Here is a 144,179-nt window from a genome sequence, read left to right on the forward strand (position 1 = left end):
AACACTGACTCCCCTTTGTCTATCCTGCCTGTCATTTCCTCAAAGAATTCATACAGATTTGTCAAGCAAGATTTCCCCTTAAGTAAACCATGCTGACTTCAGCCTATTTTATCATATGCCTCCAAGTACCTCATCTTTAGTAATGGTCTCCAACATCTTCCCTATCACTGAAGTCAGGCTAACTGACCTGTAATTTTCTGTCTTTTGCCTCCCTCCTTTCTTAAAGAGTTGAGTGACATTTGCAATTTTCCAGTCCTCTGGAACCATTCCCAAATCTAGTGATTCTTTAAAGATCATGGCTAATGCCTCCACAATCTCTTCAGCTATCTTTTTCAGAATCCTGGGGTGTAGTCCTTCTGGTCAAGTTGATTTATGTAATTTCAGACCTTTCAGCTTCCCAAACACCTTCTCCTTGGCAATAGTGACTACACTCACGTCTGCTCCCGACTCTCAAATTTCTGATTTTTGTCCTCCACAGCAAGTCCGTCATGGACAATTCAAAGCCCAGCTGCAAAAGGAGAGTTGAGCATGGGGCTAGCACACCAATCCTGTGAAAACCCAGTGCTACAGAAACACCAACAGAAGCTCTAAAAACCTTATGGACTGGCCCCAGACAGAAGAGCTACTGTTGGCAGACTATGCCTGGTAGCAGTGATTAGCCTTATTGAGGATCTAACCTGCTCCCAACATATCTATGCAGGTATCAATAATCTATATACTTACTGTAATTGATTTACTCATTTATTTTTTCTATATTATCATGTATTGCAGTATATTCCTGCTGTTAAGTTAACAAATTTCACAACATATGCCAGTGATATGATTATAATATGATTAGGAATAATCAGCATGGCTTTGTCAAGGGCGGGTCATGCCTTACGATCTTGATTGATTTTTTTGAGGATGTGACTAAACACATTGATGAAGCAAGAGCAGTAAATATAGTGTAAATGGATTTCAGCAAGGCATTTGATAAGGCACTCCATGCAAGGCTTATAGAGAAAGTAAGGAGGCATGGGATCCAAGGAGACTTTGCTTTGTGGATCGAGAACTGGCTTGCCCACAAAAGGCAAAGAGTGGTTGTAGATGGGTCATATTCTGCATGGAGGTTGGTGACCAGTAGAGTGCCTCAGGGATCTGTTCTGGGACCCTTGCTCTGGATGAGGAAGTGGAGGGATGGGTTAGGAAGTTTGTTGATGACACAAAGGTTGGAGGTGTTGTGGATAGTGTGGAGGGCTGTCAGAAGTTACAGCGGGACATTGATAGGATGCAAAACTGGGCTGAGAAGTGGCAGATGGAGTTCAACCCAGATAAGTGTGAGGAGGTTCATTTTGGTAGGTCAAATATGATGGCAGAATATAGTATTAATGGTAAGACTCTTGGCAGTGTGGAGAATCAGAGGGATCTTAGGGTCCGAGTCCATAGGATGCTCAAAGCAGCTGCGCAGGTTGACTCTGTGTTAAGAAGGCGTATGGTGTATTGGCCTTCATCAATCGTGGAATTGAATTTAGGAGCCGAGAGGTAATGTTGCAGCTATATAGGGCCCTGGTCAGACCCCATTTGGAGTACTGTGCTCAGTTCTGGTCGCCTCACTATAGGAAGGATATGGAAGCCATAGAAAGGGTGCAGAGGAGATATACAAGGATGTTTCCTGGATTGGGGAGCATGTCTTATGAGAATAGGTTGAGTGAACTCGGCCTTTTCTCCTTGGAGCGACGGGACGAGAGGTGACCTGATAGAGGTGTATAAGATGTTGAGAGGCGTTGATCGTGTGGATAGCCAGAGGCTTTTTCCCAGAGTTGAAATGGTTGCCCCAAGAGAACACAGGTTTAAGGTGCTGGGGAGTAGGTACAGAGGAGATGTCAGGGGTAAGTTTTTTTTACTCACGAGAGTGGTGAGTGTGTGGAATGGGCTGCTGGCAAAGGTTGTGGAGGCAGATACGATAGGGTCTTTTAAGAGACTTTTGGATGGATACATGGAGCTTAGAAAAACAGAGGGCTATAAGTAAGCCTAGTAATTTCTAGGGTAGGAACATGTTCAGCATAACCTTGTGGGCCGAAGGGCCTGTATTGTGCTGTAGGTTTTCTATGCTTCTATGATATTAAACCCTATTCTGATTACTAAAAAAAATTTAACGCTTTCTACAGTGAAATCTGTTGCCAAGTGCTTAGTCAGTTTATCAGTCATTTCTTTTCCTCCCCCAATTACTACCCTTCCAGAGTTAAATACCAGCAGCATTATGTCTACTCTTGCCTCTTTTACTCTTTATTTATCTGAAAAATGCTTTGGCATCTTCATTTATATTACAGGCTAGATTGCCAAATTTCTGCCTTGTATAATTTACCAAGATTCAGGTTTCTGTACTCCACGTACCAAATAAAATGACTTATTAGCTTAAATTCCAATTCAAAGCAATCTCAACTAAAAAGCATACTAAATGCAGTTTAAGCTCTGGAGAGCAACTAATTATCTTCACCTCAAATAACTATATTTATTGCAAAATAGGGTATTTGGAGCGCATGAACTACAGCTTTTTTTGGAGAAGTTGACATCAAACAAAGTCATATATAGATTTTAAAATTCAAAATTGCTTTAAAAAGTAATGCTACTAATATTTACATATACAGTCTTTATTTAAAACCAGAAAAGGGCATAAGTCTTAATTTATATACATTGAAATAACAAATAGTCTTAAAATGTTTAACTCACATATTAAAATACTGACAACATTTTTAAAGTTAATACATTTATGAAAAATCTGAAACATACAAACAATGCTCTTTTCTAAAAGTTTAAAGTATGTGAAGTACATTTACTAAAAACTAGCCCTCTACAGAAAAACAAATCAAGATAAAACATTTAAAATTAAAATTCAACCATGCTAATATGTGCTTTAATACATGCATCAGATAACTGTACTAGTGTGAAACTAAAACAAGCAAAGTAAACTTCAGATAGTTACATCCGTTAAATTGGAAGATTATCATCCAGCATTCCAAGCAGACGTTGCACAAGAGCAGATTCCAATTCTTGTGAAAACCAACATTTTTCACCCACACAGGGTCAGATTTGGCAGGCTTCCAGAAATCTGCTTGTGGAAAAGGAACTGCAGCTCAGCCACAATGTCTCTTGAGAACTTTTAGACAATGCAGAAGTTAAGAAGAATGAAAATACACAGATAACAGCTAAGTGGCAGCCTCTTGTATTATACATTTTCTATGAAAAACATATGTGCAAATGACAGTTTAAGTACTTGTGTTTCATAAATCAATAGGTTATTAATATTTATTCATAGCATTGCTAACAAACACATACTTGTATAAAACATTAGAAAAGGAGGAAGGAAAATGACAAATAAAATGGAAGCATTCCTTGTTGAAAGTATTGGGCAATGAGCAACATAAGCATCAGAACTTATATGCAACAGTTACTGTTCTAAAGTTATTAAACAAGATTTAGCCATCTTGCAAAGATTGAAATGTGTCAATTTTCCACATCTAAGAATGCACACAAGTAGTCCAATTAGCAAATATATTGATTTTCCTTTAAGTTGGTGGTTCATTAGAGGAGACTATAAAATTGGTTGGAGAACATGTAGGGGAAAGAAACTTGTGTAGATTTAGAAAATAATGAAGGAATGATGACAGATGAAAGACAATGGAATTTGACAGCAGAAAAGGAACATGACTTGAAAGCTATAATTAAAGAGATGGCAAGACATTTACCTATGCAGTGTGGATGCAAATTCTAAAATAAAGAGCTGTAAGTATAGCCTACGAATAAGTTGAATTTTTTGGGGTTTTCATTTGGAATAAGAATAACTGAATCACATCTTCAATGGATGTATAAAAAGTTAAATTCCATTTGTGATTTCCAACAAAGTTATGGAACCTTGATATATTGTATGATCAACTTAAAGGCAAAAGAAAATGTTTGCTCAAATGCCATTATGCAACTTACAGATGTCTGAATGCATGTGATAAGACAAGATTGTACACCAAAATAGTTCCATATTAAGAAATACAAATGACAAAAATAACCTCCCAAAAATTGGACATAGCATTTGGCAATCACACAAGTGATGCAACGGAATGTGATTACAACTGAATTATTTGTCACCATGCCTTCATTATTTTCTAAATCTACACATTTTCAATTATTTCTTCCATTCCAGTATCTCTTAATGCTCTCCAGCCAACTTTATGGGGAATTGTTAACGTGAAGCAACCTCTCAGTAGTGAGTAAAAGCAGTATTTAGCCATCATGAGTCAAGTTGGTTTCATGCAGCACTAGTATAATTGCAACAGATTAAGCACCGCCTATCTTGGCAAAAACATCGGATCATGTAAAGGGAGAAGAATAAGGCATTTAATGTAGGTACAGAGAGTAAACCTACAAACCAGGGGATAAGAAAGACAACCACAGAACAAGAGACTTTCTTGTTCAATTGTAATCTCTCTCCAAACTGATACCATATTTTAAATTATAACATTTAACAAGGTTTTTATTAAAAGTTTCCAGTTATTTGCATTTTGAATGAAATACTTCCATTATTTTAATCTTATGCTTTAAGATTAACATCATGTTAACTATTGCATTGAAAGATGATAAAGGTTAAACATTTATCTAATTGAGAGAATAGCTGGGATTCCCTTTGTTTATTTAGGACACTATGCCGCTTAATTGAAGCGGAAACTGGTGCCAAATAGTTTCTAACTAGCATCAATTGCATGCACTTGTGTGGCCATTAGACACTACACTGCGTGAGAACAAAGTTGTTTTGCATAGCAGCACTTGTATGCACTTGTGTTCAAAAAGCAGTGATTTTTGTCACTGATAATTGGTGAGAAATAAGCAGTAAGACATTTAAGAACTGTTTTATTCACTATACTTTCAAGCATTCAGGCTTGGAGATGCCAGAAAGAAAATGAAACAATCTCACTACTTCAGCAAGTTAGGAACTCCAAATAATTTGAAGGTATCAAAAATCATCTTATCTTACAACAAAAATGAAGATTTGGAGGATGCAACATTTCTAGTTAGCTTCAGTCGTGTGCACTTATGTGGCTGTTAGACACTACACTGTGCTTAGAGTGACAGTTTTTAAAATAGCATTAGTTGTACATGCTTGTGTTACATTATTCATTTGGGCTGACCAAGGCCAAATTAAAAGTGATTTTTGAAACTAATTCATGTAGGTAGGTAATGAAGGCAGTGCATTATCTATACTAGGTGTCCGTGTTGATTTAGCTCATTTAGTCAGTCAAAAGAACATGCCAGCATACACTATGAATTCCTCTATTGATAACTATAAGGAACTATTACAGTTTTTTAGTACTATTACACAGCTTCATAGTGTACTAATTTGTTATGTATTTCATTTAAGCACACAATTTGTTACTCAGTTAAATGGTAGTTTGTCTTTTTTATACCCTTTTAACTATTTCCCTGAAAGCTCCATGAATTGGGGTAGCCACTTAATTTGGCCAAAATGTACTGGTCCCGATATGTCCCAATTAACTGGAATCCACTGTATATTCTTTTAAAAAGTAACTGTTATACATATAACCATTAAGCATGACAAAATTGTCTTGAAGACTTACAGGGATATAGAATGGAAATGGTAGTAAATATATTTGGACATAGCTGATGAATAACTATTCAAAATGCAGATGGGCATTGCATCCCTATGAATGTAGGGTATCTTGATTTTTTTTTCCTTTCACACTTGTCTATACATGCTCAATTCACTCAAGACATGTACATAATTTTTTTTGCCTTTATTACCTCAGTGGCTAATTAATAAACTGGAACAGTAAAGGTGCACCATTTTAAGTTCAAATTTGCAGTAATTTGTTGACTGAATAACCTTGTCTCAATTTAAGTAGATGCACTTTCTCCAAAACAATGCATACAAAGCAAGCTTAAAAAAGGGAGACAATCATGTATGGGTAAGAATAATGGGGACAGATTTAATTTGAGATTTATAAAAATAGCACAGAGAACATTTAACAATGGTACATCTTATAAAGGTGAATTATTGTTGATAGCTTTTTGGGAATAATTTCACAAACAAGGTTGAGAGCATATCCACTAGCTTTACAATATTTGAAGTTTTTGAAGATATATTTCAGTATTTGACAAATAAGTAATCAAATAGCACACATTTAAGTCATTCTCCAAAGGGGAAGTTGACTTTAAAAAGTCTTACTGCTATACAGAATACAAATTGTGAAGCAACAGTCCATAATTTGATAAACAGAAGGTGAAATAAATAAATATCTGAGGAGTGGAAAGAAGAAATAGAAAATTTTAAAGATTTGAGAAATGAGACCAAGTCGATAGCTTCTTCACAATGACATATTATGAGCCAGGTAGCCCAACATTTGATGCAACGTCTTCTGGTTTTCAATTATCAGAGTACCCTGACTACTTTAACATTTGCATGCTGATGCATTAATTTATGAAAATTACTGTGCACTACAGGAAAAAAAGGACAATATTCACTTTAAAGAAAATGACCAAAAATTCATTGTAGACAGGTACATTTGAAGGTCACAAACATTAGGCAAACACTTCACGTTTGATTCATAATTTGTCTATAACAGTTTCTTTGTAAGAAGCTAGTTTATTTTTTAAGTTACGTTAAAAAGACACTTTTTCAAATTGCAAGGATGCTTACGAAACTTGCAGATCAGCTCAAAGAGTACTGTCATGATTTCTGCCTCTTTTTTGGTGGTTCTTCATCAGAGCTACTAATACTACTACTGGAACTAGAATCAGAGTCCGAATCTGAAGATGACGTTTCACTTGATGAGGAGGTTGAGGAAGATGAGGAGCTGTCAGTTGATGAACTGTCATCATCACTGCTGCTGCTTTCTGATGTGGATGAATTGGATGATGTTTCACTGTCTGACGATGAATCAGTAGAAGTGCTGTTACTGCTGCTGCTAATGCTCTGAGACCTTGAAATGAAAGTAAATACACAAGGCATAATATATTCTTATAATATGATCAAATATAGTCACAGCTTAAAAATGTAACTTGTCCAATTGCTATATAATATGCATCTTAAAAGTGACACACATTTATATCTGCTTTTCTGTGTTTTAATTAGGCATGGTATTTGCCAAATTATTCTGAATTTACCCAGTTTGCTGAAAACATATTGGCTGTAACTAAGAATTCTTCCTCTATTGGATGAAATCAAAGTATAACATATCCATTCTTGAGATGAAAAATTTACTTCATTAGAAAGAGTAGTAAGTCATTCAGGCTATTGTTCCTGCTCCACCATTCAGAAATTCATCGTTGATCTTCTACCTTAATAATATTTTGCTGCCTCGATTTGTTTTTTTTTATATATACAAGAATCTATTGAACTCTTTCAGGAATATACTCAGTGACTGACACTCTGCATTTCTCAAACAGAGTAGTTCAAAGGTTCACCACTCTGTGAGTGAAACCACCTCATCACTAACCATAATGGTTTCTTTCTTATTTTCTCTTTCTATTAGGGGAAGCACAATCCTTATGACTTGGAGGTCAAGCTTGTAAGTCATCTTGTACAATTCAATGAGATCATTCCTTATTCTTGTAAACTTCAACCCTAGCCACAAATTTATTTTCATATAAGCCCCAAACATATCAGAAATCAAACTGGCACTCAGAAACATTTAAAGCACCAGCAGTAATCCCTGCAGCATCTGAATGGTTACAATCTTTGAACTAAAAAATTTCCTACTTATTCCCACAGTTTTCTGTCAGTTAACCAAGCTTTAATCCACCCCAATAAATTAAATCAAATAAAAAATTGGTTAGGCTGTATTTGGAGTATTATGTGCAGTTCTGGTTGTCACACTATAGGAAAGGCATGACTAAGCTGGAAATGATGTAGAAAAGATTCTAAGAATGTTGTTTAGATTCACTGTATCAGGAGAGATTGGATAGGCTAGGTCTGTTTTTCTTGGAGCAAAGGAGGCTGAGAGATGACATGATTGAGGTCACATTTGAATGTTTTCCTGTAAGCAGTGACATACACTGTTAGATCATCCATTATGAAGTCCTGACTCTCATCCAAAGAAATTTGAAGAACCTCAGACCTAGTGAGTAATTGTAATGGCTGGATTCTACATTCTGGATTCCGTTACTTGCCTTATTTGTAATCATACTCCCAATTAGGAACACTGATAAAAGTAGAAAATCCCATCATAAAGTGCAAGAGTGGCCTTTGTATAAAGCATCCAATGTGCAGTGATGCCTGCTGCTCTATCTGCAATTTAATGATTCTGAATCAAATGTTCTTCAAGACAATAACTTGCTGCAGATATGTTTGTGCTGGATCACATGGGCATGGAGGAATTCCATCTGTTGTACTTACTTTAATTGCTGTTCTTTGTTCTCAATTTTAGTATAGTGCATGATGGCAGGGTACTATTTTAAACCTTCAGAATAGGTTAGATCGAAGTAACTTCACACATTCGTTTAAAGTTCAGCAGGACTCTGCTTCCAATATACCTTTGAAATAGAGCTACGCATTTGACTTTAAGGATCAACATAGGTCTTATACAACTTTTATATCTTTTTAAATCCTCAAACGTGGTACCAGATTAATGTACAGTAATATGGCTTTTGGAAGGGAAGGAATTTGCTGGAGCATTGTCAATATGCATCTTCACATCCAATAAAAACACTAGATTTTTACACATGCTCATCATCTAACCCATGTTGTATTCTCTTGGCCCACACTAACGTGTAGCAAATTTTCAAAGCCTGCTTTAAAGCTGCAAAACTGGCTTTCGATTAGCAAAGGCTTGCACAACATTTTGGTTTGATAGAACCACCCAAAAAATGCTTTGACACTGTTCACATTATGCCATGTTTTAACTAAACATTAGCTCTGGGATCTTTGATATTTAGAAACATTGAAAAAGCATTCCAACTCTGTTTTAAAAAAACGATCATGCTAGTAATTACATTAAAATTTAGACTAAAAGAGAATTAAAAATACTGTAATTAAATATAATTACCTACATTTGTTCAAGAATTATCCAAAACTTTTCTCCATTTCATGGACCAATTTAAATGGAGCTGCTGAACATGCACCAGATTGGGGCTTCACTGAGAAGACTCACACAAGGTAGAAACCTTTGACTGGCCCTCCAAAATGATTCAGATAACCAATCTGACCTTCCCCACAAAAAGATGTGGATCACAGGCTTAATTAATAGTCATTTGCAGCACCCTGTAAGGTGTAAATTGGATTTGAAGCTCTTTGGAATATTGTGAAGTTTATGAAACCACTGCTTTATTAACATTTAATCTAAACTTTTGTGGAAGTAGATTTCATATATTATTTTGTCTATGAGTGAAACTGAAAGCTGCTGTAAATACACAGAAAATAAGTTAGTTGTATTGATAGAAAACATGATGTCATGTTATTGTATCAGGACAAGGTAATATTCCCCATGGATAGTCACATTTACTGAGTGCCCAAATAAAACAATCTGATTTTTGTCACAATACTTATGTGCTGTGTATTTTCAGAATTTTATTTTTACTTCAGATCTGAAGTTTTTTTTGTTGAGGAGAAGAATTTGCCTAGAGTTCTGCTGTTTAACTTATAACACTCAGATATAAAGAACACATTTCATTGTGGTTTTGGTCAATATCGATCTTTAAAAAATTAGATACTTATGTTTCAACATTTGGAACTGAGGGATAGAGCTTTAGTCCACGAAACTATTCTATGAAATCTCATGGCAATTATACATCATGATCCAGATTGATGTTACCAACCAGTAGTCACAAAAATTCCCTATAATCAAACATACAAATAAAACCCAAGTCAATTCATTGAAAAATAATCTAGAAAAATGTACTTGAACAGTCAAGGCAATTTCGAGAGGACCACATTTCCCAATATTTAGTTTTTTCTACATCGATTTCAAACCCAAACTGCCTTCTTTTAAACATGTACACCATATACTGTACTTGCTGCACAAACTGACAGTTCCAGAAATCGATAATTGATTCCAAGAGTCACAAAAAAAACCATGTGAAGTATGGGACAAGAGTTGATATCAGTGAGAAATGGTGGGGTTGAGAAGAAAGTGTTATTATTGAGGATCATGCTAAGAAGGTTGGAAGAAACAGGCTGATGGTATTCTGACAGGCGCTATTCTCTATGGAACTGAAATCTTAATAGTAGTGTAGTGTACAGCAGGAATGGAGAAGAGTTATATAATAAGATCATGGCTATTTTAAGATTACCTTTTCTTCTTTATCTTCTTTTCTGCATTTCCTTGTCCACTGTTGGAATTTAAAACAATTAACTTCTTGGTTAAATATTTTATTTTCAATAATATTAAAATCTTACCCAATGACATACATAATACAAATGCAGAATAAATTTGTTAAGTGTTTATCCCAAACTTGAGACAATAATTGGTACTGGACAAATTTTTAGCAAATTCCTCTTCAACCTCCTCCCAAAATATATTTATAAACGTTACTTTTGTACAATTTACTCAGAGTAAAACAAGAGAATTTGAGGATGTGGCCTTTTTGAATGCTGATTTAAGCAAATTTAAAATAGCCTTTCACAGAGAGTTTGTTAAAATTAAACCAGATCAGTTTAAGAATTCCTGTAATCTTGAGTCCAAAAAGCACATACCTCCCTGGATTCATTACTGATGAAGAGCAAAATGAAGCTGGGCCAGGATATTGACACAGTTCATTAATAATGTCTACGTTGTGGATGTATCTAAAGTTAAAAGTCGGCACAACATCCTGGGGTGAAGGGCCTGTACTGTGCCATACAGTTCTACGATTTACGTTCTAAACTACACTATCTAGCTTTTCCACCAAGCAGTTAACTCACAGGTCGAGTTTCATGCTTTCTGGAAAAAAAAACACATCTAATTGATCTAATTATACTCTTGATCACATACTGCACATAGCTGGAGTTCAACAATCAAAAACAATCAGACAAATTTAGATCTAAATCAGCTTTCGATCAGCTTAGGAAAAGCATTGTACTTGTACAATACCTTTAAAGATAGAAAGCATCCCACACAAAAAAAAACAAAATTCAGAGATATTATACCAGATAGTTGAAGAGGTGGATTTTAAGCCTTTTCTTAACAAATGCATTTGTAGGTTAAGGAAGGAAATTCCACAGTTTGACATCACAGACAAATGACAGCAGGGACGTTCCAGAGGTTAAAACTAGAACAGGGCAAGTGCAAGTGGGATGCAGTGGGAGAGATAGAAGAAAAATTAGGAGTACACCACCGGAGTTGCTTCACTATTCATCATTGTCACAGCAGATGATCTGCTGACCATAGCAAACATCCATGAGCCAGTCCTTATTATAAGAATGGAGATGGGGAGGGTCAGTAGCTTTAAAGTACTTTGTCAACATATCAGCGGACTTACCCTTGGACCAGCTCACAAGACACGACAGCACCTCTGCTTTCTAAGAATGTGTAGATTTGGCATGTCATCAAAAACTTTGATAAACCTCTATTGATGCACTGCAGAGTGTCTCCTAACTGGTTGTATCACGGGCTGGTATAGAAACACCAATACTGAGGAATTGAAAAGGCTACTGAAAGTGTTGGAAACAGTTCAGTCCATCACATGGAAAGCTCTCCCCACCATTGAGTACATTTACACAGAACACTGGCACATGAAAGCAGCATCTATGATGGAAGTGTCCGACTATCCAGGCCATGCTCTCTTCTTCCTATTACCATCGGGCAGCAGGCTCAGGAACAGTTAGACATATCTCTAATATGTACAAAATATACTAATCTTACTTTTGAATGAACGCAATGAACACGCCTAAAGCCTCGGGGGTAAACAATTTGTCACCGTCCTAGTGAAGAAATTCTTTCTCTTCTCAGTTATAAATGGTCCACTCTTATTCTGAGACCTTTGACCCCTGGTTCTCTGTGAGGAGAAACATCTTCCCTATATAACCCTATCAACACCTATAAGTACTTTGCATGTTTCCATGAGTTATGTTTTATTTATCTGAAATCTTAGAAATTTGGATCTTGTCTATTCAATCTCATTTCTTATGATAAACCTCCTATTCCTGGAACAGGAGGTCAACAAGTTTAAAATCCTCAGTGTTATAATTTCAGAGGATCGGTCCTGCGCCCAACACTCAAGTGCAATTACAAAGACAGCACAGCAGCGCCTCTCCTTCCTTAAGGGTTTGCAAAGATTCAGCATGACATCTAATACTTTGACAAATTTCTATTGATATGTGGTGGAGAATATACTGGCGTTGCATCACAGTCTGGTATAGAAAAACCAATCCCCTAAAATGGAAAATCCTACAAGTAGTAGTGGATACTGCCCAGTCCATCACAGGTAAAGCCCTCCCCTTCACTGAGCACATCTATAAGGAATGCTGTTGTAGGAAAGCAACATCCACCATCAGGGACCCTACCACCCAGGTCATGCTCTCTTCTCGCTGTTGCCATCAGGAAGCAGGTACAGGAGCTTCGGGACTCAACACTACCAGGTTCTGGGAAAGTTATTACCCCTTAGCCACCAGGTTCCTGAACAGGTGAGGTTAACTACATTAAACTTCATTTGCCCATCAATATGGACTCACTTTCAAGGACTCTTCATGTTCTTGATATTTATTGCTGATTATTATTTTATTCTCTTCTGTATTTGCACAGTTTGTCACTTTTCGCATGTTGGTTGTTTGTTGGCCTTGTGAGTGCAGTCTTTTATTGACTCTATTATGGTTTTTGGATTTACAATGTCCCAAAGAAAATGAGCTCAAGGTCGTATATGGTGAAGTACATGTATTTTGATAATAAATTTACTTTCAACAGTCTGGTGAATATTCATTGCAATCTCTCATTATTTTACATGAAAGGACATCAAAACTATACACACTATTTCAGGTGTGCTCACTAAAGTCCTAAATAAATCCAGTAAGTCACCTTTACTGCTGTATTTAAATCATCTTGTAATAAAAGTCAACATTAATATTTGCCTTCCTAATCGCTTGCTGACCCTGCACATTAGCTTTCAGTGGCTTCTGTACAAGGACTAAGGTTCCTTCGAAGCTCAATATTAACAAATATCATAAAAATACTTTGATTTTATTTTGTGATTCTTCCCCATATAATATTCCATATGTCATGTTCTTACCCATGTACTTCAATAAGACTGGAGTTAACATGGAGTAATTATCTTACATACTCAAATAATGCTTCATAAAGATGAAATGAAGGCAGCCAAGGACAAAAGCTTATTTTCCTCTTTTTTCCCCTCTTATTTTCCTCTTACTACCCCACTTCTCTCTGTTTAAAAGTAACTCTTAATGCCCTTCTCTCGGAAGCTGTTAACACCTCTTGAAGCCCTCTATTGATCAGGGTCAACCATGGATGTTGTGTCCCAGTTGTCTATGTGAAGCGCAAGTCCGATATCTGTTTGGAGATCAAGCTGTTACCCACGTAATAGTAGGATCCCCCTCTCCACACAGAGGATGACAGAGTCAAGGAATGGCAGTGTCCAATATAGTTTGGCAGCAGCAGCAGCCTTGTAGGAATTGCCAGTCAGCGTTGAACTTTGTGTAGGACTGTCTGAGGGACTCCAGCTCCGGATATTTTCCTTGGAGTTTCCTTCTTACGCCTTCCCAACGAAGCCTTCTGCAAGGCAGCGGAGGTTTGAGATCAAAGTTGACCTTTTCCTAGGTGAGCTGCCAATCACGGCTGATGAGCTCCATCTGCCCCAAACTGTAAGGTGGTAAGACACTAGTAAGCAGCCTTTGCCTTTCTCCTGTCAGTAGAAATGGTTCTGCTGGGCTTAGTAGCTAAGCCACACATGAAGACCAGGAACCGGACTTGGCTGTCAAGTGGATTCTTGAGACGCATGCCATTGGGAGCAATTAATAGGCTGTTGCTCCTCTCCTCGCCTTGTGGCGCATCGAGTGGCAACCTTGTCATTTCTTTAGCATTTGTCTGCTTTTTCTTTACGATGGAAAGCATGCAAGGAGCCGGCTTCGAACCTGAGACCATTCACTTTGAAGTCCAGTGCCGATGCCACCACACCACTGGCCGGCAATTTAATAGGTAGTGGGAGCTTAAACCCACTAGCACCCCCTGGCTAGAACAACCTTAAGAAACCAGTAACACTCGTACAGCATGTTTTACATGCAAGCAAATATGTAGAACCTCAAGTTGTTACACAAGGCGGGCCATGCTTCTGGCAGTAGTATTGATTAACGACCAAAATTCTTAGTTCCCTTGTTCTATCTGAGACTGCGGAAGTCAACTGTGGTTTCCCTCCTCTTACCTCAAGAATTCAATCATACACGAGGAAACCCATGCACTGCAGCATATTAATCCACTGAACTGTTGCAGAAATAGGATAACAAACATACATGAACCTACCTTGCTGGTAATGCTAACTTATTCTGTTTTTCTTTTAAACTCTTCTTCAACTGCACGGTTCGTGATGGTCTATGTAGATACTTCCGTTTTCCAGTACACTCATAGGTCCAGTGACCATATTCTAAACATTTTTGACATCGAACATGTTGTTTATTAGCTTCCCTAAAATGAACAAAAAAAAACTTTAAATCAAGCTAAGTTTTCCATTACACAATTGAGGAAATTAAACAAACCCGTTTTGGGGTTTGGTTTTATTCAATATTTTTGTGAAGTGTGGTCTTTAATCTAAAAGTAGTGGATTCTGGTTAATTGGGCCATCAGTTATCAGCAGCTGCTTATTTGGGAGTATTCTTAAAGAACAAAAACAAGTTGATAGAATAGTTGGGATTTCCTTCATTTATTTAGGACACAATGTTACCTAATTGGGGCGGAGACTGCTGCCAAACAGTTTCTAACTAGCATCAGTTGTGTGCACTTGTGTGGCTGTTAGACACTACATCATGCTTAGTGTGAACAGTTTTTAAATAGCGAGACTTGTGTATGTTTGTGTTCAAAAAGCAGTGATATTTGTCACTGATAGTTGCTGAGAAATAAGCAGTAGGTAATTCAGAACTGCTTTGCTCATTGGGGATTCTAGCATTCAGGCTTAGAGGTGCCAAAATGGTCTGGAGTGAAAGTGAAATTAATCCACCACTTCAGCAATTTAGGAACTATGAAGAGTTTGAAGGTGCCATCTAATTTTTTGGACGTTACAATGAAAATTAGGATTTGGTGGATGCAATAGTTTCTAACTAGCGTTAGTTACATGCACCTGTGTAGCTGTTAGACACTACACGATGATTAGGACAAACAATTTTTAAAATAGCTTCAGTTGCATATGTTTGTGTTATGTTATTGATTTGGATTGACCAATGCCAAATTAAAAGCAGTAATTTTTGATACTACTTCATGCAGGAAGGCAGTGCATTATCTAGGTGTCTGCTCAGATTTTGTTTATTTACGGTCAAAAGAATACAGCAGTGAACACTTATCAATTCCTCCGTTGATAACTAATAGGCAGTTTTATAGTACTGTAGTAATATTGGTAATGTTCCAACTAATTCTGTATTTCATTTAAATACATAATCTGTTACTCAATTAAATGGTAGTTTGTCTTTTTAAAACTACTTCCATTGAACTTCAGCTAATTGGGCCAAAATGTACTGTTCCCAATGTGTTCCAATTAACCAAAATCTGATGTATATAGATTCCAAAATCACCTATCTCAGGTATGTTACAGATAGTTTGGATGGCTAGGGGTATTTCGGTCAAGGAGTACAGGAATAAAGAATTATATTGGGTACTGGTGAGACCTTCCTTGGAATATTGTGTGCAGATTTGATATTCCCAGAGAAGAATATATAGTGGATTCCGGTTAATTGGGAAACATCAGGACATTTTCTCCCAATTAAGTGAAGTTTCATGGAAATAGTTAAAATGTTATAAAAAAGATACACTACCATTTATCCGAGTAACAAATTATGTATTTAAATGAGATACAGAAAGAACGCTATGGAAATTACTACTGTACAAAAAACAGTAATTTATCTTCAATAGTTATCAACAGAGAAATTAATCCAGTGTATACTGCCATGTTCTAGAAACAAAGAAAACCTACAGCACAATACAGGCCTTTCAGCCCACAAAGTTGTGCCGGACATGTCCCTACCTTAGAAATTACTAGGCTTACCTATAGCCCTCTATATTACTAAGCTCCATGTACCTATCTAAAAGCCTCTTAAAAGACCCTATCATATCCACCTCCACCACCTTTGCCTGCAGCCCATTCCACGCACTCACCATTCTCTGAGTAAAAAACTTACCCCTGACATCTCCTCTGTACCTACTCCCCAGCACCTTATACCTGTGTCCTCTTGTGGCAACCATTTTAGCCCTGGGAAAAAGCCTCTGACTATCCACATGATCAATGCCTCTCATCATCTTGTACACCTCTATCAGGTCACCTCTCATCCTTCTTCACTCCAAGGGGAAAAGGCCGAGTTCACTCAACCTATTCTCATAAGGTATGCTCCCCAATCCAGGCAATGTCATTGAAAATCTCTTCTGCACCCTCTGGGCCTGGACTGACACCTTGCTGTACTGTCCTGTTTATTATTTATTGTAATGCTGGTACTGTTTTTGTGCACTTTATGCAGTCCAGTGTAGGTCTGTAGTCTAGTATAGCTTTCTCTGTGTTTTTTTTTATTATGTAGTTCAGTCTAGTTTTTTGTACTGTGTCGTGTAACACCATGGTCCTGAAAAATGTTGTCTCATTTTTACTATGCACTGTACCAGCAGTTATGGTCGAAATGACAATAAAAGTTGACTTGACGACTTTACAGTTTCCACATCCTTCCTGTAGTGAGGTGACCAGAAATGAGCACAGTTTACTCCCAGAGGGGTCTGACCAGGGTGCTATATAGCAGCAACAATACCTCTCGGCTCTTAAATTCAATTCCACAATTGATGAAGGCCAATACACCATACGCCTTCTTAACCACAGAGTCAACCTGTGCAGCTGCTTTGAGTGTCCTATGCACCCGAACCCCAAGATCCCTCTGATACTCCACACTGCCAAGAGTCTTACCATTAATACTATATTCTGCCATCATATTTGACCTACCAAAATAAACCACTTCACACTTATCTGGGTTAAACTCCATCTGTTGATTGACTGTAAATGAACAACATCAGTGCAGGACCTAGTGCATGTAATGGACTGCCTTCGATGTTTGTATCTTCCAAATCTTCATTTTCATTGTAACATGCGAGGTGGTTGTCCACACCCTCAAATTCTTTGTAGTTCATAACCTGTTGAAGTAGTGAAATAGTTTCATTTTCACTCCCAACTGTTTCTGGCATCACCAAGCCTGAATTTTTGAAACCATAATGAGCAGAACAGTTCTGAATTTTCTTCCTGCTCATTTCTCACCAACTGTCAGTGACAAAAATCACTGCTTTTTGAACACAAACACACACGTGTCACCTTTCAAAAATTGCTTGCTCTAAGGCATAGTGTCTACCAGCCCCATTAGTGCGTGCGCCTGATGCTAGTTAGAAACTGTTGACAACAGCGTCCTGTCAAATAAGCGGCTGCTCTAACGATAGCCACATTAACGGGAATCCACTGTACTTGCATTATGAAATGCAGCGATATCTACAGACTGATTACAGCAATAGCAGGTTTTCCAAGAAAAAGCCATCGAGCAGACTGGGTGTGTATGTATAGGGGTTAAATGTACAAAATTCTCAAGGGTTGAGTGGATAGACAAAGGAATGATGTCTTCCCTGACTACAGTATTTAGTATCATGCCTTGCATTTTCAAAAAAATATGAAGCAGCCATTCAGGATAAGATGAGATAGTACATCTTCACCCAGAGTTGGATCAGTTTTCAAATTCTCTAAGCAATAAGGATATGGAGGCACAGTGATAGAGTATATTAAGAAAATGTTTGATACAGTTTTTGACAGTAAAAGAATCAAAAGATATCAGTTTAGTGCTGGAAAGTGGTACTGAGCCATCAAACTTGATCTCATTGAAAGGCAGAGCAGACACTAAGGTCTGATTACTTAATTCCCGCTTTATTTTCCTACATGATTACATTCTCAGCAAGATTACCAAATCTGATACTGAAATACTTTGTACCAAATTCCTGCCGGCAGAAGTAACAAATAACTATTTGACGGCAATAGTCTTCAACATCAATTAGTATAAATAAAGCAGTTTTCTCATAAATTTGCTCATGTTAAATATATATGAATCTGGGTATATTTCCAAATACAAAATAAAAAGTCAGAATATATACAGGATACTGAAAATAAATTAAAGTTCAAAACAGCCAAATCCTCCAATATATATATAAAAAAAACTAAATCTCAGTTTGCTTGCTGAGAATCTCTGGGTATAAAATTTGGCTAGGTGATCAATAAGTCCAACAGATTACAGGCTCTTTCAGTAAAAGCAAACTACTGACAGATCCCATTGCCCCAGTTGCTTTTTTTTTACAGCCAATTGATCTACCTATAGAATTAGTGGGTGATAAAACCATCACCGAAACTGAACATCTATGACATTCAAGAAAATCAAAAACTAAAAACTGTCCTTGTTATTTTGTTAAATTAGGACACTATGATACAAATACTTGAATAGAGTTGATTAAATTGAAATTAAGAAATTTATCATAAACTTACTTTTCTACATGCAAATGTAGAATCTCTGTAAATCTTTCAATTTACAGAGATAAGCTTGGTGGTATAGCCAGCAACCCCAGGGCTGGGAATGGTACAGAAATTTACATTTCTTGATTGATAATCTACAAAACCTACTGTTGTTGTTTCGGCAATCAGTTGAGGCAAGTTCGTGTTCATTGCCTTCATTCTGGAGTTCCAAACTTCAAAGCAGTTACAAAAAGCAATGCTAGCAGTTTCAAGTGGAACTGTCAACTTCTAAAATGGAAAGTCTGGAGCAAGAATATCTTTCAGGCACTCAATAAGTGACAAATACAAAAAGAATATTTTGACATTAAACATTCCTCCCCACTGCAGATTAGAAGTTTTCTGGGTCTGCAATTATTTATAATATTTGATTTTACCATTGGAAATACTTTTGTGTGAAGATACAATTCAAAGTACAAACTCATTTCTGAAATAACATTTTTAAATAAACATGAATGTCGGTACTGTTTGTGCAGAGTAATGCAATTTAAATGAAAAGAGGCTATACAATACTCATACACATGATGGGTGACAGATCTTATTTGACCAATCTCCTTAATTTATTTGAGGAATAACAACTCCAAGTGAACTACACAAATGCTTAGTGGAGCTTGAAAATGCCATGATGAGTTTCCAAATTGTATTTCAAGTTTCACATAAAATCAAACTCTGAACATGCACATAAACACTGAAATTGAAAATATCTTGGCTGAGAGTGGGAAAACTAATGGTACTTTTTAGAAGTGAGATGCTTAAGTACAGATACAGGTAAAATAGAAGCCCTTGTTGAGACTTATTAATTTCAACGTATTTCACTAATGTGGAAGACAGAAAATTGGAGCCAATTAGTTAAATTTACCAATGATGCTGAATTATAAAGATGAAAAGAAACACAAACAAATCAAAAGTTACTAAATTTTGGATGAGAGTGGCAAACACAATGATGAAACTGAACATGGACAATTCTGAAGATCTGCAGATTACACATGAACAGCGATGAAACAAGTAAAATTGAAGGAGGCAAGAGATTTAGCTTTCAACATGCCTAAGTGTTGAACTTAGGCAACATTTAGGCAAAAGAATGATGCTTAACTATACAACATTCTAGTAAGATGGCTTAACAATATTAAGAAAGATGGGAGACATTTAAATGCTTTTCACAATTATTTAAAATCTAGATGATTAATTATTGTGGTAATTCATGTTTTTATAACTAGCCATTGTACAGGAATACAAACTGAGACACCAATACACAAAAGTATTTCAAATAAAATTTGTACCAATAAAGAATAAAATGCATAATATTGCATATGACTAAGGATTCCCAGCATCTGCAGATTTTCTTTTGTTTGTGTATAGGTAGACCTAGTTTGTATTTTTGACAATCTAGAAATTTTGGAGAGTTTAAGATTATTTTTGAGAGACAACTTGCACTTAAAGAGACACAAAAGACTAAAGATGCTATTTTCTTCTCAAGTTTTTGGATAGTAGAACATTTCAATTTGCTAAAACCATATTAGAAGTAAAACTAGTGGTAACACAGACATTGTATCATCAGCTGAAGACATGAAGCAGGAGTCAACAGTTAGCCTTAGAAACATACAGTCTGGTGAGCTGAAGCCTACCACTGAGTCAATTACAACACCAAGTCTGTGAACTGTTTGTCGTGGTGAGCACAGTAGTCGAGGCTAGAAATGCATTAGGGTTTCACTGTGCAGGTTTGAATCCTGCATCAATGTTTTTTTTTGAAGAACAGTCTCAAAGGCCAAATAGCCTAATACTGCTCCTATATCTTATGATTGGTTTAATCTTAAACTAATGTCAGGTAAGGAATGCAATCAGCACCTAAGAAATCTCAACAACGAATTGAAACTAAACTGGAACAAAAGATCTTTAACTATTACAGAGTGAAATTCACTAATCTTGATTTAGAATAGTTTCTAAATCTTGATTTAGAATGGCCATTATTCATTCAAAATAGTCTCACATCTGAACCAAACAATTGAAGATTTAAGCTCCCTAACAGTCCTGAAGGGTGGCTGAGTGGAGATAACGTCTCTACCAAAGGAGGTGCAAGGTGCTCCTTGCCTTCACTACCCTGCAGATCACCCTTGGGCAAGGTGTAGCATCTGCATTGCCTCCCCCCCCCCCCACCCCAACCCCATCAGAGTCACATGAAGCCATGGGAGCAGGTGGTGGATGATCATATGAGCAATTGGTGCATATCCCAAGTCCTGGTTATGCGACCACTGACGCCAGACAATCTCTGAAGAGTACTGATAATGACTGGGGTCATCCATCTTGTCAAGGCACTGCCCATAAGGCGGTAATGGCAAACAACTTACATAGAAAAAATTGCCAAGAACAATCATGCTCTTGGAAAGACCATGATCACCTAATACGACACAGCACATAACAAATGAACGAAAGAGACCTGAACATTCCAATCCAATACAGAAGAAGTGCTGCAATGTTGGAAATACCACCTTTTGAATGAGGGTTTAAATGCAAAATGTCTATAAAATAAACTGCGATTACTTGATTTACACCCCCCAAATCTTCCCACTCAACTACATCAGAGAACAAAGCCAGAACACCATCTCTTACAAGCTCCCATCCAAGTCACATTTCATCCTGATTTTAAAACAGGTCCTTTGTCATCTGTACAAAATCTTCAAACTTCTACACAGCAAAACCAGTATTATCTATTCCAGAATGATTGTAAAGTATTAGGAAGACGACACATCATCACCTTCTGAAGACAAATTAGGAGTATACATAAGCAATGACCTTGTTAGCAATCTCAGAAGCGAGGTATTGTGTATATGTTAAAAAAGTTGCGGCATTACATTAGATCGACAAGTATTTATCCCTCAATCACCACGCCGAAAAAAACTAGAATAGTCAAATCATTGCCTTACAATGTGAAGGATACATGCTTTGTAAAATTACACCCATTACCAGAACGTTTTATTTGCTTTAAAACAAATTATGATAAAAAGATGGTTATTTTGAACAAAATAAAATGTTTATAAGTGAAAGGTAGAAATTCAACAGGTGCGGGAAAACAGAGCTAACGTTTCAGTGTCAATTCTGATGATCCGTCATCAAGCTGAAACGTCAGCTCTGATCCTCCCTTCACAGATGTTGCTTGAACTGCTAAGTATTTCCTGTGTTAATTGTAGGGATAAACTTCGCGACTACAAGTTTACTCCATGTCGATGATTCAAGTGCACAGCAGGGTCTTTACGCGGTTGTGTAAACTCGACCGCCACTAGACATTTGGTGAGAGGTTGGGGCCTGGGTTAAAGATGGAAACTACTTCACCAACCTCACCCCCCAGATAAAGCCCATTATGCACGCATCCTCCAAACAATAGAGACTTAAGAAAACCATAACAACGGTCCCCTGCTCTCACTGAACGGCGAAAATTAAAGGAAACCCGTATACTCACGCTTGCCTGCGAGCGATAAGCCTATGCATAGGTGTCGCCATCTTGGCTTCCCGAAATGCACCAGGCCGTCTCTAGGCAACAATCCAGAGTTCTCAACAGGCCTGGGAGAGGAAGCTGTGCGGACGGAAATGCAGAAATACAGAAATATAAACTCAATGTTCCCGAGTTTAAATGCTTTCTGGAGGCCGGGATAATTTTAGATTGTTAAAAATGAATTTGCTTTCTTTAGGTCAAAATTATATTTGCTAATCGGCACTCTCAAAAATGCAGTCTGGTACTTGTCACTTCCGTTGGTACCATGTAATTTAAGGTTAATAATTTTTGAATTTTTTTTCCTTTCTGGGGCATGCTGACATTGCAGATAAAGGTAGCTATTACTAATTATCCCGGAATTGATGACGCAGTTAAACTTGGAGTCACACATTGGGAAGTGATACCAGATTTCCTTTATTTTAGAACATTAGGTGAATTTTCGCCACAATCCAATAGTTTCTGTTTCTGAAAATATTTTAACCCATATGCGTTTACTTGCTTAAATTTATTTTCTCTAGATGTTCTTGTTAGATTAAAATTCATATTCAGATTTGACCCTTTAGCTACAGGTGAGGTCCCATAGGACTGCAGTGTTAGTTTAAGGATGGTGTTATGGATTATCCAACAAGTTACTAGTTGGTGCTCCTATGTCTGTTGTACTGAAATTATTGGAGAAGATTGTTAGGGATAGGAGTTACTGGCATTTAGCAGAGTGCAGAGTTTTTACAAATAATCATTTTGGCTGTCTGCAAGGAGGTCATATTTTTCAAACTTGATTGAATTTTTTAATGAAATGATGAAGATGGCTGATGAGGGTAGGGCAGTGGATGTTGTATTATTGAAATTCAGTAAATATTTCAATAAGACTACTCATTGTAGGCTGAGCCAGAAGGTTAAGGCACATGAGATTCATGGTAATTTGGTGGATTGGATTCGAAATTGGCTTGGTCATATAAGACATGGCATAGCGGTGAAGGGTGGTTCTTTGACTGGAGTCATAACTAGGGTGTTCCACAGAGATCAGTGCTGGGACTGCTGTTGTTTGTGAAATATATAAATGATTTGGACGAAAATGAAGCTAGGCTGATTCACAAGTTTGCTGACAACACAAAAATTATAGTTGTGTATAATAATGAAGGTTGTCAATGGATATAGCGGGATGTAGATTAGTTGGAGATATGTGTGGCGAAATGAGAGATGGAATTTGTTGTAATGTGAGTATTATTAAAAGTAAGTTAATACTAATCGGGAAGCTGTTGGTCGGGATCTGGGGTTGGCAGGGTGTTTACTTCCGCTCTTTTTACTCCCAGTATGCATTGTATATAGTTCCTCCAGCCATGCTGCACGAGGTACCCGGAAGCCTCTGTATTGTAAATATCATTTGCCGTCCTAGATAAAGATGCTGCTTTGGCCATCAAGTTATCGAGTGGTCTTTTTTGTAAAGTAGAAGTTTCCACATATTTTTGGCAACGAGGTAAACTGGTTTTGTGGACGGGTCGGCCCGGTTTTCGATCAGGAGCTGTGAGCAGGTGAGGAGCCTCATGTTCGGATAGCTACGTTCGGAATGGTCGGTGTGCTCGACGAGCAAATTGAGGAGTGGCCGGAGTACGAGGAAAGGTTGGGCCACTTTTTCTGTGCTAATGGAATTACGAGGAGGCTAAGAAGCGCTCTTCTCCTGAGTGTGTGTGGGGCAAAGACTTACAAGCTGATACAGAACTTAGCTATGTCGCAGAAACCGGGAGAAATTCCATACGACCAACTGGTCAAGCTCGTGGGGAACCACCACAATCCGAAGCCTTTGGTGATAGTTCAACGATTCAGGTTTCACAACCAGGTCAGTCTGTGGGCGATTTTGTGGCTGAGCTTCGGCAGCTGTCAGAACATTGTGATTTTGGAGCCGCGGTGGATGTCCGTGACAGATTAGTACGCGGCATTAATAATGCTGCTGTACAACGCCGCTTGTTAGGTGAAACCCCACCATTGACTTTCAAGACAGCCCTAGAGATTGCTCAAGGCATGGAGTTGGCTGCTGATAATGCCAAGGATATACAGAAAGGATATGGGGGGGTTGCAGTCGGCGGCAGTGCTCCAAGTCAGGAGGGAGACTGGTAGACAGGAAAAGCGGGTGAAATGTTTTCGGTGTGGAGGAACGCACTATGCAAATGTTTATAAATTCAAAGATACTGTCTGCCATGCTTGTGGCAAGAAGAGACATTTCGATAAAAAGTGCAGGAGCATAAAGGGTAAGGTTGAGCCTGGGCAGGGGAAAGCTCAACAGACTCAGGCAGCCACACACCACCTAGGAGAAGCAGACGAAGAGGCAGCGTGTGCCTACAACATGTTTGAGGTGGAAATGGATGAGGGACCACCTGAGCCATATTATGCCACAGTCACTGTCAAGGGAAAGGACAGTAAGTTCGAGATTGATTCAAGGGCTACTGCATTGGTCGTTAGTGAAGAGACCTACAGGAGGACATGGGGATCCAACCTGCCTCCCATCAGACCATCTAAGCTCCAACTCAGGACCTATACGGGGCAGCCCATACCTCATTTAGGGGTGTTATATGTGGATATTTCGGCTGGGGGCCAGAAGGCTGAAGCCAGGCTGGTGATAGCTAAGGGCAGTGGGCCCAGTCTTCTGGGCCGCGATTGGCTTTGCAAAATCCGGCTCAACTGGCATGAATTTAAATATGCACACATGACGGAAGAGCATGAGGTGCAGCGTGCAGATGAAGTTGCCGATGGCAATGTGAGTGACAGACATAGTCCGGACACATTTGAGAGTGAGCTCGCAGCGCAGCTTGCGGCTCTTCAGTCTATTACAGGAGCAATTGAAGTTACCCCCTCGGCACTGAAAGCCAGCACGCCACTTCTAGTACGGTGAAGCAGTGACCCAGCTCTTGTACCGCCTACCCAGTTACAGCAAGGTGCATCTCAGCCTGATGATCCCACTAACAGGAACCTGCACGTGAAGCCAATCGTAACAGTAACAAATGGGGCACCCACTAACGATGTAAGAACAGAGCCTCCAGGACTACCAGACAAGTATTCAGAAAGCACTCTAAGTGATTTGACAAAGAAAGTAGAATTTTCTGGAGGCGGTGGCCCCCTGGGAATCCATGTGGTACCTTGTAACTCTACGCTGAGTGGAAGATTCCTTGGCCTGAGTATTTGTGGTATTGAAGAGAACAGCCGTTCAAGAAAAGAGAACCTGCTGCAGGAGAGTGAATGTATCATCAAAATCAATGACTGTGATTTAACAGACAAGACCTTTGTTCAAGCACAAGAGGTTTACTGAAATGCATTGTGATTTCCTGCTGTTGAACTCCAGAGAGTTCCAAGTTATAACAAGGAACTCTGTGAAAAATTTGCAATTGGGTCTATTCTGAGCCATGGTCGTGACGATGGTTCAAAAACCAAAATTCCTTCTTCAGTGCGTTCCAAGCTAGGTGGCAAATTATCCCAATAGTGCTGAGAATAGCTTGCCACCGATTTCAAAGAAGCTCAGTGGTCCAAAACAGTTAAGGAGCAATGACCACTTAATGCATACCAGGAAAGCATGTCCACCAGTGACTTTGCTAGAGAGAGAGACCACTGGCAGGGGGGGAAGAGTCCCCTAAGGAGGATGGATATTCTCACGCAGACACACAGACCCCTCTCGTGTCCCCAACACTAGATCTGCCCAAAACATCCTCACCAGCAGTGCCTGCTGGGTCACCTGGGGTAGTGTGTAGATGCCAGCACCCTCACAAATCTCCTGACAGACTGAATCTTTGATTAGATAGTTTCTTTTGTTGTTAGATTGAATGTTGAATTTGCCATGTTTTTTAGGTATTTTTGTATTGGTAACCTGTTGCTAGTGATAACACTTCTTATTTCCCAGTTCTTCTATATTTGGGGAATGTTGGATTTTAAAGGGGGAGAAGTGTTGTAATGTGAGTATTATTAAAAGTAAGTTAATACTAATTGGGGAGCTGTTGGTCGGGATCCGGGGTTGGCGGAGTCTTTACTTCTGCTCTTTTACTCCCAGTATGCATTGTATATAGTTCCTCCACCCATGCCGCACGAGGTACCTGGAAGCCTCTGTGTTGTGAATATCATTTGTCGTCCCAGATAAAGATGCTCCTTTGGCCATCAAGTTGTCGAGTGGTCTTTTTGTAAAGTAGAAGTTACCACAGAATTTAATCTGGACAAGTGTAAGTTGGTGTGTTTTGGGAGGGCAAATGTAAGAGGAAAGTATATAGTAAAGAGCAGGACCCTTAGGAGAATTGATGTATGGAGTGATTTTGGGGTATAAGTCCATAGCTCCTTGAAAGAGGAGTGGGTGGTAGAGAAGGTGTATGGTGTGCTTGCCTAATTATTTGGGGCATTGAGTATAAAAGTTGGTAAGTCAAGTTGCAGCTTTATAAAACTTTGGATAGGCTACCTTGGAATATTGTGTGTAGTGGTTGCCAAATTACTGGAAAGATGGGCAGGCTTTAGGGAGGGTGCAAAAGAGACTCGCCACAATGCCATCTGGATCAGAAAAGTATCCGCTAGAAGGAGGTGGTTGAACAAACTTGTGTTGTTTTCCCTTGACCATTAGAGGCCGAGAGGCAACCTGATAAAAGTATAGAAAATTTTGAGAGTCAAAGTTAGGGTAGATAGTTGGAGTCTTGTTCCCAGGATGGGAATGTCAAAAGGCATAGCATTATGGTGGGAGGGGAAAATTTAAAGGAGATTTGTGGGGCAGTTTCTTTTTACACAGAGAGTGGCAGATGCCTGGAGTGTGCTGTTGGAGACATGGTGGAAGCAGATATAACAACAGTTAAGAAACATTTAAACAAGAATATGAATGGGAATGAAATGGAGGGATATAGACCATGTGCAGGAAAATGTGATTAGTTTAGTAATTGATTTTGGGTGTTTGCTACAAATACCCTGAAAGGTAGTACATTTGCTATGGTTGACTGCAGTATCAGAAAGTCCTCTTCCATGGCTGCACAAAAATCTGTAATGAACTTCTGCTCACTCTAGCTATATCTTGCAGGGTGCTTTGGACAAGCTCATGTGATTCCCTTAAATGCCTATTCTTATATTTTTGTAAGGAAATCCTAGGAAGCATTAATCTCTGGGCTCTGAAGCTTAGGAAGGATGTAGGCTGGTTCTCTGACTGGTTTGAATTTCACTTACATTACCATATGCACACACCAATTATACACTACAAACCAGAATCAAATTTTCCATGACACATGTTTTGTCCTGTTTGATTCTATTAAATTGAAACTGGCAACTCATTCCTGAGCTGGCTCAACCAAGTATAATTTTATTTAGAAAGAATACGTATTCCTATAGGAGTTTTAATTCCATCAGAGTAGTTGGAAGCACATCAGAATCTCAATTATTATTTATAAATTGGAGACAATCTAGTTACAGGAAAAATGCCAGATTTGTTCTAGGTTTAGTGGTAGCCTTTAAATTTCTTAACTCTTAACTTGAATAATATTCAATATGCTACTAAGAAATGCTGTATGAGGGAGGTGTTTTTCTGCAAACTGAATGGTAAGCTTTTTTCCATAATTTTAATTGAATGTAGAAATATATATTTCAAATTAAAAATGCCATCACATACTTTACACCTACCTGAACAACCAGGTGTAGCCGCAGATAAATATCACATCTGAGTGGCAATACAATGTATAATGCAGTGCATTCTCAGTGCTGTGTTGAATCATTAAGATGACTAAAGCAGCCAAGTTGTAGAACTTCAAAGGCAACCATGAATCTTAGGAATTATTTAATATTTGATTAAATGATATTTAATTAATTTCCCTTCTTGAGACCAAGCATAGTTCTAAATCCCCCAACAACGATCTTAACTTCAAACAACTTGAGAACATTAAAAAAAACCCTACCTCCAACTTCCAAACCCTCGATTAAATGAATTGTATAGACTCAAACTTATGTTGTCACACTATTCTCTGCACCATGCTTTTCCTGGTTGCTAGAAGGCCACTATAAAATATCTTATGTATTTTATACAATTTTATGAAAAAATGTATGTTTATAAAATCTTCCAGCTTCAATTCTTGGTTCTAATAGTATTATTCTGTCCTGCAAATGAGCAATGTTTTTGTGCTTACAATAAACTTTTATAATTTATTGTGTAAAGTTAACAGCTGGAAACCTTGGATATATTTGTTAATCTGATTGCTGTATTTTGCATTTAGGCTACCTTTCACAAAACAGAATTACCTTTTAGTATTGTGTTGTTAATTCTGCAATTGATAGGCTGTATAAGTCACAAATGAAGGAGTTGTGTCTAAATGAGCAAAGGGAGAAGGGTACTAGTGGAGACTTTTGTGCCATCTTCTCTGAAACAGCCCTTCAGGGCTAAGGGTGATGTACTTACAGCCCAATTTCATAAATTGGTTGATGTAGCCATTGTGAGATGTGATGACTCTGCCACAAATGGGGCACATAAGCTGGATGCTCTGAAGAGATGAGCTGTTTACATTGTGCTCCTGATGAAGGTACTCAAGGATCTAGGTGCTATCTTTGTGTTCCTTCTCCATGGGTCAAGATTTCTACAATTTCCACTTTACAAAGAGGCTGTGAGAAAAGTTTTGAATCATTTCAACCATCTACATTGTATGACAGCAGTAACAATAGGGTTTCTGTTTCTATGGTGTTTGGGGTATGAGGATGGCTTGCCTATCTATTTGAGTCAGTTGAATATAACTAGAGTCAATCTGCTGGGGATGTTGCCTGGACGAGTAAGTTGATATTGATTTAACTGTCCTCTCACTGGATGTAGACCATTTTGTGGAAACTTCATTGGTGCTATCACTCCATTGTTTAGAGGTTGTCCATGACTTTGAAGCATTTTGGACATTGGATATCACACCCGGTAGACCATAAGTTTCAGTGCTGACTTTGAGGTTTTGAGTAGAGCATAAAGGTTATGCAAATAAGACTCCATGGAATTTTATTTTTAATGTAGAGACCTTGACAGCACAGGTCATATTGATGTAGTTGGCAAACCGTGCTGTAAGTTCATTTATATTATACAACTCAATGACTTACAGGAGATTTTTCAAAGTGGCTTTGTTTGTAGTGATATACAGGGACAACACCTGACATTTTATGTTGAATAGGAGCCTTCCTTGTTTGCTGTTACAAATACCATAATTTCATTTTCATTTTGGATATATATTGGGAAATTAAGAGAAGTCTTTGTTCTGCCATCTTGATAATTTTAACAGAAGGCCTGTGATCTGTAGGTGTTAATGGGTATTATCAGCAATTCTTGATTGGAAGGATAGGAAATTCAGCAGCTCATTGATGAATGAGACCTAGTTACAAAAGGAAGGGATAATGAGAAACGGCAACCCCTGTAGAGTATTCTGGATATGGGGAAAGTGTGGAAAATGAAATGGAGAATCTGCCTTGCAACATTTTTCTGCTCTTCGTTTACTGGGCAACCTGGCTATGCAACCAGAGCTCAAATGATTGGGTGGGGCCTGCTCTTGGTAAATAAGTGCACCAACTTTCAATATAATGGGGCATGATAGAACTAACTACCCATAATTAGCCTGGAGGGTACCAGTAATAGTTTTTCTTTCTAGACTAACAATAGTATGAATAGTGGACTGCATCCACAAACGGAATTGCGAGTAGCTCTGGAGTAAATAGGCCCTTAGAAACAGTAATAGTGACTATATATGGTGAGAATTCACCCAGCATATTGCATCCCCCATATATTTCTGAATCTGGTGTGGCTGTGTGGCAAAAAAAGTACAACAACGTCTTTTCCATCTCAGGCGACTGAAGAATTCAGCATGAGCTCTCAAATCCTCAAGTCTTTCTACAGAGGCACCATTGAGAGCATCCTGACAGGCTGCATCACTGTCTGGTACGGGAACTGCACCAACCTTGATCGCTGGGCACCACAGAGTGGTACGGGCAGCCCAGCACATCTGTGGATGTGAACTTCCCTCCTTTGAGAACATTCACAGCAGCAGGTGCGTAAAGAAGGTCTGGTAGATCATCGGGAATACTAGTCACCCCAAACATAAACTGTTTCAGCTGCTTCTGTCTGGCAAACAGTACCGCAGCATTAAAGCCTGGATCTATGACAGCTTCTTTCTACTAGCCATTAGACTTCTAAATTCACATGTCTGTAGATTGCAACGGAGTCATAACACAAAGATTTTTACTCCCTCATCTTGTGGGATGGAAGTAAGATTTAAATAAATTAAAATTAATTGTTTATGGTAGAACCAATAGAAATACCAAAAGAATTTTCCATGTTCTATGGTCTAAGTTGACTAAGCAAAAATGGAGACAAGGAAGCTGCTTAAAAAAACTGAATAGAAGTTAATTGGGTGAATGACATTTATTTACAAGCTGGAAAGCATTTAAATGTAAAGCACAATATTGGAAAACTCCCTTTAAAGTTGAACATGCTTTGGCAGTATTTCCCTCCATTTATGGATATCTGCATAATAAAATTCTTCAATAATTTTTATTTCAGAGAACTTTAAGTTTTTAATTTAATAAGGAGCCATTTCATTCTCCATACACAATTCTTATCACAGTGAATTATTTCAATCTAAAGTCTTTTTTACAGTAATTTTGGCGTACTGTGCAAAGGTGAAACTACATTGCAGTGGTGGCCAGCAGATGGGGTCAGTGAACCAGATATAACAATATGTCAAACTACTGCTTTGAAATTGGACTGCATGGCACTACGGCTGTTTGTACCATGCAATTTATTAAAAAAAACATAATAGACTTACAAAATCTCATTGTATGTTACTCAAGTACCAAGTCCTCCATGTGACTCCCATGATGATACATAGATGAGTTCAAACAGATGCAGAACCATCTAATGGTGTGCTACATGGCTGGACCAATATGTCTGAGTACTCATGTTATCTGCTGTCTATTAACAGAGTGACAGGCCCTCAAACAACTTGGCATTCTCAATCTTGTCAAAGATGAATTTCATTTCCAATGAGCCACAAAATTCAGATTTGTGCTGAAGGTTAAAATTATTCTTGGGACTGAATATTTTCTTAGTATCAAAATGAGCATGTTTCTTTCTCCACCATTGATGCTACTCTCACTCGCATCTCCTCCATTGTCCAAACATCTGTGCTCACCCCATCTTCCCGCCGTGTTAACAGTGATAGAGTTCCTCTTGTCCTTGCCTACCATCACATGAGCCTCCACACCCAAGACATCATTCTCCGCAAATTGTTGGAGCAGCCATTGCTGGAGTTGTCAGTGTTAAAGTGTTTATTTGAGGCTTCAGCGAGGAAGAGGCTTGAGCATGAGAAGGCAAAAAAGCTGTAGGTAGATTTTCCCCTCAGTTTATTTATTGTTTCTTTCTTTATAGTTGCACAGTTAGAACAGTAAGGATGCCAGGCAGGATAGTTGAATGCTCCTTTTGTGAGATGTGGGAAGTTAGGGAGACCTCCAGTGTTGTTGACGACTTCACCTGCAAGAAGCTGCAGCTTCTAACACTCCGTGTTAAAGAGTTGGAGAAGGAACTGGATGAACTCCAGATCATTCAAGAAACTGAGAGGGTGATAAAAGGGACATATAGAGAGGTAGTTACACCCAAGGGACAGAACACGGGAGACTGGGTGACAGGAAGGGGAAAGGGGTTAAACAGCCAGTGCAGAGTATCCCTGTGGCCACCTCCCTCAACAACAGGTATATCACTTTGCATACTGTTGAGGGGAAATGACCTAGCAGAGGAAAATAACAGCAGTCAGATCTCTGGCACTGAGTCTGGCTCTGACTCAGAAGGAAAATGAGGAAGAAGAGGTAGGCTGTGGTGATAGAGGAATCGTTAATTAGGAGAACAAAAAAGAGATTCTGTGGATGAGAATGAGATTCTCGGATGGTATGTTGCTCCTCGGATGCCAGGATCCAGGAAATCTCAGATTGATTCCTCAGCATTCCTAAGTGAAAGGGTGAGCAGCCAGAGATCATAGTGTATGTAGATACCAAGGACATAGGTAGGGAGAATTGACAAAGCTCTATAAAGTGAGTTTAGGGAGTTAGGTTCTAAGTTAAAGGATAGGATCTCCAGGGTTGTGATCTCAGTATTGCTACCCATGCTAGTGAGGCCAGAAATAGAAAGTTGGTATAGGAGGGAGGGTGTCAGATTTTTAGAACATACATAGAATAGTACAGCACATTACAGGCCTTTCAGCCCACAATCTTGTGCTGACCCTCTAACCCTGCCTCAAATATAACCCCCTACCTTAAATTCGTCCATATACCTGTCTAGTAGTCTCTTAAACTTCACTAGTGTGTCTGCCTCCACCACTGACTCAGGCAGTGCATTCCATGCACCAACCACTCTCTGAGTGAAAAACCTTCCTCTAATATCCCCCTTGAACTTCCCTTCCCTTACCTTAAAGCCATGTCCTCTTGTACTGAGCAGTGATGCCCTGGGAAAGAGGCGCTGGCTGTCCACTCTGTCTATTCCTCTTAATATCTTGTACACCTCTATCATGTCTCCTCTCATCCTCCTTCTCTCCAAAGAGTAAAGCCCTAGCTCCCTTAATCTGATCATAATCCATACTCTCTAAACTAGGCAGCATCCTGGTAAATCTCCTCTGTACCCTTTCCAATGCTTCCACATCCTTCCTATACTGAGGCGACCAGAACTAGACACAGTACTCCATGTGTGGCCTAACTAGAGTTTTATAGAGCTGCATCATTACATCACGTCTCTTAAACTCTACCCTCGACTTATGAAAGCTAACACCCCATAAGTTTTCTTAATTACCCTATCTACCTGTGAGGCAACTTTCAGGGATCTGTGGACATGTACCCCCAGATCCCTCTGCTCCTCCACACTACCAAGTATCCTGCCATTTACTTGGTACTCTGCCTTGGAGATTGTCCTTCCAAAGTGTACCACCTCACACTTCTCCGGGTTGAACTCCAACTGCCACTGCTCAGCCCACTTTTGGATCATTGTGCTCTCTTCCAGGGAAAGTGAGACCTGCACAGAAAAGATGGCTTTCACATGAACTGGAGGAGGAACTAATATCCTGGTGGGAAGGTTTGATACTGCTGCATGGGGGGTTTAAACTGCAGGAGGATGAGGACCAGAGTGCCAGAACAGGTAGTGGAAACATTGCGGAGATAGATGTTGTTAAGACCCCAGGAATGTCAGGAATCAAAAAGTTGAGCATAATGTAACTAATGTTCTGAGCTGTGAATATTTCAATGTAAGAAATTTTGTAGGAAAGGCTGTTAAGCTGAGGGCATAGATCAACACATGGAATTATGATGTTTGCAGCCATCAGTGAGACTTGGTTGCAGGAGGGAAAGACTGGGAGCTCAATATTTTGGAGTTCATTGTTTTAGACACAACAGAGAGGGAGGAATGGGGGGGTGGTGTTACTAGTCAGGGAAAATGTCACAGCAGTGCTCAGTCAGAAAAGACTGGAGAACATGTGTAACGAGGCTTTATGGAGGGAACTGAGGAATAAGAAAGGTATGACCATGTTACTGGGGTATATTACAGTCCATCTAATAGTCCACAGGACTTAGAGGAACAAATTCGTAGAGAGATTGCAGGCTATTGCAAGAAACATATGCTGTTATAGTCGTTGATTTTAACTTTCCACATCTTATCTGGGAATCCCATACTGTAAAAGGACTGGATTGGATAGAGTTTGTTAATTATATTCACTAAAGTTTTCTTAATCAGTACATAGAAGTCCCAATGAGAGAGTGTGCGATACTTAATCTTTTAGGGAATGAGACAGGGCAGGTGAAAGAAGTTTGTGTATGGGAACACTTTGAATCTAGTAATCATAATGCCATTAGTTTCAAAGTAAATATAGAAAAGGATAGGTCTGGTCTGCAGGTTGGGATTTTAAATTGGAGAATGGCCAATTTTGATTGTATCCGAAAGGATCTGTCAAGTGTGAACTGAGTCGGGCAAAGGTGTACTTGGTAACTGGGAGGCTTTCAAAAGTGACATTTTGAGAGTACAAAGCTTGTATGTACTTCTTAGAATAAAAAGGTAAAGGTAGCAGGTTTAGGGAACCTTGGTTTTCAAGAAATATTGAGGCCCTGGTTAAGAAAAAAAAAGGTGCTTATCAGCTATATGGAGGTATGATCAAATGAGGTACTTATAGAGTATAAGAAATGCAAGAAAACGCAAGAAAGAAATCAGGAGAGCTAAAGGAAGGCATGAGGTTGCCCTAGCAGACAAGGTGAAGGAGAATCCTAAAAGATTCCATAGATATGTTAAGAGCAAAATGATTACAAGGGACAAAATTGGCCGCCTGGAAGATCAAAATGGTAATATATGCGTGGAGTCAAAAGAGATGGGGGAGATCTTAAATGGACTTTTTGCATCTGTGTTTACTCAGGAGATGGACACAGAGTCTATAGAAGTGAGGCAAAGCAGCTGTGAGGTTATCGGCCCTATAGAGATAACAGAGGAGGAGGTGTTTGCGACCTTGAGGTAAATTAGGGTGGATAAATCTCCAGGACTTACAAGGTGTTCCTTTGGACCTTATGAGAGGCAAGTGCAGATATTGCTGGGGCCCTAGCGACAGGTGAGGTACTGAAGGAATGGAGGATAGCTAATGTTGTTCAGCTGTGTAAGAAAAACCATAAAAATAAACCAGGAAATTATAGGCTAGTGAGCCTGACATCAGTAGTGGGAAAGTTACTGGAAGGTATTCTAAGGGACTGGATATATGAGTATTTGGATAGGCAGGGACTAATTAGGGATTGTCAGCATGGCTTTGTGTGAGGTAGGTCATGTCTAATCAATCTTATAGAGTTTTTTGAGGAAGTTACCAGCAAAGTTGATGAAGTCAAGGCAGTGAATGTTGTCTGCATGGTCTTTAGCAAGGCATTTGTCAAGATCCTGCTTGGGATGTTAGTCAACAAGATTCAGTCACTTGGCATTCAAGATGAGGTAGTAAATTGGATTAGACATTGGCTTTGTGGGAGAAGCCAGAGAATGGTGTATATGGTTGCCTTTCTGATTGGAGGCTTGTGACTAGTGGAGTGCCACGGGGATCTATGCTGAGTCCCTCATTGCTGTCCATTTATATCAATGATCTGGCTGATAATGTGGTTAACTGAATTAGCTAATTTGCAGCTATTGCCAAGATTGGGGAAGTAGTGGACAGCGAGGAAGGCTATCATAGCTTGTAGTGGGATCTGGACTAGCTGGAAAAATGGGCTGAAAAATGGCAGATGGAATTTAATGCAGACAAGTGCATGGTGTTGCACTTCGGAAGGGCTAACCAGCATAGGTCTTACTCAAGAACAGTAGTGTACTGAGGAGTGCTGCAGAACAAAGGGATATGTGAATACAGATACAAAATTCATTGAAAGTGGCATCACAGGTAAATAGAGTTGTTGTGAAAGCTTTTGGCACCTTGGCTTTTGTAAATCAAAGTATTGACTACAGGAGATGTGATGTTATGTTGAAGTTTTATAAGATATTGGTAAGGCCTAATTTGGAGTATTCTGTGCAATTTTGGTCACTTAAGGAAAGATGTAAATAAGGCTAAAAGAGTACGGAGAAAAGTTACAAGGATGTTGGTGGGTCTGGAGGACCTGAGTTATAAGGAAAGATTGAATAGGTTTGGACTTTATTTCTTGGAATGTAGAAGACTGAGGGGAGATTTCAGGGGTAAACAAAATGATGAGGGGTATAGACAGGGTAAATGTAAGTAGGCTTTTTCTGTGGGGCTGGGTGACACTATGACTAAAGATCATGGGTTAAGGGTGAAAGGTGAAAAGTTTAAGGGTAACATGAGATGAAACATCTTCACTCAGAGGGTCGAGAGAGTGCCAGTGCAATTAATGCATGTGAGATCGATTTTAACATTTAAGAAAAGTTTGGATAGGTACATGGATGGGAGGGTTATGGAGAGGTATGGTTTGGGATCAGATCAATGGGACTAGGCAGTTCAAATAGTACAGAATAGACTAGATAGGCTGAAGGGCCTGTTTCTGTGCTGTACCTTTTTATGACTATTTCCCTAATTTCTGCCATCTCCAGAAGGATCCTATCACCAAACGTATCTTTACTTCCCACCTTCTCTGCTTTCTGTAGGGATCACTCCCACTGTGGTTCCTTTGCCAATTTATCCCTCCCCACCAATTTCCCTTCTGGCACTTATCTTTGCAAGTGCCCAAAGTTCTACATCTGCTCATTCACCTCTTCCCTCACCTCCCTTCAGGGTCTAAACAGGGCTTTTGTGTGAGAAGACATTTCAACTGCAAATCTGATGGGGTCCTCTATTGTGCCTGGTGCTCCTAATGTGGCTTCCTCTAGACTGGTGAGACACATTGTAAATTGAGGGACTGCTTTGTCAAGCACCTCCTCTCCATCTGCCAAAAGTAGAACTTCCTGGTTGCAAAACGTTTTAATTCTGATTCCCATTCCCGTTCCAATATGTCAGTCCATGACCTCCTCTTATGTCACGATGAGGCCCCCCTCAGGGTGGGGGAGCAACACCTTATATTTCTTCTGGGTAGGCTCCAACCTGGTGGCATGAATATTTTTTTCCTTCTCCTTTCCTCTTCTTCTATTCCCCACTTTGGCCTCTTGCCTCTTTTTGATGGCCTATCACTTCCTCCTGGGTCACCCTGACTTCCATTTCTCCTGTGGTCCACTCTCCTCTCCTATCAGATTCCTTCCTCTCCAGCCTTTTACCTTTCCTGCCCACCTGTTTTCTTCTAGCTATCCTCCCTCCCCTTCCTCCACCTTTTTTATTCTGGTATCTTCCCACTTCCTCTCCAGTGCTGAAGAAGGGTTTTGGCCTGACATCAATTGTTTATTCACTTCAATAGATGCTGCCTGATCTGCTGAGCTCTTCCAACATTTTGTGTGTGTTGCTCTGGATTTCTTGTGTTCATGTTTCTTTGATATGTTTAAATATTGGTTTCAGTTGCTTACAATCAACTATATATTTTTCCCCCAGACGAAATAGATAAGCATTTAAAGCTGAATAATTTGGGAGTTGAGAATGCTTTGTTCAGGAAATAGAAAATTCACATTGATGGTCTCAACATTTTATATAACAAAAATCTATATTTTTTTATTGCAAGGTTCTGGACTGAGCTAAAACCTTCATATTTCTTGAATTTATTGCTTAGATAGTTCAAATACTGAGGTTCACAGAAAGAAAAGATACTACAATTTTTACTGTGCAGTGTGTGCAGTGTAAAATTGTAAAATAAATTTTCATAGAGATAGTTCTATTTTTAGTACATATGTAATTTTGTTTTACTATATTGGATTCTGGAGGGTCAATGAGGATAAATGACTTGAGTTATGATTCCTCATGCCTATCTTATACTGTGTCAAATGAGTTGAGGAATTAAAAAAAGGTTTTCAAGGAATATTAGGTAATTTCAATTAAATCATATCAAGTAAAGTCAAACAAAAATAGAGAAAAATTGGAACTGATGGTTTTCATAGATAAAATTTCAATGGAAATAGATTTAAAACAATTGATAGCATATTTTAGTAGCTGTCCCTTCAGGCCACCTTTTTCCAATATTTTGGCACCTTATCAAAGAAAATTAATTATGAGTTGCATTTTGTTTGATTGGATTTCTAACGAGGAACTTAAAGATTTATTAATGGTGCAATGGTTAAATTACTGGACAACTAACTTGTAAACAAACTGAGATAGAAAGTCAAATGTGACCATGGCAGTTTAATAATCTAAACCAGGGTTCCGTGAGAGATTGTGATTTAAAAAAAAATAAACATTATGTTTTGAACTTTGCACAATGCTAGTGTTCGCAGTGGTGGCCATTGACTGAGCAGCCCCATTGGCAATCTCGTTAGAGGTCTCAGCCCAGTATGACAGTGTGCAGTAGGACCATGCTTATTTGGTTGAGTCCATTCTCAGTTTTTGACATGAGATTAGGGAGGCCATTGATAATTAGTGAGCACTGTATTGCATGGAGGGGAGGATGTTAGGCTGATGAGGAGCTTGAATGGTCTCCGAACATTGAACGGACTTGCCCGATTTGGGCTGTGATGTCAACTTCTCCCTCCTGAATTACCTCCCCCAGCTTCCCCTTATGCACTGCCGACTGACTTATGCAGCAAAAAACAAGCACAGGTTTCACATGCTGGGTCATGTTTGAGCCTGATCATGTCACTTAGTAAGAAAATGTTTTTTCACAGTCTTGTGTAAAATTGTGTCTTAGGCTGTCTTTTTATTCGTAATTCTTTGGCTTATGGTTTTAATAACTTTACTATTTAGCATTGTCTATAAATTATCATGTTGTAAATAGAGTTAATTAAAATCAATTTACAACCTTCATTTAAATTAAATCTACCGAGCCTGCCTCTAGAAAAATTAAATACCACTTTTGGCTTAAGCCAGTTATTTAACAGAAATTTATTATGTTTTGCTTTAAAACTTATGAAATGGAAAAAGAGATTAATTTCAAGAAAGGTAAGCTAAGCTTAACTACCTTTTTTTCTGAGAAAGGTTGGCTAAAAATTCATTCAGTACTCTAAACAGCATTGACAATTACTTTTGGATTATTAAATCTACAACTTACTGATCACGCTAACGTACTGTGAGCTGTAGATATAATAATTTTTATGTAGGGGTTCCCTGAGACCTGAAAATTATTTCAGGCATTCCTCCAGGGCAAAAAAGTTGAGAAAAACTGATCTAAATAAACAAATACAACTTGTCTTAGTAAAGATGGCTGTAGAACAGCTGGATTTTTGTAAAAAAAACCATCTCATTAATTAATATTGGTCAGAGAAGAAAAGTATCCTTACTCAGTCTGGTTTAAGTGACATTCAGACCCATAGCAATTTGGTTGATTCTTAAAATATCCTCTGCAATGGTTAAGCAATGAGTGTGGTTAATAAAAGCTGGTTTTAGATGAAGCCATGAATGAACCAGGACTTTCACAGTCGGCTCAGGGCTAGAGCTGTACATTTAGAAGTATATATAAGGGTTGACGTTTATTGATTACTGTTCAGTGTTCAACACAATTGTACCCTCAGTTCTAATCAATAAGCTCCAAAACCTGTGCCTATGTATATCCCTCTGCAACTGGATCATCTTCCTCACCAAGAGAGGATTGGAAATAACATCTAGTCCTCGCTGACGATCAACACTGGCACACCTCAAGAATGTGTGCTCAGCCGACTACTCTACACTCTCTACACCCATGACTGTGTAGGCACAGCTCAAATGGCATCTATAAATTTGTTGAGGACACAACTATTGTTGGCAGATTTTCAGATGGTGACAAGGAGGCATACAGGTGGGCAATGGATCAGCTGGTTTAGTGGTGGCACAACAACAACCTTGCATTCAACATCAGTAAGACCAATGAATTGATTGTGAACTTCAAGAAGGGTAGGTCCATGAAACACCATCAGTCCTTATCGAGGGATCCTGGATGTCAACATCTTTGAAGATCTAACATGGGCCCAACATAATGATGCAATTACAAAGAAGTCACAGCTGTGGCTATATTTCATGAGGAATTTGAGGAGACTTGGTATTTCACCAAAATCTCTGGTAAATTTCTATTGATATACCTCAGAGAGCATTCTTACTGGTTGCATTGCCATCTGGCATGGAGGGGTCACTCAGGGTCAGAAGAAGCTGCAGACATTTGTGAACTCAGCCAGTTCCATCATGGGCACTATCCTTGACAGAATCGGGGACACCTTCAAAAGGCGATGCCTCAAAAGGCAACATCCATCATTAAGAGCAATAAGGAATTGTAATGCAGTGTCAAAACAACAAATTTCATGATATATGCCAGTGTAATTAAATCTGATTCTGATTCTTATAACAGAGGGATAGAAGTGTCCTTGAGCCTATTAGTACAAGCTTTTAGGCTTCTGTATATTCTGCTGATTACTGCAGGAATGGGTTAGCTGGTGTGGTATTCAGTACTGAGGCAATAATCACCAAGACCTGTGTGTTGTAATACCCATATGATTGCTTAAAATCAGTATTGAAATCAAATGCTACATCTAATTGGTACAAATCAGTGCAGATTAAACAAAGTGTACAAGTTTAGCACTTATATTTAGGAACAGTCCAATTTCAGGGCTTGTGGCATAAATTTTAAAACTATCAGCAAAGATGAATACATTTTAATGCAATTTAGAAGTAATCCAATTTGTGCTGTTTTTTTCAGGTCAGCAGAATATTATTATAGTTTAAAATTTGTTCATTAAAATTACAATTGGATTTCAAAGGGCATCATTGTTATTTGTATGAGATATTGCATATCTGGTAAAGCTAATTGCAAAAGAAGAATTACAATTTCCCAAGAGAAAATAAAAGGAGGAAGCTTGCTAATCTGTGTTACACAGTAGATAGAATTTGATTTGCTGAAGGATATGGGTTGTCTCAAATTTATATAAAAAAAATGAAAACCCTCAGGTTAATTAAATTTGATTTAGGTCTAACCCTAAAGGTTTGAGTGGAGTTCTATTGTTACTTTATGCTAATTATTAAAGTAGACTTGATAAATAGAAGAAAATTATAGAGTGTTACCCATTTTAATGGATGCCATGGCATGTAACCAATGTGCAGAATATCAGAACAGTTTTTTTTATTTTCAGTTTGATAAGAATTGGAGTATACATCTAGATAAGCCCATTAGCAATTACTGCACCTACAAAAGGTAGCTATTCATTTGAGAGCTTGGTATTGCTTGTTTGTCAGGAGAATTTTGTAACAATTCCATTCATCTCCCTCAATGAACAATATAACTTACTTCAACAGATAAACTACCCTGACTCTACCTCTACCATAAAGAGACTGTGGCTTAGAAGTTCTATAACGTGTGAAAGCAGATGCTGGATATGAAAGTTTGGTGCTTAGCCTCCACGGTCAGATGTGCTGGCTTGCACAAAACTGAAAGTGTATGTTGCAGAATTGATTAGGGAAAGTTGGGGGTGATGATTGATGTGATAGGGAAAGAATGGGAGTAGAGAAAATATGCAGAGCAGGTGAAGATTCTGGGTATGCAAGAGATGGGTAGTGTTTGGTAAAAGTTCAGAGAAGATGGAGACTGTTCTGGGGATATGGTCACAGAAGAGTCTGGAGATTATCAGCGTCCTGAACGGATCATTATTGGGGCTGGTTGGTGGGGTTAATTCAGTTGATCTGGGGAAAGAGAGTACAAGTAGATAATTAGATAGGTTGTAGGAGGGATGGATGGCTCAAAATTTGGAAAGGGCTGACATCTGATGGGCCAATGTGAGTGAGGAAGGAGGTGGAGGGAGAGATTGCTGGGGCTGATCACTGAAGAAAAGTTAATGTTGGAAACTATGTATAAGATTTGCACTGCAGATTCCTCTGCAGTAACCATAAGACCATAAGATATATGAGCAGAATGAGGCCATTTGGCCCATCGAGTCTGCTCTGCCATTCAATCATGGCCTGATCCAATTCTTCCAGTCATCCCCACTCCCCTGCTTTCACCCCATACCCTTTGATTCCCTGGCTAATCAAGAACCTATCTATCTCTACCTTAAATGCACCCAATGACTTGGCCTCCACAGCTGCTCATGGTAACAAATTCTGCAGATTTACCACCTTCTGACTAAAGTAACTTATCTGCATCTCAGTTCTAAAATGACATCCTTCAATCCTGAAGTTGTGCCCTCTTGTCCTAGAATCGCCTCCCATGGGAAATAACTTTGCCATATCTAATCTGTTCAGGCTTTTTAACATTTGGAATGTTTCTATGAGATTCCCCCCCCACCCCCCCATTCTCCTGAACTCCAGGGAATACAGCCAAAGAGCTGCCAGATATTCCTCATTCGGCAACCCTTTCATTCCTGGAATCATTCTTGTAAATCTTTTCTGAACCCTCTCCAATGTCAGTATATCCTTTCTAAAACAAGGAGCCCAAAACTGCACACAATACTCCAAGTGTGGTCTCACGAGTGCCTTATAAAGCCACAACATCACATCCCTGCTGTTATGTTCTATACCTCTAGAAATGAATGCCAACATTGCATTTGCTTTCTTCACAATTGACTTAAACTGGAGGTAAACCTTTAGGGTACCTTGCACAAGGACTCCCAAGTCCCTTCGCATCTCTGCATTTTGAATTCTTTCCCCTCTAAATAATAGTGTGCCCATTTATTTCTTCCACCAAAGCGCATGACCATATACTTTCCAACATTGTATTTCATTTGCCACTTCTTTGCCCATTCCCCTAGACTATTTAAATCTTTCTGCAGGCTCTCTGTTTCCTCAACACTACCCACTCCTCCACCTATCTTTGTATCATCGGCAAATTCAGCCACAAATCCATTAGTACCATAGTCCAAATCATTGTAAAAAGCAGCAGTCCCAACACAGACCCCTTTGGAACTCCACAGGTAACCGGCAGCCAGCCAGAATAGGATCGCTTTATTCCCAAACACGAGGAAATCTGCAGATGCTGGAAATTCAAACAACACACACAAAATGCTGGTGGGACACAGCAGGCCAGGCAGCATCTATAGGGAGAAGTGCTGTTGATGTCTCGGCCCGAAACGTCGACAGCGCTTCTCTCTGTAGATGCTGCCTGGCCTGCTGTGTCCCACCAGCATTTTGTGGGTGTTGTCACTTTATTCCCACTCTGTTTTCTGTCGATCAGCCAATGCTCCACTCATGCTAGTAAGTTCCCTGTAATTCCATGGGCTCTTATCTTGCTAAGCAGCCTTATGTGTGGCACCTTGTCAAAGGCCTTCTGAAAATCCAAGTACACCATGTCTACTACATCTCCTTTGTCTACCCTGCTTGTAATTTCCTCAAAGAATTGCAGTAGGTTTGTCAGGCAGGATTTTCCTTTCAGGAAACCATGCTGGCTTTGGCCTATCTTGACATGTACCTCCAATCAATCCCTAACAATCGATTCCAACAACTTCCCAGCCACTGATGTCAGTCTAACAGGTCTATAGTTTCCTTTCTGCTGCCTCCCACACTTCTCAAATAGCGGAGTGACATTTGCAGGTTTCCAGTCATCCGGTACAATGCCAGAATCTATCAATTCTTGAAAGATCATTGTTAATGCCTCTGCAATCTCTCCAGCTACCTCCTTCAGAACCCGAGGGTGCATTCCATCAGGTCCAGGAGATTTATTCCCCTTCAGACCATTAAGCTTTCTGAGCACCTTCTCAGTCGTAATTTTCACTGCACAAACTTCACTTCCCTGACATTCTTGAATGTCCGGTATACTGCAGGCGTTTTCCACTGATGCAAAATATGCATTCCGTTTCTCTGCCATCTCGGCATCTCTCATTACAATATCTCCAGCGTCATTTTGTATTGGGCCTATATCTACCCTCAACTCTCTTTTACCTTTTATACACTTAAAAAAGCTTTTAGTATCTTTTATATTAATTACCAGCTTCCTCCTATAATTCATCTTTTCTTTCCTAATGACCTTCTTAGTTTCCTTCTGCAAGTTTTTAAAAGCTCCCCCATCCTCTATCTTCTCACTAGCTCTGGCTTCTCTTTTTCTTTTACTTTGGCTCTGACTTCACTTGTTAGCCACGGTAGTGTCCTTCTTCCCTTTGAAAATTTCTTCTTATTTGGAATATATCTGTCTTGCACTTCCCTCATTTTTCACAGAAACTCCAGCCATTATTGATCTGCTGTCTTTCCTGTAAATGTCCCTTTCCAGTCAACTTCAGCCAGTTCCTCTCTCATACCATTGTAATTTCCTTTATTCCACTGAAATATCGACACATTAGATTTTATTTTTTCCCTCTCAAATTTCAATGTGAACTCGATCATATTGTGATCACTGTTCCCTAAGGGGTTCTTTAACCTTAAGTTCTCTTATCACCTCCGGATCATTGCACAACACCCAATCCAGCACAGCCGATCCCCTTGTGGATCAAGCTGTTCTAAAAAGCCAACCCTCAGACATTCTACAAATTCTCTCTATTGAGGTCCAGTACAACTGAGGAAGATCTGGCTGATAATACAGAATCTGAGGCCACAAACCAGGCACGCCCGGGATCCTCTTCAGTTTGCGTATAAGGAGAAGGTGGGAGTGGAGGATGCTATCACGTATTTGCTGCACAAATCCCTCTCTCACCTAGATGGGGTCAGTGGTGCTGTGAGGATTACATTCCTGGACTTCTCTAGTGCCTTTAACACCATCCAGCCCAAGATCTTAAGGCACAAACTAACGGAGATGGGAGTAGACTCTCACATGGTGGATTGGATAGTGGACTACTTGACAGATAGACCTCAGTATGTGCGGCTGGGAGACTGTAGGTCTGACACGGTGGTCAGCAGCACAGGAGCGCCACAGGGGACCGTACTCTCTCCGGTCCTGTTCACCCTGTACACATCAGACTTCCAATATAACTCGGAGTCCTGCCATGTGCAGAAGTTCACTGACGACACGGCCATAGTGGGGTGTGTCAGGAATGGACAGGAGGAGGAGTATAGGAAACTGATACAGGACTTTGTGATATGGTGCAACTCAAACTACCTGCGTCTCAATATCACCAAGACCAAGGAGATGATGGTGGACTTTAGGAGACCTAGGCCTCATATGGAGCCAGTGATCATTAATGGAGAATGTGTGGAGCAGGTTAAGACCTACAAGTATCTGGGAGTACAGTTAGACGAGAAGCTAGACTGGACTGCCAACACAGATGCCTTGTGCAGGAAGGCACAGAGTCGACTGTACTTCCTTAGAAGGTTGGCGTCATTCAATGTCTGTAGTGAGATGCTGAAGATGTTCTATAGGTCAGTTGTGGAGAGCGCCCTCTTCTTTGTGGTGGCGTGTTGGGGAGGCAGCATTAAGAAGAGGGACGCCTCACGTCTTAATAAGCTGGTAAGGAAGGCGGGCTCTGTCGTGGGCAAAGTACTGGAGAGTATAACATCGGTAGCTGAGCGAAGGGCGCTGAGTAGGCTATGGTCAATTATGGAAAACCCTGAACATCCTCTACATAGTACCATCCAGAGAGAGAGAAGCAGTTTCAGCGACAGGTTGCTATCGATGCAATGCTCCTCAGACAGGATGAAGAGGTCAATACTCCCCAATGCCATTAGGCTTTACAATTCAACCACCAGGAGTAAGATATGTTAAAGTGCTGGGGTTGATTGTATTTAATGTATCTAAGTAAACTACTTAAGAACTTTTTAAAAGCTATTATTAATGCTTTTTGAGAGAGTGATTTAGATGCATATCATATTTTTACTGAGTTATGTATTGTATGTAATTAGTTTTGCTAAAACAAGTGTATGGGACATTGGAAAAAATGTTGAATTTCCCCATGGGGATGAATAAAGTATCTATCTATCTATCTATCTAGTCTGGTTTTCCTAATCCACTTTCATATTGAAATCCCCAAAGATTATCATGACATTGCCTTTCTGACATGCTTTTTCTACCTTTTGCTGTAATTTGTACAGCATCCCGGCTGCTGTTTGGAGGCCTGTATTCAACTGCCATTAGGGCCCTTTTACCCTTGCCATTTCTTAACTCAGCCGATAAAGACTGTACACCTTCCAATCCTATGTCATCTCTTTCCAATGATTTAATATTATTTCTTATACACAGAGCCATACCACACCCTCTGCCTACTAACCTATCTTTCTGATATACCATATATCCTTGGACATTCAGCTCCCAATGGCAGCTATCCTTTAGCCAAGTTTCAGAGATGGCCACCATGTCATATTTGCCAATCTAGCTGAATTTCAAGACCGTCCATTTAATTCCGTATGCTGCATGCATTCAAATACAACACTTTCAGTTCAGTATTTGTTGCTTTCTGTTTTAACTGCATCACGCTCTGTTGCCCTGTAACTCATCCCACTGACTGTGATTATGCCTTATCTCCTGCCTGTTCTTTCTATAATCAATGTTGCAAGCTATCTTTGATTTATTTCTGTTTTCCCCTTCCTCAGCCCCATCACTCCAGTTCCCATCACCCTGCCAAATTAGTTTAAACCCGCCCTAATTAAATGTGCCCGCTAGGATATTGGACCTCTTTGGATTTAGGTGCAACCCATCATTTTTGTACAGGTTCTATCCCCCCAGAAGAGGCCCCAGCAATCTGAATTCCTGCCCTCTACACCAGTGTCTCAGCCACACATTAATATGCCTGATCATGCTATTCTTGCACTCACTAACACGTGGCACAGGCAGCAATCCTGAGATTACTACCCTGGAGGCCCTGCTTTTCAGCTTCCTACCCAACTTTCTGAATTCTCTCTTCAGGACCTCCTCCCTTTTTCTACCTATGTCATTGGTACCAATGTGTATCAAGACTTTTGGTTGTTCACCCTCTCCCTTCAGAATACTCTGCACACGATCTGAGACGTCCCGTACCCTGGCACCTTGCAGGCAACACACCAATGCGGGTATCTCTATCAGGCTGACAGAACCTCTTCTCTGTTCCCCTCACTATGGAATCCGCTATGACTACCGCATTCCTCATCTTCTTCTCTCCCTTCTGCACCATGGAACCAGGCTCAGTGCCAGAGACCCGATCACCGTGGTCGTCCTCTGTCAGGTCATCCCCACCCCCCAACCGCATCCAAAATGAGATAACGATTACTGAGGGGGATGGTCGCAAGGGTGCTCTCTACTATCTGAGCTTTTTTCCTCGCTTCCCTGACTGTCACCCACTTGTCTAACTCCCTGTAGCTCCTCTCTATCTCCTGTTCAGTCTAGCTAATAAGCTGTAGGTCATCGAGCCGCAGCTCCAGATCTCTAACACGGTCTCTCAGGAGCTGCATCTCGGTGCACCTGGTGCAGATGTGGCCATCTGGGAGACTGGAAGATTCCCAGGATTCCAACATCCGACACCCAAAGCAAAATACTAATCCTACTGACATGCTCGCTATTCCTCAAAAAAATGCAAAGAACCAAAAACAAAGTCCACTTACCTTGCCAAAGCCCGCTTTCGCCACTGGCCTACTCCTGACAATGGCTGCTCTGCTAATCCCTTCTGTACTTTTATTTAGTTCATCGGGCTCAGTTGCCGTTGCTGATAGGCCCTGCACAATGGACTAACGCCAGCAAACCAGGGCAGCATGGGGCCCTATAATTACTGCAGAAGACTAAATGCAGTTCGCTGAGAGGATTTTTGTGCAAATGCCATGTTGGAACGGAGAAACCAGGTATGATATCTAAGTTTGGTTAGTGATACAGTTTCAGGTAAAATTCACTAGTGCAGTGCACAAACAGAGGCACGGTGGGCATTCTGGAAGCTCTCCTGAGTTGCGGCCTGGCCTGTCCCATCAGTGGTGCTTTCCAGTGTTCGCTCAATGAAGGCAAGCTGAATTGTCTTTTGCTGACCCAACACGAGACCAGCTGTTTTGTCTTCATCTACTGAACCAGTATGAGACTGCTGCATACTTGTTCTTACAGAAACTTGGCTCCAGAACAACATCCCATGCACCATCAGTCTTCAGGCTATGTCACTCAGGGGCTTGTGCTATTTTTTGTCATTGTCTGTGTTACCTCAACTATATGTGCTGTGTGCTAGGCGTGATTATATGTTCTGTATTTTGCACTTTGGGCCCGGAGGAACACTGTTTTGTTTAGTTGTGTAACTGTGTACAGTTGAATGACAATTAAATGTAAACCTGAACTTAAACTTGAACAAAAATATAGCTGTGTGGGATTTAGTTTCAAAACTCTCTAATGTCTTTCTCACAGGATGAGTGGTTTTCATGAAACAACTGATTTTCATGGGTAGAGCTTATGCTAGATAGTACAAAGATACAAATTTCTTAGAACTGATTAAGTGAGTACAGTATATTATACTGAAAACTAATGATAGCAATGGGCATATACTTTACTGTAATGAATAGTGAGTCCAATAGAAGTCCTGGCAGAGTACCAGTTGATGGTACTTACACGTTTGCAATTTTATGATAGATGACATAAAATTAAAGAGATATACAGCTTTGCATTACTGGATGTGACTTAATTTTTCCTTTGCACATAGACTTTACAGGATGCGAACAGAAATTAATACTATGATCAATCAATCCTCTATTAGACCAGGAAGTGAATTTACACTTCGCCACCTCAGCAAAAAAAGCTGATGATGCATATTAGCCATCAAATATGGAAACATGATACATCCATTGATTTCAGATTGAGAGGAAGGTGGAGAGAGGCGAATCCCAGTGCCTGGAGTTATATTGTAGCTTTGACTTCATTTGATCTAGCTGTTCACTTACACTGCAGCTCATGATGAAAATGTTTACAAGTGATTTCTTAACTTGTGCTACATTCATCTTAGTGATTCATTATATTTACATTGTCAGTGAACCATTGAAGAACGATTTGCAAATTAAAGTTCAAATATGAGCAGCGTCAAACTCCAACCAACACAAGCTTTGAATGTTCTAACAAAGATGTCCAGAGGTGAGGAACTTGATTTAGTCTATATGTATTATATACTAGATAAAGATAAGATTAGACGTTCTTCTTTCTCTTATGTTTTGTGATGAGGGTTCCATAACCAAAACTAGAAGTTGCTGGGGATAAATCAGATTTGTTATTTTTTTTTCAGACAATGGGTGTTTGATGGTCTTTTTTAATGGGTTCTATTGGATTTCTTTGCTTTTGTGGCTGCTAGTAAGAAGACAAATTTCAAAGTCGTATATGGTATACATATGTACTTTGATAATAAATGTACTTTGAACTTTGAACTTACCTATTGCATTATACATTGTAATCTATGTCCATTGATTGTAATGCATACAAGGCAACTTCATATTGACTGTTCATTAAAATGATTTGTAAATGCAGCCAGCACTAACTACTCCGCTAATTGGTGACATATTCGCTAGCTCTCAAACCCAGATCTTTCTAACACCAGTTAAATCTAGTCCGCATTGTTAAAAGTGGATAAATCTCCAGATCCTGACAAGATATTCCCTAGGACCTTGAGGGAAGTTAGTGTAGAGATAGCAGGGGCTCTGACAGAAATATTTCAAATGTCATTAGAAACGGGGATGGTGCCGGAGGATTGGCGTATTGCTCATGTGGTTCCATTGTTTAAAAAGGGTTCTAAGAGTAAACCTAGCAATTATAGGCCTGTCAGTTTGACGTCAGTGGTGGGTAAATTAATGGAAAGTATTCTTAGAGATGGTATATATAATTATCTGGATAAACAGGGTCTGATTAGGAACAGTCAGCATGGATTTGTGCATGGAAGGTCATGTTTGACAAATCTTATTGAATTTTTTGAAGAGGTTACGAGGAAAGTTGACAAGGGTAAAGCAGCGGAAGTTGTCTATATGGACTTCGGTAAGGCCTTTGACAAGGTTCCACACGGAAAGTTAGTTAGAAAGGTTCAATTGTTAGGTATTAATATCGAAGTAGTGAAATGGATTCAGCAGTGGCTGGATGGGAGATGCCAGAGAGTAGTGGTGGATAACTGTTTGTAAGGTTGGAGGCTGGTGACTAGTGGTGAGCCTCAGGGATCTGTACTGGGTCCACTGTTGTTTGTCATATACATTAATGATCTGGATGATGGGGTGGTAAATTGGATTAGTAAGTATACAGATAATACTGAGGTAGATGGTGTTGTGGATAATAAAGTAGGTTTTCAAAGCTTGCAGAGATTTAGGCCAGTTAGAAGAGTGGGCTGAGCAATGGCAGATGGAGTTTAATGCTGATAAGTGTGAGGTGCTACATTTTGGTAGGAATAATCCAAACAGGACATACATGGTAAATGGTAGGGCATTGGAGAATGCAGTAGAACAGAGTGATCTAGGAATAATGGTGCATAGTTCCCTGAAGGTGGAATCTCATGTGGATAGGGTGGTGAAGAAAGCTTTTGTTATGCTGGCCTTTATAAATCAGAGCATTGAGTATAGGAGTTGGGATGTAATGTTAAAATTGTACAAGGCATTGGTAAGGCCGAATTTGGAGTATTATGTACAGTTCTGGTCACCGAATTATAGGAGAGATGTCAACAAAATAGAGAGAGTATAGAGAAGATTTACTAGAATGTTACCTGGGTTTCAGCACCCAAGTTACAGGGAAAGGTTGAACAAGTTAGGTCTTTATTCTTTGGAGTGCAGAATGTTGAGGGGGGACTTAATAGAGGTGTTTAAAATTATGAGGGGGATAGATAGAGTGGACGTGGATAGGCTTTTTCCATTGAGAGTGGCGGAGATTCAAACAAGAGACCATGAGTTGAGATTTAGGGGGCAAAAGTTTACGGGTAACACGAGGGGGAATTTCTTTACTCTGAGAGTGGTAGCTGTGTGGAATGAGCTTCCTGTAGAAGTGGTGGAGGCAGGTTCGGTGTTGTCATTTAAAGTAAAATTGGATAGGTATATGGACAGGAAAGGAATGGAGGGTTATGGGCTGAGTGCAGGCCAGTGGGACTAGGTGAGAATAAATGTTCGGCACGGGCTAGAAGGGCCGAGATGGCCTGTTTCCATGCTGTAATTGTTATATGGTTATAAAATAAGTCTGTTCCATGTAAATGGAAAGAGCATTGTGCTTTAAGTGGGCACTGGCAGTTGTATAGGAAGGAAATCTGATCGGGAAATAACACAGAAGATCTAAGAAATTAAGTTATCAAGGAAAGTTTTAAAAATGTAGCAAAATATTTTATAGATACAGTACATCAATAAGAAATGAACCTTACAACATTAGAAAGGTTTTGACAAGAACAGGCCATTCAGCCCAACGAAGCTTGCCAAATTCCTATTCACAAGTTTAGATTTGAAAGTCTCTAGGATACTACTCTGAACTACACAGCTAAGTAGTTTGTTCCATGTGTCCACATGAAGGCTGAAATGAAAATAGAACTGTTAGAGATCAACACAACACAAATGATTAAATACAAACTCTGGATCTTATGTATTTAAGAGAATCTAGACAAGGGAAAACAGAGACAGATTATTTGGAAAATGCATAATGCTATTGAGCTAGACAATAGCTAATATAATAAATACATATACAAGAAGCTGGATCGAACATGCCCAAGGAGTTATAGACCTATAGGAGGATAAAATAATGGAAAGCCTATTAAAGGAAAGAAAGTTTATAGAAGTTTATAAAAGTTCTACATTCAAGGACTCTTCTTCTCATGATCTCGACATTTATTGCTTATTTACTTATTATTATTAATTCCTTCATTTTGTATTTGTACAGTTTGTTGTCTTCTGCACTCTGGTTGAACAGCCAAGTTGGGCAGTCTTTCATTGATTCTGTTATGGTTATTATTCTATAGAATTATTGAGTACACCCGCAAGGAAATGAATCTCAGGGTTGTACATAGTGACATACATGTACTTTGTTAATAAATTTACTTTGAACATTGAGTACAGAATACCTACACATGAAAAGTATAATAATGACTTATCAGTGTAGTATTTAAAAAAATAATCTTGATCAATCTTGTTGATTTTTTTGGGGGATAGCAGAAAATAGTAATATATTAGATGTAATTTATCTAGACCTTCAGAGATTTCAGTAATAGAATAAAGAATGTCAGGAAATGCAGAGCCAGAGGACAGATTGCAGGTTGAATTGCCTCCTCAGGAAAGAAAATCTTAGAGTGGGAGTAAAGAATAGCTGTATAAATATGCTGTAGTGTATCTGCTCTATGATATGCTGTGCTGCTTTGTAAACTAAGAATAAATAATAATAAAAATTGGAAAAAAAAAGAATAGCTGGAGGAAAGTATAGTGGTGTTCTGCAAGGAACAGTTTTAGGATCTGGAATGAGAAAACAAATTTTATTACTTTGTAGATGAATCTAACATGGGTAAGGGAGTGGAGTTTGGTGTGCATTGCTGAGAACTGTAACAAATTACAGTTAGATATTAATAGAGATAGTAGTTAGAGTAGTACAGGTAGTATTAGTAGATATTAGTAGTACAGTTATATATTAGTAGAGGTCGAGGATTGACAAATATTTGGCAAATAAAGTTCAACTCAGATAAATACAAGGTATTAATTTTGATAGGAAGGAAGATCACATCAGACCATACAATATAAGAGCAGAATTAGGCCATTGACTCTGCACCGCCATTTATTTCATCATAGCTGATCCATTTTCCCTCTCAGCTCTAATCTCCCGACTTCCTCCTGTATCCCCTCATGCCCTCATCAGTCAAGAGTCTATCACCCTCTGCCTTAAATATACATTAAAGACTTGGCCTTCACAGCTGCCTGTGGCAATGAATTCCACACATTCACCATTCTCTGGCTAAAGAAATACATCCTCAGCTCTGTTCCAAAAGTACACCCCTCTATTCTGAGGTTATGTCCTCTAGTCTTAGACTCTCACGCCATAAGAAACATCTTCTCTATCAAGGCCTTTCACCATTCAATAGGTTTCAATGAAGTTACCCTTCATTTTTCTGAATTCCAGTGAATACAAGCCCCCCAGAGTCATTAAGTGTTCTTCATATGACAAGCTGTTCAATCCTGGAAACATTTTCACAAGCCTTCTTTGAAATCCCACCAGTTTCAGCACATTATTTCCAAGATAAGAAGCCCAAAACTGCTCACAATACTCCAAGTGAGGCCTCACCAGTGCTTTATAAAGACTCGGCATTCTTGTTTTTATATTCTGGTCCTCTTGAAATTAATGCTTATATTGCCTTTGCGTTCCTCACCACACATTCAACCTACACGGTAACCTTTAGGGAATCCTGCATATGGACTGCCAAGTCTCTTTGTGCCTCAGAGTTTTTATTTTCTTTCCATTTAGAAAATAGTCAACCCTTTCATTTCTTCGACCCAAGTGCATGACCATATACTTCCTAACACTGTATTCCATTTGCCACTTCTTTGCCCATTCTCCTAATTTGTGGTTGTCCTTCTGTAGCCTCTTTAATTCATTAAAACTACGTGTCCCTCCACCTTTCTTTGTATCGTCTATAAATTTTGCAACAAAGCCATCAATTTCATCATCCAAATCATTGACATATAACATAAAAAGAATTGGTCCCAACACAGACCCCTGTGGAACACTACTAGTCACCGGCAGCCTGTCAGAAAAGACTCCCTTTACTCCCACTCTTTGCCTCTGCCAATCAGCAACTGCTTTATCTAATCTAGAATCTTTCCTGTACTGCCATGGACCCATAGCTTGTTAAGCAGCCTCGTGTGGTACCTTCTCAAAGGCCTTCTGAAAATCCAAGTACTCATCATCAACTGATCCTCCTTTGTCAATCCTGCTTGTTATTTTTTCAAAGAAATCCAACAGATTTGTCAGGCAAGATTTTCCCTTGAAGAAACCATGGTGACTACAACCTATTTTATCATGTGCCTCCAAGTGCCCTGAAACCATATCTTTAATAACTGACTCCAACATCTTCCCAGCCACTGAGATCAAACTAACTGGCCTATAATTTCCTTTCTTCTGCCTCTCCCACTTTTGGGTGGAGTGACATTTGCAATTTTCCGGCCTTCCAGAACCATTCCAGAACCTAGTGATTCTTGAAAGATCAATACTAATGCCTGCACAATTTCTTCAGCCAACATCTGATCCAGGTGACTATGGTGAACTACATATACCTGTCTGGACTGCTTCTGTGGCTCCTCCCACAGACCCCTGTATAAAGGCGATTGAGGCCTGATGCCCGGCCTCATTCTCCAGGATGTAGTGTTGTTCATTCTTCCAGTCAATAAAAGTTGATATCTCGCTTCTTACGTCTCAGAGTGAGTTATTGATGGTGCATCAGTGACTTATCTACCTTCGGACCTTTCAGTTTCCCAAGTTTCTCCCTAGTAATGGTAACTTCACACACTTCATCACCCTTGACACCTGGAACTTCCACCATACTGCGAGTTGTTTGCCTTTGTTGGTCTCTCCACTTGCTGTGAAAGGGTGACACTTTTATGTCCTTTATTAGGGAAGGAGAGAGCCCCAGTTGTCAGGTGAAGAATTCATTTTTTTGTTGTACTGCAGATCATGGTCATTCTTGGGGGCTTTGCAGTTGCTTGCTTGGTGGGTGGAGGGTGCTGTTGCTACTTTATGCCAAAGTAAGTGTCAGAGCGGGAGGGTCATTGCTTTGCTATTACTTGTGTGTGGGAGGGGGGAATGGGGGGACTTTGGGGTTCTAAAGTTTTTTACTGTCACTCATTCTTTGGAGCATTTTTCTGTTTTCATGGATGTCTGTGATGAACAAGAATTTCATGGTGTATATTGTTTACAGTCTCTGATATTAGATGGAACTATTGAACTGTTGAAGTGCTAGTGTCTTCCACAGTGAAGACTGATGTAAAATACTTACTCACTTCATCCTCCTGAAAAATCCCATGGTCCTGAAAAAATGTTGTCTCGATTTTACTGTGTACTGCACCAGCAGTTATGGTCAAAATGACAATAAAAAGTGACTTAACTTGACTTGACTCTATTTTGTTGTCCCTCATTACTTCCTCTTCAGCATAATTTTCCAGTTATCCACTCTCAGCTCTCTTTTACACTTTATGTATCTGAAGAAACTTTTGGTATCCTCTTTAATGTTATTGGGTAGCTTACTTTTGTGTTCCATCTTTACATTCTTTATAACTTGTTTAGTTGCCTTCTCTTGGTTTATAAAATCTTCTCAATCCTTTAACTTCCCACTATTTCTTGCTCTATTATATGCCCTCTCTTTGGCTTGATGTTGGCTTTGACTTCTCTTGTTAACCACGGTTGTGTCATCTTTCCATTAGAATACTTCTTCCTCTTTGGGATGTATATATCCTGTGCCTTCCAAATTGCTTCCAGAAATCCCAGCCATTGCTCCTCTGTCATCATCCCTGCCAGTGTTCTTTTCCAATCAATTCTGGCCAACTCATCTCTCAGTTCATTTACCTTATTCAGTATACTCATACTGCACATATTTAAATATAACACTTTAGTCTTGCAATTGCCCTTTTCGATTTTGTCCACTTCTTACATTACACTTCATCCTGTTGACTCCAATTTTGCCCTATCATCAGGCTTTCATTGCTAGGAGTCTCACTACACATTGCCTTTATTTCTAAACCAACTACTTCATCTTTAGCACTTCTACTTTGGTTCCCATATGTTCTGCCAAATTAGTTTAAACCCATCCGAACAGCTCTAGCCAACCTGCCCGCCAGGATATTGGACCCTCTTAAGTTCAGGTGTAACCTGTTCCCTTTGTACAGGTTGTACCTTCCCCAGAGGAGATCCCAATGATCCATAAATCCGAACACCTGCCCCCATACCAGTTCCTCAGCCACGCATTCACCTACCAAATCATTCTATTTTTACCCTCACTGCATGTGGTACAGGCAGCAATCCAGAGATTACTACCCTGGAAGTCTCAACTTTCTAACTGGCTCCTTAAAATCTCTCTTTAGGACCTCCTCAACCTGTGCCAATATGGCTGCTCACCCTTGCCCTTGAGAATGCCATGGACCCAATCCAAGACATTCCTGATCCTTGCACCAGGGGAGCAACAGGCCATCTGGGTGTGTCTATTGCATCCACGGAATGTTGTCTCTGTTTCTCTGACTAAGGAGGCTCCTATCAATGTTGCAGTCCTCTTTGCCTCCCCCCCCCCCATTAGATCATCCTCCTGAATAGTATCTAGGGCTGTATAATTATTATTGAGGGGAACGGCCACAGATGTACTCTGAACTACTTGTGCATTTTCCCTCCTTCTCCTGACAGTCACCTGTTTCCCGCAATCTAGGGGTGACTACCTCCCTGTAGCTCCTGTCTATCACCTCCTCATTCTCCTGTATGAGTTATTTAGAGGAAAGATGATTATATATTTACCGTATATAGACAGAATAGAGAAACACTATGTTAGAGAGGGGAGGGACAGAGGATATATACTTAATATAACTGAAATAAGCAAGAACTAGTCTTCAATCTTACAAGCTGTGGTTGATTTAGAAATCATAAGATGGAGTTGTGTTAAGCAAGCTTGGTCTGTATTGGAACAGGAGCTGAGATATTCCACAGCAGGTAGCAATTTGGCACAAGAAGTTATGGAAATTAACACTGGTGTTTATATAGTTACTGGCTTTTCAAAGTTACGTACATACAGGTGTATTCAGCAATGGGACTGAACAAAGTTTGATGTGACCATAGGGCATTCTGGAATGGTTTGAAAATGCACAGGAATCATAAAGGTAATATGAGGGGCTGTTTATTGGGTCCCAGATAGCTATCTGACCATATAGCTTTGCTAAAAACAGTCATAGTCACACTGGGTGGGGTGTCAGGCAACTGGTAAGTATTATCAATGTATATGAAAAGAATAAAAATAATTTGATATTTTGAAAATTCTTCTACTTAATGTTCCTTCATACATGCTTGTACTGAGATAGATTGAATAAAGGTTTGTGCCATCCATGATTCTGGACTGCAAATGCTTCAAGTGGTTCTTTAAGCACAACAAAGGAATGTTGAGGTACAAATATGCCGATCAGTAGAATTTGTTTGTGTGTTATATTTAAAATCAAGGTTTACTTAATGAGGGACTGAACCAAATAGCAGTTTTACTGAACTTGAAATGAACCTTGGTGGAAAATGTACAGTTCTGAATGTTACACTATTAGAAGGATGTAGATACTCTGTAGAGTTGTAAATTAGATTTGTAAGGATGAACTGAATATGTATCATTTCTCCTGAGAAAAGCAGACTAAGAAATGGTTTTAGAATGTCTTTAATAAGAGAAGTTCTTTCAAATTATGAAGGATTTAAGAGTGATTGTACAGAAAATGTGGGGATGAGCCACAATGAGCGCTTGAAGTGAACTGTATAGATGAACTTAAATAGCTGGGAAAATGTATGAGTAAAACTACAACTACAGCACCTGCTGACCCTGTGATGTCTGTCTCAGAGGCTGATATCAGGTTGTCTTTTAAGAAGGTGAACCCTCAGAGGGCAACAGGCCCTGATGAGACCTGACAGGCTCTGAAAACCTGGAGCCACTGCAATTTGCCTATCACCACAATAGCTCCATGCCGGATGCAATCTTATTGGCTCTTCATTTGGCTTTGCTTAACCTGGACAATACTCTTTGACAAATACCTATATTAGGATGCTGTTTATTGACTACAGCTCAGAGTTTAACACAACTATTTCCACAGTTCTAGTCGAAAAACTCGAAAACCTGGGCCTCTGTACCTCCCTCTGCACCAGGATCTTCGACTTCCTAACTGGAAGATGACAATCTGTGTGGATTGGAAATAACATCTCCACCTTACTGACAATCAACACTGGCACACTTTAAGGACGTGTGCTTTGCCAACTACTCAACTCTCTCTTCATCCACGACTATGTGGCTAGGCACAGCTTAAATGCCATCTATAAATCTGCTGATGACACAACTATTGTTGACAGAATTTCAGATGGTGACAAGAGGACATATAGGACCGAGATTTATCAGCTAGTCAAGTGGTGTCACAGAACAACATTGCACTCAATGTCAGTAATACCAATGATTGTGGACTTCAGAAAGGGTAAGACAAGGGAACACATGCCAGTCCTCGTAGAGTGATTAGAAGTGGAAAGAGCGAGCAGTTTCAAGTTCCTGGTGTCAATATCTCTGATGATCTGTTAAGGACCCAACATATTGATGCAGCTACAAAGAAGGCATAACAGCAGCTATATTTCATTTGGAGTTTGAAGTGATTTTGTATGCCACCAAAAACACGTGCATATTTCTACAGGTGTACTGTGCAGAGCATTTTAATTGGCTGCATCACTGTCTGGTATGGGGTGGAGGGCTACAGCACAGAATCGAAATAAGCTGTAGAGAGCTATAAACTCAGTCAGCTCCATCATGGGCTCTAGCCTCTGTAGTATCCAGGGCATCTTCAAGGAGCAATGCCTCAAGAAGGTGGCTTCCATCTTAAGGACTATATATATATATACTCAATGTAATTCACGATTTCCCCCCTATTATTTTATATTGCATTGTACTGCTGTGCAAAGACAACAAATTTCACGATGTATGTCGATGGTACTAAACCTGATTCTGATTCAGATTTTGAAGATGGAATGAAAGGACGAATATATAAGAGTAAAGGGAACAGAAGGTTACAATATTAAAACTAGATAGGAAGTTTGAGAAGAAGCTTGAGAAGAGCTTAAGCACCAGTATGGATAAACTTTACTGTGTTTTATGTCAAAAATATAATTGTTTGAAATATGGACGATGGTAAAATCGACATTTTCCAGACATCAGTGGCAATGGTGCAAATGAGGGGAGATGTCCAATGACTGTAGGAGGCCAGACAGTCCTCGAGATGTAGACCTCTAAAGCAAGCAAGATCTCATCCATAATGCCAGGAACTAAACATTGGATGCAATGCTGCAAGATGTTCAATCACCTCATGTGAGTTGTCAGGGTCAGTAAATGTATCTTAAAAGTTATTTATTTCGAGATACAGCATGCTACAGTACCTTCCGGCCCAATCATTTGGAGCCTTGATCTTCTCAATTCAGCATTAACTCCAGTATACCTACTAACAAGCTATACAATGGTTCATCTTTAGTGTTCATCTGCTTCATTCACTTTCACAAGCTTCATTACCATATCTCAGACCTTAAGGAAGTTGGTAACAATTCAACTATGTGAGCTACATCATTCAAACATACCTGAGACTCATTTAAAAAAATGTGCTTCTCTCTTGAGGAAGGTACTGAACAACCAGAGGCAGTGTGAAGACAGGCAAGCAGGCAGGGATGCATCTTCGTAACAAAGTCAAAGTTAAGTTTATTGTCATATGCACAAATACACATGGAATGAAAAACTTACTTGCAGCAGCATCACAGGAACATGGCATCATATAAGCAGCACTCACAAGAAAAACATACAAATAAATTATACCCCATTTTTTTTTACAAGAAAATTCAATCAGAACAAAAAATGTCAATTTTAGCACAATGTGGTCAAAGTGTTCATAGCATTGCTAAATTGTAGTGATTTGTGTTTTGGCAAATGGTTTAAGCCTAAATGGTTGAAGGGAAGTAGATGTGCTTGAACCTTGTGGGACTTCAGGCTTCAACATAATGGAGATGATGCTGGCATTATTGAGGGTATGACAATTTGTATGCTTTGCTTATGTAATCCTTTTTATATGCCATTCCTTCTTTCACATTGCTTTTTTAATGTGTAAGCTGTACATGGTGCAAACATGACCTGTTTCTCTGTTGCTGTGCATCACAACCTTCACCATGATCTTCTTTTGGATGTTCCAAAAGGCAACCTAGCCAAACACTGTAGTTACCAGCAAGAAAAACATGATGGTGATGCACCATTATTTAATTTCACACTAGCAGTGTTCAATTCATAATTCTGACTCCAGCTGACCCTTGTATTTATCTAAGAACTTTCCTTAGGGGCACAACTGAGAGCATCACTGCCTGGTATAGCACTTCCCTCAATTGCAGGACTCTGCAGAGAGTGGTGCGGACAGCCCAGCGCATCTGTAGATGTGAACTTCCCACTATTCAGGACATTTACAATAACATGTGTTTAAGAAGGACCTGAAGGATCATTGGAGATCCAAGTCACCCCAACCACTAACTGTTCCAGCTGCTACCATCTGGGAAATGGTACCACAGCATAAAAGCCAGGACCAACAGGCTCCGGGACAGCTTCTTCCACCAGGCTGTCAGACTGCTTGACTCATGCTGACAAAACTGTATTTCTATGTTATATTGACTAACCAGTGTACATAATATTTATTATAAATTGCACCTATGAATGGAGATGTAATGTAAAGATTATTACTCCTCATGTATACGAAAGATGTAAGTAATAAAGTCAATTCAGTTCAATTCAAAAAGATAGATTAGAGGTGGAGTCTGCACATATTGAGACTTTGGGCACAGGTATCTGCAGCCAAGGGAGAGGTTTAAGGAGGACACGGGTGCTAGTTTGAAGTCAAGTCAAGTCAACTTTTATTGTCATTTTGACCATAACTGCTGGTACAGTGCATAGTAAAAATGAGACAACGTTTTTCAGGACCATGGTTCACATGACACAGTACAAAAACTAGACTGAACTACGTATTAAAAAAACACAGAGAAAGCTATACTAGACTACAGACCTACACTGGACTGCATAAAGTGCACAAAAACAGTACCGGCATTACAATAAATAATAAACAGGACAGTAGGGCAAGGTGTCAGTCCAGGCTTTGGGTATTGAGGAGTCTGATAGCTTGGGGGAAGAAACTGTTATATAGTCTGGTCATAAGAGCCGGAATGCCTCGGAGCCTTTTCCCAGATGGCAGGAGGGAGAAGAGATTGTATGACGGGTGCATGGGGTCCTTCATAATGCTGTTTCCTTTGCGGATGCAGCGTGTAGTGTAAATATCCGTGATGGCGGGAAGAGAGACCCCGATGATCTTCTCAGCTGACCTCACTATCCGCAGCAGGGTCTTGCGATCCGAGATGGTGCAATTTCCGAACCAGGCAGTGATGCAACTGCTCAGGATGCTCTCAATACAACCCCTATAGAATGTGATGCGGATGTGGGTGTGCTTGCACTCTGACATAGACCCAAATGAGCAGTTGGGATGAGCAGTGTTCAGTATACAAGAAAACTGAGGGAGGGGAAGGGGGGAGGGCGTGGTGAGGTGGAGGTACAGAATACACAAAGATAACCATTCTATGAGCCTCTGTAACTCTGTAACTTCTGCAAACTACAACTGGATCCTACTGTTAAGCACATACATCCTCCCACGCTGCCCCCCCCAACAACTCTCCACTTTCTGTAAGGATTGCTCTGAACATGACCCCCCTTGTCCACTTGTCCCTCCCCACTGATCTTCCCCTTGGCACATTACCCTGCAACTGGGTCAAGTGCCTCACCTGTTTGCACACCTCTTCCCTCACCATCACTCAGGGCCCCAAACAGTCATTCTAGGTGAGACAAATCTTCACCTGTGAGTCTGTTGGAGCCATCTATTGCATAAGCTGCTCCTGGTGTAACCTTCTCTACATTGCTAAGACCCAATGTAGGGGAACTGCTTCATTGAGCACCTTCGCTCTTTCTGCTGCAAAAAGCAGGATTTCGCGGTGGCCACCATTTTAATTCATCTTCTTATTCCTTTTCTGACATGTGAATGGCTTCCATTATTGTCACAATAAGACCACATTCAGGTTGGGGGAGTAAAACCTCATATTTCATCTGTGTAGCTTCCAACCTAATGGCATGAATATCAATTTCTGTGTTCTCCCCTCTTTTCTTCTCTCTTTTTCCATTCCCCAGTTTGGTTCCCCTCTCTCCCCATCTCCCCACCTGCCTTCAGTGGCCCTCCTTCACTTTCTCCTATCATTCACTGCCTCTCCTATCAGATTTCTTCTTCAGCCTATCACCTCTCAGCTTCTTACCATCCCCCTCACTTGGTTTCATCTATCATCTGCCAGCTTGTACTCTTTCCTCTCCCTCTCCCTCTCCCTTTTAATTCTGTCTTCTGCCTCCCTTCCCTTCAGTTCTGATGAAGGGCCTCAGTCCAAAGTGTTGACTGTTTATTCCCTTCCATAGATACTTGCTGAGTTCCTCTAGCATTTTGTGCATGTTTCTGAAGATTTCCAGCATCTGCAGAATCTCTTGTGTTTAAGACAAGGATAAAGTTTGGTTCATTAGAAGAACTGTGGAAATGGGCATTTTATATAATTGAGCAGGCAGAAGTCCTGCTCTAGTTTGGCACAGGGCTTTGTGAGAAAACCTTGCTGTCCATCCTTCCCATTGTGAAATTGGTGTTCAAGTGCATGCACATGGCCGTGGATCCAAGTCTGGTGTTGCAGCTTAAATTATACAATAATCAGAAAGTAGCAGCAAAAGAAACAGTCATTGTCACGCCATCTTAATCTGATGATTAAGAGATTTTTGAGTGTGCCATTGCAGTCCGAAAACCCAGATTACTAAGATTGCTGAGGTACCTCCTACCTGGTAAAGAAGTAATTCTGAGAAGTATAATCCTGATGTCCTCTCTCTTGTGCTGTGTGAATTTAAGATGATCATCGGAACATTCATACCCAAAATATCAGTGCTGGAGTCAAATCTATTTTGGATGCTAATTGATCTGCTAACTCTGTATCCTTTTAGCATGCAACTTCCTTTCTCAATACAGTTTCAAATCAGCAGAAGTCTGGGTATTACCATGGAGCAACTGATTATGACCTGGCATACTTAGCATCCTAACAATAGGTGTTACCAACTCAACTTTCATGACAATTTCACTGTGTATATTTTAGTTATTGATTAATTTGTTTGAATGTATGCAATAAACCTTCTCTGCTTCTGTCTAATCAGGATAAATCTGCAATCACTTACAAGTATTTCAAAGAAAAGGGTCATTGTTTGAAGGTGATCATTATGATGTGCTTTATTAGCCCATAAATCAAGAAAGTGAGAAATTAGTAATGGCAGATGTTACTTGGCCTGTTCATCCGCCAATAATTCATTTGACTGTGAAATTGACTGCTTTGCATCAGACAATAAATTAATAAGCTAATTTGTAATTAATCGAACTGACCTTCCTGGTTAGTTTTGAGATTAAGAACCTATATGTAAGTGAATTCTGACAAATACATGCATAATCAGTTTATGACAAATGTACAAGGATATGTAAAGAGAGCTCTGCTGCTAACTCAATAATTTCTTTGAAACAATATCTAAATGTGGAGCGAAAATTGTTTGACTTTGACTGTACTTTGTTCCATAGATGCAGCCTGGCCTGCTGAGTTCCTCCAGCAGTTTTGTGTGTGATACTCGGATTTCCAGCATCTGCAGATTTTCTCTCGTTCAGTATTGGACTTTCAACAGGTATTAGTCTTAAGGTGCAATAATACATGTCAAACATTAAAGATGGTCATTACTTTTGATGCCACTTGGAGTATTATTTTCAGTTCACTGTCTCACATTATATAAGAAAAGGACATAGATGCACTTGAGAACATACAGCACAGAATACCAGACAACAAAGTTATATATATTTTTGTCTTTGTATGAAAAACAGATCATAAAAACACATTTTTAAACAAAAACTTAATAGCATAGTCCATTACAGAGAATCCCTCCCCACCATTGAGCACATTTACAACGACCACTGCCACAAGAAAGCAACATCCATCAGCAAGGATCCCCATCATCCTGGCTATGCTCACTTTTCGATGCTGCCATTGGGAAGGAGGTAATTGAGGCTTAGATCCACCAGGTTCGGGAACAGTTATCACCCTTCAACCATCTGGCTCCTGAACCAGGGTGGGTAAATTCACTCACCTCAACATTGAACTGATTCCACAACCTACAAAATCACTTTCAAGGCCTCTCCAACTCATGTTCTCAATATTATTAATTACTTACAGTATTATGCAAAAGTCTCAGGCACATGTAAAAAAAAATTCTATAAAACAAAGGTGCTTTCTGGAAATTTACATAAATATGCTGCGTAGGCCTAATTGTTTAATGTTATTGTGAAGTGACTTTGGGATCATACCAGTTGTAGATGCTATTAATCGAACACGGTATACCCTGCTCATGTTCCAAAGTCTTTTAATTTCCTTTTTTAATTCAGCATATTTCTGGTGTTTACCACTTTTTGATTTCTGTATGTTATGTGTGTTTGGAATGGCTATATCTATTAAGTAATTTGTTCTTGTTTATTTATCCTGTATTTACAATATCAGAGTGGTTATTATAGATTGTCCTATCTGTAATTACAGATTGGTCATGATTTGTGGGACTCTGATCCCAAAACTGGATAAACAATTTATTTATTTATAGTAATGTATGATTTCATTTATGCATTTGTATTTTAGGTCAGGACTTTGGTGAATGTTTGCCACTTGATTGTGCCTGTGTAAGTAATCAGATTGAGCTAAACTGCTGCAGGATCCTGTAATGTGTTGGATTGTTTCTAGTTCCCTTGGCATTTTCTGTATTTATTATCTTGAATTTCTTGGTCTTTTATTATGCACTTTTGATAATTTTTTGTGTTAACCACCTGGTCCTGTATTGCCACAACGAACCCTTCTGTTTCTGGGAAGTCACTGCTAAATCTGAGCCAGGTGTTTGATGCTTCCTTGTCAACACCTATTCTGTTCAGATTATGGGGATATTGTCCGTGGAGGGTCATCCTGTTCCATTGGTTAACTTTTTCTTCTGTAGTGATAATTTCTCCATTTTTCTAGGTTGTGCTTTCATTTAAGTTTAGTGGTGTGTACTTTTTATCAGAATTGCATATGTTCGTGTGGAGTGTTGAATCCTGTTTTCACTGATGAAAATATATCCTTAGAAGTTTTGTCTGACCGTTGTAAATAAATTTGATGCCTATTATTCTTCTTCCTCCTTCTGTCCTGAGTAGTGTTAATCTAAGTACACTCAAGTGTACATAGTGTTTTCTAAAATTTGTCATTTCAGTTCTTATTTTACTTGGTAAAATTTCAAGATTGGTTTCAGACCAAGATATTATGCCAAACAAATATTACTACATAGGTATAGGGAAATATTTATTGCCTTTGTTATATTTTTGCTATTGAGCTCTGTTTGGCTGTTGTTAAGCCTTGAAGTAAATTCTGTCGAAAGTTTTCCCTTTATCATACTACAATGGCTTGTTGATATCCCAGATATTTATATGTTTCATATTCATCCAATGGTTGTATTGTATCCTGTTGCTCTGTTTTGTGTTCTACTAGCTCTATTGCACCTTTCTTTATGTTTAATGGTTTGCACTTATTCAGTCCAAAGTTCATGGTTATTTCTTTAGAAAATAGTTCTACTATTTGACTTAATTGTTTTAGCTTTACCGATGAAGGAGCGTATAATTTCCAAATCATCCATGTATAAAAGGAATAATAATTATTATTACTACTATTATTAGTTGTGTTTTTGTATTTGCAAGTTAGTCTTCTTTTGCACATTAGTTATTTGTCAGTTTTTGTTTGTATGTAGTTCTTCATTGATTCTATTGTATTTCTTTGTTGAACTGTGAATGCCTGTAAGAAAATGTATCTCAGGGTAGTAAATGGTGAAGTATACGTACTTTGATAATAAATTTACTTTGAACTTTGAACTTAAGGGAATGGAAACTTACTATCTGTGAAACCATAACATGAGGAAATCTGCAGATGCTGGAAATTCAAACAACACACAAAATGCTGGTGGAACGCAGTAGGCCAGGCAGCATCTATAGGAAGAAGTACAGTCAACGTTTCAGGCCGAGACCCTTCGTCAAACGTCGACTGTACTTCTTCCTATAGATGCTGCCTGGCCTACTGCGTTCCACCAGCAATTTGTGTGTGTTGCTATCTGTCAAACCATTCCCTGGAAGGACTGTGGCTGTTATGCCCAGAGAGACTTTGTGCTACGGTGAGCCTTGCTGATCAGTTGGGAACCAGCTATCTAGCAGAAAACTGCACATGGGCACTTATTTAGAGAAGCAGAATGCTCTGAGGGCTGTCTGTCCAGTCAGAGGAAGATCCACTATAAATATACCTTCATCACCTACTGTAGCCACCAACACAACCTATTCTCTGAGCTCACATTTTTACCTTCTTTTAAGCATTTGCAAAAAGTGGGCATTCATAGTAGTCCAGCATTTATTGCCCATCCACAGGTCCTGAAGCAGGGTTTTGACCCAGTACATTGACAGTTCCTTTTCTCCCACAGACACAGCTGCTTGACACACCGCGTTCCTCATGCAGATTGTTTGTTGCTGCAGATTCCAGCAATTGCAGTCTCATTTGACTCCACATTTCTTCTTTCTTTTACTCTTCCTGATTTTTCTCTTTCCCGATTTTTTTCCTGTTTTTTCTCTGTTCCCTCCTATTTTCCCTCTCATACCTTAATTGTCTTCTGCCTCCCTTCCTCCCATTTTTAACTCCACTTTCTAAAGCACCAAGATGAGCCAAATTTAAATCAGGTACCTGTAACAGATACATAGATTAATCACATGGTTGTTGCACGGGGCACTAACTCTTTCACTTCGTACTTCAAACAGAAAACTAAACCCAACTGTAGAGGAAAAAATAGACAGAAGTAGAAGTTTGAAGGACATTAGAAACTCTTCACCTTGCAACAAAATACTCAAAGATAACAAAAAAAGTGGAGTAGAAGTTAATCTAGAAATAGAAATTAACTAAATGATAAAGGTTACTTGTTATTTTATCATTTTTAAACAGATTGCTGGTTTAAAAAAAATCTGCCTGTCATAGTGAGTGACGCAAAGTTCTCTAGTCCTCTTGCCTTGCAGTGATAAGGCTGTACCGAGCGCTGTTTCCCTCATTTGTATGCACTGTGCACATTTTCATCAGAATCTTCATTAGGCCACCAAAGCCGACTTGAAGAATTTTAGGAGCCAGTTACTGAGCAGAATAATTAAGGAGCGATATAAGGTTAGTGCATGCTTCACTGAGGCAGCCATGTATAGCTCACGAAAACATTTCTGAATCTATTCATCTGTGCAGCAATAATAGTCTTTGCTGCAATGAGCTTTTAATACACTGATCAAAGAGCATTTATTCTACATCTAGCCATTACTAACACCTACAAATTCTAAAATATAATTCACAATTATTGCCTCTGATAAATTCTTTTACCTTTTCACAGATATAATTATATTAACCTGTCAAATACTAATTAATCTTCCAACAAAGCCATAGCCCTTGTATTTATGAGAAAGTGAGGACATTGCTGTGGAATGTGTCCACAGAGTATTACACTAGATGTGCGAGAAGTTGGAGCTAGACTTCATGGCAGGGCCACATTGTAATATTTTATTTTGCTGTCGTTCTGGCAGCTGCACAGCTGCTGGATGGTAAAGCAAATGGTAGAAATCGGTGACTCAGTATTTTTGATGCTGCCCCCTATTCACTGAGAATTGGAATAATTTGTACATTGCTTTGGGAAGGTAATGGAATTTGACTAGATTTTTTTTGGGGTGTGGGCAGTGGGTGAGCAACTGAGTATATTTTGAATTCACTTTATTGGTCATCTGTGATTGCTTTTGAAAGGTGATACTGGACCACTTTTTTGAGTTACTGCAGTCCTTCTTGTGAAGGTAATACGATGCTATTGAGTAGGGAATTATACGATTTAGACCCAGCATTGGAGAAACAATTACATATTTCTGAGTTGGTTTGTTGAGACATTAGCAATGGCTAATTGTGGCAGAAGCTTTGCTTGAGAACCCAAGGTCAGACATTTCTGTTCCTCACAAGCAGTAATCTGAAAATCCTGCCGGATCTAGTTCCTCCAGCCTCCATTTAACTGCTGGATTTCCAGAGGAAAACATGGAAAACCTCTTGAATTTAATATAGCTTAGAAAACCTGAAAAATGGAGCCTTGTTAAAATGTTGTAATCAATAACTCAGGTGACTGAGATATCTCAAGCCCATCTACTATATGTTCAAATGGAAATGAATGTGGTGTTGGTTCTTGCTGTGCTTGATTGAGTTTGGCCGATTGCAATATTCCTATCACCTACTCGCTCTCTGGGTTATCATTGTGGGTGAGATTAAATATCAGTTTTACATTTCTCCAAACCTAGTCATCACCACCAATGCAAAATATACTTGAACTTGCACTTCAGTCACCCTAAAAATACAGGGACTGAGTTCTTGCTTGCATGTAGCAGTCAATTTTTAGATAAATAAAGACAACACCTGTTGGAAACAATCAGGAGATCAGGCAGCATCAGTAGAAAATTAATGTTTCAATTGATGAGCCTTTGACAGAACTGGAAAAGAGAAAGCAAGAAGGATTTCAAGTTGTAAAGTGGTCAAAGGAAGAATGGATAGGAGAACAGCAATATCCTTCATAAGTTGAGGGCATGGTTGCCATGGAGATCAGCTGTAAATGATGTCATTTTGTCAAAACTGTTATGGAGTTATATGTATGAGAGAGGGAGAGATGTAACTTTGTAGGGTGCCAATGTTGAGAATAATTGTGGTGGAGGTGTTGTTTCTTCCAACTGATCGCAGGCAGAAGGGGAATAGTTGGTGAAGATGGAAGAGTGACCAGGGAATTGCAAAGGGAATGAACCCTTTGAAATGCTGAAAAGGTAGGGGTAGATGTTTCATGTGGTGATATCTTGTTGAAGATGGTGGAAATTGCAAAGTATGGTACATTGATTGTGGAGACAGAAGGTGTAGAGCGTGAGGACCGAAGGTGGAGTTGAGAGCAAAGAATAGATGAATCGTGGTTATGTATGGTGGAGGGGAAGGCTATGTTCAGGAAGGAGGAAGAAAGGCACCTTGTGAAAAGCGTTTTAGATAAAATTCACTTGTTTAGTACTCAAGAAACATTATGCTTTGTACACAAAATTCATAGTTGTCTGTAGACAGTTTTTATATCCTGTACAACACATTTTTAGGTTTGCTGTAGTCTGTCAGTACATCAGCACGTATTCTTATTACGTATAGAATTTTGCACTTAGTGAGCTCACCATACTCACTTTAGACCTCTGGTCTTAGTCCAGACTTACCTTATAAACAACCTCAATGGAAATTCACTTGATGAACTTGGCCAGATCTTTGGCAGCGAATTGCTTTATATGGTTGAGCGAGACAACAACAGAAGTTCAGCCCACAAAAGAAGAGAAAAACTTTGGTTAGCGGCTAAGCCATGATTTCAAAGTTGTTGAAACATTATTTTTTTCCGAATGTTCCCATCATTCAGAAATATTCACAGATGTTACAAAACAAAAATAATTAATCAAAAGTCTGAAAAATCAATAGAACAATTAAGATAAAGATGTAACAATTATTAAACACAAAGCATTCATTTAGACTCAAACAAGTGAAAAAGCAAGCTAACATAGTGACATTACCTTAACATCTCACAATTATCATCTCCATCAAAATGAAAGGATGAAAACTCCCTGGGTCAAATTGAATTTGGTTCAGATAGTTTATATAAACTTCCCCAGTACAAAGGGATTGCCACAATTTTACAGTCTGACTCTGGATTTCATGTAGAGTTTACTATTTGAGTGCATTTGATGGATCACAGATGAACAGCTGTTTGGTGGCTCTGCACTTTCATGCTTGCGCAGAAGAATTAAACTTTGTGACAATTATATGGGGAAATCAGGCCCATTATTTTAATGCTAATTCATTTTGATGGTACGTTCTAGTAACGGGCTGAGATTCATTTCATAAGCTTGTTACTTTGTATCACTTTAAAAATAGATGACATGATTATAGGAAAAAAATTAAAAATCATGTAATTTTCATGCATGTGCTGTTGTATAGCATTATTTAGCTTGCACTTAAACTGTGGATTTGCCGACAATGCCGTATGAGCTGAAGTGGAAAAAGCAAAAGATAAATAATTCAGCTAAGTGAAGTGACACTGAAAACCTAAAGCCTTTTCAATGTCAATTTTTTGGAGTAACTTGTATAAACTCAATAATTTTGGTTACTTAATTTTCTTTTTTTTTACAACGATAACACATATATCTATTCTGTTCGAATTTTATGAGGTCCTAAGGCAGTGAAAATTCCATTCCGCATTGATGAAGTCTAACAAACTGTCATTTCAAATGTATTCATATCCTTTTTAGTACAGCTCCACTTAGGCATCTTGCAGAGTTCCAATCCTCTGAACTATTTGTAACCCAAACAGTTCACAAGTCAGTAATGTGGCTGCATACTAAGTTTCCAGGAGACAGAAGATGCCTGCAGCCCCGCAGCAGCCGGAAAATTCATACTGCCAGTTTCTTAAACACATATTTATATGTATGGGCTATACATAAGTCAGGTGTTTGAGAGCTGGTGAGAACCTGAGTGATATTACATTTCAGTCCTGATGAAGTTCACACATTTCAAAGCTAACCTCCCATATGCTTATTCCAGCCCCTGCCGCCTTCCTGTCCAATCCTCATTAAAGATCTGGTTCAAAATGTCAACTGTTTATTCCCCTCCATAGATGCAGCCTGACTTGCTGAATTCCTTCAGGATTTTGTGGGTATTGCTCAGGATTTCTAGCATCTGCAGAATCTCTTTTGTTTATGTTTTGCGAAATCTCTTCAAGGTACAGCACTGTGCAAAAGTTTCAGATATAGACATATATATACAAACCCCATTTCCAGAAAAGTTGGGATATTTTCCAAAATGCAATAAGAACAAAAATCTGTGATATGTTAATTCACGTGAACTCTTATTTAACTGACAAAAGTACAAAGAAAAGATCTTCAATAGTTTTACTGACGAACTTAATTGTATTTTGTAAATAGAAACAAATTTAGAATTTGATGGCTGCAACACACTCAACAAAAGTTGGGACAGAGGCATGTTTACCATTGTGTTTCATCACCTTTCCTTTTAATAACACTTTTTAATCGTTTTGGAACTGAGGATACTAATTGTAGTAGATTTGCAATTGGAAATTTTGTCCATTCTTGCTTGATATAAGACTTCAGCTGCTCAACAGTCCGTGGTCTCCGTTGTCTGATTCTCCTCTTCATGATGCACCATACATTTTCAATAGGAGATAGATCTGGACTGGCAGCAGGCCAGTCAAGCACACGCACTCTGTGTCTACAAAGCCATGCTGTTGTAGCCCGTGCAGAATGTGGTCTGGCATTGTCCTGCTGAAATAAGCATGGATGTCCCGGGAAGAGACGTTGCCTTGATGGCAACATATGTCTCTCTAAAATCCTAATATACGCCTCAGAGTCAATGGAACCTTCACATACATGCAACTCACCCATGCCGTGGGCACTGATGCACCCCTATACCACCACAGATGCTGGGTTTTGCACCTTTCACTGATAACAATCAGGATGGTCGTTTTCATCTTTGGCACGGAGAACTCGACACCCGTTTTTTCTGAAAACTAACTGAAATGTGGATTCATCTGACCACAGCACACGGTTCCACAGTCTTTCGGTCCACCTGAGATGAGATGGGGCCCAGAGAACTCGCCGATGTTTCTGCATAGAGTTGATGTATGGCTTCCTCCTTGCGTAATACAGTTTCAGGTTGCATTTCTGGATGCAGCCATGGACTGTGTTAAGTGACAATGGTTTTCCGAAGTACAGCCGAGCCCAGGTGGCTATAATTGTCACAGTAGCATGACGGTTTCTTAGGCAGTGCCGCCTGAGGGCTCAAAGATTACGCGCATTCAACAGTGGTTTCCGACCTTGCCCTTTACGCACTGAGATGTCTCTGAATTCTCTGAATCTTTTCACAATATTATGTACTGTAGATGTTGAAAGATGTTGAAATTCTCTGCAATCTTGCGTTGGGAAATGTTCCTTTTGAACTGACTAACAATTCTCTCATGAATTTTGGCACAAAGGGGTGAGCCACGACCCACCCTTGCTTGCAAAGACTGAGCCTTTGATGGACACTACTTTTATACCCAGTCATGATACCTCACCTGCTACCAATTAGCCTGCTTAATGTGGAGTCTTCCAAACCAGTGTTACTTGAATATTCTGTGCACTTTTCAATCTTATTTTAACTCTGTTCCAACTTTTGTTGAGTGTGTTGGCAGCCATCAAATTCTAAATTTGTGTATATTTACAAAATACAATTAAGTTGGTCAGTAAAACTATTGAAAATCTTTTCTTTGTACTTTTGTCAGTTAAATAAGGGTTCACATGAATTGACATATCACAGATTTTTGTTTTTATTGCATTTTGGAAAATATCCCAAATGGGGTTTGTGTGTGTGTGTGTATATATATATATATATATATATATATAAAAGGTGCCTAAGACTATTGCACGGTACTGTATTTGTTAATGTGGAACAGAGAGCAAGTTTGTAAATATGGTGGGAGCAAAGGATGTTGGGAATGGCAAGGGTGGAGTGGCATGGGCGGTGCATGGGTGATGGTGGGACAAGCGGCAGAAAAGGAATGCCAGGGATGGGTGGGGTAGGTGCTTCCTGCTCCCTCTCCATTTTCCCAACCATGATTCCCCTCACCATGCCCACTTTTCAGTCTCAGTCACAATAGAGACCCATATATATATATTTAAGACTTTTGCACAGTATGCTTACCCTGAAGAAATTTAAATCTTCTCTTCAACAGGATACCTTTTCTTATTAACACGTATAATCATGCTGGAGGAACTCAGCAGGTTGGGCAGCATCTGTGGAAACGACCGGTCAATGTTTCAGACCGAGACCCTTCATCAGGACTGCTCTGCACAGTTGGACCACAGCATCTGCAGTGTACTTTGTGTTTACCCGTTCTTATTGCTCCCTATCTGTGATCTCTGCTGCTGTCCAACTCTATAACTGCGTGCTCACCCAGACTCGCTACCACAGCCACATGTCTCACCTATCACCTGCTAGCTTGTATTCCTTCCTTTCCCCCCACCTTGTCAGGCTGTCTTCTGCTCCCTTCCATTCCAGTCGCGTCCGTACATGCTGCCTGACTTGCTGAGTTCCTCTGGCATTTTGTGTATGTCATTCCCCTGTTATAATGGTACTTGCACTTAACCTATTAAGCATTTCCAGAATTACGACATTTTAAAACCAACAATTGGATGGGTACATGGATAGGAAAGATTCAGAGGAAGATAGGCCAAACACAGGCAAACGGGACCAGCACAGATAGGAATAGACCAGTTGGTCCAAATGGCCGGTTTCCATGATTCTAAATATCTATTTGTAAGGAGCTACTACTACATAATTTCCCTTTGACTTTTTTAATGTTTTACATTTGGGTGTTACTGCTTTATTGCTTACATCTGTGCCTAACCAGTCAAGAGATACCATTATTATTATTATTCGTTATTACTAAACCTGGAGCAGCCAACAATTTAACCCATCAAAGATTTACCATAATAACAACAGAATACACTGACAAGACTCAACAAGCTAAGCAGCATTTGTGAAGAGAAAAAAATGACTTAATATTTCAGACTGAGGTCCTTTCGATCTGAACAGGAAAATGGTTGCTATGTGATAGGTTTTAGTCAAATATAGAGGAGGTAGTTTGAGGGAAGGAGCAAGAGGTTGAATAAAATGGAAGACCTCTGAAAGAATGGAAGATAAAAAACAATGATGGTTTACAGCAAAAGAAGTCCTTAATGGGGGAACTATAAAAACTAATTTTCATTATTTGTAGTATTGAGCTTCATCTTTAATGAATTGCTGTCATTGCCACAGGCAATAATAATCAATTATTATTGATTATCACATTGATTATTAGGATAATCTATCAATTAATTTCTGCAAATTTTTTAGTGCCTTCCAGTTCACAAATTACTGAAATTACTTCTGCCAGCAATTACCAATACCACTCCATCCATGAGTCACTGTAATTATCATGACCATATTATTGATGTTACTTTAATTACCAGTTTAAGTCTATCCATGAGTTACTATAATTACCAGAACTATTCCAACCTTGAATTACTGCGATTCCCACTAATTATCAATCCCAGACCACTCATTACTGGCAATGTAATTCCCACTGACGATAAACACAAATACTTACTTCATTCATGAATCCCAGTAGTTACCATGTTTATCCAATTAAGAATAGCTACAATTCTTTTGAGCCTTATATTTATTCTTTATATTGGCTCAAAACTTTCAGCTATAGTAACAGCAATCACCTCATTTATATGAACAAATGACTCAGCAACCTCGGGTAGTGTGATTGTCAATGTGATAATCAAAAAGTTGTTCGAGGTATATTGCTCCACCAACAAGATTTTGCAAATATTATCTTGCAATTTGTTTCTTTGTTCAGATGCATTGACTGTGGTTTTAACAGTAGATACGGAATAACTTCATCCCAAAAAATTTAATAATTTAAATTCTTAGTAGCTACATAATTGCGTTTAAGTTGTTAATTAGAGTCATTACTTGTTTGGGACTGAAAATTAAGAATCACATCGCTTTCCTTTAGAAGTTAATAGAATGTTAGAATTTATCCTGAAAATTGTTTTATTTTAGCAACTTTTTCATGTATTAAATCATTTTATTCTTCTTTCTCTGACCAGTATCATTACTTTAACATATTCACATTATTACATTGTTACTTTCACAGTTCTTCACACAAGCATACAGTTTTTTAAATTCAGATCCCAGATGTCAGAGAGTTGTGCCATCAGGGAGGAGGCTATGTAGTATCCATGCCAGACCCACCAGCACAAATCCAGTTACTTTATCCAAGCAGTAAAGCTGATCAATGCCATCACCCACTAGCCAACCCACCACACACCCTTTCACCATTACTCTATCATTTTCTGTCAGAGTCACCTTATGTACAGCCACCCATGTGCTGCATCGGATCTGGAGTAACAATTATTTCATTCTCCTTTACACTTGTGTACTGGAAATTGCATTACACAATCTTGTATCTTGAATCATTTCTAACTAGCATTTTCAAAAAAGTATTGCACAATAGATCATTGGCATTAAACAATTAACATGACAGTTAACCAATAGCAAGTATTGTTTATTGTCCTGTTATTGGCAAATCTTGGACAATGATATAAACTATATTTTGGATATTCACATTGATTTAGGCAAAGTTGAGACAATGGAGAAAAGCTACTCAAGAGGCTATTTGTCATCTGTAGCTGGTTTGATTAATGACTTGCTGGCTTATGAAAAACTTTTAATTAAAATGTGTTTGTTAGTTATTTTGGATGACACTTACTGCTTCTTAAATTTGTTCATACTGAGACAACCAATAATTGATTATACCAACTATTATTTGAGGCTGTGGTCTGTAATACTTTGAGACAATTCCCTAAGAGTTAATACTTACAATGTGTCAGAACTCACCCAGATATGCTACAGAATTCACCATTATATATATTCTAATGGTATTTCAAATTAAAATACTATTAAAAATATGGAACATTGGACACATGCTGGATGCTAGACTTTTAACTGTATAGATGGACCAATGATTTGTTATACAGTGTGTAATGTTGTTGCCTGGTATTGTGTATCAAGGGAAGATAGAATAAGTAAGATATGTTTCAACAAAAGTTTTTCTCCAGTTTGTAAGGGTCATTTTCTTCTGAGATTATTATCCTGAGTTTTGAAGCACAGAAATCCAATTTAAAGAACTTATTATAGTTGTTTAAATCTCATAAGTTCCATAGTGGATTGTTGGATTTATACTAGGGGAGGGGTTTAGTTTTCAAACATTTTTGTTAGTAATTTTTTTGTTCTGTACATCTTCCATCATAATAGAGAAAAATCCATTAAAATCAACTCTTATAAATACAGAACAAGAGAACATTCCACATTTGTTTTGTCAGATCTATTTTAAATTCCTAATAATTTTTTCTTTACGAAGGTTCAAAGGTTCATTTATAATCAAAGCATGACTGAAATTTGTCTTCTCCAGATAGCCACGAAACAAAGAAAGAACAGGAAAGTTGTTTAGAGAGAAACATCAAACCCATCCCCCCCACACCGAAAAAAGAATGTCATCCTGCTCATAAATCCCCAAACCCTCCTCTGCCCGCATAAAATGGAGCAGGAACATTGACCCCCAAAAAACAACTCCTCCTTCCGCACAAAAAACTAACAGAACACAACAGAACATCACCCCCATACACCCCACCCTTCCCATGCACAACAAATCAGAAAATGAATGGGTAATTTTAAAAAAAGAGAGAATATGAAAACCATAAGTCTGAAAATGTCCACAGTCCATAAATGCTATGGTCCATGCATAAATGCAGAACAATAATACCACTTTTCGATATCACCGGCATTCATCAAAAGAGAAAGGCGAGGGAGTGAAGAGAAAGAGAAGCTCAGTTAATAGAGGAAGAGCAACTGTTCCTCATCTCTCAATGTAACAAACAATTGTTGGCACTGCTTTGGGAGCGGATGTTCAGAGTTGGTGAGCTGACTCTTGTGTTAAGCAGCGGTGTAAAACATGGAACAGAAATGAAGATAGTTCTGGATGTAACATTCTGCCACTGTTGTTTACAACTGTTTGTGGCTGAGGATTTCAGGCATTATAGCATGATGATTAGGCTAACAGACCAGTATCTGGAAGCTTGATTTGACAGTCAAGAGATATCAGCTCAAATTCTGCCATGTCATCTGGAGAAATCAAATTCGGTTAGTTAAATAAAATCTGAAATGAAAACTGCTTTCAGTAATGGTGCCTATAAAACTACTGGACTGTCTTTAAAAAATTACCAAATTCTCTAATGAAAATGAACATCTGATTTTACTTTGATTAGATTTACTTGTCACATGTACTTCAAAACATCAAAACATACAGTGAAATGCGTCGGTTGCATCAAGTCAAATCAGTGAGGATTGCGGTGGGGGGCAGCCTGCAAACATTGCCACACTTCCGGCGCCATCATAGCATACGAACAATTCTAAACATATGTCTCTGGAATGTGAGAGGAAACCAGAGCGCCCAGAGGAAGCACACATGGTGTTGCTGAGAACAGGCAGTGGCAGGAATTGAACCCGAATTGGGGTTGCTTGTACTGTAAAGCAATGTTGTTATGCTACTGTGCCACACCTTTGAATGCACCCGGAGTGCATTTTCCTATAGTCATATGCACATGATGTGTTGGTTAAACTCTGGTAAGCTAGTTAAGATTAAATTTCATAATGCTACATATTAATTCAGTAGCTGTATCAATTACTCTTAGAGTTTAGGTTTAGAACCCCAGAAGTCTAGCAATAGTAATCTATGAGGTGAATTGAGCTGCTAACACACCAGAAAGGAAGAGGCAGCACACACAAAATGCTGGAGGAACCCAGCAGGCCTGGCAGCATCTGTGGAAAAGAGTAAACATTCGATGCTTTCGGCCAAGACCCTTCACCAGGACTAGAGAAAAAAGATGAAGTCAGAGTAAGAAGGTGGGGTAGGGAAGGAAGGAGTACAAGGCAGTAGGTGGTAGGTGAAACTGGGAGAGTGTTAGAGCTGGGAAGTCGATTGCTGAAAGAGATAAAGGGCTGGAGAAGGGGGAATCCGAAAGGAGAGGACAGAAGGCCATGGAAGAAAGGGAAAGAGGAAGAGCAGGTGATGGGCAGGTAAGGAGATAAGGTGAGAGAGGAAAATGAGGAATGGTGGGGGGGGGGTGTTTAATTACTGGAAGTTCAAGAAATCGATGTTCATGCCATCAGGTTGGAGGCTATCCAGAAAGAATATAAGGTGTTGCTCCTTCAAACTGAGTGTGGCTTCATCGCGGGAGTAGAGGAGGCCATGGACTGACATGTTGGAATGGGAAGTGGAATTAAAGTGGGTGGCCAGTGGGAGATCCTGCGTTTTATGGCAGATGGAGTGTAGGTGATCAGCAAAGCCGTCTCCCAACCTACATCTGGTCTCATTGATATACAGGAGGCCACTGTGGGAGCACTGGATTCAGTAGATGACACCAACAGGCTCGCAGGTGAAGATCACGCTCTTGATCTTTTCGATGATTTCAAGTTCCCTGGCCCCAATTATTTTATTTTCTCTGTGGATCTCCAGTCCCTATACACCCCCATCCCCCACCAGGAAGGCTATAAAGCATGTTGTTTCTTTCTGGACATCAGACCCAAGCAGTTCCTCTCCACCACCGCTCTCCTCTGTCTGGCAATAATTTCTCTTTCGGCTCCTTCCACTTCCTTCAAACAAAAGGTGTAGCCATGGGCACTCGCATGCTTATGGCTACACTTGCCTTTTTGTTGGCTACAGGGAGCAGTCTATGTTCCAAGCTCTACACTAGTATCACTGCCCAACTTTTCCTATGCTACATCAATGACTGCACTGATGCTGCTTCCTGCACCCATATGGAGCTCGTCAACTTCTGCAGATTTTCTCTTGTTTGAGAAAGAAAGCAACACAACTTTTGGAGGAATAAAGATTGAGAAAGCACATTAGGTTAACATGAAAACTGAGAAGTCAGAAGCAAGTATTTTTAAAGATACATTATAGTTGTTGGAATATACATTCACATAATACTTTGAAATACTTATTTAAAGGAATCCATGTATGTAAAATTTTATAACCAGCAAATCTGTGAAATGTTAATTATGGCTTGGTGTATGACTAAAGTTTAGTGCATATTTCATGCAATAAAATGTGATATTTTCAGCACGACTACCTGAGAATTGCCTGAATTTTTCATCAAGTCATTGATTTCCCCTGATTATACTGAATCACTGACTCCCTTTCAGGGAGTTCCATATTAAACTAAACATGCATAAAAATCCCAAAATTGCTGTCAATTGAATGGTGTAATAACATCCAACATCGATTAGTTTGTTATTATGGCACCTACATATTCAGGCTCTACAATATATATATATTTCTCTTCATTTGGTAGGAATTAGAGTTAAATTAACATAGAGGTACCAAAGACTGCAGATGCTGCAGTCTGGAGAAACACACAATATACTGGAAGAATTCAGTGAGTCGGGTATCATCCTTGGGAGGGAAATGGGCAGTTGACATTTCTGGTCTAGACCCTTCACCTTGGACAGAGAGACAGATGGGAGATAGCCCGTATGAAAAGGTGAAGGGATGGGTGCTGCAAAAACTAGCAAGCAATAGGTGCATCCGGGTGGGAAGGGTGATAAGGAGATGGAGAATTTGTGACATAAACTGGGAGGTAATAGGTGGAAGCAGCAAAGGGCTGAGAAAGATGCAAGCTGATAGGAGAAGAAGGTGGAGAATGGAATTATGTGAGGGGATCGGAAGGGCAGGTGGGAACAGAGGAGAGGATCCAGCTAGGGGTGTGTGTGGGTGATGGGCAGGGGAGGATGGAGGAGGGGAGAGAAAACTGAGTGAGGGGTGATGTGGGCTGAGTTTAGAAAAATAAACTTTGTAGATCAGGAGAAAGGGATTGAGGGAGACAGTTTCCTGGACGTTGGAGAATTCTATGATTTGTGCCTTTGGATTGTAAACTTCCCAGGTGGAATATAAGGTACCATTCCACTTGTTTGTATTTAGTGTCTTCCTGGCAGTGAAGGTGGTACCCAGGAAATGCCATCTAGCCTCTGCAAGGAAGAAGTCAGGCCAACAGTCTATGATGGTATCATCCTTGCCTGCAGAATTAATGGTAAGGTTGGCATTGGTACAGAGAATAGAGAGCAACTTGTTCAGAGGGGTAAGATTGCAGTGGCTGAGGGAATTGGAGAAGTCCCCATCACTAGTTGGAACTGAAAAGTTAAAGAGAGAGGACACAAAGCCAGAAAGGGAAGAGGAGGGTTTGAGGTGGGAAAAAATGTCATCATTGGTGAGTGGAGGAATCTTTGCCAAAGAGTTGGAGGTGATGGAAGAAGAGCACTACATTATGGTGGACGCAGTGATATGAAGGAAAGGTGCATGATCAGGACTGACCACTCTGCATCAGAGGTGGGGTGGGGGAGGTGGTCAGTTGGTATGGTAAAGATGTGGCAGGGTAGGAGCTGGGATCAGGTGTGGCGTCAGAGTAGGGCAGTGAGATCAAGGGCTCAGGGAAGGAGGTGGTGGAAAGAGGCGGGCTCAGAAGTGAAAGGAGGGCAAGGAGTTGAGGGTGTCATGAGAGATCAGAAGGGAGTGAGGAGTTGTGATGTAATGAGTGGAGGAGGAAGATCACCCTGCTCAATGGTGATGTCAGGGGCCCGAGCCTGGAGGGGCTTAGTGGGAGCCGGCAGAAGCAATATGGAAATAGTTAAGAAGACATTAAACATTTACTAATATCTTCTGCATTATATTAAAGGTTTTTTAATATATTATGATTCCTTTTAATATAACTACTTACAATAAGATGGCAGCAGCCATTCCAGATCCAACAAAAGGTGCAGATGTCTGTTGTAAACTTTTTTTTCTTGTGATCACAATGGACATTAGTAATACAAAATACTGCAAGTCCGGTTCATTGGTAGGACCATAATTAAACCAGACAGAAGTGGTAGTTATCTGGGAAGTACTTTGTGCATTCTTTCAATTTATATGAGTGCCGTGGTAATGTTTTGAATAAGCAGCCAGTCCCACTGTAATTTATCATGGAAGCAAACTTAACCAATAGGGTGGCAACAGCAAAAGAAAGGTGAGCCAGTTGCAAGCGACACATGGCTGGAGATCGCTGGGCTGAGCATTTCTCCGGAGATCTACAATTCCCACCGCCATTACATCACTCAACTGACAGTAATTTTTGGATTTCTATGCAAGTGTAATTTGACATGGAAATCCCTGAAATGGTGTTAGTGGTTCAGCCACAAATGGTAATAGCGGTCTGATTAGTGTTGTGATTCATTTTTCCTTCAAGGGTTGCAGCAATTTTCAGCCTTTTGCGACATAACCAAGGAAAATCAGTCAATTCATGAGCATTTCAGGCAATTCCTAGTTATTACACTAGAACTCTTTGAGATAAAATACATTAGTATTAGAGGAGTCACCAGCAATTATGAGTAGATACAGATTATGACTAGTCTGGGTAGATCTCAGACCATTGTACTCAGTGCAGCCACTGGTTTCAAATATTGTGAGTGATTATAAAGATCAACGGAGGCACTTTTTTCCTTTATATTCCACAGCAGAAAATGTATTAAATTCTTTCACATTATTTTAACTTTGGCACAAGAAATACGTAGAGATCAGCCATTTATCCTATTCACTGGAAAGCATGACAGCAGCCACAGTACTGAAAAACCATCCCCTTGCATTATCATAGAATTCTACCGCACATTACAGGCCTTTTGGCCCACAGTGTTGTGCGGACCATGTAACCTATTCTAGAAACTGCCTAGAATTACCCTACCGCATAGCCCTCTGTTTTTCTAAGCTGCATGTATCCAAGAGTCTCTTAAAACACCCTATTGTATCCGCCTCTACCGCTGTTGCTGGCTGTGCATTCCACACGCCACCTCTCCGTAAAAATTGTTTAGCAAGTAGCTCATTGCATTAATGCTTGGTCTCAATCTATACTTTGACAAGCTTTTGCCAGCTCTTTCAGAGTTCAGGAGCTGTTTTAATTGATTTCACCACCATCACACTCAAACCCCAACATAACAAGTTTACTTGGTGTTTTGACAATAGTCTCAGAATTCATTTCACATATCAAAAAATATATCATTGATTAAATGAAAAGTAATTTGGGATTTCCTGGCATTGTGGGAGGTACTGTCAAAAAGGTTAGTATTTCTCTTATATCAGCAGCTCTTACCAGATTGGTGATGTGTACATCAGGATGCTCTTTATTGATTACTGCTCAGCATTCAATACATCATCCCCTCAAAACTAAGGAATAAGCTCCAAGAGCTTGGCCTCAATACTTCCTTGTGCAATTGGATCCTCAATTCCTTCGCTTGTAGACCCCAGTCAGTTTGGACTGGCAACAACATTTCCTTCACGATCTCCATCAGCATAGGTGGACCATAAAGCTGTGGTTTAGTCCCTTGATTGAAAATCTGGCTGAGTGATGCCACAACAACAACCTCTTACTCAAATTCAGCATGATCAAGGAGCTGATTATTGACTTCAGGAGAAGGTAATCAGAGGTCCATGAGCCAGTCCTCATCAAGGATCAATGAAAGATCACATCTACATGAAACATTGTCACAGTAATGTAGCAACCATCATCAGGGAGCCCACCACCCAGGCCATGCTCTCTTCTCACTGCTGCCATCAGGAAGAAGGTACAGGAGCCTCAGGACTCACATCACCAGGTTCAAGAACAATTATTACAATTATTCAGAAACCAAAGGGGATAACTTCATTCAACTTCACTGCCCCATCATTGAAATGTTTCCAAACTCATAGATGCACTTTCAATATTCTTCATCATATGTTCTCAAATTTTATTGCTTATTTAGTTATTATTGTCATTTCTTTCTTTTTGTATTTGCACACTGGTAGACCACCCAGGTTGGTGTAGTCGTTCATTGATTCTGTTATGGTTATTATTCTATTATAGATTTATTTGGTATGCCCGAAAGAAAATAAATGTCAGGGTTGTATATGGTGACATAGGTGTACTTTGATAATAAATTTACTTTGGCTTTGATGTGCTCTACTCAGTATTTTTCAGACTTTGGTTAGATTGGCCAAAAGTGTCTAGCACCAGAGTCTGGTCATGCTGTTGACCAGAGCCTGGAAAATTTGACTCCCAATCCAGTCTTCAATTTGCTGTTGTATGCTCATACTTTACTGATATTAAGCAAGTTGAAGTTCAAGTTCAAATTTAATTGTTGTTCAACCATACATCAAACAGCATTCCTCTAGGGCCGAGGTGCAAATCAGAGTACAGTCACACACGCAACACATATAGTTACAAAAGCACATACAGTCACAAAATAATATTAGCAGAAGTCCCTGAGTGGTATAGCCAGAAGATTGATGGTGCATGGGTTGTTGTCCTGGAGCCATGTTTCTGTAAGAACAAGCTTGTAGCAGTTCCTCATCTGTGCAACTGCAGACAAACGCGATTCAGCTTGTCTTCCAGGGAGTGAACAATAAAGAGCAGCACTGACAGGAGAGTGAACCGGCAGGGGCCAGCCATGCCTCTGGCCACTTTGGCAGGCACGTATGCTCCGTCCACCAGAAAAAGTGGGATCTCCCAGTGGCCTCCCATTTTAATTCCACTTCCCATTCCCATTCCAACATGTTAGTCCATGGTCTTCTCTACTACCGTGATGAGGCCACACTCAGGTTGGAGGGGAAACACCTGATGTTCCATTTGGGGTAGCCTCCAACCTAATGGTATGAACACCGATTTTTTGAGTTTGCAGTAATGCCACCCCTTCTCCTTTACCATTCCACATTCCCTTTTCCGTCTCTCACCTTATCGCCTCACCTGCCATCACCTCCCTCTGGTGTTCCTCTGCATTTTCTTTCTTCCATGGCCCTCTGTCCTCTCCTATCAGTTTCTCCCTTCTCCAGCCATGTCTCTCTTTCACTAATCAACTTCTCAATTCTTTACTTCACCCCTCCCCCTCCCAGTTTCACCTATCACCTTGTGTTTCTTCCTTCCCTTCCCTTCCCCACCATCTAACTCTGACTCCTCATCCTTTTTTCTCCAGTCCTGATGAAGGGTCTTGGCCTGAAGCATTTTTTTCTTGTTTTCCATAGATGCTGCCAGGCCTGCTGAGTTCCTCCAGTGTTTTGTGTGTGTTGCTTGGATTTCCAGCATCTGCAGATTTATTTTTGCTTGCAGTTGATATTTTCAATTGCGACCCTTCAGGATGACTACAAAGAAAGAGGGAGACAGTGTGAAAAAAATTGGGGGAGGTGAAGCAAGAGCTGGCATGTGAATCCAGAAGAAAGGAGGATTGTTATGTTTTGTAATTAATTCAAAGGAAGACATGGGAGTCCAAAAATGCAGGTCTAAATTCGGGTTTACTTTAAGTGAGGTGCACGTGTATCATGTGGTAGCGTGATGACATATGTAATACATGTATTTATGCATATAACCTGTAATGAATTATTTAAAGAAACAAGAATGTGTAGTCAAACAATATATTTATAATATTACTCAAATATTATTAAAATATTAAATACACAGTACTCCTCCCTGCTTAGCTACAAACTCTAACTCATCAGAGAATGCATCTCAACTATATACACAGTTTACTACATAATGCAACTACTATATACAGACATTCGCAGCATAGTAAATTTTATTTTTTCCATTCAGGCCTGAAGATTTAATCACTATAGAGGATTTCTTACTCTTATGGAATAACGTATTTCCTGACAAGGGGAATCACTCTCCTTGGCAGGTGAGATGTGTGGCTCTGAAACAATCTTAGGTTCTGTTGCCTCCTCCATGGTAATTTAGGAGTTGACTCTGAGACTGCAGGTGGTGGTTCTGGCAGTGGTTGCCACCTTTCTTCTTCTTCTAGTTTGTGCATCGCGATCTTGGGCAGATGCATTTGGTGCACTGGAGAATTCTCTTATTAATGCTTCTGATGCTCTCTTTATGATCTGATCTCTCCTCTTGGCTTTCTCATCTACAACATCATCTGACAAATCCGCATTGACTCTTTTTGGCTTTCCATTCATCCAGCTGGCCTTCCGTCTTTACATCTACTTTTACAAGCAGCTTTTTGGCTCCCACTTGAAGTTCATTCAATAACTTTAATGCAGGCCAAGTAGGTTCTGGTTCATTATACTTACAAAAGCTGAATGCTTGCAACGTTCCTGAAGTTACCTGAACTCCTTTCTAGCTTAAAACCAAGCAACATTTCATAAGAAACTGCCAGATTAACATACTGTATCATAAGCTTTCTCAGATATGTTGCCTATACAAACAATTGTAGTCAGACCAGTGCTTTTGTCACTTCATGTTTCCATTGAGCAGCATGAGCTTCCTTGGTCCAATTATGTTTTCCAACCAGAGGCACAGAGGTTAGCACCAACAACTGTTTGCCCTCTGATAGGCAACACCTTATGGTATATAACATGTAGATAGTTGTGGCAATATCCAGTACCTTCATTCATTCACTTTCAGTTGACTTTATTGTAGGGGATGTGGCATGCAACTGATGGATGGATCTCCAATCAAGTTGTAGTTGTCTCAGCCAGTCTTATCTCTACAACACTGGTCTGCCTGTTTTTACCACACATAAGCTCAATATGGCATGTTGGTTGCTGTATTTCACTGTTACAAGTGTCATTCTCATAAGAATGATCTTTTCTCCAGTTTAAGTTTCTTAATTAGATATCTGCAGTCTTCAGTTTAGTATCTTTGAAATGCCATTTAAACTCATTTTGTGGATGACTGAAACAGCTGAACCATTGTCTATTCCATTTTATTAATTTGACATTCACCTCTGGCACAGTGCTTGTCTATTGCTAGTTTTCACATTGCAAAATTTCAGGCCACACAGTCCTGTGCCAGTCTCTTCATTATCAGATGTTTTCATCAACAGTATTCAGGTAGGTGCTCTGTTTGAAATTGCAACTAAGTAAACATCATTTTCTCTTCCCTGTGCAGTCCGTGTATTTTTGTCTGCCCGAGATGCTCTTTGTATGTGTCCTACTTTGTTGCATTTTCTGCAAGCTTTGCCTTTAAACCTGTATTGGTCTGCTGTGTGTGAGCCTCTGCTGCAATGGTAGCAGTTTGTTCAGCCAGGCTGGAATCTGTTTAGACATTGCAATTTTGTTCACACTCGCTTTCATTCCTGACTGCAACTCAATTGCGTCTCTGGGGTTTCTATTGAAACAGCAATTTCAACTGCTCTTTTAAATGCGAGTTGTGCTTCAGTTAGGAGCTGTTTTTGAATATTTCTTATAAGATTCCACAAACTAATCAACCTCTCAGTGCATCATTAAGACCATTACAGGACTGACAATGCTCAGACAGTTTCTTCAATTTAGCCACGTATGCTGAAATGGACTCCCCTTCCTGTTGATTCCACTTATGAAACCTAAAATGCTCTGCAATCAACAATGGCTTCAGTAGCATCACCTTCACAAGACTAGCAAAAGTCATTTCAGATGGTTTCGCTGGAACAGTTAAGCTTTGAAGAAAACTGTGTGTCTTTAAATCCAGTGCACTCAGCAAAATTGGCCTTCACTTCTCATTGGCTATTTCATTTGCTTCAAAATACTGTTCCAATAGCTCACTATACATGAGCCAATTACCAACTCTGTAACTAAAAGCATAAACCTTTCTGATATGGCCAGCCATTCCTGCTTTTTAAAATGATTATTTATCACCCAGTACTCCTCTTTAAAAACTCGTGAATTCTTCCATTTTTTTAACTTTCTAAAAAAGTCAATCATGTCTTCCCTTCTGAAGAACACGTGAATCGCTACGTTTTTTGAAAAAAACTTGACCACCTCTGCACTTGCTGAGCTCGGTGTTTTCACGTGCTGTTGCTCTTACTGCGTTTTTTAAAAGTTTGAACGACTCGCTGTACCTTAACATGCCAGTAGCCATCTTGGATTCATTTTAAATATACCTCGTTAGCAATGTCATGTTTTGTAACTTCAAAACATTAAATTAATACAAAGGAAGACACGGGAGTCGGAAAATGCAGGTCTAACTTTGGGTTTACTTTAGACAAAGCATGCGCATATCACCTGGTAGCCTGATGATGTATGCAATTCGTGTATTTCTACTTATAACCTACAATTAATTATTTAAGCAAACAAGAATGCTTACTGAAACAATCTATTTACAATATTACTCAGGCATTATTGAAATATTAAATGCACACCAGTGATGATAGGCAGGTGAATGTGAAGCAAGTGGGAACAATGTTAAGTGCTGAAGACAATAGGTGGAAGTGAAGAAAGTGGTATCAGGTAGGAAAGAACAGTGGACCACGGAATAAAGGGAAGGAGGTGAAGAGAGAAACTGGAAAGAGGAATGTGAGAATGATAGGAAGATTGAAGGAGTGATTTAGCTCGGGAATAAAACAACACAAAGAGGGAACCGAGAGGAGTGGTTATTGGATGCTGGAGAAATCAATATTCATGCCATCAGGTTGGAGACTACAAAGGCAAATGTGAGGTGCCGTCCCTCTATTCTGCATCGCTTCAACCTGGCAGTAGAAAATGAGTGTAAAAATGAGAATTGGAATCAAAATGGCTAGCCACTGGGAGATCCTGGCTGCCACAGTGGATGGAGCAGAGGTGCTTGACTAAGCCATCCCACAGGTATCACCACTGTGGAGGAGGCCAGATAGGGGCATCAGATGAAAGAAATGTCACCTTGAAAGACTGTTTAGGGCCCTGAATGGTGGTGAGGGAGGTAGCGTAGGGGCAGGTGTGACACTCAGTGTATTTGCATGGGAAATTTTGTGGGGAGGAGTGAGTGGACGAGGGAGTCAAGGAGGGAGCGAATGCTGCTGAAAGCAGAAAGTGAGGGGAGATAAAGGTTTGCCTGGTGCTGGGATCCCACTGGAGATGGTGGAGAATGATATATTGGATGCATAATGTCATTGGGTAATAGGTGAGGACAAGGTGAACTCTACCCCTGTTACAGCTGGAGGTGGGGTGGGGGAGGATGAGAAGGATATAGAACAGATGCGGCTGAGGACTTTCTTGATAGTAGTTGGCGGGGGTTATGGTTTTCTGAAAAAAAGGCGTCATCTCAGATCTCCTGGAGCAGAATCATTGGACTGAATTAGTTGACTGGTGGTAGTTAGAGACCAGCTGGAGACAGATAATAACATGTATTACCCTCTATTCCATTACCAGGTTTGCTACTAAGCTGGCGAACAGCAGTTAGCATCTGTCCTCTCAGCTTTACACCACTGATGTATAGGATGACTGGTACAATTTGAATAGGTTCTCCAACCTTGAGTAAAAAGGTAAATGGTTTTTAGTTTTTTTTCATAATTTCTGTTTAATCGATCTGAAAGCTTTTAACTATTTTATAGGATCTCAATATGTGTTGATTGCATTTACTATGTTTTTATTTTTAATTATCTTGTGCAATTAATTTTAAAAGCCTCTGATTATTAGACTCATTTATACAAAGGTTAAACCATTTTAGACAGCAGTGAACTGTCAAACTGACCATCATAGCATTTTAAACCAGGGCTTCAGGATTCAGGGCCTGAGGCCCAGCTGCCAGTTGTCTCTGGGGTATGGCAGGTCACCTTGGCCGTCCCTTCTTATCTCATCAACATAGTGCTGGCAGTCAGCCAATGTGAGTGGCAGTTTGTGCAGTGGAATGGATTCAGAATAAACTGGCCGAATGAAAGATTTATGTGATATCAGAATTTTATCACTTGGAAATATATCCCATTCATGGCTGAATTATAATAGAAGATATTTAGAAGAAAAAAAAGATAGGCAGTAAAGGAAAGATTTAATACTTATAACCAGACCTGTCAACAGTATATTGAGTCTGACCATTGCAATTTGTTTTTGTTACTGATTTCCCCTTTTATTTTGCTAAATGCTCTTTTTTTAGTAAAAGGTATGCAAGGTTTAAAAATCAATATCTGTGCAAAAGGCTGATAATGGAAAATAGCTGGTATGGCAAAACATCATTGTTTAGCAGTGACTGTAATCCTCATAGGATTCCTCATCCATTCATTCAACCAATGATATAAACAGTAAAAGAAACAAAGTTATATCTTTATCATGATATTTACATTTAATATGATGATTTAACACGAATGACTTTCATGTACATGGATGTTATGAAGAATATAAGTACAGATATCTCTATAGGAAGGATGTGGAGACTTTGGAGAGGATGCAGAAGAGGTTCACCAGGATGTTGCCTGGACTGGATGTACCAGCTATAAGAAGAGGTTAGGCAACTAGATTCTCCAGTGTGTTGGATGCTGAGGGGCAACTTGATAGATGTATAGAAAATTATGAGAGACACAGATAGGGTAGATAGTCAGAGTCTTTTTCCCAGGGTGGAAATATTAGAGAGCATAGGTTTAAAGTCAAGGAGAAAATTTAATGGAGATTCATGAGTGGTAGGTGCCTAGAATGAACTACCAGGAAAGGTGTAGTGTAATGAATACTCACTTCCTGGCGCGGGGGCCTCATGTTTAGTCAAGCTTGTTTTTTAAAAACACAGCAGCTTTCAACTAAATTGTTTAGCTTTGGTTCTTAAAATGTAAATGGCAAGCAGTAATCAAATTGACGTTAAAACAAAGTATTGTCCATAGACCAGTTTTGCAAACAAGCTCTGTTTATAGTATAGATTTGCCGGCACATAGAATCCTGTCTTGGTGCTAAAGAGGTACAGTATAAAACAAGGGATTATTTAATTTGGCTTGTTTCAAAACACAAAAGCTGACTAAGTTGGTTAGTTCAAAGAAGCTTGCAAATCAGATGGATACAATGATTTTGCATATCAAATAACTGATCTATTAATGTTGGAAGTTTTATGTACTCAAGGATGTTAGCTTCATAGTATGAATGGAGGGTTTTCAGGTCTGTGTCTCCAAAAAACTTTTAGAGCTTTTGAGTAAAAAAGGGTATCTGAGGAAATAACATATACTTGTGAAGTCACCCAAGCGGCAAAGAAAGAGTATAAATATAGAGAGCAGTTCAGTCTGATTAGAAATGGGGTAAAACATCATGAAGCATGGAAGACAAGGTGAACTAGAATCCATTCTCCTGGCTTCGATTGCTGCAATAGACAATTCCTTTGTCTGTATTGTTGGTTTCTCTTTTTTTGTTTATGGGAATTGTACCTTTGTTTTAGAAATCCTTTGTTTTTTTGAAATGGTCTGTAATTTGGTAATGTATAAGCTAGGAATCCCCTGTGAGTTTTAAGTGAGTTTTAGGAATGTTGTTTAGATTTAAATGTGTGCCATTGAAAATAAATGGACTGTATTTTAAACCACTTTGTTAGCTGGAAGGGTCTTCGTTTGAGCTTAGAATTTCATGATCAGCAAACCCAATGCCATCACAGATATGGAAGAAGTATTTCAGAGGCATTTAAACAGACATGTGACCAGGCAGGAAACAAAAGGATACAGACTATATGCAGGCATGTGGGATTACTTTAATTTGGCATCATGGTCAGTGCAGATATGGTGGGCCAAAAGGCTTGTCCATGTGCTGTATTTTTCTACGGTCAACATGCCTGTTCTCCTATAATGTGGTTTTAGATATTCTTTACCCTTTAAAAATAGAGTTGTGAAGTTATCAACTTCAATTCCTGCAGCCATTTGGAATGTGAGGTATGTTATAGGAGAAAGGTGATCTCTGTATGCCACAAGTTATATCAATGAAAGGTTATGGTTTGGAAAAAATGTAACTCCATCGACTTCAGATAGTTGATATTTCCTCCATACTGACAACTGAAGACAGAAAAGGGTTAATAGCATGTTATTCTCATGAGTGATGAGGTATACACTAAAATGAATGATCAGAAATGAAGATATAGGTCTGTCAATTAATATGTTATAGAATACAGAACAACTTTATATTATAATACATATTAAAACAATTCCTTAAGACCATCTCCCTGCATGTAATGAAATCCATTTTGCACATTTACAGATAGCTAGAACTGTGAACATTTTTAAAATAAGGTTAAATAAAGGGCTGAGCTTTTAATTATGAACAGTATATTGTTATGTGCTTCAGTGATCATAACTGCAACTGTGACCCATTTTATTTGGTGATCAAAATGCCCCTTTTAACAGAAGCATTTTCTGAGATTTACTTTTAAATGTGTTGGTGGGGGGCAGCAGAGCATGACATGCTGTGCTCACATCCTTTAGTTAGTTCTACAACACAAGGAAAAAGGTTGCTATAGTGATTAAAGGAACTGAAATTAATTTTTGACTGAAATTACATCCAACACTTCTCATTTACTGGTATGATTAAAAATTCATATGTTAACTCACTTTTCTTTGAAGTCTGTTGCTTGTATGATGCATAGAGCATAGAACAGAACAGCTCAGGAATAGGCCCTTCAGCCCACGATGTTGTGCTGAACCCGTTAAATTAGTAATCAAATGGCTAACTGAACTGATCTCTTCAGCCTACACAATTCCCACATCCTTCCATTTTCCTCACATTCATGTGCCCATCTAAACATCTCTTAAACACCTCTAACGTGTCTGCTTCTACCTTCACCTCAGACAGCACTTTCCAGATACTCATCTGTGTAAAAAACAACTTGCCCCTCACATTTCCTTTTGAAGTTACCCTCTCTCACCTTAAAAGCATGCCTTCTGGTATTAGACATTTTAACCCTTGGTAAAAGATATTGTCTTGTCTACTCTATCTATGCCTCTCACGACTTTATAAACCTCTATCAGATCTCACTGCTTTTCATTTTGGGTAGAATTCCAAGAGGAGACTGGGTGTGTATTTGACTGCACCATAGCCTTCTCACATGGGGTCTTTGCTTAGTTCTAGCTCACAGTACATTTCACAGTTACTTCTAAAATAAATGGCAGAAGTAAAACCATTTTGTGATCATAGCTGTGGAAATTCAAAGGCAGCCTAGATGCTGTAATGATGGTTTGTTTGCAGTGGCAGTTAATGTGAAGCTGATTCTGCATTTGCTCACCTGAACATTTAAATTGAAATATCTGATTGCATTGTTGAAACATTTCCCTGATCTCGGTTGTTTTAGCTTAAGAATGGTTCAAACTCCAAGTCAAGAGTCATAGGCCAGTACAGCATGTCCCAAAGAGTCCATGCCAGCCATGGTGCCCACCAGAGATCCCAATTTCCTGTGTTTGGCCCATATCACTCTCAGTCTTGCTTCTCCATCTACCCATAGAACATAGGACAGTCCAGCACAGGAATAGACCACTCGACCCATAATATTGCACTGTGCCAGCTAAAAAGCAAATCAAAAGCACACAAACACTTACCCCTCTTAACTACGCCATGTCCATATCCCTCCATCTTCCTTACATCCATGTCTCTATCCAAATATCCCTCTTAAAAGCCTTTAATGTATTTGCCTCTACCAGCAATCCAGGCAGCACATTCCAGGAATCCACGACTCTCTGTGCAAAGACTTACCCCCACATGCCCCTTGAACCTACCCTTTTTCACCTTCAATGCATGCTGTCTGGTATTCGACATTTCAACCCTGGGAAACAGATACTCTATATCCACTCTGTCTATGCCTCTCATAATCTTGTAAACCTCTATCAGAGCTCCCCTCAGCCTGTGGTGCTCCAAGTGCTTTTTCAAACGATATTGTGGTACTTACCTGATCCATTCCTTCTGGCAACTCATTCCATATACTCACCAAAGATGACCCTTAGGTCCATTTCAAATCTGTCCCCTGTCCCCTAAATCAGTGGTCCCCAACCTCCAGGCCACGAAGCATGCAGTTGCCGGAATGCACCCAGCACATCTTTAAGAAAAAAGCCGAAATAAACAAGCTAATTAATTAGGTGCCGCCCGGCACGTAAACATTGGCCCAGATCTGAGGTGGTTGCCTCAGGCCCTCCACCCTTGGCAACATTGCTGTAAATCTTGTCTGCGCTCTTTCCATTTTAATCATGCCTTTCCTATAAAAGGGTGATCAAAAATCGGCAATCGCCTTTGATCTGGGCTGACATTTATGTGCCGGGTGGCACCTAATTAATTAGCTTGTTTATTTCGGCTTTTTTCTTAAAGATGTGCTGGGTGCGTTCTGGCTACGGCTGTACCCTGCATGCTTCGCGGCCCAGACGTTGGGGACCACTACCCTAAACCTATGTCCCCTGGTTTTGGTCTTCACTACCCTGGGGAAAAGAATGTTACCATTCAGCTTTTCTATACCTCTAATAATTTAAACATATCTGTAAGGCTGCCCTTTATTCTCCTAGGTTTTAAGGAATAAAGACATAACCTAACTAACCTCTCCATGTAACTCAGGTCCTCAATCCTTGGCAACATTGCTGTAAATCTTTTTTGCACTCTTTCCACTTTAATTATGTCTTTCCTATAAAAAGGTGAACAAAACCGCAGACTTATACAACTGTACATAACGTTCTGACTCCTTTACTCAGTGCACTGACTAATGAAGGTTTACTTGCTAATTGCTTTTCACCACCCTGTCTACCTATGACATCGCTTGCAATGAACTATGTACTTGTATTCCTGTATCCATCTGTTCTATTTCACCCCCAGCATCCATCAATTCATAGTATAAGTCCTACACTAGCTTGACTTACTAAAATACATAATTTCACACCTAACTGTATTTGCTACTCCTTCACCCACTTCCCTAGCAGATCAAGATCCCCAAGTAATCTACTTGATACCTTCTTCGGTATCAATGACACCTCCTAATATTGTGCCATCTGCAAACTTACTGATCAGGCCCTGTTCATTTCCATCCAAATCATTTATATAAATAACATATAACAAAGGTCCAAAGTCTGACCCCTATGGACCACCATTAGTCACCTGTCTCCATTTCGTAAAACAATCTTCAACCTCTACCTTCCGCTTTCTGCCTCTAAGCTAATTTTAATTCACCTGACTTGCTCCCCCTAGATTCCATGGGACCTATCCACCAGAAAAGTATACTACATAGGACCTTGTCGAAGGCCAAATAGACAACATCGATTACCCTACCCTCATCTACCTTTTTTGCGACCCCTTCAAAAAACTCAAAAATGTTCATCCAGGAAGTCTTTCCATGCAAAAAGGAAAGCCAACTCCTCCTAATCAGGCTGTATCCAAATGCTGGTAGATCCTCTTCTTTAGAATTCCCTCATGTAACTTCTCCACTACTGATATCAAGCTGACTAGCCTGTAGTTCCCAGACTTGTTATTGTTATCCTTTTTAATCAACAGAACATTAACACCTTCCAATCTTCAGGAACTTTACCAGTGGCTAACAATGAAGAAAATATCTCTGTAAAGGCCTCTGCATCACCAAGTAATGCAAAGTATGAAAAGTAATTTGGGTTTCTACTGCATTTTGATTAGTTATCCATTTAGTAGAAAAGGTTAGAAACAACATACTTCTTGCCAGAAGTACTTTAAATTTATCTGTCAAATTTGTCTACAGCAATATCAGCAGGAGAGGCCCTTACTAAAGATTAATGTGAATGGTTCAATCACAATAGATAGTTCAATGTATTGTGATTGCACACAAAATGACTATTTATGTGGGCTTTTTAGAAATTACCTCCAGCTGGCTTTTGTTTGTCAAACACTGACAAAAAGTACAATTACATTATGACATGCTTTTAACATGGCAAGGATATTGCAAGATCTGTTATGGAAGCCTTTCAATAGAAGATCCAAGAGTACCATGGTAAAGTATTAGTGCAAGATAACATCTTCATAGTCTGTATTATGAATGCTCTCAAAATGCTGTAATGATTCTTCGGTCAAGAATATTTTGAAGCAGATTTCAGTTAAATCTATTGGAAGAGAAACTGGCCACAGTAGGAAGCGCAAGCTGAAGGGGCTTGGCCCGAAACGTCGACTATACTCTTTTCCAGAGATGTTGTCTGGCCTGCTGAGTTCCTCCAGCATTTTGTGTGTATTGCTTGGATTTCCAGCATCTGCAGATTTTCTCCTATTCAACAGTAGAAAGTGCATCCAGCTCAAAGCAAGTTTTTCCAAATATTGTAATGTAAAGATGCATTTATCACATTGACTATCCTCCACAAATGTGTAGACCAGGGCACAGAGTGTTTCATGATCTGATGTTTTTGAGGATACAGCCAAAAAGGTGGATAATGTAGCAACTTGCCAAGTCACTTTAGACTCATGAATTCTACTAGCTAGCAGGACTTGGACATGGGAATACCACCACTGGTATTTTGAAGTTTGAATTTTGAAGTTGCCCTCCAAAGTACACACCATCTTCACTTGGAACTATATTGCAGAGTCACAGTCCTAGAACTCCATCCCTAACAGTGTTGCAGGCATACCAAAACTCAAGGATGTCAGACAACTACAGGCCAGTCAGCCTGGCATCAGTAGTGCAAAAGTTACTGGAGGGAATTCTAAAGCAGAGGATCCACTGGCATTTGGATGCAGTCTGATTAGAAGGAGTCGGCTTTCCTTTTTGCGTGCAAAGTCTTGCTGGATGAACATTTTGAAGTTTTTTGAAGGGGTAACCAAAAAAGGTAGGTGGGGGTAGGGCAGTGGAAGTGGTCTATTTAGCCTTTGACAAAGTCTTGCATGGTATACTCATCCAGTGGATAAGTTCCATTGAATCTAAGGGGAACAAGTCAGGTGGATTAAAATTAGCTCAGAGGCTGAAAGTGAAGGGTAGTGGTTGAAGATTGTTTCTCAGAATGGAGACTAATGACTAGTGCTGTTCCATAGGGGTCAGTGTTCGGAAGCAGTGTTTCCCAACCTTGTTTATCCCAACACCCCACTAAAGAACCTTCATACTTGCCAATGCCCCTCTTAGGCAGAATATATTTCCTGGCACCCCCATAGTGTAAAAACATGTCTACCATATGCTAACATGAGAAAAATGATCCTACTTTAAATTTTTATTTGTCTTTAAACCTAGCTAACGCAGTACCTCTGTGCTTTGCAGCCGCTTCGATATCAATGAAATCTTTGAGTTTGATGGTTTTTAGCAAGAGTTGAAATATCTGGCTCAAGTAGTGACAGCAAAAAGTCTTGTCCCTACATGTAACAATGTCCAAGCAGTTTCTATTTTTTGTGAGTATGTGGTTCACTGCACTGAGGTCTCTTTCAACAAAGTAGGAGGATGGAAATACAATGAAGAACAGTTTGGCTCTTCTTCAAAGACCAGGAAACTTTGTATGATAGTATGGCCACACACTGCAAAGCTGACATTTTTGAAAAACATTTTTGCTTCTTTAACATTATGAATGTTGACAATTTCTTCTCGCAAGCTCTCTTCCTGTTCTTCCATGTTGCAAAGAAATGGGTTGATTACCCAGTCAGGAATTTCCAGACCGTTCAAATCCTTGAATCAATTCTGAAAATCCTTCTTCAGTGACTGCAGGTGTAAGTAGTACTCTTGCAAATTGCCATCTGTGAAAGAGAGTGCCATATTTTACATGCAGGGAAACTGTGAGAACATTCTTCTCCCAATATTTTGCTTTTATATATTTCCAATTTTCCAATAAAAGTGGACACTGCACTTTTTCCGTGGATTATATTGAAATTCTTGTCCAGAAGTCTTGTATTTAGAATGCTAATTTTGTCATACAGATCAGCTAGGTATGCTACATTTCTACATAGAAGGTCAATCTTGTTTCCCAAGCTCTTGTCTTTGAGCAAAAATTCAACCATAGTGTCAAAAATATCAAGGAATCATTTTAAGCAGTAGCCTTTAGACAGACAACACACTTCTTGCCAAAACTGGTGAAATATTCTGCAATTTAATGGATAAGCTTTAATTTTATTGATAACAGATATTACAATAGTTATACTTGAAAATTTGCTGGGTGAGGTTTTTGGCTGTGAGATGTTGATAATGAATTACACAATGGATTACAAACAGATCTGGAATTTCTTTTATCATAAATGCCACTAAATCAGCATGGCGACCTGTCATATATGGTGCTCCATCTGTTGCACAGGAAATCATATTCCTAATCAGAATACTTTTATTTTCAATATACATTTTGAGCTCACCGTAGATTGATTCTCCATTGATATTTGTTTTTAACTTTTTTACAAAAGTGGATCTCTTCATAAACTTTTCCATTTTTGATAAACCGTAGATATGTCATTAGCAATGCCTTGTTGTCTTGCACAATTGACTCATCCATTTGCATCCTAAATTCTGTTTTTGCAGCTCTGTGCATAATCGATACTTAATGTCTTCACTCTTTTCATCAATAAAATGAGCTACAGAGTTATTATTCAGAGGAATTGATTTTAAAATGTGGGTATCCATTTTGAGAACAATGGTGAGCATTTCTGATACAGCAGGCATTACTAATCTTTCACCAATTGTATGAGACTTCCCACACTTTGCTATCCATTTTGGAAATGTTATAAGAAGCAATGAGACCACAATCAAGGTCATTTTCAGCTTTCTTGACAAATGGCTTGAGCGTGAAAATTTTCAAATGCTTCTTTCATTTTCTGCAACCGAGTGATATCATAAACAGCTCTTCAGGGTAGCTTTTACAGAAGTGTTTCTGCAATCTTGATGGTTTCATGGCTTCATTAGACAGTGCAGTATTACCAATAAGACTTAAGGGTGTCGCTGATCTGGTGGGAACAGAATAAAACCATACTCCAGGTATGTAAAATTGTATTGATGCACTTTCTGAAATCTCTGTATTTTAGCAGGATTAGATTTCATGGCTTCACTGCCTTCAGACTCATAGAGATTATGCCGTACATATTTATCTGTGATTAACAGGGCTAAATCAAAATGTAAAAATTAACACAAACTGAGAATGGCTATCGGATGTTGGCGATGGCTGTAAGTTGACACGGTCAGTCAAAAAATCAATATTTTTAAATTATTCATTCAAGGGGACTGAGTTTTACAGGGTAAGCCATCATTTAATTGCCCATCCTGAATTGCTCTTGAAAAGGTAGTGCTGAGCTGCCTTCTTGAACTGTTGCATCCTTGTTTTACTGCATGGAATACATGAGACTGTAGATGCTGGAACCTGGTGGAGCAAACAAGATGCTGGAGGAACGTCGATTCAGGTAGTATCTGTGGAGGAGAATGGACTGTTGATGTTTCAGGTTGTAATCCCTCATCTTAACTTTTTCAGGACATAAACAGGTGAAATATGTGAGAAACAAGATGCCAGCTGGTGAAGTGTGAGGTTATCATTGTTGGCGTAATGTCAGATTTGTCATTATACTGGTCAACACTGCAGCCAAAGCCCTTTATTAAGGCTGCAGAGATGAACATATATTAAGCAAGAGGAAGTATGTTGCCATCACTTATATTATTTAAAGAAATGATCAATTACTTGTGGGTTAATTGTTTATTGATTTCTTCTTGCTGTTCAATTCTACATGATCTTGGTGTTGCCCACTGTTGCTATATCTTTAACAGTTTACAGCGAGCCTTATGGTAGGTGCTGAGGCCATGTCCACTAACTTCAGGGTTTCTGCATGGATCGGTTGCTGAAAACATGTATACAAGGTTTTCCCCTCCACTTTGTATTATTATAAGAATGAGCAGAATTCACGCAGGTAGGGCAAGTTACTGGAAGAGCAGGGACAGGGGAAAGGTTATGCTGAGGGAAGTGATACCAGTAGTTGGAAAAGGCCATCAAAAACCCTGTTGGTTCTCTTTCCCTTTAATCACTTTCAACTTGTTGCATCATGGCTCGTTATGAAAACTCAATGCTCATCAATGGAAAAGTCTGCAAAAAGTGATAGATATGGCCCAGTCTATCATAAGCAAAGCCCTCCCCATCATTAAACACATTTACAAGGAGTGCTGTCACAAGAAAGCAACATCCATCATCAAAGACCCCCATTATCAAGGTCTCCAATCATTCATGCCATGCACTCTTCAAGCTACTGTCATCGGGCAGGAGGTACAGGAACATTTGGTGCCACACCACCAGGTTCAGGAATAGTTATAACCCTTCAACCATCAGGCTCCTGAACCAGCATGGATAACTTCACTCTGCTCTATATGGACCTTCTTCAAAAACCGAGAGACTCACTTTAAGGGCCCTACAACTCATATTCTCAGTGTTATCTGTTCACTATTTTAAAAAATTATTTAAACAATTGGTCCTCTTCTGCACATTGGATTTTTGTCGGTCCTTTTTATTTATAGTTTTTTTGATAAGTATCTTTATTACTTTGGTAATAAAGGTACTTTGACCTTTGATTTCTTTTTAGTTTCTGGGAGTGGAGAACGTGCCTGGCCTGACTAGCTAGGTATGTCTTCCTACTCTGCATTGTGCAAATGCTACATTATTTTCAATCTTTTCAAGGAGAAAAAACTGGTAGACTCATTGTTCAGCTTGTTCCTGCCCTACTCAAATCATATAGGCATACCTCGACTCTGTTTTATCCCCCGTTTCAGTCCCTTCCTGCCTACATCCGTGACACCTCACATACTCTTGATCTTTTCAAGGATTTTAAGTTCCCTGGCCCCCTACATCTTGGTTCTACTTTGGATATCCAGTCTCTATACACCGCTGTCCCCACCAGGAAGGCCTCAAGGCTCTCCAATTTTTTCTGGACACTAGACCTAACCAGTTCTCCTCCACCACCATTCTCCTCCCTCTAGTGAAACTTGTCCTCACTCCTTTGCCTCCTCCCATTTCCTTCAAACAAAAGGGGTAGCCACAGGCACTTGCATGGATCCCAGCTATGCTTACCTGTTTGTCAGCTACGTGGAACAGTCTATGTTCCAGGCCTACACTGGTGACCATCCCACACTTTTCCTATGCTACATTGACAACTGCATTGGTGCTGCTTCCTGCACCCATGCTGAACTCGTAGACCTCATCCACTGTGCCTCCAACTTTCACCCTGCTCTCAAATTCACCTGGTCCATTTCCGACACCTCCCTTCCCTTTCTCAATCTCACTGTCTTTATCTCTGGAGACAGCTTAACTATTGATGTCTATTACAAACCCATGGACTCTCACAGCTACCTGGACTACACCTTGTCCCACCCTACTATTGTGCTTGTAAAAACACCATCCCCTTTTCTCAATTCCTTTGTCTCTGCTGCATCTGCTCTCAGGTTGAAGCTTTTCATTCTAGAACAAAGAAAATGTCCTCCTTTTTCAAAGAAAGGGACTTCCCTTCGTCCACCATCAATGCTGCCCTCAACCGCATCTCTTCCATTTCATGAACGTCTGCTCTAACCCCATCCTTCTGCCACCCTCCAGGGATAGGGTTCCTCTTGTCCTCACCTACCACCCCACCAACTCTGTGTCCAGCACGTAATTCTCCAAAACTTCTGCCACCTCCAAGCATATCTCTCCCTCACCTCCACTTTCTACTTTCTCCAGGGATCGCTCCCTATGTGATTTCCTTGTCCATTTGTCTCTCCCCACTGATCTCCCTCCTGACACCTATCCTTGCAGGCAGAACAACCGCTACACCTGCCCCTACCCTCCTCCCTCACTACCATCTAGGGCGCTAAACAGATCTTCCAGGTGAGGCGACACTTCAGCTGTTAGTCTGTTGGGGTCATTTACCTTGTTCAGTGCTCCTGGTGTGGCCTCCTGTACATTGGTGAGACCTGACGTAGATTGGGAAACCACTTCGCTGAGCATCTATGCTCCATCTGCCAGAACAAGTGGGATCTCCCAGTGGCCACCCATTTTAATTCCACTTCCCATTCCCATTCCAATATGTCCATCCATTGTCCTTCCACTGTCGGGATAAGGCCACACTTAGGTTGGAGGAACAACATCTTCTATTCTGTTTGGGTAGCCTCCAACCTGATGGCATGAACATCGATTTCTCAAATTTCCGGTAATGCTCCCCAAACCCCTCCCTTCTTCATTTCCCATCCGCTTTTTCCTCTCCCACGTTATCTCCTTGCCCGCCCATCGCCTCCCTCTGGTGCTCCTCCCCCCTTTTCTTTCCTCCATGGCCTTCTGTCTGTTTCACCAATCAACTTCCCAGCTCTTTACTTCATCCTTCTCCCTCCAGGTTTTACTTATCTACTAGTGTTTCTCTCTCCCCTCTCTCCCACCTTTTAAATCTACTCCTCAGCTTTTTTCCTCCTGTCCTGCTGAAGGGTTTCGGCCTGAAATGTCGACTGTACATTTTTCCATAGATTTTGCCTGGCCTGGTGAGTTCCTCCAGCATTTTGTGTCTGTTGCATTATTTTGTCACTGTTCTTTTGCCAACGTTCTCTCTCTCTATCTTCTCCCTTTCACTCATTGATTGATTTACCTTGTTTTCAGCTTATTCCCATGTCCCCCCCACTCCAACTCTGATCAGTTCAGATTCAACCCCCTCCTTTACGCACCCTCTGGCTTAACAAGATTCTTTTGTCTCCTTCCCATTTCTGATGATGGATCTTTGACCTAAAACATTTGCTTAGTTTCTCTTCCCACAGATGTGGCCTGATCCTCTGAGTATTTCTATCGCTTTCTGTTTTAATTTTAAGTCTCTTTGGGCTTGGTGTACTATAACTTGGAGTCTTAAGGGAAGTGGCTGCAGTGATAACGGAAGCTGCAAAAAGTCTTTAAATTCTGAAGAAGTTTACTTCACTCAAGTGAGGATATTTTCTCAGCTAAACATTGCTAAATGATAGCAAAATAAACATTGGTAAGACTGAATATATCACAAATGTTCTGTCCAAATCCCTTCACCAGTGGGGTGGCAAGTTACCACTTGGCCTCAAATCAAATCAATTCTGAGCAAGTAAAGTTTGCATTCGGTTTAAACAGATACTTTAGTCGAATTAGACCCGTGTTACGCTAACTTCATTTTAATCAATATGGGAGTTTCTGATTGCATTGCCTGATCCAATGGGAGACCTAATAACTCCTGGGGAATAATATGTTGTGGGTCCATCTGACACCTGTTTAAAATAACTATGTACCTATTAAAATGGGATCATATTCCCCTGTGATCTGATTCATTTCTGATGTCTTGAAAAATCTTTTATTATATAGGTTACAGACAAGAGAGAGCTTCTCAAAGGCCACGCTGGAGACATTGATATTGCAATTGAGGGTTAGGAGGGTTAGTTAAATATATCTACTGTTGCACCACACTATTGAAGCTTTTGCTGATATTTTGGTTAGAGGCTTAAAAATCGCTGTAGTAGTTTTTCTTCAAGAGTTCTGAGCTTAAACCGAGCAGTTGTCATTCAAGTGATCAGCTTAATATATTTAATTTATTACCACAGCACCCTTAATCCATAAGAAGCACCATTTACAAGAAGGTGCTGTCTAAGGGACATGCTCCTGCTGATTGTATCCTGTTTCCATGGGAACGAAATATCAAGTGCTTTGAAATCTATTGTACAATCTGATACAAAATAGAACGTAAATGTAAATAAACTTACTTTCAGCATTATGGCAAACCTCTTGAATTACACAATTCATTCTACCTGGCAGATTATTTTCTGTATTTGTGTAATTTGCATATGTCCTGCATGTTTTTTCGTAAACAAGAGAAACCAAGAGAACTATTACTTTATGATGAAGTATGAAACATATCATTCAGAAAAAGAATTACAATTAGGTTTAATATCGCTGAAGTTTGCCACGGACAATCTCAAGCCCAGTTGCAAAAGGAGGAAGGCTGGGTAAGCAACCCCATCCCGTAAAAACCTAGGTGCGGTAGAAACAGCAACTGAAGCTGCAAAGACCTTATCCCTGGGAGAGGAAGGATCTTCAACTACATTGACCATATCTGGAGACAATTTTGAAAGTCTGGCCCAGGACAGAGGACTCTGGCAAGCTGTGATCAGCGATCTACGCCCCAGGAGGGCTGATGGGCTTGAGTAACTAAGTTCATATCACTGACATATGTCATAAAGTTTGTTGTTTCGTGGTAGCAGTATAATGCAATACATAAAAATACTATAAATTATGATAAGAAATATATATAAAAATAGCAAAAAATAGTAAGGCAGTGTTCATGGAGTGGTTCATTGTCCATTCAGAAATCTGATGGTGGAGGGGAAGAGGCTGTTCCTAAAATATTGAGTGTGTGTGTTCAGGCTCCTGCACCTCCTCTCTGATGGTAGTAATAAGAAGAGAGCATGTCTTGAGTGATGAGGGTCCTTAATGAAGGATGCTGCCTTTTTGAGGCATTGCCTTTTGGATTTACTCTTTAATTAGAATGGACTAGCTTCATAATGTTCACTAAGTTACTTTAACATTTTGTGACAAGAAAAATGTACAAGCTCTTTAATGTTCTCATTATTCTTTTAAAATCTGTAGACAGCATAGAATTATAAGAGTACTAAGATAACAATCAGATTACCATTGTTCAAATCTTGTGATTGTATATTACTAATAATTAGCTTCATCTGGAATATATACATTATGCAATATAAAATAATAATAAAATATATTGTGGACTATTTAAAGAGTAAACGTGGCTTTAAAGCTGACAAATCAATAAAGATTGAGTCACGTATTTGCTTCCTCTACAGAGACGTGGTGAACAAGTCCTGTAGAAGTCTTTGCAATGAACTGCCATACTGATGCACCATCAATAACTCTGAGACGTGGGTTAAGGTAGGCTTTTATTGGCTGGAAGAAAGCACAAGCAGCAAGTGACCATCACACAACATCCTGGAGACTGAGGAAGGGGCTGTGCCTCCAATCGCCTTTATACCGGGGTCTGTGGGAGGAGCCACAGGAGCAGTCAGCGGGGGGGGGAGGGGCATGTCCAGACAGGTATATGTAGTTCACCACACATACTCAGCTGAGACTTTGATCCTTAAATTATTTAGCTCCTCATCCAGAAGATAACTCAAAGGGCCTGGACATTATACGGGTAATGAGGATTGATATCAGAGGTGTCACTGAATGAGTTAGAATATGAACACAAGAAGAGCCTGTGAGGTTAAAAGGGTGCACTATGATTCAACCAGTTGGGGTAGAACAATTTCAAACAGCTCTAAGAAAGGTCCAAACCAAACATGGATGTGACTCTGAAAAAGTTTAAATCTTCTCTTCAAAGAGAGTTCAGTGAGACCTTCTTTCACTGCTTCCTCTCTGTGATCTCTGCTGCCCTCCGATTCTTTGATCATGTACTCACTCAGACTCACTACCACAACATCTTATCTTTCCTGGAACCTGCCTTCTCCTGTCAGATTCCTTCTTCTCCAGCCCTTTATCTTTCTTATCCACTTGGCTTCACCTGTTATCCTTCTCCTCCCCCCTCCATTTTATTCTGGCATCTTTCGCCTTCCTTTCCAGTCCTGAGAAGAGTCATGGCCTGAAATGTTGACTGTTTATTCATTTCCATAGATGCTGCCTGACCTGTTGAGTTCCTCTAGCATTTTGCGTGTGTTGCTATGACCAGGAAATGCTGGTATTGTGGTAAAATTTAGAGACTGCATGTGGAGGAAATGGGGTTATTTTTCTGTGTCATCAAAAATTGCAGAAATAGCAGAAAAGAATAACAAAAGAGATACGGCTTTTTGCATGTATAAGAAAGCTATCCTAGTACTGTAAATGGGTTTTGATATCTACACAACACTAGTTGATTTTTTAACACCTTGGAGGACAATCCGTATCTCATTCGCTGAAGTTTTAATCATTTTAATCTATCACCTTAAGAGATTTTTGGAAGTAGTAAATTTGATATTCAAAAGTCAGATAAATTATTGGCAATTAAAATGTTAAGCCAAAAAATTTATTGTAGCTCTGAAACTTTGGGATGTTTTCACACAAAGAGCTAAGGAATGTTTTGTGTGGGCTTAGAGGTGAATACATTATTGATAAAGCTTGTAAGAGTTACAAACTACTGCAATGGAATCAACATGAAATACAAGGAAATTCCTTTTGGTACAGAAGAAAGGTATGTATGCTGCAAAAGAATCAGTAGTTTTAGGGCATCTTCAAGCTTGGGTCATGTGGCTACAAGAAGGAAACCTTGAGTCATATGAGACTGTGATGAGAAGATAGTTAAGACCTCCCAGTCAGGCAGTGGCACCCATATAAGGTTTGGACAAATCATTAAAGTATTCAGAAGTAATCATTAAAGTATTCATAATTACACAATTCTATGGAGGATAGAATGGATTACAGAACAAGGCATGAGGTAAAATGTGAGAAGGAAGAATGTTATAGAAGAACAAATTGAAAGGGTGGATAAAGTTGTAATGGAGCCCAAATAATTCTGGTGACCTCTTAAGTAAAAAAAAACAAGTTCAAGAAAGCACAAATAGAAAATGGACTTCACAACAATTGTATAGAAAAACTCATTCTGTGAGTCTTTGTTCATGCCACTACAGTTCAGAAAGTCAAGAAGCTGTGAAGACCCAGTAGTTAATTTACAATATGTAGTGCTTTTTGTTTCTTTTATTAAAGAAGAAGCAGTGTGGTGTATTTGGTACCAAGTGTAAAAGAGTGGCTGTTTCCTCTTTAAGTACATAGTCATGTGATTTTCCTGTGTTGTGGCAATTATCTGCAGAGGTTTGCTGTGTTTTTCTGTAAAGCCTTTGAAATGATGAACCATGCTGTTTTGAGGATATATTTAGTGAGAATGTTCAGTTCCTCAATCACAAGATTATGTATAGAATTTGGACACTAAAACTGTGACCTGTTCCCCATATATACCATGCTGTGACTCTGACTTTGCACAGCAACTGTGGTTGATTTGGGTTGCCCAACTTGTTACTTTACGAGTTTGACATAGCATTTAATGAATGTTTCTCAGGACTCTTACACTTATCAGATGCAAACGCACTTAGATTTCATCAATGCGGGTTAGATTTGAGTCTGCTACATAAAAAGAAAAGATAAAAGTGTGTGTGTTTCATCTGCCTACTTTGCTGATTCTTAAAGTATGTGCTACTGGGCTTTGTAATGTTACGCCTGTGCCCCCTCCTTTTTGAGAATCACAAGATCGCTAATAAGTCAGGTCAGGAGACCCAGGAAATGAGAGAGAGAGACGTTTGGAATGTCTTGGCCCCTCGGCGATACAAAGCTACAGGAAACGGCCATTGTCTCTTGGAGTAGGAATTGTGTATTGAGTACGGTGCTATTTATTTGAAGCCCTCAGGGAATGACCAAAAGTGGGCTGGTTGAGGGGAGGCATCCCTCCACCCTGATTGACATCTGAGACCCTGTGAGTCAGGATAAAAGAGGGTCTGGGGGAACAGCCCCTTCAGACGCACCAGAAGAAACGCTAGAAATCCTGTAACAGCGTAATAGCGAAAGCCGGTGGAAAGCCACATGCGTCCTTTTCCATTTGCCTCGGAATTGGTGGGCCTTGCCACAGAAGAATGGCTTTAGCTAACAACAAAGGAGAAATCAGCCCCACCGACTCTCAAAGGATTGACATCATAAAAGGAATGGGCAAGTTTTAATCCGTCTCTCTCTCCAACCAAAAGCTGCAGCTTGAATGAACTGAGTGACTTTTATATTTCCATCGGACAATACATTATCCCCTAGACAACGATAGTTATTTCTTATTGATTATTATTATACCCGCACTTTTAGATTTAGTATTGACGATGTATATTATCTGTATGGTTGCATTGATATTATTTTTGTGTATTTTTATCAATAAATACTGTTAAAAATAGTACCATCAGACTTCAACGGACCTCTCTATCTTTGCTGGTAAGTGACCCAGTTACGGGGTACGTAACAGTAATAGTTATTTTCAAAAGTTCATTAGTAACTCATCAAATCAAAATTAGCAGAAAAATGACTAAGAAGGGGAGGGAGGAATTGTGCAACACCAGCCATTAAAACATGCATGATATATGGAGTTAATACCTGACATATTAAGTTTGCAACAAAGCTTAAATATTGTTTGCTAAATATTTGCACCAGTCTCTAAAGATAGTTGAAATGATCAAAATTTGGTTTCAGTATCTCACCTTTATGGTTGCTGCTGGTTTAATGTTGAAATTAAGATGTAAATATATACTTTTTCTCATTTAATTGAATACGTAATGACCTGGGTGGATAGGTTCTTGATTTGTAAGGGCATCAAGGGTTATGGGGAGTAGGGGTTGAGAGAGAAAATAAATCAGCCACGATTGAATGAAAAAGTAGACTCAATGGGCTGAATGGCCTAATTCTGTTCTTATGTCTCTTCAAACTGTTCCTTTCATACGTTCCTTCCAATCTAAGTGACTCTTGAAAATATCCAATGGCTGGATGTCTTATGGTCTTATGGAATCATTACCCATTTATAAATCTATGTCTCTGTCCATCTGATGCTGCAATTAATTTGTATTGATTAAAGCGTCCCCCGCTTTACGAAAGTTTGCTTTAGCCACTTTGCTTTTACGAAAGACCTACATTAGTACCTGTTTTCACTAACCGAAAGAAATCTGGAGAAGATTTTCACTTTTATGAGAAAAGGCGCCCACTTTAAACGTGTTTACCCCAAAAAAGGCTACCATGACCGTGAAGCCTTGCGTGGGCAGTTGTGTGTGCATGCGTGTACGTGCCATTTTTTGAGGTTTTATGTGCTATTTGGTATGATTTGGTAGGTTATTTTTTGTGTCTGGGAACTTTTCCCATATAAATTAATGGTAATTGCTTCTTCGCTTTACGCCATTTCGGCTTATGAAAGGTTTCATAGGAACACTCTACTTTCGGATAGCAGGGGAAACCTGTATTTAGATTGCTAAAGTTTGCTGTGCAATTTTCATAATTAATGTGAACATTTGAAAGTGCTCAGAAAGGGAATGATACCCAACCAAATCACATAATTGTTACAAACCTTGTGAGGAAGATTTTTTTTTAACTGGCTTGTGTTAAACTTGAATATACTGACCACCTGTTAAATTCACCCTGCGTAGGAAGTTCATTTGAAGTTCACATTATTGGTGGTGATTTCCCTCCCACCCCTCATTCCCCCACTGTGTATTTCTCAACCCCATCATATTTGCTCCAGAAAAGAGCCTGATGCAAATGTAACTTGCTTTGATGAATTCAAGCCTAAAGTGCCAGAGTTCATTTGGAGCTCATTGTATATTTTGCGGCTCTATCTCATTTAAGTAAAACATATTTTAGTTGAAGATTGTTTTGTTAATTTTGTTATTTTGTTGAGAAGTAACTGTGATGTGCAGGAAATAGATTTTCAAGCTGACACTAAAACTTAGAGAACTAATGATTTCCATGAAAATTGTGCCAAACTCAAATGTTGGCAATTCAATATATAAAACCAATTGTTAGTGCTAATGAACATCTAATTATATATTTTTGACAAACAGAATTATTTATTTAACAGCGTAAAGAATTAAATATAAGGATAATATTTTTGAAAGTATTAATCATCCCCACTCTACCAAACTTGGAGACAACGCATTCCCAATTATTACTATTTACTGAGTAAAATGTTTGCCCTCACATCCCCTTCCTTAACTTGGATGCCTTTACAAAATCACCCCTTATTTTAATAGTTTTTGCTCCAATTTCTCAAACCTAACCTTGGAACTAAAATCCTTCATACCTCCTCTGCATTCACTTAAGGACCTTCTTATATTCTTGCAGCATTGTCATTAGAAGCTAATTGTGGTCTAACCAGAGTTTTGAAAAGGTTTGGCACAACTTTTTGCATTTGTGCTCTATACCTTTAGTTTTGGAATCCTTGGTATTCTCGGTCACAATCCTTACAAGACATCTGGTTATCCTCAATGATCTGTGTACATTTACCACCCACCCCCCAGGTCTCTCTAGTTCTACACTCTATACAGAACTGTGTCATTAAATCTGTATTAATTCTCCTAAAATGTTCTTCAAGAATGCATCACCTCACACTTCCATGAATTAAATTCCATCTGCCATTTCTGCTGTCCTGTTACAGTTGATTGGTATTATCTTGATAGTTTGCCAGATCATCGGATTTGATATCATTGGCATTTTTTGATATTGTACTCTCTGTTCCACTTTCCATCATTTATGTATGTCAAGAAGACAATGATTGTAGCACTGATACTTGGCATGAACCTCATTGCCTACCATTCTCCAGTATGAAAACTAACCTATTCACTGACAACACTTTTCTATCCTTAAGCCAGCTTTTTTTTAATCCAAGATTACACTGACTTTCCTACTACGTGAAGCTCAGTTTTGTTAATTAACTTTTTCTGTTCTACTTTGTCAAACACTTGCTTCAAATCCATGCAGACACCATCCATTACGTTCATCAATATTACCTGCATTGTCATTTTAACAAAAAGTTCAATCAAGTTTATCAATTCAGATCTATGCTTTGCAAATCAGTTCTGTCTGTCCTAAGAACTAGTAATATTTTTTCACTGACTATTTTTCCTTAAACATTAACCACCACTGATTTTAAGTAGACTGGCTAGTGATTGCTAGGAAAGTCCTTGCACTTCTTGAACAAGGGCGTTACATTTACACTTTTCACTACTGTGTTATGTCCTTTTCTAGATAAGATGAGATTACAGAACTTGTATAAGATATTTGTGAAGCCAAATTTGGAATATTGTGTGCAATATTGAAAAGGTACAGGGAAAATTTACAAGGATGTTGCTGGGACTTGAGGACTTGAGTTATAGAGAAAGTTTGAATAGATTAGGACTTTATTCACTAAAGCATAGGAGAATAAGGGGAGATCTGATGAAAGGTCTTGGCCTGAAACTTTGATTCTTTATTGTCTTCACATATGTTGCCTGACCTACTGCTTGTGGTGATATGAAGTGTAAGAACGTAATTGGAGAGAGTTCCGAGCTTGCGCAGGAATGATAGAAAGATCGAGAAAACATGGCAATGTAATAACATGTTGGTTGTTGTCATTAAATAAAAGTTCTATTTCTTTCAGAAGATGGTTCTTTATTAGTAACCCACGTTTTGTATGAATATAAAGAACACAACATGGTGTCAGAAGTCGGTCTGGAAGAATAATATTTTTCCTAACACGGGAGAATCGAAGATAATTTTCTGAAAAAAAAGTTCGAACTGTTTTGGTGTTGCTAACAGTTTTACAAGTAGAAGGTTTGCAGCCTTCACCAACACCTCAGTTGTCTGGGAACGTAGCTGAGAACTGGAGAAAATTTAAGCAGTATTTTGAATTGTATTTATCGCCAATCGAAGTGGATAAAAAAACGAGGAAAAACGAAAGCTGCACTTCTACTCCATGTAATAGGTGACAATGCAATTGAGGTATATAATCATTTTATTTTTGAAAATGGAGATAATTTAAAGTTAAAAGTGATAATGGACAAATTTGAAGCATTTTGTATACTGAAGCGTAATGTGATGTTCGAGTGGCACAGATTTTGTACATGTACGCAGAGAGCTGGTGAAACTATTGATCAATATGTTACTGAGTTGAGACACCGAAGTAAAACATGTGAGTTTGGAGAACTGACAGACTCTCTCATTAAAGACAGAACTGGTTGTGGCATTTCTGGATAATGGTCTGAGAGAAAGACTGTTAAGAGAACAAGACAGACTTGGAAAAAGCTTTGATGCTCTGCAAAGCTTTGAAAACCGTGACGTCACAGCTTAAATAACTTTTCATTGAGAGCTGCAACGTAGATGCTGTAAAAAAGCATGAACGTATTAGAAGAAATAATAAAACGACAACAAAACTGACAGAAAGCAAGACGTCATCTGAGAGAAAAAAGCTATGTAATCGCTGTGGGTGGCAACATCGGCCAAAACAGTGTCCAACATATGGGAAAATGTGTAACGACTGCAGTAAGAGTAATCATTTTTCACGCTGTTGCAGAAGTAGAAAGAAAATAAAACAAGTAAATGCAATGCTTGAAAATGAACTTGAGGAGTTTTATATAGATGTGCTTTGTGAAAACAAACGATGTTAAGATTGACTGGACTATTCCATTGTAAGTGAACCAAAACAATAGTCTGTTTAAACAGGACACTGGAGCACAAGTAAATGATCTTGTAGAATCTGAGTTTAATGCATTAAAGCCAAGACCAAAGTTACATCAGACAAATGTAAAAGTGACTGGGTATTCAGGTGCAGACATTCCAGTTAAAGGAACATATATGGCAAAAATATTACACAAAAATATTGCGCACATGCTTTCATTTGTGGTCGTGCCTAAGAATGTACAGTCAATACTGGGTGTATCTGTCTATGAGAGACTGAATTTGGTGAAAAGAATCTTAGTCCTGGGAAGTGACACAGAGTCAGAATACAGTGATTTGATGAAAGAGTATGAGGACTTGTTCAAAGGGCTTGGTTGTCTTTCAAGAGAGCACACAATTAAAATTGACAACACAGTGCGACCCGTAGTACATCCTTGTAGAAAAGTGCCTTTTGCATTATGGCATCAACTGAAAACAGAGCTTGACAGAATGGAATGGCTAGGAGTCATTAAAAGAATTGATGAATCGACTGAATGGGTCAATTCACTTGTCATTGTTGATAAGAAAAATGGAAAACTGAAGATTTGCTTAGATCCAAGAGCCTTGAATCAAGCCATTAAAAGAGAGCATTTCAAATTGCCTACTCCTGAAGAAATTATGTTACAGTTTGCTAATGCAAAGTACTTTAGTAAATTAGATGCATCCTCTGGATTCTGGCAACTTAAACTAGATGATTCGAGTTCAAAGTTGTGTACCTTTAACATTCCTTTTGCCAGATATTGTTTTCTTCGGCTTCCGTTTGGAACTCCATCAGCTCCTGAAGTTTACCATAAAACCATTCACATGCTATATGAGCACATTGAGGGTGTGGATACACCCATGGACGATATTATTGTTTGGGGATCATCTAAACAAGAGCATGACGCCAGACTCAGAGGCAAAGGCAAACCTGAAGTTGAATGAAGACAGATCTCAGCGAGGAGTGGCTGAACTTACCTCTGTGGGTGATATCATCAGCAAAGAGATTGTGCTTCCGGATCCATTGAAGGTTTCTGCTATTGAGAACATGCCAAGACCGCAATGTAAGAAGGATGTTCAAAGGTTCAATGGGAATGGTCAACTACAAGGGAAAATTCATTCCCAATCTTTGGGAACAGCTTGCTCCATTGAGGCAGCTAACAGAAAAGAAAATCGAATGGAGCTGAAACATAAATGGAGCATAAACAGCAGAAGGCATGGTAAAATCTCAAGAAAGTGCCCAATAAAGAACCTCTGTTGAAATTCTATGACGCTGAGAGACCCATCAAAATCTCACGTGATGCAGGCTTAGGGGCAATATTACTACTCCAGAAGCATGATCAGGAATGGCTGCCAGTGGCATATGCATCTTGTTCATTATCCAATCCAGAAACAAGGTATGCCCAAATTGAAAAAGAATTGCTCAGTATTCTGTTTGCTTGCAAGAGATTTCATCAGTGTGTGTCAGGGCAATCTACTGATATTGAAACTGATCATTAGCCTCTGATTGCATTGTTTTGCAAACCTTTAATCAACTGTCCTTTGCGAATTCAGCGAATGATGATCAAATTGCAAAGATATGCGTTGAATGTGTCATACACACCTGGAAAATTCATGTACATGGCTAACACACTTTCCAGAGTTGTGGATCCAACAACAAAAGACAGTCACAGGGACGCTGTAATTGTTCTGGCATTTGTTGAAATGATCATAGAGACTGTACCTGTTGCTGCTGAAAAGTTGGAACTGCTGCATCTTGAGACAGAGAAGGACAAAATTCTCAGTCAGGTAATACAAGTGGTGATGGATGGATGGCCAGATAATAGGCATGACTGTAACTCAGAAGTACAAGAATATTGGAACCATGGATCAGAACTTTCTGTTGTGGATGGGATATTGTACAAAGGTAGCAGAATTGTGATTCCTGAAAGTCTCTGAAAAGAAATGCTGAGGAAAATTTATGAAGGCCACCTAGGCATTGAAAAGTGTAAGAGAAGGGCACGGGAAGTGATGTCTTGGCCCAGGATGAATCAAAAAATTGCAGAATTGGTATCTTCTTGTCAAATATGCCTTAAATACCAGCCTAGCAACCCTAAGGAGTCACTGCATCCACATCCTAGTCCTCAGAGACCTTATCAGAAGGTAGGCATTGATCTGTTTGTAACTGACAACAAAGATTATCTATTAATAACAGATTAACTACTCATTGTATCCTGAAGTATGTGGTCTGAGCAGAACAACTGCAGAGAATGTAATTACATGCATGAAATCAGATTTTTCCAGACATGGTGTACCTGATGAAGTTTTCACAGACAATGGTCCACAATTCAATGGTGAATGCATAAGACATTTTGCTCAGAAATGGGGCTTTCTTCATACAACATCTAGTCCATTTTCCCCTCAGTTCAAGTCGGTAGGAATTGTCAAGAAACTGATGCACAAAGCAAAAGACAGTGGAGGTGATTTTCATAAAGCTTTGTTAGCCTACTGAAGTACTCCACTTGAATGTGGATTTTCACCTGCTCAGCTCTTGATGGGACGCCATTTGAAGTCCAATCTGCCAATAGATGAGAGTCATCTGAGAACAGAGGAAAGGTGAACAAGTGAAAAGATGGAAAGATGAACACAAAGCAAAGCAGAAAGCATACTTTGACAAATGTTCTTGTCCATTCCCTGAACTGCACCAAGGAGGTGAAGTAAGGATACAAGACAAAATGAACACAGACACAGAAAGCTACAGTACTTGAAGAAGTACGATCATACTTGGTCCAAACAGAAGAAGCAGCAGTGTAAAGAAGAAATCGCAAAGACTTTAAGAAAGAGCCAACTTCAGATTTTCAGTTAACTGATGCAGACAAGACAAAACATGGAAATAACAACGAAACACAAGAACTGTGTGAACCACTTAGAAGGTCTACTTGTGTTCGTAAACCCCCAGAGAGACTGGTAGAGACATGCTAAATTATGCATTTGCTCTGGTCAATGTTGCTAATTGTTTATCTTTTTAAGGAAAGGAAGATGTGGTGATACGATGTGTAAGAATGTGATTGGAGAGAGTTCTGAGCATGCATAGGAATGATAGAAAGATCGAGAAAACATGGCATTATAAAAACATGGTGGTTGTTGTTAAATACAAGTTCTATTCCTTCCAGAAGATGTTTCTTTATTAGTAACCCGCGGCACGTATGAATATAAAGAACACAACACCGGGTTCCTCCAGCATTGGTGTGTGTTACTCTGGAAGGATCCTAGTGCAAGATTTGTTAAAGGTTAGTATACAGGTTTTGATGGGGGAAGTGAATAGAAAAATAGTGAGATTTTTATGCGCAGCTAAATGATCAGTTCAAACTTGGGACTAACAAAGGGTAATGGGGTAGTTTGGGAGATGTGCAGGCGTGATGACAGCAAGCCACGGGGGGGGGGGGGGGTGGTCGAGCATCATACATCGCAACATGAATTATTTCCAGTAAGTATGCTCACAATGGACCCAGTTTGTAAAAATGGCACAATTGGATACAAACCGGTTAAAATGACTGAAGATTACAGTAATCCAGCAGCTTTTACTGACATTGCACATTGTTTGTAATTTTGTTTACCATCACACAGAAAAGCCGTAATTAATTTATCAATAAATTCGTGACAGTTACAACAGCTTGAACCTGCTTTACAGGTGAACAAAGGTTTTGAGCAATTAAGTAATTTAGTCCAATTATATTTACTAAAATAGTGACATGTAATTTTCTTTAGGCCTGTAAAACTTAGCAATTCATTTTAATAGTTCTGGAGCATTTTAAACTCAGAGATGAGTCATTTATACGAATTTGTGAAAGTAAATATATCATCAAGAATAAATATTTAATTATTAATAAATTGAACAAAATGTAATATATAAAAACTCTGATTTAATGGTGTCATGTTCAGAAAAACACTTCTACAACACCAATTCTTCTTCTTTATAACATGGTGATGTGGAGTTTTCCTAAGGGTGTGCTGGTGGTGAAATTAAAAGGGAAAAATTTGTTGCTGTACATGATTCATGTTTTACCCTCACAGAACCAGAGACGCATTTCTGATCCCAGTGGTAATTCCTGACTCAAAACAGTCAGAGTATGTAAAAAAAATCAGGTGAATTTTAATGTTACTGGCAAATTGTTCTTTTGATAAAGGTTGCATTACTTCTGCCTAACTGATTTTTTAAATCTTTCACCATAACTGCCTCTTTCACATCCTCTCTAATGATAAAAAAGGGTATTTTGCAAATTTCATTATCCTTTAAAATATGCTTAAGTTCTTATATTTTCAGAATGTGTTGTTTATTAGAATTTTATAGATTCATCAGGTGAATTACATGTCAGGTTTCCATTCTTTCCATTTCTTCTTCCTTTTATAGCTGGCATGATGGTGAGCTGGTTATAGTACCAGGCCCAGGTTTGATCCTGACTTTGGGGCAGCATGGTAGCGTACTGATTAGCATAACACTCTACAGTGCCAGTGACTGGGGTTCAATTCCCATCACTGTCTGTAAGGAATTAGTGCATTCTTTGATCGCATGGGTTTCCTCCGGGTGCTCTGGTTTTCTCCCACGTACCGAAGATGTATGGGTTGGTAGAGGATTAGTAAGTTGTGGGCATACTATGTTAGCACTGGAAGCACGGTGACACTTAGGAGCTGGCCTCAGTCCGTCCTGAAACTGTGTTGGTTATTGACGTAAATGACACATTTCTCTGTATGTTTCGAAGTTTCAATGTGCATGTGACAAATATAGCTAAACTTTATATCTTGACTGTTCAGAGCTTGCATATTATCCCTATGACTACTTCCTTAGGGTACTCTGATTTCCTCCCATATTTCTTCTCACATCTAAAAGAAATACAGTTAATGCTTAAGTAAAATTCACCACTGTTGAAAGCAACTTTCTATTCTTGCAAAACTTCACATCAGTGATGATAATATTATACTCCACGTGAAGCTAGTATTTTACTGCAATTTGTTTTGCCGTGTCTTTCTTTGCATTGGACATTTTAGGATTTGATTTCTAATGATCCCTCCTGTGTGATACACGGCACATTCTGATTTATTGGCCGGATCATTGGCAGACCCTTCATCTCGTGAATCCCATGCTGTGCTGATCTCTCTGCCCTGTGCAGGAGTTCTTGTTACCAGCCCGCAAACTAACCTAGAAGATTAGCCTTGCAACTGTCCTGCAGCACAAAAATAATGAAGAAAATTCTCTTCTCTAATCTTTAAATGTAGTCACTTTTTATTATGGGTTCCTTATGTTACCAACAGGTTTAATTAACAATGGCCATGAGGATCAAGATGTGAAGAGATCTGTAAATTTATCTGGATTGCAGAATGGGACCTAAATTTTATATGATTTGTTTGATATGTTACTGTTTTGACTTGAATTAATTACTTAATTCTCCACATTAGTAAGTGTGATTTTATTTCTGGTGTATTTCTCTGCATCCACCTTGTCTTTGCTGAGGGCAATAGGACATTCTGATATGAACTGAGAAGGAAAATGCCAGAAATTTTATAGAAAAATATTCAGGATTTATGTTCTGAACTGTTTACCTTTGTTTTTCCTTTTCATAAACCAACCTATTTCCTGTGTACTTCCAGCATGCTGAGTTATTCAGCCCAGGGCATATTGAAAAGTAACAAGTGTTCATCAATTTTCTGGCAAGGCTCTCAGCAGCACTGAAACCTCTGGAGTCTCTCTGTGAACTGTTCTTCTTATGACCATTCACCTAATAAACCCAAACCACTGTGTGCACAAATGGAAGGATTCTAGAGGTTTGTCTGAACAATATTGGAAACGATTGATCACCTGGTTAGTTTCAATTATCTTCTGACTGGGCATACTTGAATCTGCATTGTTGAGATTTTGAGAGTTTGAATGCAGAATGTAGTAAAGTACAACCTATATATGGGTCTATATAAGCCTACTCCATGATTGATCTAACTCTTCATTTCTACGCAGCCTATAATCCTTAATTTTTCTTACATTTTTCCTTTCTAAGAGTCTCTTCAACTTCACCTTTAATGGATGTCTTCAACTATTGGCTTTTGTTATCCAGGGAAAAGGGCACTGGCTGTCCACTATGACTCTTATAATCTTATGTACCTCTGTTAAGTCACCTCTCACCCTCATTCACTCCAAAGGGAAAGATCCTAGTTCACTTAACTTTTCCTCATAAGGCATGTTCCCTAATCCAGACAGCATCTTGGTAGATCTCCTCTGTATCCTCTCAATGGGTCGTCCACAACCCTTCTGTAATGAGATGACCAGAAATGAACACAATACTCTTAGTGTGCTGTACCCAGAGTTCTATAGAGATGCAACACTACCTCATCGCTCTCATTCTCCATCCCCAACTAATGAAGGCCAGCACACCATCCACCTTCTTAAAAGTTTGTTAACTTGAACCTCCAGAGTGTTGCTATATTTTGTAACTGCATACGGTAAAAAGTAAATTTGATAAAGGCAAAGGATTTGGGAACCCATACTGATGGCAATATTAGTGTGGAGTATGTTGCACTTCAGTACAGAAATTGCACGTTTATGTCAGTATTAGATACACTGTCTCTGATTTTTAAATTTGCCAAAAGGGCACTTCATATCATTGGTTCTTCATGAGAAATAGAATCAGAATAGACCATTCATTCCTTTGTGTTTCTTCTTCCCATTGTGTATTTAATATTTCAGTGATAATATTTCAGCGTTCTTGTTCATTTAAATATTCATTATGTGAATGCCATACATCATCACACCACATTGTATGTGTGTGCCTTGCTGAAAGTAAAACTTAATGCACATGAGTTATTCAAAGCTCAGTGTTTTCTTCTCAATTAGTTTTATGTTTTGGAATTGCAAAAAATAACAATGGTGACGAGGAAGTTTTAAATAAACCCAAGACTACAACTTACGCGCTGAAGTGCAGCAAGACGCTTGAGTTGAAAAAGTGTGCAGCGAGATGTTTGAGTTAAAAAAAAGAAGCGCTGTGTTGAGTGAAAAAACAGTGCAGACAAGGTTCCACACGGTAGGTTAGTTAGGAAGGTTCAATTGTTAGGTATTAATATTGAAGTAGTAAAATGGATTCAACAGTGGCTGGATGGGAGATGCCAGAGAGTAGTGGTGGATAACTGTTTGTCAGGTTGGAGGCCGGTGACTAGTGGTGTGCCTCAGGGATCTGTACTGGGTCCAATATTGTTTGTCATATACATTAATGATCTGGATGATGGGGTGGTAAATTGGATTAGTAAGTATGCAGATGATACTAAGGTAGGTGGCGTTGTGGATAATGAAGTAGGTTTTCAAAGCTTGCAGAGAGTTTTAGGCCAATTAGAAGAGTGGGCTGAACGGTGGCAGATGGAGTTTAATGCTGATAAGTGTGAGGTGCTACATTTTGGTAGGAATAATCAAAATAGGACATACATGGTAAATAGTAGGGCATTGAAGAATGCAGTAGAACAGAGTGATCTAGGAATAAAGATGCATAGTTCCCTGAAGGTGGAATCTTATGTGGATAGGGTGGTGAAGAAAGCTTTTAGTATCCTGGCCTTTATAAATCAGAGCATTGAGTATAGGAGTTGGAATGTAATGTTAAAATTGTACAAGGCATTGGTGACGCCAAATTTAGAGTATTGTGTACAGTTCTGGTCACCGAATTAGAGGAAAGATGTCAACAAAATAGAGAGAGTACAGAGGAGATTTACTAGAACGTTACCTGGGTTTCAGCACCTAAGTTACAGAGAAAAGTTGAACAAGTTAGGTCTTTATTCTTTGGAGCGTAGAAGGTTGAGGGGGGACTTGATAGAGGTATTTAAAATTATGAGGGGGATAGAGTTGACGTGGATAGGCTTTTTCCATTGAAAGTAGGGGATTTTCAAACAAGAGGACATAAATTGAGAGTTAAGGGGCAAAATTTTAAGGGTAACATGAGGGGGAACTTCTTTACTTAGAGAGTGGTAGCTGTGTGGAATGAGCTTCCAGTAGAAGTGGTAGAGGCAGGTTTGATATTGTCTTTTTAAAAAATTGGATAGGTATATGGACAGGAAAGGAATGGAGGGTTATGGGCTGAGTGCAGGTTGGTGGGACTAGGTGAGAGTAAGTGTTCGGCATGGACTAGAATGGCTGAGATGGCCTGTTTCCGTGCTGTAATTGTTATATGGTTAAAGTGCTTCTTAGGAAAAGAAAAGACGCTCACGTTAAAAAAAGGCAGAAAACAGAGAAACTCATAGAATATAGAGCATAGAAATCTATAGCTCATTACAGGCCCTTCAGCCTACAATGTTGTGCCGACAATATAACCTACTCTAGAGATTGCCTAGAATTTCCCTAGCGCATAGCCCTCTATTTTTCTAAGCTCCATGTACCTATCTGAGAGTCTCTTAAAGACCCTATTGTATCCGCTTCCACAACCACCGCTGACAGCAGTGCATTCCATACACCCACCACTCTCTGTGTGAAAAACTTACCCCTGACATCCCCTCTGTACCTATTTCCAAGCACTTTAAAACTATGTCCCCTCATGTTAGCCATCTCAGCCCTGGGGAAAAGCCTCTGGCTATCAATGTGATCAATGCCCCTCATCACCTTATATATCTCTATCAGGTCACCTCTCATCTTCAGTCTCTCCAAGGAGAAAAGGCCAAGTTCATGCAACCTTTTCTCATAAGGTATGCCTTCCAATCCAGGCAACATCCTTGTAAATCTCTGTACTCTCTCTATAGTATCCACATCATCCCTGTAGTGATGTGACCAGAAATGAACATAGTACTCCAAGTGGGGTCTGACCAAGGTCTTATATGGCTGCACTATTACATTACATTAGGTACTAGGTGATAATAATTATAAATATAAAAAAGCAGTAATTTTTGCCTTGTTGAATACCCTCTCTTTTGCTTTTACATTAGCTTTCACTTCCCTTTTTAGCCACAGTTCTACTAATTTGCCATTTGAGTATTTCTTTGTTTTTGGAATACATTGCTCTTGCACCTTCCTCATTTTTCCCAGAAAGTCATGCCATTGCTGCTCTGCTGTCATCCCTGCTAGCATCTCCTTCCAATTTTCATTGGCCAACTTCTCTCTCATACCACTGTAATTTCCTTTATTACTCAACTGAAATACTGCTATGTCAGACTTTACTTTCTCCCTATCAAATTTCAAGTTGAATTCAATCATACTGTGATCACTGACTTCTAAGGGTTCTTTTACCTTAAGTTCCCTAATCACCTCTGCTTCATTACATAGCACCCAATCCTGTGTAGCTGATCCCCTAGTAGGTTCAGCAACAAACTGCTCTAAAAAGCCATCTTGTAGGCGTTCAATAAACTCACTGTCTTGAGATCCATTACTGACCTGACTTTCCCAATCGACCTAAAAGTTGAAATCTTCCATGACTATCATAACGTTGCCCTTTTGACTCATCTTTTCTATTTCCTGTTGTAATCTGTGGTCCACATCCCAGCTATTGTTGGGAGGCCTGTATATAACTGCCATCAACGTCCTTTTACCCTTGCAGTTTCTTAACTCAACCCACAAGGGTTTAATGTCATCTGATCCTATGTCACATCTTTCTACTGATTTGATGCCATTCTTTACAAGCAGAGTCACGCTGCCCCCTCTGCCTAACTTCCTATCCTTCTGATACAATGTGTAACCTTGGACATTCAGCGGCCAACTACAATGATCCATCAGACACGATTCAGTGATGGCCATAACATCATACCTGACAATCTGTAATAGTGCAACAAGATCATCTATCTTATTTCTTATACTCTGTGCCTTGAGATATAACACTTTGAGTACTGTATTTGCTACCCTTTTTGATTCTGCATCCCTAATGCACTGATACTCGCCCTGTTGGCTGCAGTTATGTCCTATCATCTGCCTGTTCTTCATCAGTCTAACCGCACACTATCTTTGCTTTTTTGCCATCTGTCCTATCCTGAGTCCCTTCACTCTGGTTTTCACCCCCTGACAAATTAATTTAAACCCTCCCCGACAGCTCTAACATGTTGAGTTGCATTCTATATTGATCTGGGGTTTATAGCTAAGCAGGAAGGAATGTTGTCTATTTAATATTTCAGTAATATTTGAGTGTTACTGTAAATATTTGTTAGATAAAGCATTCTTGTTCATTTAAATAATTAATAATGGGTTGTGTGTCAAAGTATGTGAATGACATATATCATCACACCACCACGTCATACGTGCAGGCCTTGCTTAAAGTAAAACACAACATAGACGAGTTATCCCGGCTCTGTATTTTCTTTTCAAATAATTTTATGCTTTGGAGTTACAAAACATAAAACTTCCATTCAGTAGTAGTAGTAATAATAATAATAATAACAACCAGATGCTCTGGTTTCCTCCCACATTCCAAAGGTGTACACATTGGCAGGTTAATTGGTCACAAAGGTGTAATTGGGCATTGTGAACTCTTTGGGTCAGAAGAGCTGGTTACTGTGCTGTATCTTTAAATAACTAACTAACATCACGGCAGTCTTTAATCTCATTATTTTATTTCCATAAAGTACTAAAATTTGACAATCTCTGTCTTAAATATAGTCAGTGATTGAACCTCTAGGTAATGCTTTCCAAAAATTCACAAATGTCTGTGTGAAGTATATTTTTTAGATTGATTTCAGATTCTATACAGTGTTGTACGGATAAACAGAATTCCTTCATCTATCCTGTAAGGCCCATGAGAATTTTATATATTTTGATGAGATCACCTCTCATTCTTCTCACTGCTTCATCCACTCTTGTACTTTAATCCTCTTGCAATTAAGACTAATAGAGTGCTTGTCTTTAACCATTTGCTATGTACAGTGATTTGTGTGGAAGGCCACCCATCCATCTGAACAGCAACACCTTTCAGTTCCTCACTGTTTTTGGAAAAAAATAGAAACTCAAATTATTTTTTACTGAAGTGAATAAACTCACATTTATTTCCACATTATATTCTATCTGTTATGTCCTTGCTCATTAACCTAGACTGTCTTTATCCCTTGAAAGTCTCTCTGCAGTCTCCTCACGGCCCACACTGGCACACAGCTTTGTATCATCAGCAAATTATCCTTGGTTTCTTCACCCACATCATTGATGTAGATTGAGAATAGCTGAGACTCCAGCACTGAAACCAATGATATCGTGGAAGTCATAGCCTCCCAATAAAAATAAATTCTATTTTCAATTTTCTATTCACAAAGTACAAAAATAAAGCATTTTAGTCAGACTTGTACTTTGACACAAAGAGTAGAATTCCTATCTTGCGTCTCAATACAGTGTATATGTTAAGCTTTGCTTTCTCTTTTAACTTTTCAGACAATTAATTTCTAAATCTACATTAAGTCTCAACATTTAAAATAACTTACTGTCTACTGAACCAGAATTAGTGGGGGTAGTGGCTTTCAAAGGACAGGCTTACCCTTTATATTAATCTGTCTTTTATTCGGTGCTGTCAGCAGCCATTGAGAATCAGACTGTTGTTACTGCTGTTCCCAAATGTAGGTTAACATTGCTTCTTTCTCTCTCTATGCTGCCTGACCTCTTGAAAATCTTTGACATTTTCTGTGATCTGCATTTGAATTCTTCGCTACTTCTCTCACAGGAATGCTCACCTTTCAAGAAGCTCAATTGCTTTCTCCGACAGGATGTCCATTTGTCTTGTTTAACTTGTTCACGGTTGATGGTTTCTGATTCCCTTCCAGCTTTGAAAATATTGACCAAAGTTCAAAGTATGATATGTTGCCCTATACTATCCTGGGATTCATTTTCTTGCAGGCATTTACAGGAAAAAAGAAATCCATATAATTTATGAAAACTCATGCATGAACAGATAAAAGCTCACAAACAACCAAGTTGCAAAATTAACACTGAACATGAGTTGTAAAGAAACCTTGAAAGTGAGTCTGTAGGTCTTGGCAACACAGATAAAGTGCTGGATGAACTCAGCTAGCCAGGCAGAATCTATGGGAAAGAGTACAGTTGACATTTTGGGCTGAGACCCTTCATCAGGATTGGGTAGCCTCCACCCTGATGGCATGAACATCGATTTCTCAATTTTCCAGTAATGACCCCCCGCTCTCTCCTTCACGATTCTCCATTCCCATTTCCCTCTCTCACCTTGTCTCCTTACCTGCCCATCACCTCCCTCTGGTGCTCCTCCCCCTTTTCTTTCCTTCCTTCCTTCCTTTTCTATCAGATTCCCCTTCTCCAGCCCTCTACCTCTTTCACTGATCAATGCCCCAGCTATTTACTTCACCCCTCCCCCATCCCGATGTTCTTCCTTCCCTCCCTAGATGCTGCCTGGTCTGCTGAGCTCCTCCAGCATTTCGTGTGTGTTGCTTGTATTTTCAGCATCTGCAGATTTTCTCTTGTTTCTATAGGTCTTAGCATCAGTTTAGAGTAGAGGGTAATGTAGTTATCAGTTCAGGAGCCAGGTGTTGTAGGGTAATAACTTCCTGAATCTGGTGGTAGCAGTGAGAAGTGGGCATGGCCTAGATACTGGGGCTCTTTGATGATAGATGCTGCTTTCTTGTGGCAGTGGGCCATGTAGGTGTGCTCAATGGTGGGAAGGCTTTCCCTGTGATGGACTGAGATGTAATCCTCCACTTTCTGTAGCCTCTACTGTTCCTGGGCCTTGGTGTTTCCATATCAGACTGTGATGCAGCCAGCTAGGATACACTCCACTGTGTATCTATAGAGGTTTGTCTAATGTTTGCTGACATGCTGAATCTACACAAACTTCTGAGAGAGTAGAAGCACTGTTGTGCCTTCTTTGTGATGACACTTATGTGCTGGTCCCAGGACAGAATTTAAAGCTATGGACTCCCTCAACCTCCACCAAATCTATTTTTTTTCACAGCCATATCTCTAGATTCTTTTGGGCTCCATTCTTTTTTTTTGTAATTTATTTTTTATTGAAGTTTATCATCAAACAAACATTTCCATAAGATGTATTTCAGATCCTGTACATATATATCATATAATCATTTTTGTCACAAATCTCCACATAATAATTATCTGAGGTATACACTTATAGAAAGGAGAGGAGAGAAAGAACAATTGAAATAGATAGATAGATAGATAGATACTTTATTCATCCCCATGGGGAAATTCAACATTTTTTCCAATGTCCCATACACTTGTTGTAGCAAAAACTCATTACATACAATACTTAACTCAGTAATAATATGATATGCATCTAAATCACTAACTCAAAAAGCATTAATAATAGCTTTAAAAAAAAAAAAGTTCTTAAGTCCTGGCAGTTGAATTGTAAAGCCTAATGGCATTGGGGAGTATTGACCTCTTCATCCTGTCTGAGGAGCATTGCATCGACAGTAACCTGTCGCTGAAACTGCTTCTCTGTCTCTGGATGGTGCTATGTAGAGGATGTTCAGGGTTTTCCATAATTGACCGTAGCCTACTCAGCGCCCTTCGCTCAGCTACCGATGTTAAACTCTCCAGTACTTTGCCCACGACAGAGCCCGCCTTCCTTATCAGCTTATTAAGATGTGAGGCGTCCTTCTTCTTAATGCTTCCTCCCCAACACGCCACCACAAAGAAGAGGGCGCTCTCAACAACTGACCTATAGAACATCATCAGCATCTCACTGCAGACATTGAATGACGCCAACCTTCTAAGGAAGTACAGTCGACTCTGTGCCTTCCTGCACAAGGCATCTGTGTTGGCAGTCCAGTCTAGCTTCTCGTCCAACTGTACTCCCAGATACTTGTAGGTCTTAACCTGCTCCACACATTCTCCATTAATGATCACTGGCTCCATATGAGGCCTAGATCTCCTAAAGTCCACCACCATCTCCTTGGTCTTGGTGACATTGAGACGCAGGTAGTTTGAGTTGCACCATATCACAAAGTCCTGTATCAGTTTCCTATACTCCTCCTCCTGTCCATTCCTGACACACCCCACTATGGCCGTGTCATCAGCGAACTTCTGCACATGGCAGGACTCCGAGTTATATTGGAAGTCAGATGTGTACAGGGTGAACAGGACCGGAGAGAGTACGGTTCCCTGTGGCGCTCCTGTGCTGCTGACCACTGTGTCAGACCTACAGTCTCCCAACCACACATACTGAGGTCTATCTGTCAAGTAGTCCACTATCCAATCCACCATGTGAGAGTCTACTCCCATCTCCGTTAGTTTGTGCTTTAAGATCTTGGGCTGGATGGTGTTAAAGGCACTAGAGAAGTCAAGGAATGTAATCCTCACAGCACAACTGACCCCATCTAGGTGAGAGAGTGATTTGTGCAGCAAATACGTGATAGCATCCTCCACTCCCACCTTCTCCTTATACGCAAACTGAAGCGGATCCCGGGCGTGCCTGGTTTGTGGCCTCAGATTCTGTATTATCAGCCGCTCCATGGTCTTCATCACGTGCGACTATGTACATGTACTATGTACTATGTACATAGAAAACTATGTACAAGTAGGTAGTGATCTTTTCTTTACAACATATTCATTGACTTGTGAGAATAAAATCAGGCCAATGAGGCATTATGTAGTTAAACCATTTTCCCAGTATGAATCAAATTGTTCCAGCTTATGATTAACAGATGCTGTTATCTTCTCCATTTTGTAAATGTCCATTGTAATTTCCATCCATGTATTTAAAGTTGGGCTCTCCTGTGATAACCATTTCCTAGTAAGAGTCTTTTTACCAGCCACCAGCAGTATATTCATTAAATATTTATCTCTTTTCAACCATTCTTGAGGTATATATCCAAAATATATGGTCTTACTCTCCAAGGGTACTTCACATTTAAAGATGTCTTGTAGGGCATTATGTATCCCACTCCAATAGTCTTTGATAACAGGGCATTCCCAGAAAATATGATAATGGTTTGCATTTTGATTTTCACAACTTCTCCAGCAAACAGGGATGTTACTATCATAACGGGATTTCTGAGAGGGTGTAATAACATATTTTATCAAGTTTTTCTGCCTGAATTCCCTCCATTTCTGTGAACTGGTACACTTCCATTGATACCTCCATATTATTGTCCATTCTTCCTCAGATATTATTATCCCTCTTTCCTTCTCCCATTTTGTTTTAATATATGAAGTTGAATGTGTTTTAAGATTTGACAAACCCTTATACATGCTTGAAATGATTCTACTACCATTGTCTAATTATATGCTTTTCTAAATAGCTCTATCAGACATGTATTTGCCTCGGTTACAATTTTAACCATCCTATTAACATACTGTTGCATCTGTAAATACCGATAAAAGTCTTGTTTTTCTAACAAGTGTTTCTCTTTGAACATTTCAAAACTGAACAGTGTTCCTTCTTTCATTATATTGCAAATAGCTGTTATTCCTTTAGTTGTCCAGTCCTTAAATCTAGCATCCAGTTTATTCAGCATAAAATCTGAGTCATATGCACACCATTTAAGAATTGTAATGTCTCTCTGTAGTTTATATTCTTTTATAATAGTTTTCCATATTTTAAGAGTCCATTTCACCCATGGGTTATCAATAGTACTTATGTAACTTTGTAGGTTGTTATCAGTCAAAATTGCTTGTATGGGGATGGGAAGTACCCGCTCCTCAATGTTTTCCCATTGAGCGTCATATGATGGGTTACACCAGCATAACACAGCTCTCAACTGTGCTGCAAAATAATAATCTCTAAGGGAAGGTAGGCCCCATCCCCCCCTTTTCCTTGGCTAATTGCAAAGTTTTGAGACAAACTCTAGGCCTTTTACCTTGCCATATATATCTTGATACCATCTTGTTCCATTCATTAAATTGATTTTGGTTAATCTCTTTTGGTAGGGTCTGAAAGAGATATAGTAGTCTGGGCAGTATATTCATTTTAATAGATTCAATCCTTGAACTGAGACCAATGAAAGGAATTAGGTTCCATCTTGTTATATCTTCCTCAAATTTTTAATATATATAGGCTGATAATTGCATTCTGATAATTTTGTGAAATCTTTTGGCATAATGATGCCCAAATATTTGACAGACTCTGTTTGCCATGCCCAAGGATATCAACTTTCAATTTCTTGGTGGGCTATAGTTATATGAAAGTACTTGGGTTTTATCTATGTTGATCTTGTATCCTGATAATTGGCCATATTGTTCAAAGGATTGCATCAATTTAGGTAGAGTCTGTTGGTTGCCCTAGATAGATCAAAATGTCAACAGGCCAATTTATGTTCTGTCCCTTTAATAGTAAATCCCCTGATATCTTCATTTTGTCTGATGTATTGAGCTAATGGTTCCGGATATAACGTGAAGAGTAGCAGTGACCATGCACAACCCTGTCTCGTGCCCCTTTCTAGGGTAAAACTATTAGATAAATATCCATTGATTTTAATCCTAGCAGTAGGATTGTCATATAGTGCCTGTATAGTTTTAATAATTGTGTCATGTAGACCAAATCTATGTAAGACTCTGTAAAGAAAATTCCAATTAACCGAATCAAATGCCTTTTCGGCATACACGCTTATCACTATTGCTTCAATTTCATTTTTTTTATATGATCCATAATGTGAAGTGTCCTTCGTATATTGTCTTGACTCTGGCGTTGTTGTATAAAACCTGTCTGATTATTATGTATCAGTGTGGGTAGAAACTCTTCTAATCATTTGGCCATGATGGAGGTAAATATTCTATAATTAGAATTCTATAATTAAGAACAGATATTGTTCTAAATGACCCGCATTCCATTTTATCCTTGCCTTCTTTTGGTATAGCTGAGATTATTGCCTCCTTCCAGCTGGGTGGCATTTGCGCCTTTCTTAGAGCCCAGTTCAGTGTGGGGGGTAGAACAGGAATGAACTCATTTTTAAGTTCTTTGTACTACTCTACCGTATACCCATCTGATCCTGATGACTTGCTTCATTTAAGCCTACTAATTGCAGTTTTTAGTTCAGCTTCAGTTATGTCAGCAGTCATCGTTCTATTTTGTTCTTCACTTAAAGTGGGTAACTCTAGAGAATTCAGGAAGGTGCAATTTGGGTTATGCTTCCCCCTGGAACTTTGGAATATCAAGTCAAGTCAAGTCAAGTCACTTTTATTGTCATTTCGACCATAACTGCTGGTACAGTACACAGTAAAAATGAGACAACGTTTTTCAGGACCATGGTGTTACATGACACAGTACAAAAACTAGACTGAACTACGTAAAAAAAACAACACAGAGAAAGCTACACTAGACTACAGACCTACACTGGACTGCATAAAGTGCACAAAAACAGTGCAGGCATTACAATAAATAATAAACAGGACAATAGGGCAAGGTGTCAGTCCAGGCTTCAGGTATTGAGGAGTCTGATAGCTTGGGGGAAGAAACTGTTACATAGTCTGGTCATGAGAGCCCAAATGCTTCGGAGCCTTTTCCCAGACAGCAGGAGGGAGAAGAGATTGTATGAGGGATGCATGGAGTCCTTCATAATGCTGTTTCCTTTGCAGATGCAGCATGTAGTGTAAATGTCCGTGATGGCGGGAAGAGAGACCCCGATGATCTTTTCAGCTGACCTCACTATCCGCTGCAGGGTCTTGCGATCCGAGATGGTGCAATTTCCAAACCAGGCAGTGATGCAGCTGCTCAGGATGCTCTCAATACAACCCCTGTAGAATGTGATGAGGATGGAGGGGTGGGAGATGGACTTTCCTCAGCCTTCGCAGAAAGTAGAGGGATGCTGCTGGGCTTTCTTTGCTATGGAGCTGGTGTTGAGGGACCAAGTGAGATTCTCCGTCAGGTGAACACCAAGAAACTTGGTGCTCTTTACGATCTCTACTGAGGAGCCGTCGATGTTCAGCAGGGAGTGGTCGCTCCATGCCCTCTTGAAGTCAACAACCATCTCTTTTGTTTTGTTCACAGTAAGAGAAAGGTTGTTGGCTCTGCACCAGTCCATTAACCGCTGCACCTCCTCTCTGTAAGCTGACTCGTCGTTCTTGCTGATGAGACCCACCACGGTCGTGTCATCAGCGAACTTGATAATATGGTTCGAGCTGTGTGTTGCAGCACAGTCGTGGGTCAGCAGAATGAACAGCAGTGGACCCCCGTGCTCAGTGTGATGGTGTTCGAGATGCTGCTCCCGATCCGGACTGACTGAGGTCTCCCAGTCAGGAAGTCTAGGATCCAGTTGCAGAGGGAGGTGTTCAGGCCCAGTAGGCTCAGCTTTCCAATCAGTTTCTGAGGGTTGATTGTGTTGAGACAGAGTTTTGTAAAACATTTTAAACGCTTCTTGAATTTCACTTAGCTTATTTTTTATCACTTTTGTTCTTGGATCCCTAATTCTATGAATTGTATTTTCTGCTGTCTTTTTTTTTCAGTTTCCATGCCAGTATTTTCATAGATTTAGATCCACTTTCATAGTGTCTCTGTTTCAGAAACATTAAATTTTTTTCTAATTTCTTGTGTAGCCAAACTACTAATTTCATTCCTAATTTTTTAAAATTTCCTCTAGTGTATCCTGTGCCAAACTCAATTTGTGTTTTTTTTTCTAGTTCCTTCAGCTTATTTTGTAATTTGTAGAATATAACTTAATCGATCTACTCCCTGAACAAATAAGAGCTGAGAAACACGAACGATAAAAAAGGTAACGAAGGTGTGATTCCAAGGCTGGGGCCTCTCGATGACCCTGCGTTGAGCTAGTAAAAACGTCTAGCCGTGGGGGATAGCCCCTCCTACCTGTGAGTTGAGGGGCCCTGCTGCAGTACCTATAGAATTTATGTCCATTACACAGAAATGATTTCCCTGTGTATTCCTCCTATGTATGTATTCTCATTTAGGTGGGGAAAAAGGAGTGAATGAATGAATTAAAAAAAATTAGTAATATAAAATCCACATTATAATATGTATTTCTCGAGATAGGTATATCACCATCTATTTTTTGCTTCTGTTTAGTTTATCAGCACTTTTAAAGTTAGCCAAACCTTATGGCTCTTCTGGAGGAGGTGAGGGCTGTCATTGGAGAACTCACAGTTTCTTCCTAATATCCTTCTCTCGCCCTCCTCCTGTCCCCTGCTTTCTCGATTCTCTTACTATTTCCCAAGCAGATCGGGATAACTGCTCAGCCAGACTTTCCCTCGGTCTGACCACGCTAAAGGGCGACCCTCTGTTGTTCATGTCTGCAGTCGCTTCTTCCACCGTCTGATATATCTGTATGCTTTCTTCGTAAAATACCCTCAGTTTAGCAGGGTACGGGATTTGGAATTTAATCTTTTCTTGCTTTAATATTTGTTTCGCTTCGGAATATTCCTTCCGTTTCTGTAGGACTGCCGGGGGGTAATCTTGATCGAAGTATATTAACTTCCCATTCCAAAACACCCTCTTCTTTCCCCAGGCCCTTCGTAGAATCTCCACCTTGCTTTTGAATTGAAGGAATCTAAGTACTATTGAGCGCGGCTTACTTTCTTTGTCTCCGGAAGGCCTCAGAATGAGCGCATGATGCACCCTCTCAATTTCAATCTCCGTAGTCGGGGGAATCTCCAGCGCTTCGTGCAGCAACTTTTCTGCAAACTCCATCATCGACAACCCCTCCGCTCCTTCGGGAACATTATAAATCTTGATATTTTTCCGTCGCGATCTTCCCTCCTGCTCAAGCAATTTACTTTCCTGTTGATTTAATATTTTTATCATCTTACTTAGTATCTATTCCACGTTTTGCACGCGATCTTCCACCTTCTCAATTCGTGTCTCTGCCACCGCTATTTTCTGATTGACGTTGGTGAGCTCTGACTTTATATCATTGAGTTGCTGTTTTATATCTTTTTGGACTTCCCTTATCTCTTCCAAAATCTTTATCATATGTGCCGCTTCGCCTGAACAAGGCCCATCACCAGCCTCGCCACCACGCGTACGTGTAGGAGAGCCACACATTGTACCTCTCTCTTCCATAGGTTCCGCAGTGATGCTTTTTTATTTCCATTCTTTTTCTCCATTTTTGCCCCCCTTATCAATTCAGATATTTTCAAAAGATCTTATATTTGATGGATTAACGGGCAAAATATGCGTTTTTCCGGAGGAGCTCTTGATTTAAGCTGCCATTCTGGACGATGACATCACCAGAACCCCTGGGCTCCATTCTAAAAAGGACATTCCATTTATTCTCTCAACCATCCCCTTTCTTTGAGTATTTTCTTGATTTTCTGGCTCACATGAAAAAGACATTAGTCTTAAACAGTAACTCGTTTGTTTCTCCATAGGTGCATCTCCAGTATTCTCTGATTTTATTTCATTGTTTCACCATCAGTATTTTGCTTTTAACTCTACTTTTATTCTTAATGTCAGCAGGTACACAAGAGAGTTCAACAAAGATGATGTACAGTAAAGCTTGGCAAAAACTGTTAAATTCATGGAATCTATGGAGAAATTGTACAATTTTGATATCATATGACCATATGACACAGGAGCAGAAACAGGTCATTCAGCACTTCAAATCTTCTCCGCCATTCCATCATGGCTGATTTATTATCCCTCTCAACACCATTCTCCTGCCTTCTCCACATAACCTTTAACACCCTTACCAATCAAGAACTTATCAACCTCCACTTTAATATACTCAATACCTTGGTCTCCACTGCCCTTTGTGGCAATGAATTCCACAGATTCATACCTTCTAGCTATAGAATTCTTTCTCATCTCTGTTCTAAAGGGATGTCTCCTATACTCCCCCAAAGTAGAAAACATCCTCTCCACATCCACTCTGTCTGGGCCTTTCAATATTTGATTGGATTCAATATGGTTTCCCCTTCATTATTCTAAATACCAGTGAGTACAGGCCCAGACTCAACAAATGTTCTTCACATGTTAACCGTTTCATTCATGGGATCATTCTCGTGATCGTCCTCTTGACCTCTCCAATGCCAACACATCCTTTCTTAAATAATGGGCCCAGAACACTAATTATAATTTCACTAAAATCTTAGATGCCTTTTTAAAAAAATGTTCCAAGAAGGAAGCATATCATACTTTAAATCACCATATCTTAATATCTTTTCTTGTCATTAAGCGATTTTGATATCTGAGGAATTATGTGTGATTGTGAGTATTATTAAGGGTTGTTAGAAATTAATAACCCTGAATAAACCCATACTCAATTAGCAGGTATTATCTGCATGGATGAATTTATTCATTATATATGTATTGCTTTGACAGAAATTGTTATAGAGAAATTCATTCAGCTTTGTTACATTTATAACACTTACTTAACCCGTGCTTTAGGTTGAGAATGGGTTCACTGTGATTGACGGCCACTATGAATTTTGACGGTAAGTGATAATCAGATATCACCCCAAAGGAAGCAACATCTTGGCTTCACATAAATCATAAAAGCCTTCCATGCATTTGGGTCTCTTAAATGAAATGTCAAGATTAATTAACCAAGCCGTCATATTTATAAAGTTGCTGGGCAATAATTAGAATGACTAATATTATTCCACAAGTGAAGCTGATCTTCTAATTCATGGTTCAATGCATCATGCAGATCATTTCCACACTGGTTTCAAAATGTGTGATAAAGTATTTACAAAGTTATCATTTGTGGTTTATGAAAGAAAGGTGAAAAATTATAACCACAATTTACATTTACACGTTTAATTGTTTGCTGTACGTTTTGCATTCACCTTGGACCTGCTGTTAAGAGGTTTGTAAAAGCAATATTCAACTTACAAATAACCCTATAAATATTAAAATCAATGTCAAAAGGTTGTATTCAGCTCAACAGTAAGAAGAAAAATCGTGACCTTGAAATTGAAAATCTGTTTGCTTTAATTTGTTTATTTAAACATCTGGGATGCGGTTGTACCCTTATACACGACCTGTACTCTTACACAGTCTGTGAGGTGGTTTCAGTTACAGGGTCTCATGGAGACTGTTTGATCTGTATCACACTTTGCTGAAGAAATCACAGACACCAGTGGTGCATTCTTTGGTACAATTTCTTTAAAATAGAAGTTGCCTTTTAGTGAACGTGTCTCAGTAATTCTTCATTCAAACTTGTGTATTGATCCAGTGGGCTTTTATTTAGTGTCTCATGAACAGGTGCTCAGCTTTGACGCTGGTTGAGATGTGAACAGTTCCAGTTTCCAGGAAGGAAAGTCACCAAACCAAAAGCCAAAAGTGAAACAGATATTTGCAATATTAATGTTAATACATATCTTGTATTGTATAGCTTAAGTTTAGTAAAATATTTAAACTTTATTTCCTATTTTACGGTACTTTTTGGTTACCATGACAATAAATAAATGTAGAATTTCAAGTTACCAGCAGCATAATAATACTGAGGGGCTAAAACTGGATAACTACAAAATGGAATGAAACCATGTATGATTAATTCTTAACCACGGATGTTATTTCCAGCAAGTTAACTAGATGATGTTGTTGGCTTGTTTGAATGATTTCTGTATCCATTTTGTGCCAAACATGTTGTTCATTGGTTTGAGAAAAGAGCCAGGAACCATTTTGGAGGGATAGAAATTTGTACTCTGTTATATGTAGTATGGTAACAACAGAATCAGAATCAGGTTTAATATATCACCGGCGTATGTTGTCAAATTTGTTGTTATGCAGCAGCAGTACATTGCCATACATAATAATAAAAACAGAATTACAGTAAGCATATATATATTTTACTGTAATTCAGTTTTTATTATATATAAAGTTAAATTAAATAAGTAGTGCAAAAAAAATTGGGGTAGTGTTCACGGATTCAGTGTCCATTCAGAAATCTGATGGCGGAGGGAAGAAGCTATTTCTGAATCATACAGTGTGTGCCCTCAGGCTCCTGTACCTCCCCCCTTATGGTAGCAATGACATGTCCTGAGTGTTGAGATTCTTAATGATGGATCCTGTTCTTTTGAGGCATTGCTCCCTGAAGATGTCCTGGATGCTGGGGAGGCATTCAAGCCATCCCACAATGGAGCTGACTGAGTTTACAACTTTCTACAGCTTATTTTGATCCTGTACAGTACCCTAGTATCCCCCCCACCACCCATAACAGACAGAGATGCAGCCAGTTAGAATGCTCTCCATGGTACACCTGGTAGAAATTTGTGAGTGTCTTTTGTGACATACCAAATTTTCTCTAATTCCTAATGAAATATAGCTGCTGTTGTGCCTTCTTTGTAACTGCATCAATATGTTGGGGCCAGGATAGATCCTCAGAGACTTTGACACCTTGGAACTTGAAATTGCTCTCTTTCCATTTCTGATCCTTCTATGAGGACTAGTGTGTGTTCCCTCTCTTACCCTTTCTGAAGTCTACAATCAATTATTTGGTCTTACTGTTGTTGAGTGCAAGGTTGTTGCTGTGAGACCTCCTTTCGCTCCTGTACACCTTTTTATTACCATCTGAAATTCTGCCAACAACAGTCAGTAAGTTTGTAGATGGCATTTGAGCTGTGCCTAGCTCCACTCTCATTGGTGTACAAAGAGTAGAATAGTGGCTAAACACACATCCTTGAGGTGCACCAGTGTTGATTATCAGTGAGGTGGAGATGTTATTTCCGATGTGCACAGACTGTGGTCTTCCAGTGAGGAAGTTAAGAATCCAGTTCCAGAGGTACAGAAGCCCAGGTTTTGGAGTTTTTTGATCAAAACTGGTAGGAATGATTGTACTGTATTAAATGCTGAGCTATATTCAGTATACAGCAGCCTGACATAAGTGCTAGTATTGTCCAGGTGATTCAAAGTCGCATGAAGAGCCAATGAGTTCGCATCTGCTGAAGACCTATTGTAGTTAAAGGCAAGTTGCAGTGGGACCAGGTCCTTGATCATACAGGAGTTGATTTTAGTCATAACCAACCTCTCAAAGTATTTCAAAGTACTTCATCACTGTAGATGTGAGTGCTACTGTACGAGTCGTTAAGACAGCTCATTCTGCTTTTCTTGGGCACTGGTATAATTGTTGCCCTTTTGAAGCAGGTGGGAACTCTGGAGGTAATGAGAGATTGGAAATGTCTTTGAACAACGCTACCAGATTGCAGGCTACCCTGGCAGAATATGGAGTGCTGTTTCTTTAGTTTGCATTTAGCCTCATCTTGGGTAAGTAGAGGAGGGCAAGGAAAGATATATTGGTATGGGAATAGGGAGGAGAATTGAAATGGCTGGCTATCGGGAGATCCAGATAGCCACAGTGAATGGAGCCCAGGTGCTCAATAAAGTGGTCACCAGTTACAGGTACATCCGGTCTCACAAATAGGGAGGAGGCCACATAGAATTCACCGGATGTAGTAAATAACAATGGGGGATTTACATGTGAAAGACTGCCTCACCATGTAGAGCTTGATGATGATGAGAGGGAAGAAGTGAAAGGACAGGTTATTACAATTCTTGCAGTTATGGCGAGAATGTCCTCTGGATGTGGAGAGGATGTTTCCTATGGGGGAGAGTCTCGGACCAGAGGGAATGGCCTCAGAATAGAGAGATGTCCATTTAGAATGGAGATGAGGAGGTATTTCTTTAGCCTGAGTGTGGTAAATCTGTGGAATTTGTTGCACAGGTGGCTAATGAGGCCAAATCATTGGGTGTATTTTAGGCAGAGGTTGATAGATTCTTGATTAGTCGGGGTATGAAAGATTATGGGGAGAAGGCAGGAGAATGGGGTTGAAATGGAAATGGAACAACCATGATGAAATGGCAGAGCAGACTCAATAGGCTGAATGTCCTAATTCTGCTCCTATGTCATATGGTTTTATTCCCATAATCGAGAACCAATGAACCAGTCCTTTAAATACACCCAAAGACTTTGCCTCCACAGCCATCTGTGGCAATGAATTCCACAGATTCATCATCCTCTGGCTAAAGAAATTCCTCCTCATCTTTGTTCTAAAGGGACGTTCCTGTATTCTGAGGCTGTGCCCTCTACTCCTAGACACCCCTCACTACGGGAAGAATCCTCTCCACATTCATTTTATGAATCTGTTTTGCAAAGGGCTTTGGCCCGAACCGTTGACTGTACTCTTTTCCATAGATTCTGCCTGGCCTGCTGAGTTCCTCCAGCACTTTGTGCGTGTTGCTCGGATTTCCAGCATCTGCAGGTTTTCTCTTTGTGATTTTATGAATATTGATAGGTTTCAACGAGATCTCTCCTTACTCTTTTAAACTCCAGAGAGTACAGGCTCAGAGACATCCAACACTCCTCATACGTTAACCCTTTCATTCCTCGAATCATTCTCGTGAAACTCCTCACGCTTAGAGTTTGTGGACTCTGCGACTGCCATATCTTTAAGAAATTAAAGCATTCAGCATTGAGATTCTCTGGCTCAAAATTATTTTCTGAGCCAGAGAAGAAACACTGCAACAAAAGGGAGAGGGAGGAATTGTTGGATAAACTAATGTAATCCAATTCAGAGTGCAGAGATACACCAAAACAACAGGTGAAGCCAATGGCGAGTCCAGAACCTTTGCTCTGGTGAAAGTAAGTGGAGTTGAGGTTGAGAACAAAGTCTTCCAGGTGTGTGGGGGCATTGATAAAGGACAACTGCTCGGAATTTCTCAAGGAAGAAGTGGAGAGCCTTCATGTCACCATGATGTGGGACAGAAATATAAAGGTATTGTCCATCCATGGTAAAGAAAAGCCTGTTGGAACCAGGGAAATGGAGATCATGAAAGTAGGTCATCGGAGGAGACGTGGGATCAGACCAGGGTGGAAAGAGTATAGTCACAACAGGAAGAAATAAACTTCTTGGAGCAAAAGCAGGCTGAAATGATGGGTCTACCAGGGCATTCTTGCTTGTGGATATTGATTAGCAGATAGAAGTGGTCTGTGGGACTAGAACACTGATTTTCTCAGGGCTTGGGACATAGTGGGGGAGTTTTCTATAGTGGAGGAATCTAGGACCCAACGGTTCCAATTCAGAATACAAGGATTTCCCTTTAGAAGAGAAATGAGGAGGAATTTCTATAGCGAGAGGCTGGTTAATAGTGGAATTCATTGCCATAGATGGCTGTGGAGGCCAAGTCATTGGGTGTATTTAAAATGGAGGTTAATAGACTCTTGATTAGTAAGGGTGGAGGGCAGGAGAATGGGGTTGGGAGGATAATAAACCAGCCATGGTTGAATGGTGGAGGTGAGCAAGTGGCCTAATTCTGCTCCGATGTTTTATGGTCTTATGGTTTTCTGAATTTCATATTGAAACGTTTACTTTGAGGGAAATCTTGCAGCACAAATATTTCCTCCAGTACGAAGCAGCATGTCAGAAGCACACTTTCTTTGTGAAGGTTCCTCACCCCAAGATGCTGCAGGTTCAGAAGCCTTTGCAGGAACACAGATGGTTTTCCATGCAGCATGCATATATCAAACAGTTCCCATTGCCATTTACTTTCAAAGAGAAGATCCTGCCCTGCTATGTAAGATTGGCTCTTCATAGAACTGTCGAACCACCAAACGATCACAGCTTATTTTCTGCTAGCGAAGAAAAGGAACAACAGCAGAGTTCAATAGATTATACTAAACCTTCACTCCAATCCATGAAATCAGCTCCTCATGACTGTGTGTGCCCTATTTTGAATACTTTAATATCCTTTAAAGGTTTGTAGTGTTGCAATTTTTCTTTTTGAAAGAAAACGGACTTTTTAGCTAAGATCAAAAGATAAATATAGACTTAAGCATGATGTTGCCGCAACCTATTAATTTCACACTCTACACAGGCCTTTATTAAATTTGCTCTGTAAAGTTGAATTGAAGTTCATTGTCATACCCTAACTGTCCCTGCACAACATCTGTTAAATGTTCTTTCCTGCTGTCCATGTTCTGTTGATAATTATTGAGTCTGTTCACATATTCACATGTACTTAAGTTTGATTATGGACATTTGCACTGTTCTGCTAATTGTTGATTGTTCCTGGCTGTTGGCACTATTGTCTTGTAAATTGTTCATTGCTATTGTGTTGCCTGTTATGGTAACATTCAGTATCACTTGCATCCATGGTAATGAAGTGCTTTCAGAGGTTGGTTCTGGGTAGAATTACCTCCTGTCTTGGCAAGGACCTGGACGCATTGCAATTTGCCTATCGCCACAATAGGTCTACAATGGATGCGTTCTCAATGGGTCTCCACACGGCCTTGGATCACCTGAACAATACAAATGCCGATGCCAGGATGCTGTTTATTAACTACAGTTCAACATTTAACACAAACATTCTTACAGTTCTGATCAAAAAGCTGCAGAACCTCCATGTGCACCTGGATCCTCGACCTCCTCACCAGTAGACCACAATCTGTGCAGATTGGAAACAACATCTATACCTTGCTGACAAATAACCGATATACCTCGGGGATGTGTGCTTAGCCTGCTGCTCTCCTCTCTCTATATCCATGGCTATTTGCCTAGGCACAGCTCGAATGCCATCTATAAATTTGCTGATGATACAACCATTGTTGGCAGAATTTTAGGTGGTGATGAGAGGGTGTATAGGAGTGAGATATACTAGCTGGTTGAGTGGTGTCACAGCGACAACCCTGCACTCAATGTCAACAAGACCAAAGAGCTGATTGTGGACTTCAAAAAGGTTAAAATGAGGGAATGCTCATCAGTCCTCATAGAGGGATCAGAAGTGGAAAGAGTGAGCCATTTCAAATTCCTGGGTGTCAATTTCTCTGACGGTCCAACCTGGACCCAACATATCGATGCAGCACCAAAGAAGGCATGACAGTGGCTATATTTCACTTGGAGTTTGAGAAGATTGGTATGTTTATGAAAACCTCAACAATTTCTGCAGATGTACCATGGAGAGCATCCTAACTGGCTGTATCACCACCTGGTATGGTGGGAGGAGGGGGCTACTGCACAGGTTCGAAGTAAGCTGCAGAAAGTTGTAATTGTAGTCAGCTCGATCATGAGCACTAGCCTCTGTAGTATCCAGGACATCTTCAAGGAGTGATGCCTCAAAAAGGCAGTGTCCATCATTAAGGACCCCCATCACCCAGGTCATGCTTTGTTCTCTTTGCTGCCATCAGGAAGGAGGGACGGGAGCCTGAGGGACACACTCAATGATTCAGGAACAGATTCTTCCCCTCTGCCATCCGATTTCTTAATGGATATTGAACCTATGAACACTACCTCACTACTTTTTCATTTCTATTTTTGCACTACTTATTTAATTTAATGATTTTATATGTATATATATATATATATATATATATATATATATATATATATATATATCTCAAAGGTTCAAAGGTCCAATTTAATGTCAGAGAAATGTATACAGCATACATTCTGAAATGGTTTTTCTTCGCAACCATCCATGAAAACAGAGAAGTGCCCCAAAGAATGAATGACAGTTAAATGTTAGAACCCCAAAGTCCCCCCCCCCAGCTCCCTTCCCTCCTGTGCATAAGTGGCAGCAAGCAATGATCCCCCTCCCCCCCACCGGCACGGCCACTGAGCACTCAAGCATGAGCAAAGCAATAGCAAAGACACAGACTTGCAGTTACCCCAAAGACTTTGCATTTCACCCGGTATTTGACATACCACTGGCTCTCTCTCTCCCTAAGGGAGAAGTAGATATCTCTGTTTTCCCAGCGAACGGGGAGACATAACAAACAACTTGCTTGTTTACGATATTGAAAGTCCATTACGTCGCTTTTTTTGAGCTCTGTGCCTGAAGATCTCAAAAGTCTTGGGTCTCCGGACACACAGCCGTAGATATTTTGACTCCTCTGACAACACATGGGTCTCCTGCCATGACACCGTCCCTCAATCTGCCCGTCTCCCAAGTCCCGAGATCCTAGGCTTCCAAACCTGAGCTGGACTCTTAGGCCGAGCCCTTGGCATGCCAAACAATAGCCAGTTATGAAACCCCTAGAGCGGGTCCCATTCCCACAAAGAACCATAGTCAGCGTGTAACTCCAGGTCAGGGTCTTCAAAGGAACCCTGAAAGGGAAAAATAAAGATATTAAAGATGGAAATAGAGCTGCTTCTGAAGATGCAAGCAAAGGAATCGCTGTTTAGCGCCATCATTATTCTGCTCTGCCTCCAGATATATATATATATTTTACTGTAATTCACAGCTTTTTTTTCTATCGCTATAGTCAACAAATTTCACAACATATGATACTAAACCTGATTCTGGTATTGTCTGTGTTTTATGTTTGGCACCAAACCACAATCACTTTTGGTATGTTTTGCCGACTAACAATGAAAGGATTCTGATTCTGATATTTTGGAATGATTTGGCCATTATGGAAAGAGTTGCTTCTGTTGCAAAGTTTCAAAAGAAATGCAGATAATTATAATTTAAAAAAAAATTAAATTTGCTTCTCCCAGAGATTAAATCCAAAAGATTTATTAATCTATTTATAAATGTTTAAAGAGACTTCTTGACACCAACAGTTGGAATGCCAGCAGTGCTAGAGGTTAGTATCATATTCCTAGATTCATAGAAGCAGGCCTCTCAGTCCATCTGGTCCATGTTGAACTGTTACTCTGCCTAGTCCCATCAACCTGCACCTGGATCATTGCCCTCCGTACAGCTCCTATTCACGTACTTATCCAAATTTCTCTTAAATGTTGAAATGACACCTGCTGGCAGCTGATTCCATACAGTCACCACCCTCTGAGTGAAGAAGTTTCCTCTCATGTTCCCCATTAATATTTCACTTTTTACCCTTAACCCTTGAGCTTTAGATATAGTCTCGACCAAGCTCAGTGGAAAAGCCTCCTGGCATACCAGATGGAAATCGGTAATTTGATTCGCCCTCATTCACGCTAATTCTACACTAGCCTCATTCCATTCTCCCCGCATTCTCTTCAATTTCTCTCAGATTCTACCACATTGGGTGCAATTTACCGTGTCTACATGCCCACACATTTTTGGGGTGTGGAAGGAAACTGGAACACCGTGAGGAAACCCATACATTCACAGAGAGAATATGCAAACTTCACTCAGACTGCAATGGGGGATCAGGCTCGAACGCAGGGTGCTGGAGTTGTGAGACAGCTGCTCAGCCAGCTGTACAACTGAACTTCAAGACCATCTGGGCTTTGAGACATGTTGTTCCAGAAATGCTAAAATGCCAGCACCTGCCCAATAAACTGAAAAATTGCCCAGTTACCGTACTTTCAGCTGGTAAAAGGCAGAACGAAGCACAACTTGTGCTTTATTATCCCTCAGATTATTGGTTATTTAAATTATAGAAGCATGTTTTTGCAGTAAGATTAAGGGATATTTACACATGAATATCTTCCTAGATGATGCCCAGTTTATATTTCACTTACAGTAATCCCCAGGCTTCACTGATCTCCGTCACCACCAAATCCCTCCCTATCAACAGAGGGAGTAAGGAGTTATTATTGATCAAAAATGTAACTGCATAAATGTAGTGGCTGAAACAGCAATCAGAGGCAGCGAGTTTCCTGTTGAGTGTCACATGTCTTGACTTAACAAAGCACCATTCACAAAGTGTTTGTCAGGAGTGCAATGGAAAACTCGTCTGGAGAAGTGAAGCCCCCAGCACCATTCAGAAGAAGGCAGAAACATTATTTGTGTAGCCGGTCCAGTTGAGGTTTTAGTCGAGCTTCAGTGGCATCACTTTCTGACCCCCAGATTTTCACTCACTCCACCATTTATGTGATTTATACGTGAAGTGTAGGATGCACTTGTTGCAAATACCTGTCTATCTTTGACAGCATTCTTTAAACCTGCAACCGCTGCTACAAGGGAAGCAAGGGAAAGGACCTAAGGTAACACTGCCACCTCCAAGTTGCACACCTTCCTGTTTGCAAATATGTTGTTAATACTTCATCATCGTTTGTCTAAACACTGGAAAATCCTAACTATAACGTGTGCCTTAACCACAGCAGTTAAAGTTGGTGACGCATCACCACTTCTCTCAAGGGCAACTGGAACTAGAGAATAAATGCTGGCCTTGTGAGTGGTACCTACATTTAGAGAGTGATTAAATAAAAGCTAGCCACCTGTGTCTCTTTTCATTTGGGGGGTATAAAGCCCAACATATAATATCAATTTGATCTTTGGTTGAAAGCTCAAGCAAAAGAATCTTGAAAAGTTCTCATTCATAAATATGCCTGGAATGTTATGACTTGCTTAATTGCTACAGAGGTTGAATAGAATTCAAATATTCTCATACCAACAGCATACTGTGGTAGTGTTGTTAACCAAAATGCAACTTTTTAACTTTCATTTACTGCCAGCATGTAATTATTTCACTGTATTCTTTTGTTGCAGCATTTTATCTGTGATTGTGATTGTGCACATCAATATGCATGTATTCCTTCTATCAGTCTATGCATATGCATAATGCAATGATGAGCTAATTTCAAAGGCACTGAAAAAACTTGAGATTTTTTTCCCTCTTTTCCTAAAGTTGATAAAAAAAACTGGCCTAATTGTTGAAATTAGAACATGATCAGCAAGTTGGATTGAATCAGAAATAACTGTTGGTTAGAAATGCATTTTAATTGAGTATTACCTGTTGATTTCTGATTAGATTGAATTGAGTTGAGTTCAAATTGAACTTTGTCTAAGTTTTGCCTTTCCTAATAAGCATGCCGAAGGCATATTTCATTACATGATTCAGTCGTTACCGAGACTGTAAATATGTCAACTTTCAAGATTATATTGGTCAAATAAATGAAGGGTGATGTGATTGAAATCGTTTGCTCATATAGAGGTAAGGTACTGACTTGGAATAATTGGCCTGTATTTTACTTTGTATTTTTTATGCATTTTTCTATACAGGGTGGCTGAGTTGCTAACAAAGCAAATTTTGTTCACTTATGAATGAGTTTTTCTCATGAAATAAACACCATAAGTTATGTCAAAAAACCTTTACGTTCAATACTTCGATTATACATAGAGTCATTACTTTTCCAGTTGCTATGACAGCCCTTGACTGGTATATTTATTTTCATCAATTCAAAGGCAAATCAAGCAACTCTACAAATGCTGGGTTTCCAATTCAATTGGGTAGTTTGAATTGACAGGGTACTACATTAATAATAGTGAATTATTTAATTTCACTCTATCAAAATGAAATATTGTTATCTTTTTAGTGAGTATACACTCAGTGGCCACTTTATTAGGAACCTACTGTACCTAATAAAGTGGTCACTGAGTGTATTTCTGTATGTTTGTGGTCTTTGGCTGCCATAGCCCATCAAATTCAAAGTTTAACATGTTATGCATTCAGAGATGCTCTTCTCCACACCATTGTAATGTGTGGCTATGCGTTAATGTCACTTTCCTGTCAGCTTGAACCAGTCTGGCCATTCTCTTCCGATCTCTCTCATTATCAGAGCTGCTGTTCACTGGATGTTTTTTGTTTTTCACACCAATCTCTGTAATCTCTCTAGGGACTGCTGTGCATGAAAATCCCAGGAGAACAGCAGTTTCTGAGATACTCAAACCACCCTGTCCAGCACCAACCATTATTCCACGGCCAAAGTCACTTAGATCACATTTCTTTCCCATTCTAATGTTTGTTCCGAACAATGATTGAACCTCTTGAACATGTCTGTATGCATTGAGTTGCTGCCAGATAAGATATTTGCATTAACGAGTGGGTATACCCACGTACCAAATAAAGCAGAAACTGAGTGGAGGTGCTGTTATAAAATATTTCATCAAAGCTTCAGAAAGTAGAGCAACTGCTAAGGGTAAAGCTTTGATGTTTTTATAAAAGTGCTTAATAGTAGAATTATAGAGGACACAACCTTAAAATAGAAGGCTGTCCCTTTAGAATAAAGATGAGGAGGAATTTCTCTCGCTAGAGGGGTAATGAATCTGCGGAACTCATTGCCACAGACAGTTGTGGAGGACAAGTCATTCAGTATATTTAAAATAGTGTTTGTAATGTTCTTTATTAGTAAGGGAATCAATGATTAGGAGGAGAATGGGGTTATGAGAGGGGAATAAATCAGTCTGAATTGATTGTTAGATAGGTTTTGATGGGCCGAATAGCCTAATTCTGCTCCTATGTCTTGTGATCTTTTTAAATAAGATTTCAAGGTTAAAGTTGCTTCTGTGTATCCATTGGCCTGGCTGACTTTCCCAATGACAATAGAAACGATGACATTGAACACTGTCATTATGGAGTCACTTGGGCAAAAGCTTTGAGTGTCAGTACGAATCCCCTCATGTAAATGATGAAATCAGATGTTTGCTGTCAGAAATACTGCTTTTTTCTGTGCTGTGTTGTGATAATGCTTGCTTTACTACTCAGTGGTAGCAACAGAGTAACAATATGAAATGAACAAGTTAGCCTTGCCTCAGTAGTAGCACTCCTAGCTGTGAATTAGGTCAGGAGCTCTTCATTTTCAGAAATTGGTAGTCGGAGGGGTCATGAAACCAAACTAACTAATTTGCCTTGCTTCCAGTGCAGACAACATAAAATCTTCCGAGGGCGACTGCTCTTGGTATCGAGGGACTATTTGACCGAGTATGGCATAAGATTTGCTTTATTTGTCACATGTACCTGGAAACATAGAGTGAAGTGCATCATTTGTGTCAAATCAAATCAGCGAAGATTGTGCTGAGCAGCCTACGTGTCGCCACGCTTCCAGCACCAATGTACCACGTCCACAACTCACTAACCCCAACCCATACAGCAGACAAGACAGCCACCGTGGAAGCAAGTACAGTCGACGTTTTGGGCTGAGACCCTTTGGCAGGACTGCCTGATGCTCCATAGATGCTACCTGGCCTGCTGAGTTCCTCCAGCACTTTGTGTGTGTTACTTGGATTTTCAGCATCTGCAGATCTTCTCTTGTTTGCAATTCAACCCTAAGCCATACGAGTGTCTTTGGAACATGGGAGGAAACTGGGAGCCCAAAGGAAACACACGCAGGCACAGGGAAAACAAATAAACTCCTTATGACAGTGGCGGAAATCAAACCCCAGTTTACAGCTGGTGCTGTAAAGTGTTGTGAGAAACCCTATGCTACCGTGCCAGCGCTTGCCTTGGTACAGACAAAGTCCAGGGCATTGAGGGGAAAACATCCCAGCAGTTACAGTAATATATCTTACATACAAGTGAAGATAGTTGTGGTAGTAGGATGCCAGTCATCCTAAAGCAGGATATCACTGTAGGTATTCCTCATGGAAGTAAGCCAGAGCCCATTTGCTTTCAGCAGTTTTACGAATGACTGTTGAGAAGCCATCACTTGAGAAGTGAGGATGTTCTTTGATGATTACATAATCTTCATTTTAATTTGCCATTTATCAGAAAATGAAGCAGTCAACGCCTGCATGCACCAAGAACAAGAGAACTTTCAGGTATGGGGTCATATTTGGTAATTGACATTCTCACCATGTACACTCAATATTCAATAGCGTTATCATTAGCAAGACCCCACTTTCAACATCATGTTCATCATTCATCAGAAACTTAACTGGTC

General features: G+C 39.5%; 1 protein-coding gene and 1 long non-coding RNA gene across 2 annotated transcripts; one reads left to right on the plus strand and one right to left on the minus strand.

The window, feature by feature from the left end:
* Window positions 1–5,946: 5,946 nt before the first annotated feature.
* zcchc10 (zinc finger, CCHC domain containing 10) lies at window positions 5,947–22,218 on the minus strand. Its single transcript, XM_073067272.1, has 4 exons — window positions 22,136–22,218; window positions 14,427–14,588; window positions 10,273–10,311; window positions 5,947–6,965 (listed from the first exon to the last, which is right to left on the minus strand). The coding sequence occupies exons 1-4, from the start codon at window positions 22,174–22,176 to the stop codon at window positions 6,713–6,715; spliced, it is 495 nt and encodes a 164-aa protein (XP_072923373.1). The 5' UTR covers window positions 22,177–22,218; the 3' UTR covers window positions 5,947–6,712.
* Window positions 22,219–47,188: 24,970 nt separating this feature from the next.
* LOC140739200 (uncharacterized) lies at window positions 47,189–102,660 on the plus strand. The gene is made up of 6 exons (XR_012101577.1): window positions 47,189–47,316; window positions 48,475–48,574; window positions 62,839–62,939; window positions 63,935–63,975; window positions 87,195–87,307; window positions 102,457–102,660. It is a non-coding gene; the product is annotated as an uncharacterized lncRNA (long non-coding RNA).
* Window positions 102,661–144,179: the final 41,519 nt, after the last annotated feature.

The sequence above is a fragment of the Hemitrygon akajei genome, chromosome 15, assembly GCF_048418815.1.
Source record: "Hemitrygon akajei chromosome 15, sHemAka1.3, whole genome shotgun sequence".
Classification (NCBI taxonomy): Eukaryota; Metazoa; Chordata; class Chondrichthyes; order Myliobatiformes; family Dasyatidae; genus Hemitrygon; species Hemitrygon akajei.

Bases quoted from the DNA above. Each gene is read 5' to 3' on its own strand.
- zcchc10 (XM_073067272.1), bottom strand. From the start codon at position 22,176: ATGGCGACACCTATGCATAGGCTTATCGCTCGCAGGCAAGC. The intron at 10,312-14,426 runs GTAGGTTCATGT...AAATTCCAACAG, and splicing joins AAGTTAGCATTACCAGCAAG to TGGACAAGGAAATGCAGAAA. The intron at 6,966-10,272 runs GTAATCTTAAAA...TTTCATTTCAAG, and splicing joins AAGAAGATAAAGAAGAAAAG to GTCTCAGAGCATTAGCAGCA.